The sequence below is a fragment of the Drosophila suzukii genome, chromosome 3, assembly GCF_043229965.1.
Source record: "Drosophila suzukii chromosome 3, CBGP_Dsuzu_IsoJpt1.0, whole genome shotgun sequence".
Lineage (NCBI taxonomy): Eukaryota > Metazoa > Arthropoda > Insecta > Diptera > Drosophilidae > Drosophila > Drosophila suzukii.
In genome coordinates this window covers 62,229,149-62,370,384 of record NC_092082.1, presented here as the reverse complement: position 1 = coordinate 62,370,384, position 141,236 = coordinate 62,229,149, and the positions used below count along the sequence as shown (strand labels likewise).

The window sequence follows — 141,236 nt, the reverse complement described above, 5'->3', positions numbered from 1 at the left end:
GAATTATATCGACTTCCTAATTGAAAATTTGGATCAAAGCGCCACGAAACTGGGACTCGAAGTGATTTTTGGATCCAATAGAACAGCGATCCTAAGCATTGTGCCCACAAAACAAAGCGTTGGTTGCTCTGTAATGTGTAAAACCAGCTAAATTTGCCACCAAAATAAAAGATCTCATTGCCAATAAGCATTTGTCGGATGTCCTTGAGCGCAGGATTTGTCTTCTCACCATAAAATCGAAGGATATGCTGAAAAGGTCATTGCGGAATTAGTCCAATCGATGCAACATGGGTTGAATGAATTGAATAAACGTAAAAGGTATCCGACTACGTACTAATTTTCGACTTCCTTTGCCCAAAATACACCTTTTTCTTGTGATATATGCATGTTAGTGATACTTTGTCTGATCAAAAGTAAGCCCATTTTGTAATTTTTTTATTATATCAAAAGTTTAAGTGCTAGAAGTTAATGAGTTACATCAAATTAAAGCCTAATAAATGTACTAATTGTAAAAAAAATACAATTTCTTAACACGTTTTTTTAAACTCCAAAGTCTTCTAACAGCTTTGTACGCGTACTTTTTCTGGAAAGCGTACTTTCCGACGATTACAATGTACCCCTTGAGAAGTTTATAGCAAACTCAAGGTCATGCGTCGTCTTAGTTCTGAAAATATAAAACTAACTTCTATTAAAATGCCAAAGCATAAATTCTAAACATAAACTGATGGCAGTACAAGCAATATGTTTACCATACTACGGATATCTGCGATTGTGAGACAACTCGACTCAGTTTTTTCAATCCGCCTTTCCATGAATCACCCCTTTCAAACCCGCCTCCGCTCCCCAATTACAAGCAATAATAATTTTAATTAAATGCACCAAAGCAGTTGACCAAAACAAAGGCAACAAACAAAAAGACAAGCCATGGAAATGAATCCCGAAATGAGTTGCAAACAAATTACGCCGCAGAAATGAGCTCCAGCGGTGACAAATTACAAGGAAACAACCGAGCGACGATGAGAAATGACGACAGGCGGGCAGAGGAGCAACGGTAATCGCCAGACAGGGACGGAGACAGGGAAGCGGTGTGCGAGCAGGAAGGCAGCATACAACCAGTGGTGCCGACATAGCTGGTTTCCAAAACCAATCTAACTTCCAAGCAAAAAAGTCCTAGGCTAGCTGGACTTTCGTATGTGTGACTAGTCACTTACTACAGAGGAAACATTTACGGAAATGTCACGGGTGACTTTATACGTATTGTAGTTGTCACGGGTTACTTATGGAAGGTTCGGAAATATCTCAGGGACTTCGTTTTATTTATTTGCTTTTATACCCCGTACTAGTAGAGTAAAGGGGTATATTGTATTCGGGGAAAAGTATGTAAAAAAACGAGTCTGCAACCCCGATAAAAAAAATTTTAAATGAAATGTATTGTTCCTGTCAACACCTATCGATTGACTTAAAAAAATATTGCCACACCCACTCTAACGCCCACAAGCTGCCCTCAAGGGTAGAGATTTGGGATTTCAGATTTCGAATCCTTAGCTACGTGAGCGGCGCAAGTTTGTTACGCGAATATGCCACGCCCTCTCTGCCGCCCATGTCGCTTAAATCTGTCTGCAGCCCGCGTTACCATATACTGAAATCGCGTGTAGGTTGCGCTCTACAATCTCGCTTTGTTGCTTGTGATGCTTGTGATGCAGACATCACCCTTTTGCTCCCTTTAGCGGAGTAATGGCTGTCTGTTAGACGAGGCACTCAAATGTAGCGTTCTTCCTGTTACTTGTATTACTTTAAACTAGTAAAACTTATATTGAAATAGTTACGTTTCATGACGAGGTTATAATGTTATTTTTAAAGTAAGTTAATTACGAAACCTCAAGTCAGACAGTGAAAAATTTAAATCTTAAAGATATTTTAATTTTATATACAAATATTAAATATAATTAAAAATGGAAAGCCGAATAATTTTTGCCGACATCACATCATGCTGCGACCACGTGATCATTGTTTTCCCCGCATTATATAGCATTTCGAATGAGGAGTTCGGCCAACTTTGATTGCATAATTGAGCATTGTAAATTATGAATGTAGAAAAGGAACTGCAAAACCAGCTGTCTTCCGATTTCCGATTAAGGCCTCTTTGCACCTTTTGGCACGCGTTGTTCTCGGCCATTCAGGGCTCCATCCAACTGTTCTACTTCCGTAGCCTCTGAAATTACGGACCAATGCAATTTGTACTTGACCTATTGGTCGCCCCCGCTGATTTGGCCCGCATGCCGTGCTTTTCACATTTCCAGGTTCTCCACTTTGGGTTGCTCGGGTTTTACGCTCAGATTTACATCTGTTTGTATTTTCCTCCCAATTTGCGACCCCTGTCGATGGGCGGTTTGTTGTCTATTCATTTGTATTTGCGTTCAGCTATTATGTCCATTAGCAACATTTTTGTCGGGTTTTTGTTCCGATTTTCTACGTTCCAGCTTGCTTGTGGTAAGTCAATTAGAAGTTGGCAATCTTAAACCTATCTTTCAGCTAAAACAATCACAATCACGGCATAATTCAAATAGTTTTTGAATTCCTTAACTTATTAAAACCCAAGTAAGTTTCTATACATACGGTGATATGATATTAAGAAGAACGCCAGCAATGGATTTTATTGATCAATACACACTCAAAACAATAGAAAACGATACAGTCGACGGCCTCGACTATCAGATAGCCGTTACCCAACTTGCAAAAAAGCGCCACCTGTCGTTGACTCCTATCTGCTGTTTACGAGATTTCACTAGGTTTCACGTTACGTTGCGTTAGTGAAATCTCGTTAACAGCGCTGCTTAGTTGTTGTTGAATACTTTTGTGTGGAAGATGTTACGTTTGGATAACTTTTTATGATTGTTCATTAACTGTTTGCTATTGCAAAGCTAAAAATAAACGTCACGTGAACGTTACTATGTTAATAGTGGCTTAACTTTAAAATGGTAAGCAAATCAAAAACAGATTCATATACAACTATTTTAAATAGTCAAGTTATATGTTTTATACTAACATAACTATCTGCATTGGTCAATTTGAAGAAAAAAGTTTTGTGTTCAAATTAAAATCATTCCGTAGTTGATATTCCAATCAAGTTAGGGTTTGAGCGAGATCTGATTATTACGTATGAAACCAAAATTATATTTTTTACAAAAGGGCACCGACAGTAAAAATGATTCAGAAAAACTACTGGATTCCCTCAAAGGCTTTTCGACCAGAAAGTGAGCTAGCCGAGAAAAATATCTGGCATAAAGGATTTAAGCCGACTTACGAGCAGGAGGAGCCCCAAATGGGTTTGATTTTATCCTGGCATTACGGAAGACAGTGGCTGGAAGAGCGTAGTTCCCATGAAAAAGAGACTAGGAAAAAGATCAAGACAGGAGCCAAATTCATTCCACCCGACTACAGCCGTTGGCTGGAGAAACGCCGATTAAATAAGACAAGACTACAGCTGCTGAAATCCTGATTTAGTTAATTCCTGTTTATTGATTCAAGAACTTTTAATCTTATTGTTTTCAAGAATTTTTTATGCTCCACCTAGAAAATCTAAAAAAATGTCATTCTTACTGTTTAGCCTTTTGGGTTTTCTCTTTAAAATTGTAAACTTATTGTTTTAAATAAAAAAAGTCAATAACATTACATAAGGAATAAATAGGAGCTTAGCGTCGGTGTATAGAACCAGAAACAAGAACCTCAAGAATCCGCATGCCAAATCCCTTTCTAGCTCTTATAGTTTTTGAAACGGACACAGGGGCATTGTTCTTAAGATATACATATACTTTATTGGGTCGGAAATTAATTTTACCTGTTACCTAACCTTTCCGACGAATCTAATATACCTTTTTACTCTACGATTAACAGGTATAATAAAGAAGCTATAATTATAAATTATCCGATTGATCCTAAGGGAGCACTTTGATCTGGTCCTGCAATTATTTATAAATTCTATTCAAAATTCTGAAATATTAAAAGTGCGATATTCCCAGAGTAGAAGATAATATGTCAAAACCAAAGTTATAATTTTCTTACAATTTTGTATACCCTTGCAGAGGGTATAATAACTTAAGTCAGAAGTTTCCGACCCAATAAAGTATATACATATGGTTTTGATCAGCATCACTAGACGAATCAATCTGGCCATGTCCGTCTGTCCATCTAGACTAACTAGTCTCTCAGTTTTAAAGCTAGTGGGACGAAACCTTTCCAAAAGTATTGTTTCTATTGCAGGTAGTATATAAGTGGGAATGAGCCGGATCGGACAACTATGTATATCCCATAGGAATGATCAAAATACATTTGTTTAAATGTAAAAAAGTTATAACTTCATTTTTTTTTGACATGAGTATAGAGTAGTAGAGAGAGTATGTGAGTAGTAGTTTCTCTTGGAAATATCATTCTCTTAACATTTCAGAATTTTTGATAAATTTTAAAACAAATCGGACAACTTTATCATATAGCTGCCATAGGAACGATCGGATAGTTAATGTCAAAATAACACATAGACCGTTATAACTCGTTTTAGGTATACATACACGGTAGTAAGGCTTTAGGTTTTCTAAAAATCTGAAAGCTCTGTACATACAATGCAACGATTCGCAAGGGTATAGAAACTTCGGCGTGCAGAGGAGAATGCATGGATTACATCGATTTTTGCCAAGATTGCACATTTTTTTTGCTTTCAACTTCTTAATAAATGGTGCGACATGAATAATTTTTTGGATGTAGATGGGTATTGATAGTCAAAACAAAATTCCATTTACTTTTTTTTAAAACTTCTATAATTTAAGGCTAGACAGTTTTGGCGTTATGGGCGTTTGTGGGCGCTAGAGAACCTCAAGAATCTGCATGCCAAGTCCCAACTTTCTAGCTTTTATAGTTTCCGAGCAAATAAAAAAAACGGTTGGTTCTTAAAAAATAAGCAATTCTAGAACGTATATCTTCGGTTTTACTTATCGTATCAACTTAATTTTGTTGCATTTTACTTGTTTTATAAAGGTTTACATTTTTATTTTAATCAATTTTGTATCGCAAGATATTGAATTAAACGCAACAAGAACTTGTTTAATTCGTGAGATGCATGGCACATCACGAAATATGTATGCGTACCAAAGTATGTAGTAAAAGTGACCGATATGCGCGAATCTATCTACACATCTGTCAAATGAGAGTGAACGATATGCACGCTTAGCTTACTTTTTAATGAATGGTCGAAGTAGGCCTAGACACATCAGCCCCAAAACTATTGTTCCTGCCAGACACTACCGACACAACAACAAGTGAAGACGCAAGAAAACAATTCCACACGAAGATGATTTCGAAAGTCAAAACCTGGAGCCGTTCACCGCTTATTCCGGCCAGAGATCACGGGTCGGCGATCCTTCCGCCGGCAGATCGGCCGGAACCCATTCCGGAACCATGCGAGGAGAAGCCTGTGATGGGCTGGCTCCTCGGCTGGGAGTACGGAAGGAAGTGGCTGGAGAGGCGCGAGGACATCCAGAGGCACCGGAACATGGTCAGCAAGTTCGGCAGGATTCCGCCTGATTTCGGCTGGTGGCTCAACCAGCGCAGACCGCTCTTCGTGCGCCAACAGCGATACCGGACTAAGGCCGGCCCTCGACCCCGGAAGCAGATCACAGCTTTCGAGGTATCCAAGCAGAGGCGTGAGGCACAGAAGCGCAAACTCATGGAGAGTCAGGCGAAAGCCCAGTAGAATGGCAAAAGATACATTTCATTGTGTGGCCTGGACATATTATCAAGCCATTATGTCAATTGAAGATAAAACTGGGACAAAATTTCGAAGCCGAGTTCGACACTGCAACAAATGTACAACAATGCAATTCGAAGTAACAAAACTCCGTTCAGATCATGTGTTAATAAATGCTTCAATAAATGTTGACACATTGTTACAATATTGTCCATTTTTAAGAACCATTTTTTTCAGTGTCAAAACATTGCCAAGCTTGGAAATCCAAACTTCGAGAAATATATACAGCTTTCATGTACGAAGAAAACACTATTTCAGTATGTTTTTAAAACCTTCCGGTCTACAATCAAGTATATTATCTTAAATCTAGCCATACAATCAAAAAAAAATCAAGTGTTAAATCAAGATTTTTCGGTGTCAAAACTTCGCCGAGCATGAAATATTTTTCAGAACCCGAGAACAAAATGCAGCTTTCAAACACGAATGTTCAAGACCGAAAATACTAGGTTTCAGAACCTTTCGGTCTGCAATCAAGTATGAAGAATTCTTAAGTCTAGTCATATTTGTACTTAAAACAAAACGATTTCATATTAAAGTAAGAAAGTTGCAGGCATAATTTAAGGACGAATAATTCTTAAACCAATATACATATATTGTAAATTTAAATTGGGTTTCAATTATAAGGTAGTGAGAAAAATAAGTTTTGGAAACTGAAATAAACGAGATATATCTAAATAATATTAATATTTTAAGCTTACTTACTACTTGCCGCCACGGCATGTGCTCAATGTGAGTTTTTTTTCAGCACGATCGTTCTTAAATGGTAAGCAAGAAATCGTGCTTAAATCATGGCTGTTTGTACTTGATTTTAGAACGGTGTTTTTCTCTTAGTGTATTTGTACTTTAAACAAGAATGATTTACTAATTTAAGTACGAATAATTCTTAAACCAAAATACATACATACATTGTAAGTTTAAGTTGGGTTTTAATTGTATGCTAGTTAGAGAAATAATAAATAATAAAATAATAATAATAATAATAATATTATATGTTTACTTACGACTTGCCCCTCACGGTCATTAACACTGTGTATTTTTTTCCTTATATACCGAGCACTTCCAGAATAAACAGTTGGGAATTTTTAGAGTTGACGGATATTTAAATCCAAAATGTGCTTAATGTAAAACCTTTTTCAGTACAAGTGGCTCTAAAAACGGAAAGCATTAAATCTTTCTTAAATCATGACTGTTATTGCAATAAACTTAAGTACACAAAATTCTAAAAATATATTTCCATTTTTATCTACTTACAGAAAATAAGTTCTTTTTAAATAATAAAACAGCACAACGCTTTAATGTTGGCTTAAGAGTATGTCATACTTCATTTGAGAATAACTTGTACCTGATCATTTATATATATTTGTAAAAATAATATTAAAACCTTCATTCTAATGCGAGTTTTATAAAATTTTTTAAATTCTCAATTTTTTTATAATTCAGACTTGTTCAAGAAGAACTCGTACAAGAACATTTTATTCTTGATTTCGCTTGAAACGTCCTTGAAATAACATGCCCACCGAACCCAAAAGGTATAGTTTACCGTTTTTTCTCCCAAGCCGATAGCAATTTTTATACCCGTTACTCGTAGAGTAAAAGGGTATACTAGATTCGTCGGAAAGTATGTAACAGGCAGAAGGAAGCGTTTCCGACCCCATAAAGTATATATATTCTTGATCAGGATCACTAGCCGAGTCGATCTAGCCATGTCCGTCTGTCCGTCTGTCCGTCTGTCCGTCTGTCCGGATGAACGCTGAGATCTCGGAAACTATGGGAGCTAGGCTATTGAGATTTGGCGTGCAGATTCCTGAGCTTCCTACGCAGCGCAAGTTTGTTTCAGTAGACTGCCACGCCCACTCTAACGCCCACAAACCGCCCAAAACTGTGGCTCCTACAGTTTTGATGCTAGATAGAAAATTTTAACTGAAATGTAATGTTCTCATCAATACCTATCGATTGACCCAAAAAAAATTTGCCACGCCCACTTTAACGCCCACAAACCGCAAAACCCTGTGACGCCCACAATTTTCATGCTAGATAAAAAATTTTAACTGAAATGTATTGGTCTCGTCAATACCTATCGATTGATCCAAAAAAAAATTTGCCACGCCCACTTTAACGCCCACAAACCGCAAAACCCTGTGACGCCCACAATTTTCATGCTAGATAACTGAAATGTATTGGTCTCGTCAATACCTATCGATTGATCCAAAAAAAAATTTGCCACGCCCACTCTAACGCCCATAACGCTTAAATCTGTATACCGCCGGTAGGTGGCGCATTTTAATCTCGCTTTGCTGCTTGCATATCTCCATTTAGCTGAGTAACGGGTATCTGATAGTCGAGGTACTCGACTATAGCGTTCTCCCTTGTTTCTTTTGCGATATCTTTATTTTTGTGTATTACTTGTCATGATGAGACCATCACTGCAGATTTTCAATTCTGCTGCTTTATAAAGTAGTCGCACACGCACTTAGGTTCGCTTCGTCACTACGCGTACTGCCATCCACAGTGATCTATATTTTTGATCAAAAGTACTTGCGGAGTCGATACAGCAATGTCCAACCTTCTTCTGTCTTTCTGTATATCCGCATGAACGCAGAGAACTCGGAATCAATAAGGCTTGAAAGTTTGAACAAAGCATACCGATTCTAGGGCTCTTCAGCAGGATGCCACGAAAATGATTTTACCGATCAACAACTAAGTCACAATACGTGCCAATAACTAAGATAGTAGGTTAGCCACGCCTAGTTCTCCTAGCATCCTGTAGGAGGCGACGTCCGGTAGATACCGCTCCAATAAAAATGTCATGGAATTTTATTTTAAAAGTGGTCAGCAAACTAATCGGTGTTTCTTGTTTTAAGTTGATAGCGGGTATCTAGCAGTCGGTCCACTCGACTGCAGCATTATTTCTTGTTCTAATTCGATTATCGCAAAGATCGTTTTGACCCCACCAAATGTCGTAAGCCATCAAAAAACAAACGAAAATTAGATCGCATTGGAAAGCAACCAACTGCAATGGCAAACCGCATTCGTTCTCCTAATCCGTCATTCATCCTCCGATTTTCGGTGATGCCAGTAGGCTTTTATTGTTTACGAGTATTGTTTTCCTACTGTTTGCAGGACGAGGTCGCGACGTAGGCACTAAAAAACAAAAGCGCAGCGTCCCAGAAACCCTCGCACAGTCATTTGTTTTTTGTTCCGCTTGCCCTGTGGAAATGTCAGCCCAGTGAAACAATGGATCATACTCTACGTGAACTAAACACACACATGTATGCAAAGTCATAATCATCACCGTCGTTTAAGCTTAAACGTCATTACAGGACGGATAAGTGAACAATTGGCCTGGCCCGACTCAAGGCCCATGAATATTTCTGCGCGGTTATACATATTTTTTATTTGCATTTCCACCTCATTAACTTGCGCACACACATCTAACTATACAGATCAGTGACATTATGTGTTCTTGGTGGCTTTTCGGTCTTTATTATTGTATTTCCCTTTTGGCGCGAAAACATTGCGGTAATACGTTTCTGAGGGGCGTGCTCGTTTGCCCAACGTAAACTGCGCAGTTCAGTTCGTCTTTTTTTAAACCTCGTTTTCATTATATTAGTCTTTTGGTATATATACATATATAAATAATTAAAAAAATGTCTGCTGATTTATTTATTACAGCTTTTTTATCTCGCTTAAAAACAGTTAGTCTTAGAGATTGAGCTTAGTTTGAAATGAGTTTAGATTTATGATTTATGATCTTAAAATAAAAATAATTTACTTTTCCAGAATGTATTAAAACATTATTTTAAAAATAACCAATAAATGGTGTTTTGAAAAATTGGACCTTAAGACTTCGAAAGCAATAAACAAATACAAAAGTAATTTAAGAACAATGTGTATGAAAAACAAAAAACAATACCTTAAAAAAAATGTTTCTTAAAAAAGCGATTAAAAATAGTAACCTAGCCTAAAAATATTTATATAATTTAAACAGACCGTCCCAACCCCCAGACCTTTACGCTATTTTAATTATCTTAGAAAATCCGAATGAAACTTTTCTAACATACAAAAATTTCTTATTGTGGAACTTCCGTACATCGCGATGAAAAAATTGATTTTTTACTGTCCGATTGTATTCTAATACTTTTAAGAATGTGTACAATAATTGTATTACTATTTCGATATATGTATGCAGTTACTCTAGAGATAAAACAAAAACACCTCTTAACGAGGTAAAAATCTAGTGACGATCGCACCCTCAACAAACAAAAGTTCTGATATCAACTTTTGTAACGGAAATGTAGTGTACGACCTACAAAATAAATACACTTTCTAAATTTTTTCCATTCAGCACGTTGCAATTAAATATGATTTTTTAAAAAAACTTTTTTAGTTTTTTCGATACTTTTCGATTGAAGTATACGAGTATATCATAACGAGCGGACGGTCACAGAAAATTACTTTAAATACCCATTTAATGGCAAAAGTGTTTGCAATATATTACAAAGTTATCATTTTCCTTAAAAAAATGCGTTTTTTGGTGTGCTGGACGGGAATTTAATACTAAAATCGTTAGCCCATCCATTTGCTTTCCGTGAGCTAATTTCTCCAATACAATGATTTGGGACTTTCTATTACAATTAAAACAAATTGCCTTAGCCATTTATTCGGTTACTAATGGAATCTCGCTGCGGATACCGTGTAATTATTTTTAAGAATCATATATTTTCTTGGGTAATTAAAATCCATTATTTTCCCCTTGATTCAGTGGCGATTACTCGACCTGTATATTTTTAACAACATTCTAGTTTCGTATAATTTTCCACGCCATTAATGCCACGAAGAAAATTGTATAGCGAAAAACAGAGGAAAATGCGTCATACTGTGCTGCAGATTTCTGCGCATAAATTAATGGAAACGAATAATGGTCATGATGATGTTTCCATAAGAAAGAGTGAAATGAAGACAGCTAAATAAAAACGCAGGGAAATGTATGATACAGCATTAAGTAAGTGGAATACAAAATTAAAACGGAAAAATTAAATGGAAAATGGATAACGGAGAAAACTTTGGGTAATCAAGTGAAGTTTGATTGTTTTGAACACGATAATGAGTCTAAGATTTAGGGTAGACAAAATTAAAGAAAACTAAAATAAATACAGATTTTTTAATGTACACATATAAATTATGTTACTTAAAAAATGTTGTAATGTAAATGCAAATTCGGTGGATAAAATTCGGGATTGTAATTGATTAAAACCCTAGCCATTTACGGCTGAATGTGGCATTTCTACATTATCTATATGTTAGCTTTTTCTTTCTTTCCTTTCATGGCTCCAGAGGTGTCTGAAAATGCCATTGAAGCAAAAAGAGTCCCCAATCTTCAAATAATCCAAGTATGTTTTGGCTAACGACGAAAGCCTCATCACAAGATCTTTAAAATAATGAAATTTTCGAAGAGGGAAATGATAATATAATACCCTATACAATGAAACAAATTAAAATCCAATACAGACCCACTCTAGTACTCCATTGGGAATAGGAACTGAAATAGCAATTGAATTTGTGGTCGAATGGCCAATGAGAAACCGCAAAAACTAATTACTTCGCCAAAACAGCCACGGATAAAAACAAAATGGCCGTCCGTTGCCAGGAGCGGAAATGGGGTTTCTTTGTGTGTGTGACCACAAAACAGATGCTGATTATGAAGATAATTAATATGGCTAATTAAACAGGCAAATGCAATTCAGAAATTGCATTGCCAATCCCCGGAGAGGAAGGGCGCGGATCGGACTCGGAAAACAAGCGAAATTTCAACGGCTCCTGCCACATAAAAGCCAATTAATTATTTTTATGGCTACTCCGGACCAAGAGCCAACTCCACCAACGGAAGCCAACAGCCAACAGCCAACGGCCAACGTCTCGGCTCTTTCTTTTCCCTGGGCCCGGATAATAAAAAATTATGGCCTGCGATTTGGCTCACTCGAAACGAAGCGAAAGCAACCGAAAATGCAGAACAAAACACAGTGCGCCACTGACCAGGCCAAAACCCCGCCCCCCGCCCGTCGGCCCACCGCAACGCACACTCAATCCTCGAAAAAGGAAAATCCTGCTCCCATGCAAGGGCCAAAAAGATGGCGCCGTGCTGTGTACAAAATTGATCAGTGGATTCCCTGCCGTTTGAACTATGACGCGATATGTCATCATATTTTCTCGTTGCAGTTGAAGGGACGACAGGGGGTGGCCGGGGCAGGGGGCAGAGGGCGGAGGACGGAGGGCGGGGCGTGGAATTCTGGGGCTCCCTGTTTGCCATGCATATTTCTCACTATGTCAAACCTTTGTGCACTGCGCAAGGCCGCAACTAAATTGCATTGGCACACAAAGAAAAAATGCACGAATCCTTACTACTATTTCGGAAATATTGAAGTTCATTGGGTTGCTATTCACATACCATGTAACTATTGGTGATTTATACTTTTTCGTTTTAAGAGCCTTAGCCTTTTAGAACATACGTGTATTCCTATAACATGATTTTTGAAAGGTCTGTAAATGGGGATGTTAAGAAAAGCAAATTTTTCTTCTCCTTTTGGTTGATTAAATAAAACCTATATTATCTATTAGTTTAAAAAATCGTTTACACCCCTCCTTTAAATACTCTTCCCAAATATTTTTTGCTTGGATTGACATTTGACTGAAATTTTAACCTGTTTCTTTCTGTGCACAGACCCTTGTCTTCGCCTTTCCCTTCTATTGGTCGTCTTGCATATAACAGTTGGGCTGAGCAACATTTATTGCCTGGGCTACCGCAAAATCAATTTCGACCCGAACTTTATTCAGCCTTTGTTTTGGATTTTTCGGAGGCGCCCCAAACCGGGAATGGAAGTCGTTCAGGGCCAATCCCACTGCCACTTCTGATGGCCTTTTCTCCTCTCGTTTTATTGGCCAAGGCAAGGGCCTGAGTAATGGCCGTCGCCCCTCAGCAAAGCTCATTGCCCCTCGCATTTTATGTTGTTCTTGCCAGGTTCGGACTTGGATCGGGTAGCCTTTGCCATTTCTGCTTTGGCTGAATTTCGGAATTGTATATGGCTTCCTTGGGAGAATCTCAATGTAGGAAAGTTCTGTGGTTATTAAGTGTTTACTTGCACACAAAAATCCTTTCGGGTAAAACTGACAAACATAACAGACCCATCGAATAGTCAATTTGACCAACGAAATAGTTACCTTCCCAACAACAAAATACACACAACCTACCATTTTGTGGTAGTTATACCAGTTACTCCTAGAGTAAAAGGGAATATTTAATTCTTCGGAAAGTATTTAACAAATATAGGAAAGCGTTTCCAACCCTATAGAGTGTATACATTCTTGAACAGGACCACTATCCGAGTCGATCTAGCAATGTTCGTCTGTCCGTATGAACGGAAAGATCTCGGATATCACTGTGGATGGCAGTCCACGTAGTGACGAAGCACACCAGGAGAGTATGCGAAGGCGACTACCATAGGAGTGCCACGCTTACTATAACGCCCACTACGCTTAAACCAGTCTAGCACTAACATTTTTGACAATTTCGCAAAATTGTAAATAGGATTTCGTTCTGGTTATCAATACCCATCTACATGCCAATAATTATTTAATCAATTATTAGAAAGTTATAACCAATAACAATAATCAATAATTAACATGTTCAATAGAGTGCGAGAGGGGTGGAGTTGCAGTTTGTCAAGTAATTCTTTGTAAGGGTGAAAATGATATAGCAATTCGTATTTATGGTGGAATGTACAGGAAAATACTAGATTAAAAATTTTTTTTTTAAGTTGTTCTTTAACTATTGTTTTTCCGATTGCTTAAAAACAATTTAAAATTTTACCATAAAGAACCCGTAAAAACAAGGAAAACATAAAGAAATTTAAAATATTGAACTGTTTATTAATTCTTTGCAGAACGCAAACCATTATTTGACTTAAGGCTATAACGTGAAAACGGCTGCAACCATTTTAATTATTTTTGCTGGTGTCCACGCAAGTTTGTTATCCGATTGTGAAACGATATGTGTATCTGATAGTCGAGGAACTCGTTCTTCCTTGTTTTTGTTAGTGTACACAGAGAAAACTATCTAAAAACATTGTTCTTGAATTGAGAACATTGTTCTTGAATTGAGAACATTGTTCTTGAATTGGGAACATTCGTTCTTAAAAACCGTGTAAGTACATTTTGGTATCAATATAAGAACCAAACGGTAAGAAGAGAAAAGTTAAATTGAGTTTACCTAACAACTTTTTGATAAGTATACACTAAGGACTGAACTATTTGTACATACAATGTACTTAAATACCGCCAATTCAACTTGATTCGAGCAAAAAAAAAACATTTTCAACTTAAAAATGTTGTTCTATGTTTAAGAACAATTTCAACTCAGATGAGAACGTCAGAATTTTCTCTGTGTAGGTACTCGATTTGTTTGATTGTTAGTTAGTTAGGCGTTAAACTGAAATTCTTTAACTGAGCTTGACCCTTTTGAAAAATCCATATATTTTTAAATTCCCAACGTACGACTTCCCATATTCTCGTCTGCCCTGGCTAGTTCATTAAAAACTTCATTACCCGAAGAGGCAAATCAATTTTGATTTACTCGGAGCACCAACAGAAAGACGGAGCATATATCAATATGTTCGCCCCCATAGCGATTATCCCCCTGGATTTTCCCATCCCGTTCCCCTTCACCCGGAAAGCCCTCAATAGAGAATCTCTTTTGGGGGGCTGATGCCAGAGCTGGAAAACGAAACGTTCCATCACCCGCAAGAGTCTTGATGATGGAAAGTGTCCCACTGTGCGGCCACAAAACAACGGCGAAAATAGGAGAGAAAATAACAAAAACATCGGAAAAGAAGATAGAAGAATACCCAAATACAATGGACTATATAGAATGCCCAGAATCGAGTGAGCCGCAACAACAATAAACGCTAATAATGCTTAATCAATGTTACACTTTACAACAATAAAGAAAAAGGGGAACAAGGAAAAATGAAGGGCCGAAACATCGAGTTCAACTTCATTTGTGCAATGATTTATGGTTTTTTCATTACTGAAAAAACCTCTTCACACCTGTGGAAAATATGTTGGGGCAAAATTAAATGTAATTGAAATCACTTGGAATCGCCAGTATCAGTCTGGCATGTATTTTCCAAGCCCCTAAATCGATTTTCGATTTTCCCCGAGAGACAGGAATTGAACAAATTGATGAAAACAATGCGCGGAATTTGTTGCTTACAAATTTTGTTATTGCCCTTGCGGCTCGGTTCATTTGCGTTGCGCATTTCAATAATCATTTATCTTATGGGTTCTCGACGATTATAAACACCAGCGGGCCAAGATAATAAATTTTCTTCATTGCCGAAATTGGCTTCATTATGGGCAGGTAAAAGTTCTTCTTGGAAGTTTCTTATATTGTTTAAAATACTATATTATGATAGATTCTGCTTTGGGTCAAGTAGGCTGAATGTAAAACATTTGAAAATGTTTGTAACTACTCGTACGATAGAAGAAAGAAAGACTATATTTGAAAAACATTGCATATGCCATCTTATGTATTAACAGCAGTATTTTCAAAGACATTTTGAAGAATCTCAAGCCTTTTGAAGTGTATCTATTTAACGAGTTCAAAGTTTCATATTAAATTTTTAAATTACATAAGTACATAAACGTAACTTTTTATAAAAACGTTTTGAAATATTTAAGTCGAGTTAAGTTAATGAAGACTGCAATCTATAAAAAGATGGGCAGAACATATGATACTTATGGAAACCCACATTACATAAAGTGAATGATTTATAGTGAACTAGGGGACATGTTTAGTTGTTTTTCTATAACACAACGATGTAAGCATTTCAACACACAGAACTCACTGGGCAGTGAACCTCTGACTTCTTGGGATTTGCAAATTTCGACATATGGTTGTCCTATCTCACCAGCCAAGATTGAGGGTGTGAGCTGAGCCTCAAAACTTTTATCACTAGCACACCTGGGAGCCTGTAATTAACAGTTACCTACTTCCAAGGATGTTATACTAATTAAACCTTCATTGCAATTTTCATCCAAGCGCCACGCCAACATAAATGCCCATAAAGCTAAAGTCTATCTAGCACCCACATTTTTGAAGATTTTGTTTCTGCGTAAATGGTATTTTCTTCCTACTAAGTTAATAAATGAAAACGTCCTTGCATTGTCAGTAGTTCTCACACCACCCGCTAGGTGCCGCCGTCCGCTAGGGAACGCGCCAAAGAAATTCCCTGGAACTTAAAAATTTAAAAATGGTTATCAGACAAATCACTGTTTCTTGTTTTAAAGTTGGTTATCTGAATAACGGGTATCTGATAGTTGAGGCACTTGACTATAGCGTTGTCTGTTGTTTCTTAACTCCTTGTTTCGCGATATCTCAGCGTTCATAGGGACGGTCAGAGAGACAGACAGACGGACAGGCGATCAAGAACATGTATGTATGCTTTATAAGCTCGATATCGCTTTTATCTACCTGTTACATACTTTTCGACGAACCTCTTCCCAGGTATAGATACCAGCATAACCTTAAGAGGCTTCGTGTAAGAATAAGCTTTAATAAAAAAAACTGAAAATATAATTTATAAAAAATCTTTTTTTTTCAATATTATGATAATGCAGATATAAGGATGTTACAAAAAGACGAATATATAAATAAGTCGATTATTCAAAAACGATTTATCTCCCATTTACTACCAGTAATATATTTTTGTGTGTACACGCCACTGTGCCTGGCAAATATAATTTGGCATGGGAGGTCTCATTACAAGCTCCGTAAGGAAAGGCCCAAACTCCCCCTATCTCCAATTGCCGTAGCCCAATGAGCAAATAATAAAACCGACAGCGGTGGGGGATGGAGAGAGTTGAACACAAAGCTTTGGCCTGCTGTCAGTGCAATGACTTCCGATCAATCAATTAGTTTTGAGGAAGACGACTTCTTTGTGTTTCCCACTTTTGTTGCCCTCCACTCGCTCTCCACATGGAACTCCTCCTGATGGCAGCTGCGCTTCTCCCAAGGACACGGCCACATCTTCAGAGCTTTCATCGCCCTGCCGCATGCCAATCCACAGGCGCACTTGGAGTCGCCGTTTTATGTGGTGTTTTTGGGCGGATCCTTTGGTAATGCGGTTCGATTCTCGAGAAGTGCGCCCAGCACGAGTTAAAATTTAATTTAGTGAAAATAATTTGCTTAGTCGTGCTGCAAAATTGCATAATTGTCAATGGCTGTGGCACGCCACTCCACTCTCTCACTCCGTAATGAGCGGTCTGCGGCGCCATTTTGAGGCACCATCACATCTGCATATTGGAAAATTATAGCTCTGAGCCCCGAACACGACGCCTGCCACATACCGAATCCGGAGCACCGAATACCACTCTGCTCCTGGCCTTTGTTTGTCCTAAGCGCTTGGCTGCGGCTGCGCAGAAGTCCAAAAGCGCGTGGTTCGGGCGCCTGGTGATGCGCAATGGGGGGCGATCGTTCTCGACGAGGTGACCTCCAGCCGAGCCACTGCGGCAAGGACCTGACTCGGAACTGGCAGGCAGTCTGCCAGCTAGCGAAGCCAACAAAAGCAGTGCAGGTCTCGGGTTTCAGAACCGAAGCTTCGAATACCCTTGCGATTTTGTGCACTTGGTAAGAAACCCGTCGCCCATCAAGGATTGGCGTTCATCGATTTATAGCTTAAATCGTTCTGAAGCCAAGTTATCCTCATTTATGCCACTAACAACCTTAAATTATAATCTTAAATCTGAACACATGCAGGGTGGTATCAGTGTATTTTGTAAGTAAACCGTCAAGGGTTGGACTAATGAATTAATAAATATTATATCTACCTCATGTAAACCTTGTTTAAATTTCAAAAACACAATTTTGCAAGGTGTATATTTAAATTTAAAATGATTTCACTGTCAATCTACAAGTCGAGACCCGTGTCAATCACACTAATATTTTCAAAATTTAAAAATTGTGGTTTTTATGAGTTTGAAGGTGTTTGAATTTTACCAATATTTTTAGGCTTTGACTTTATGTTGTGAAAAGATAAGTTGAAGAGCGTTCTATTTCCAGCAAAATGCGTCTTTGATGACCGAAATCGGCTAATCAGAACTCGAGATAATAAAATAAAATAGTCCCAAAAACTAAGAAAAAAGTATTATTACACTTAAAGGGACCTTAACTTTAGCGGAAAACCAAGCGTCCTTCATATAGCATTTTGACGATTTTTTTTGTAAACAGGTGCTATTTAAGTTAAAACTTAATTTTGGCAAAAATGTGATCCTTTATAGGGAGGAAATGAGGCATTTTTGATAAAACATTCGATTTGAGACCCAGCGAAAGCACGGAAACAACTATCATCCTCTTTCTTACTTTCCTTGGGCTGCGTCTTGTAATGAGCTTCGAAACACGGGTTTTCATAATAATATTAAGCGGATGAGGGGAATCGAAGAGGACAAGGCAAGCCAACGGGCATTTGACATGCCAAAAAACACTTCTGTCACAGCGGCAGTGGCTCAGTGGAGAACACCGCATCAAGTCCGTAGGGGGCGGCTCGACCACAAAAGCGTGCCATGCACTCGCACTCCCAGCCGACCGCCGTTCTGCCTCAGCCGCACTGGAAAAATGTTCAATATAATCTGAAATAAAGTGTACACTAAAACATACATTAAATTGTTGAATTACATTAGTTTTCATTTTAATTTATTTTTAGTCTTAGCACGAATTGGGGTGATATCGTCATAGGTTAGAGGAGTTTTCTGTATTTCTGAAATAAAATGTGATATTCAATTTTAAAGAGGAAAAGCAATTTATGAGCAATCTTTCCTTTTTTAATTTGGTTATATTTAATTTCTCTATGCGTTTCCCCCAACTAAAAAGTGTGCAGGCGCCTTTTGAATTGGTTCGCTGGTTCGATTCCAGTTCGGTTCGCAAATTGAGCACCGCGTGCGCCCCGGCAATTATTTCGCTATAATAAACCCGATACGGAGCGATGGTCTATCTTCGATGGCTACCGCAAATGCGCACAGTAGCCAAGAAGTAGTTTGGCTATTTAATTTCAATTTTACTATGTTTTAACGGGCACTAAGATCCAGCGGCAGGTATCAAAGCAGTTTAGTTTTTATAGTTCGTGCAAATTAAATTAGCTTACTCTTTTCTGTGCGGATGCCTTTCACTAAGCTGGCTTTAATATTTTATGATTTTGTTTATCACAAACTTATTGTTAAACATTAAAGGAGAGAGACTACAGTTAGTTAAGACTTACAAATATTATTGCAAATGGCAGTACACGTAGCGAAGGTGTACGTTGTTCAATGTACAGAACACCATCCGGCGGACAAGATATCTGGTGACAGGATCATAGGAATATTATATTGTAAATGTTGTATGTTAGTGTATTTCAACTTCTACTGCTTGAACGAAAAAATGGGGAATTTTTTCGAAAATTGTGAGTTTTTTTTCGTATTTGTGGTGTGGTGCAGTATGATTTCCTTCCACCCGGCGAAAATGTTAGTAAGGAATACTATTTGAGCGTTATGCGTCGTTTTCGTGGACAACAACACTTGGTTTTTGCATAACGAAAATGGACCAGATCACATTTCACTCGTCCTTCGTGACCATTTTGCCAAGAATGCGACACATTTCGTACTCGCCTGGTTTGGTGACTTCTGGCTATTCCCACAGTTGTGTGTTTTTAGATTTTTACATATTACATGTGCTCTCATGTACTCTTAATCACGATCGGGGGATCTATGACCCATATGGCAGTAGCTTTAAAGATGCTGAATTTGTGAAAAGATAACTTATAACTTTTTGAGGTAAACGACCATAAGTACAAAACATTTTAACACTATATCCCCAATAAATTTTGGTCGGATCGAATTGAAGTTTTTGAAGTGAATCCAAAAAACATTTTACTTTTAAAAAAGTCGATTGTTTTTTTGATAGCCCTATGTAATCCGTTAAGTAAATCGAAAACATTTTTATTGCTTTGGGAAGACCTCTGTCGGTTAAAGAATTTTCGAATGCCAAACGGATGTCCCACCTTACTCGCCTAATGCAATCGGCTGACGGATTAAAATTTGCCAACACTAATACTAATGGCTTAAAAATACTTCACGAGAACTTTGTCAAAGTCCTTGATGTTTTATGTTGATTATCGTGTCCTCAGATTTTAGATTAATTGCAATCGTTTATTTATTAATGTCTTAAAAATTAATTTGTGGTTGCATCTCAAAATCTGGTAAATTTTAACCCTTACAATTATTGTAATCCCGCCCACCATGTTGAGATAATATGTGAACATTCTATATTATGTTCGGTTTATTTTGGTAAAAAACATACTAATTATTGATTTTATCTGCCTAACAATATGTTTTAGTTTAAAATACCACTTTATTTAAAATTGAAATAGTGAAAAAGGGCTTGCGGCAGATATATTTTTTGCCAACTTCGCCAAAAATATTTCTAAAATTAACAAAAGTATTGTAATTTGTGTATACGCCAACTATTGTCTCTTTCTTGGATTTTTTGCATTAAGGTTACAGATAACTTATGCGCATAGAAAAAACCCACATCTGGCCAAAATGTAATCATTTCTCTTGACAAGAGACTGTCGCTGCAGTCAGCTGTTTTAATTCACACCAAAAGGGAATTTCCCTAAGGTCCCCCAACACACAGGGCACATCCGATCGTATGGTATTTTTTTGTGCAAACCTTTATTAGAGATGCTGACCGACCGGATTACCATGTTTATCTTATTGCTGTTAAAAAGATAATCGATTCAATATGGTCAATTTCTGTATTTAAAGAAAAAGGGCTGCTTAGAACTTTCCATATCGTATTCTTGTGTGTACTCTTCTTTCATTTTTCCATATATATGATCTTTCAAGGTTTGTTAGAAAAAATGATTACTACGTTTTCCACGCCTAGGGCCTTATGCACACATCCTAAAAATCAAAGCACATTAAGTTCACTATAGTCTCCGGAATACATATGTATAACCTTTGCGAATACAATTAGCATTGACTGTCTTATTACAAATAGCGCAGGAATCTGGCCACATATATAAAAACCAGTTCCCTCTTTTTTCTTAAACGCAATCACTTAGATTTTAGGGACCTAAAATCATTAGGATAGTGCAGAAATAAGGCTGCAGATACAGTATTACGTAGCCATAAAGACCAGGAACAAGGTTAGCCATCTAGAAATAGTCTTTGTAAGTACGATAATTTATTTTAAGTTTAGTGTCCTTTCAAATCACCAAGGTCCCTGAACAAAGGCCATCAAATCAGTTTTTGGAAAATGGTTGTCGCCAGTCGCCACGTTTTAACCTGTTGGCAGAAGATTTAACCAGGTTCGCATGCCGGTAGCCCGAAGAATGGAACTACGACGCACGCCACACCGTTCCGCCATCGACGACGCCAAATGCAAAGGTGAGTTCGTTTAGGGCATCTGTACTCGCTCCTCGTCTCGAATATCCTAAAGCTTTGCTATGCATCTTTTACATGTGATGCCGACATATTTTTGGGTTGCCAGGATCGCTAAGGAAAGGCATACGAAGGCAACAATTGCCATTTCACGACCTATTAACTGCCCTGAAGTGTTCTCCGGTCAACGAGAGCTTAGCGTGATTTCGTCCCCCGACGATTTATGTTGGCTGGGCTGGCACCGACTAGTAATGCCCCTTAAAAAGCACACTTGGTTGCGGGTGCGCAGTAGCTTGTTCATTTTCATCAATTCAGCAATTCAACTGTTTAGGAATTTGTCATTGTATTTTTCGTCGTTTACCGTGATTGTTTACGTTTTGCTCGTTAGAGGTGGTACTCTTTGCTTTTTTGAGACTTTGATTTATATCGATAGTTTATGGCGTGCACTGTGGGTAGTTATGTTAATAACAAATTAATTACGAAAATTGCCCTTTTAAACCAAAACTTAAGGTAGACACATTCTCACAAGTGATCAACCTTTCGCACACGAATTCCTGGGCTTAACCTATTTTGTCACGTATTTATGTAGTTTCCAAGTAAAACATTAGGCCAATTACCTTACAAGCACTAACGTAACGCAGCTGAGAAAGCATTTTTGTGTTTGGTTCATGATGCACTATTTAAATTTAAACATTTTTCCATAAACTATCGCATAAAACATCGGGAGTAGACCATGCGATACTTTCCCAGCGTTCGCTGGTAACATTGAAAACGCAGCCCCTTATCGATACATCGATTGCCTTTGCGTATCGAAACATCGATTGGCCACAGCTGCTTGTGAATGAAAAAAGCGTAAAATCGAATCGTAAAACGAATTCGCGAAAGGCCATTGCCGCTCACCCCGCAGAACCAAAGGCCAGTGGATCGAGACGCCGAGAGAGCAGCGAGAAGGCCAGGAGACCCAAGGAGATCCTGCCGGGACAAAAACCAGTCGCTCGTCCTTTCCACCGGCACACAATGGAGCTACTATAGTGTGTGTGTGCTTGAGTGCGAGAGTGCGGGCGTGTGTGTGCGTGGTTGTAGTAGTGGGCGAGTGCGTGTAGTAGTAGTACGAACGAGTGTTCGAGGCGACGGGGAAAACAAAAAGAAATCTAGGTTTGCTCGAGACTTCGGCCGGAATCCCGGGCGACATGAGTGCGTAGAGGTGACGTTCGACCGCTGATGCGCCATCACCTGTTTCCGGCGCTGGAGGCAGTGCATCCCACCGGCGGAGTCGAAGGGCAATAGGGGACTACACAACCCGACTCCGACCCCGTTATGCTGCTGGCCGCAGCCGGTCTGCCGGCCTACGACGCCGGAAAGCTGGCCAGTAATGCCGGATCTGGCTCAGGCGTGGGCTCTGGCGGAGTGGGCACTCCCACGTCGTCCGCGTCCCGTCCCAGCGCAGCCAGTGCCTTGATGAAGACCCTGTCCGTGCGCCTGCATCGCGGCACTGAGTTCATCAAGGACACCGTCCAGAAGGCCCTGGTCATGTCCGCTCCCACGCCCGTGGTCCCAGCCCCCGCGCCAGCGCCCAAGATCCTGGACCACAGCCTCAAGCGCAAGCTCAGCGGCGCTGGTGGACTAATGGGCTGCAGCAGCATTGGCAGCACAACCTCTTCCATCGCCGTCAGTTCGAGGAGCCACCACTACACCCTGACCAGTCAGGCGCCATCGGCCCAGGGGCTTCCCCTGACCAGCCAAGTGCCCACAGCCGCCTTTCTGCGCGCCTACACGGTTGCTCCTACGGCCCTCCATCGATCCGCAGCCGCCCGCAAGCGCAATCCCAGCACCGACAGTCTGCTCATGGACCTGTGCCTCTTCAAGCCCATCCGGCCCATGCCCATAACGCCAATTAAAATGTGAGTATGCTCTTATACTTGATAGCAGTGATATTTGAGATGTTGATGCTCTCACGTTCTCTAAGCACAAAGTTTGCTCGGCTCTTTCCGGAATTTGTTAACCTAACTCCAACCGACAGTAAATAAAAGTTTTTTCACAAATGAGTCGATTGGATCATAGGGCCGGATCCCATAACGATCCTTGTGTTAAATATAATTGAAAAGATATCAAATCCTTTTTGTCCTCCACTTTGATGTTTCCAAATTACACTGATGCGTTTAATAACTCCAGTCAATCTGCCTTAAGTTTTGAATCGATGAGGGTTTCTTAATACTTGGTTTTTTTCCCATACCATCACTTGATTTTCCATGATTCCTGATATGAGGTTTTGTTCATACTCAGGAGATCCGAACTTAATATTTATAAGTCTTTCGACATTAGTTTTGAGTACAATCATATTTTTATAATTTGTTGATAATATTACAATACTATTCAAAAGATTTATAAAGTCGACTTAATAGAATCATTTGTCCAATCGAGAGTGGAGTAACATAATTTGAACTGTGAAGCGACATTATGCATCGAATAAAAATATTAAGAATAGCTATATTAAAACAAACAGAAAAAGTATTTTGTAAATTGAGCAAAAGCTTATTACTCACTTATTGTATCGTTAACAGCCACAAATTCCGCGGCTTTGAACTGAAAAAACCAAAATTTGTGCCCGCTGCGAATCCGGACAGCGAAGAGGACGAGGACGACGACGAAGATGAATCAGTCCACAAACCAAAGCTCAGGTAAGTGGCCTTTTAAACACCTAAGTATCCCTCTAACGAATGTATCTTCTATTAGCAACTTGACATTGCCAACAATTGAGGGATCGGCCTTCGTCCCGATGCCCTACATAGAAACAACCAACACCGCCATCACCGCAACTACCACCACTAACAGCAGGAGCAGATCGCGTTCCCTCAACACACACACCTCAGGCTCTGCCCAGGCCATTACCAACCCAAAGCCAAAGCGTCGTCGTCGCGCTCCCATGCTGACGGCCAAAAGACGACGCAAGGCACAAGATACGGAATCAACCTCTTCAGCGGACGGAGTAACTGAAGTAAAACCTGCCGCTAAGCGCAAGGCAACGGCAGCAAGTGGAGGAGCCAAGCGCAGCCGTGGAGCATCGTTCACTGCACCCACGTCAGTGGATTTAGTGCAATCTTCCGTACCGATTAAAGCTCCAACCAAACGCAAAGCATCCTGTGGGAGTGAAGCCGCTAAACGCAATCGTGGAGCTTCTGTGGTAGATGCCACTCCAATCACAACCCAATCCACCTCTTCAGCTGATCTAACTGTAGCAGCAAGCAAAACCGCAACTAAACGCAAGGCAGCCACTGAAAGAGGAGCTACCAAGCGCAGTCGTGGATCAGTAGCCTTGTCTGCGCGTCCCTCACCGCCCATGACACGTCAGCGGGCCCGTCAGCAGATCTCCGCCAGCAACTGAGCTCCAGAGAACTTGGATGCTCGCTCATTGGAACGTAAGCCAATATGGCAGAAACAAGAAAAACAAAGCCCCACAATAGAAAAGAGTCGCGTAGGAGACTCGCTAAGCTCTAAGTCTTTTGGTTCTAGTTACTGTTTATGTGTACGTGTTGCGTCTTTCCTTTGAAGTAAGTGGAAATGTAAGATAAGCCAGTAACAATGTAATGTACACGTAGTTCAACTCGTCTCGTTTGATTTGTGCAATCTAAATTTGTATGCAAACGCTTGTATTGTCGAGCTTTTAAATGCCTCTCAGTTCATTTTTTTGGTAAAAATTATACAGCATTCTGGCTTGGTCTTCAAGACTGATAACAAAAAGCATCCGCTACGAATACAATATTATACAAAATGATATATGCGAAATGAAAATTTAGATGTTTATGTTTAGCCTTTATACAGAAAATCATAAAGCAAAAAGTATTAAATGTATAAAGAAAATTGTAAAATTTAAGTCATTCCTGATAATAATATTTCAACCACAAAACCTTTTGTCACTATAATTTTACATTAATTTGGGTGTTTTTTTTTCGATGAATGTACAAACAACGTTCTATGTTTTCGGTTCGATTTAGTTTATGTGCTTGTCTTTGAGGCAGGCTAGTAAGTATGTATGGAAAGAACAGGATGATGGAGAAAACGCCACAACTAAAATTAATTTTCCTACTTTAATTAAGTTTGTTAGAATTTATAGCTTAGAGACAAAGTAAACAATTCATTCATACAATTATAAATATTTATATGTAATACTATCTGTATCTTAACATACGATCTATCTGTAAGGACAGCAATGATATAAAAAATATAGAAATCTATATATAAAACATGCCGGTCAAATCAACTGTGTGTTGTGATATGAACTAATTTATAAAACCAAGCGAAAGACAAGCGGAGCCCATTTAAATTATTTGCTTGACCTACACAACACCCAAAAACTCAAAAATCTATTTAAACCTTTGATATCATTAAGAAGTAATAGTTGGAATGTACGAACGAAATTCAAATTTACGGAACACAAAAATGTTTAAATTTCTCCCTAAGCTAAGGCAATTTCAAGCGATTCCAAACGAAGCAAAATTACTTAAACATACACCGAGTTGTATGCGTCAATAAAAAATAACTACAAATAAAATGAAAATTTGGTAATTTATTATAGAATCTATCTACAAAAAGTTTATAATAATCAAATAATAAAAAAACAGGATAGATCGCTTTAGTCGACGGCCCCGATACCCGTTACTCAACTAAGGGGAGTGCGAGGGAGATGAAGATCTGCAAGCAGCAAATGGACTGTTCCCGAAATCGAAACAGCGCCACCTAGCGTCGATTTCTTTATTTGCTTAAAACTCTTTAATGGATGTTCTGATTTGAATAATCAAGCAAAATTTTTTTTCTTTTTCTTTCTTCATTATCATGATTTGTGAATCAAAAAATGAGTTTTTCTTGGATCGCGATTTCAAAAGATAAGCCTTGAAAAGTTTATATTGCTGGTCATCCATGGTCTTTTTTTTCGAGGGTGAGGGCTGTTGTTGCTTTAAAACACAGAGGTTTTTCTTGGCAGTCTGCCAATTCACAATTCATTCGCTGGTGCACTTTTCAAAATAAAAATTTTATTTTGTTTGTAAATTTGTCAGTTTGTCCCAAAACGTTACTTTAGAGTTCTAAAAATGCTAGACGATGTTAAATAGCTCAATATAAGAAACATTAGTTCTACCACTATTGGAAAAACTAGCTAGTTTGGCCAGAAAACAGCTATAAAAAGCCAAATTTTGCAGACCCGTAACTTGTGAACTACTAAACATAAAGGCTTGAGCTATATGTCGTTAGAAAAGTATTTTGGAATACTTTGAACGCCTTTTTAAAATAATTTGTCTAAATACCACCATTTTAAAATTGTGCGTTAAAGCTTATCTTTTTTAGGTTTTGTTTAGCATTTATTCTGATATACGACTTTTGATATACGACACATTGTTGTAAAAAGTCTCGTGTCTAAGTTATTAGTCAACAAAAATGGCCACATTTACCAGTTCAGAACATCTTACACTGCCTGAGCACTGATCTTTTTTGTGCGTATCCAAACTCTTTTTAATAGAAAAAGCTTTACTTCTACGACTTTTGGAAAAACTAGCTGCCTTTCGAAACAACTTTTATTCCTTCTCTGCGTTAAAAACTTCTGACGAAAACTAAAATGCATTTTTTTAAACAACGGCTTACACTGTGAAAAAATTTTTAAATGTGCGTTCACAGAATTGCCTGCGAAATACCAACCTTTACAGCGGAATAAAAGTAAAAACACTATCGTATTAATTTTTAGTTTAAACATGTCTTCTGATCATGGTATTGAGGTACTCTAATGTGAAAACTAATTTTTAAACCGGGATCAAACAAACTTGCGCTGCGCATGAACCCCTAGAATCTGCATGAGAAAGCACAAATAATTTGTTCGTCACCTTATCTTACAACTTTTAAAAGTGAAAAATATATTTGATTCCGGCAAGAGCTGTAGTACTTAACACCTCTTGAATTTAAGCATCGAACTTTTACAGGAACATGCTCAATAGACATCAGCAACTTTCTGCTCCTAAACTTTGGAAAATTATTAGTGACTTTCATATCATCGTCATCGATTGAAAGTTCGTCTTCTGGGTTCATTCCATCGTTTCCATTTTGGTAGGCATGACGTTCCACAGATCCTGTAATTTGTACCCGTCTCTAATTTGCTCCATGGCGAACCCTAGTTCCTTGCAGTAGACCGGCTCTCTTTCTCCCTGGGTAGATCCACTTGGCCCCTTTCCCGAACAGCCTTCAGCGAGGTAGCTATTAAGCTTGGTGTTGATCTCCCGCTCCTGCCTCTCGTCCAGCTCCTCGAAGTTATCGACCTTAAACTGAGAGGACTGGGCCGCTTCCTCGGCTGCAGCTGCCAGTCGCTCCCGGGCATCCTGGACGTTATATTGTATACCAAAGTTAGGCTGCTCGCCATAGATGGAGTGCAGAGAACAGAGCTCTTTAAACAGCTCATTTAGTCGTTCGGAGGGATCGATGCGAAAGCCGAGTACATATCCACCTCCAGTTTCTGCTGTTTGAATGACCAGGGCAGGTCCATATTTGGACTCACGAATGCGAAGCTGTAATTAGAAGATGCATGGTAATTCCAATGAAAAAGGGTGTAACTTTAGTATTAAGTCCTTAAGATATTGGCCTTTTATATCAAAAAAAAAAATTTGGTTGGTTAGATTTACCAATGCAGATAGTTTAGTAACTACAAAAAATTTTACTTTACTGTTTAAAATGTTGGTATTTGTTTTTGCTTCGTTTACTATTTAATAGTTAATAGTTATTAGCATAGTTACGTTGACGTGATATGTTTATTTAGATATAGCAATAGTAAATAGTTCATTAACTATCAAAAATAGATTTCCGAGCGTAATATCCTTAAAACAAAAGTGTGCAACAATAAGCTAACAACTTTTCTCCATTGTGTTGCTTATAATTCCAAACTAGGTCTAGCCTAGAGTTCTATGACAAACTCTGAAGAGTTAAGAACTTACTTAAAACATATATTCTCTTAAATAATCAACATATTTACACACTAGCTGGAAGTCACTTTAAAAATTGCATTTTTAAAATTGTCTTTTTTGTTTTTCTTATAAAATACCATGATACAGTGACGCATACATGAATTTAAATAATAGCTATAAATATATTAATTTTATAAGTATTTATTTAACTATATTTAAAAGGTCGGATAACTATAAAGATAGTTATTTAACTACAATCCATGGGTTGGATACATTATACCCTTTTTTATAGTTACATAACTATTTCTATCGTTAACATATTACGTAAGAGAAACGTTTTACTATTATACTGATAAGCTTTACCAATCGATGTTTTTGTGCCTAGAATTTCAAAAATGATTTTTTAATATGTCTGTTGATTACCTTGATATTTTCGCTTAAAACTTAATTTTAGACCATAAGTTTGCTCGGCAATATTGATTTTAATCCTTTAAAGATTACGTTTCCCCTATTCGATTTTTATGCTCCCAAATCGACCCTCCCTAATAAACATATATACTACCTGCGACAACTTTAAAACTGATGGACAGACGAAGCTGGCTAGATCGACTCGGCTGTTGATTCTGACCAATAATATATATACTTTATAAAGTCGGAACTGTCTCCTCTACTGAATTGAATACTTCCGACTGAAATAAGCTGTCGCTTTGATATCGAGTTTTATATAGCTTACACTTTCAATTTGTAGATACGGCAAACTTATGTTGAAAGTTTCGTTGGCATCAGCAAACCACACCAACCGAACGTTAGAGACCACAAAGCTGCCGAGGTTGCCCTGGTCGCTCGACAAATTCCAGACACCCTGTACCTGGCTGTAGACCTGCTCATCTGGTAGAATAACCAATTGTCCTGCTTGAACGATGGCTCCGCGCAGCTTCAGGTCGCGGTATAGATAAGTACGTTGATATAAGCTGTAAAAATATGATTTGTATAGATATTCAAAATTTCGCTGCCGATTTCCTCTTACTGATACACATCAAAGACACTGGCGAAGATGGGCTGATCCCGGCGTGACGTTTCTCCGGATACGTCGGTAAAAAGAAACTCGAAGCGAGTCTCATTACTAATGGCCAGGATGTAGAGGGCCTGACTGGCTATCCTTGCCTTCGTGTGCATGTGCACTATTCGAGTGTTTGTGTTACCAATCCGGGCATACCCAATGGCTAAAAGCGAAGTTCCTTTTTTATTATGGTAAACCCTATAAGAACTAATCACGTACACAGATTGTACTTCTTGTGGACCAGCGAGTGCCAAATAATCCGAAGATTGGTGACCATTAGACGCCCCGTGTCTCCCGGATTTCCTTTGCTGTCTTCGATGTGATAAATGTAATCAAGTACTTGCTCCCCGCTCCGTAGGTTTTTGTGCCTGACAGGAAAACAATCTATTGAGCCTGGTTAATCTAATTGGTTACCCATTTACTTACAATTGCGGGACATCGAATTTGACTTCCTTGTCTTCCCAAAGCAGCTGCAGCTGAGGCTGTTGGTTTCCTTCAATCGGACCCAGCGACTTTAACATTTTTTCCAGCCAATTTAATTATTTTGTTGTGGCTTTGGACTCTATTACTGCAAATCCAACGGTTGCCTGGCAACCTCTTTAAATTGTGCACATACTTCGTGCTTCGCCGTTCGCAGACATATATTTGTACAGAGGTAGAATTCAACTTCTAAGCTTTTCGTAATGTTTGATAATATCTTGAAAACATGTTTCCCCTGGAAAAATACATTTTCTTTGGGTATTTGATTTTACAATAACACTAGCAAAGTCGCCCGCAGCTTCGCCTGCGGATATCAAGATTGAAAATGTCGCGAATAGATCGGGTACATACTATACCTGGTCTTAAGTTTGCATATGGCACTTATTAAATTAAATTAAACTTAAATCTCCTCATTTCCAGGAATGATTTTTTGTGGTTTCACTAAGGGGCATATTCCACATTTTTAAAGCTCTATTCTTTTGTTTTCAAAGGCTTACAAGTCAGACAAATACAAACACGTATTAATAAGACCTTTAGCAACAGTTTTTGGTACCATGTGATTTTTTCTTTTGCGCTTAATGAAAGTGCCATCATCATATTTTCAACAGTACCTTGAAGGGTATCGTGGACGATTTAATTTTATGTTAACAAATAAGACGCCAGAAGTGTAACTGTTTCAATTGATTTTTATTTGTCTTCACCGAACATTCAATATAATTTAGTACAATCAATCTCGATGCGCTCTGGTTGCGTTGGTAGCAAAAATGTGGACACATGGACGATTTTTTGAAGTTTGTGTGCGGTCAATCAACAGTTGAGTAATGCCATGGTACCCCTTGGTTAGTTTGAAATTTAAAAAGAAATCGTTCAAACCAGTTTTGAGAAAATATCCTACAAGTGGTTAATAATAAAAACTTTTACATATATCTTTAAATTGATTGTATTGAGATAATTTAAACAAAGTTCGAGTGATTAGCAAATTATATAACCTTTTCAGTGACATATAGCACGTATCTTTAGTATTAGTTATTTAGAAACTATATTTCTTAATATTTCAGATTTATGTATATTCCGTAGCCATGCATGCAGCGCAAGTTTGTTCCGCGTTCATATCTGCGATTTTTTGATGTTTGTGGGCGGCTTGTGGGCGTGGCACCCTGCTGAATCAAACTTGCGCTGCGCCAGAAGCTCAGGAATCTGCATGCCAAATCCCAATAGCCTAGCTCTTGTAGTTTCAGAGATATCAGCGTTCATACGGACAGACGGACATGGCTAGACCGACTCGGCTAGTGATCCTGATCAAGAATATATATTCTTTATATATTCTTTATATTCCTTCTGTAATTTCTCAATTGCCTTTAAGCCTGAGAATAAATAAATAAATAAAATATTAAATTAAAATCCAGTTTTATGTATTCCTTGAGATAATTGATTCTTGAAAGCATCTGGTGCGTTAAAATAGAGTGCGTCCAGAATGTGTCTAGTTTGTTGGATATGGGTGCATTCCTGGGTACATGTTCCAGATGCATTATAAAAGAGTGCGTCCAGAATGTGTATAGTTTGTTGCATTTGGGTGCATTCCTGGGTACAGCTCACAGGTGCATTATAAAAGAGTGCGTCCAGAATCTGTCTAGTTTGTTGGATCTGGGTGCATTCCTGGGTACATGTTCCAGATGCATTATAAAAGAGTGCGTCCAGAATGTGTATAGTTTGTTGCATTTGGGTGCATTCCTGGGTACAGCTCACATGTACAATAAAAAAGAGTGCGTCCAGAATGTGCTTAGTTTGTTGCAACTAGGTGCATTCAAAAAATAAGCATCTAGATGCATGCAACGGGTGCATTCTGTTTTGTACCGCAACCGTGGAATAGGAACGGACCGACTCATCACCTTCGGCACAGGTTTTTGGTGCTATTTCATAGTGAAAGAACGGGTGCTGGAATGCAGTCATTTACGACTAGGTGGCACTTTGCCATTGGAATATTGTTCTTCGGTTTGGAGTCCACAATATCAAGTGCATATTGACCGTATTAAGTCGGTACAAAAAATTTCTTCTCTTAAAGTAAAATTTGTTTATAGTTACTAAACTATCAGCATTGGCCAATTTTACCAACCAAATTAATTTGTATGTACTTACACGTATTTAAAAAAGCCTACTATACTTTTAAATAAAAGTAAAGTCAGAAAGAGCCGCGACGAGGATTCGAAGTTGAAACTTTCCTTACAAAAAGTAATAGTCCCGTGGCCTCTAATAGCTGGACCACCCTGAAAACATGCTTCTTCTTATTGGGTTCAATTACGACTCGAAACATTTTTAAGAACGTTCGATCTTAAATCATTCGTTCTACATATTTCTGCGTGTAAGGTGCAGCTGGTGGTAGCAGCTCCTTCGCCTTTTTGCTGACGTGCAGAACCGCGTTGGGTAGAGGGCTCGCCATGTGTGGGATCCTCCAATCTGGGTCGCCTGGGTTCTGTTTCTGGAGCATCATCAGCGCCCGATCTCCTTGGCTGTTTTTTGGTGGGTGGCTCTGGGCGCTCTTCAGGTCTGAGTCCGTTTGAGATTTTGTTGTGACGGTACCGTTATATCTGATAATGGTTTTAGATCTTAGATTTAACCAGATCTATAAGGGTTTACATGTGATCTTTTAGGTTTTTTGTGTGACAGGTCACAAATAAATATTTTAATAAACTATCTCACCCCTAGTCCTAGTTACCTCAGGCGTACCTCAAAGGAGTTACCTTGGGCTGCTCCATTTTAAATTATTTTTAAGCTCTTTCTTTAGTTCTAACAAAGATAATGTTAAGTTCTGCCTGCAATATAAAGCGCCTGTACAGAGTTGAGGGTTACAATAATAACAAATGTATTATTATTTAAAGTAATGACCTTACGTGTACACCACGAGCTGTGGGTACATATATACCGGACTGAGTATCTGCCTTACTAGGATACAAGCCTAATAAAGCCTTCTCTAAAATACTTATAATGCCCATCATCAGTTTACCGTAGAAATAGGGAAATGGAGAGTTCCGTGCTACTGGGACGACTGCCCTTTCACAAGCCTTATATAATTATTAGAAAATATATCCCACTGTACGTCATATGTCACTGTAGCCTTTTAGTTAACTTTGTATGATTATAATAGACTATACGATCTTTAGATCTGCTAACGACTCACTGCCGATTTTACGAGAAATGTTATATAATAATATCGGTATACTGTATTTGTCTATTTGTGAAATAGAGTAAAAAGTACAGCTTTGAAATTAAAGCAAAGCTCGAGTTACCAATAAAAAACAAATTTATAAGTAAGTTCTTCATAAGCATATCAGCATGGCACCCAGGGCGGAAACGCGGAAGTCGCAAGCGCCTCGTCCTTAATGACCTCGCGTTGCAAAAGCGTTTTAAACGAAGCAGGGTAGAATCAAGGTGAGGCCTTCTTCAAGAGGCTGGTGCCATTCCTGTGAAAAGTCTATGCGGCCATCAAGCTCGAGTGGTGGATTGGGACGTAATCTCGGATAAGCCTGCGGAGCCGAACAGGATTCTCCTAATGCCTGCCTTAGCGTGTAAAGAGGAGACGCTAAAGGCCGATTCGTGAAGACGGGGTATCCATGAAATCGGACGAATCGGCCCAAAGATTTCCAGGGTCTGGCCTTGGGTCTTGAGGTTGACAGTCTAAATCGGACTAAGGCAGACATCCCCGTTGTGGAAAGGCTAATGCAGAATGTCACGAAAAATCCCACCAGAAGCCAGTACTGACGCGCTAACGGATTTGGATATTATACCTCATAAAACAGCTACTGCGCAAAGAGAAATACTATCACCACTCCTGTGGAAGTGACTTACATGTAATTGCCAACTCAGACTATGTTGCTTTGCCTTTAAAGGCTTATACCCACAAACCCTCTGTGAGCGAGTGACCAACAGCCTTAGATTCTCATTAGATTATCCAATAACGAAAAGGATTAGCCTCTTCACTAGGAACTTGTAAAAACCAAAACTAAATCCACCCTCCTCATGTTGAGACTATCTCAGGCTAACCGACAGGGTAAGTATCTTGGTCTTGTTCATGATAGGAAGCTAGACTAAAAACTCAACGTAGCAGAACTGATGCGGAAACCAACAACTGCACTATACACTCGCCGAAGGGCTATTGGGTTTATGTGGGGCATGCCACTAGTGATAGTTGGATGACCCTTTTCCTCCAGGTACCCCCTATTTACACACATCTATACTGATGTATCAGGTGGGCGAAGGAGTCTGTGAAACTGATAAGAAACCAACTCCTAACGAAATCAGAGCTGGAACCAGCGCGGGCTCTACTTAAAGCTACACCTATCATTTTTCATCTGCTGTTCAAATCACTAGTGATATGAAACAAACCCCCAACGCTCAAGTGGCAACACAACGAGACTGATGTGCGTGGTTCACCGCCGCTACCACCGCGTAAGAACACCTTCGTATGCCTTCCGAGATCTCAGCGCTCACCCGGACAGACAGATATGATTTGATCATGAAAGTATACACTTTATAGGATCAACCTGTGACATACTTTCCGATGAACTCAATTTACCCTTTTACTCTACGAGTAACTTGTATAAAGGAAAAATTTCAACTTAAAAGTAAAAGTTCTTAATTATTTCTGCATATACAAGTTTCTCCTATTCGTATACTATTTATACGAATAGGAGAAACTTGTATATGCAATTAAAAAAAAAATCTTATAAGTTTACGTTGGAATTTTTTTTTGAGTAAGTTACTATTAACTTACTCAAAAAAAAATTCCAACGTAAACTTATAAGATTTTTTTTTTAATTTATCTTTTACCTTTACTAATATTCAGTTTCCAATTCTGTATATTCTGTCGAGTACACCAATTAAGCTCTGGAGTTATCCAATTTTCATTCCAAATAAAATATTAATCCCCACAGCTAACCCTCGCCTCTCTCGCGCACATAACATAACAATAAAAGGGATTTAAAATTTTTTAATTTTTTCGTAAATACGTATGTATATTTGACTAACCAATAGAATTTTAAAAATTAAAAATATACTTCGCTTATGAAAGTACAAAATGGGTCAGCTAATGCGTTATATTCAGACTATAAGTCAGCTTTTCCACCTTAATTAGAGAAGAATATTGAGCTTTAGTTTATAAATAGATAGCAAAGCTAACTGTTGGAAATGTTTTTCATTTTTTCTCTTCAACGAGCGAATTTTGCAAATCGTAGGTAAGACCATTGAAGCAGAAGGCACCTTTATAGAACACCGGAACGGCGGAACTAAAGAAAACTATATTGTATTTACACTAACCGATGTGAACCATCGGCTTACATGATGATCTGTGGTTCTGGAACACTAGCGGCAATACTTTTGTGGGGCAGTACTTGACCTCCATTAACGTAAAGCTCATCTTTGACGATTACATCCTCGCCCAGCACAGTGATGCCCTCGATGCGAACCCATCGTCCCACAGTTGATCGCCAACCGACAATGCAGGAATCCAGCCAAGAATGCGAGCGAACGATGGCGCCCTTTAGAATGGTCGAGCGCTTGATGCACACACCATCCTCGATAATCACGTCCGGTCCAATGGTTACATTAGGCCCGATGCGACAACCCTCGCCAATCTTAGCCGTAGGATCCACCAACACGTTTCCTACCACTCCAGGTCCTGTGTATAGCTTGGGAGATTGCTTCTGTCTAAGCGAGCTGAGATAAAGGCACATGCCTGAAAAAGAACAGAAAGGTGAAATCACTTTAAACATATTAACCATAAGCAAAATCTTTATTATCAGATACCCGTAATTCTTTAGACCAATTGCAAATTAAAAATTCCAAATAACTTAGTTGCTCACAACTTTTAGAGTAATTATATGATGATTGATACAATTCTCGGCTTTTAGATAAGTGTTGACAAAGAAGTTTAATTTAGATTTAATATTTCCTTAAGCCAAACAGATTTTAGCGTTATGTGGGTTTTTGGCCAATCGATCGGTATTGACAAAACAAATGCATATGAGTTTAAATTTTCATTCCAGCATCAAAAGTGAGCGCCACAGACTTTTGCGATCTGTGGGCGTTAGAGGTGCTTGCCACTCGGAGTCCATGGAATCTGCATACCTAATCCCAACTATCTAGCTTTTAAAGTTACCAAGTTCTGCGCGTTGATAAGGACGGACATGGCTAGATCGCCTTGGCTAATGATCAAGTTTTAAATTTCTTAAACATCCTTCTACGACTAACTTCTAATTATAAAATGTTATTTAAAAAACACCCAAGATATCATTTTTAAAATTTTTTTTCCGATTCCTATGGGCTATATAAGATATAGTTGTCCGATCCGTCTGGTTCCGACTTATATACTACCTGCAAAAGAAAGAAGACTTTGGGGAAGTTTCAGCCCGATAGCTTTAAAACTGATAGACTAGTTTGCGTAGAAACGGACGGACAGACGGACATGGCTAGATCGACTTGTCTAGTAATGCTGATAAAGAATATATATACTTCATGGGGTCGGAAACGTCTCCTTCACTGTGTTGCAAATTTCTGACTGAAATCATAATACCCTCTGCAAGGGTATAAAAACGATTTGTAAGAATGTGATGACAAATTAATAAATATTAGTTTTACTTTAAAATGATGCCAAAAAACGCAAGGAATGCAATGCAAGTTGCGTTTAAGATTTTTTTCTGTCGCTGGAGAAGAATGTTAGTTAAAATATGCCAGAGCTGATAGTGATATTAGGCCTCTATCTGTATTAAGAAGACTTTGAGTCTTTATTAGTAACCATTTTTAGTTACCTTTGTGCATTAAAATAATACACATATTGTTATTAACATATATTCTGTTCCTACTCGGTGGGAATAACTCTTCTAGCATTCTATTTTAATTGAACTTCAATTTCTATCAGCCTAATGAGCTTCACTTCAGTTTAACAGAAATCGCTCTATCAAACATTTAGCCTTATTTCCAAGAAACTCAAAATAGATAAGGCAAAAGCTAGTGTACACAAAAAGGCAAAACACAATTAACTACGACATCGACGTTCGGTTTCAGAGAGATAAGAGCAAATAGGCAATCGAGGTTAGGGGAAAAAGTGATTCAGTCAGGCGTACCAGTTAGAAAGTCTTTGGGCTGACCGATGTCCATCCAGAATCCAGTAAGATCCATGGCATACAACTCTTGTTGCAGCGCCATGGTCGGAAATACCTCTTTCTCAATTGACGTGGGCTTAACTTCAATTCGGTCAAGCACTGAGGGATTAAAGATGTAAATGCCGGCATTGATCTTGTTGCTTACGAACTCCTGCGGCTTCTCAATAAAGTTTTTGATGCAGCCGGACTCATCGTACAGCACAACTCCATATTTTGAGGGTTCTTCGACCTTTGTGACCACAATAGTGCCTTCTTTTCCATGATTACGATGAAACTGCACTAGTTGCTTAAAGGGGAAATCGCAGATGACGTCCGAATTGAGCACGAAAAAGGGCTCTGTACTGGCTGCTAGAATGTGTTTCGCTAGGGCTAAGGGCCCGGCTGTCCCCAGGGGTTCGGTCTCATGGGAGAAGATCAGTTCCACACCCAGTTTGTCAGCCTCCACTTTCAGTTCCTTTTCCATTTGCTCAGCTCGATAGCTGACGGCCAAAATTACCTGTAAGAAAACAATTAACAAATTAAGAGACAATTATATTGATTGTGCAAAGTCTCTTAACTCAGGAAACACAATCTCTCTCACATCAAAATTTCATAAGGTAAGCTATGTTACATATATCCCAACAAAATACGTTCTGGTTTTTCATTGCCAAATTATAGAAACATTTTAAAGTGATTTCAAACCATTTAAGGTTTCTGATCCCGAAACTTTGTATTCACTCACCTGGCGACATCCCGCATCCACAAGGGCCTCTAGTTGGTGCAGCAGAATAGGCTTGTTGGCAAACTCTACCAGTGGTTTGGGCGTACTGAGGGTCAGAGGTCGCAGCCGGGTGCCGTAACCCCCGACCAGAATCAAAGCCCTCGTCCCGTTTCCCACAGCCGGATTTCCACACATTACTGCTCCGTTCCGTTCTTTTATCGCCCGTAATCAAGCGACACGTCAGACCTTAGGTTTCTCGAGACTTTCTCCGTCCACAGAAATTCCGATTCGGTGGGCCAACAGCTGCAATCGTCAAAGGCAAGTGAGCAACTTCTATTTAGTTTATAGTTTACTCACCTTGTTGCGCTATCTTTTGTTGTGTTGTTGTTGTTTCTGGGTACGTCGTTTTGTGATAAGAAGTTCGGTGTTGCTGATTGGACGCTTGTTTATATCTCCAAAAATAAATAAGAGTTTTTTGGGTGCTTTGGGTGAGCGTTTTCAAAGTATATAACCTTTCATATAAACATTGAACCTATTACTTTACGTGTACCACTTTTATAGTAATTGTTCTTGAACAAAACCAGCCGCCCAGAAAAGTAAATAAAAACCGAGCTGGCAAAATAGTGATGACACTATCGATAGTGGTTTGTGTTACGCTCAAGGCACTTCACCCGTTTATAATAGACTGACTCCACTTTCCACTATTTCATACCCTCTGCACACAACCGCTTAAAGTTACAACAGCTAAAGAGAAGAAGAATAAATACAGTGCTTCCTTTAAAAAGCGAACCTTTACGTAGTCAAAATGTGTGATCAAATTTAAAATAAATTTTAGATAAATCTAATTATATAGGCCACATAATTGTCGGCAAAGATCAGTTTTCTGTATTCTAAGGTATGCTATGGAACCTGTAGGTGATGACACAAAAGTTTGTATGGGACTTTTACTCAGGAGGCTCCAATTATCAAGGGAAAGTAAAATTTGATTGTGGAAAATTAGGGCTGTGAACCTGGATTATTATATAGTTGCTTATGCTTACATTACAGTAAACCCAAATGGATACAAAGTACTTTTATTTATCTTACTGTTTAAAAGTTGAAGATTGTACAACCAAACAAGTACCAGTACAAAAATTGTCTTCAGTTTTTTTTTAAATATAACGTAGTTTATAATAAAATGGATTTTGTGTTAGTTAAAAGAAGTTTGAGGTGACGACACCGCAGACAATATCCATAGCCAGCGGTGTAATTTTACCTTTTTTACCGTCAGACTTGGCTTTTTTAAAGTGTGATTTTAGCAAAAATTTTAAAATAGCGGGCAGCGGGAATTCAAGATTTGTTAGCAAATTTAAGCATGTTTTTAAACCTGTTACTCGTTGATAAAAAGGGTATTCTATATCCGCAAAATCCCATTTGCACTTTCACAAAATCTTCCTCAAATGTGGGCTCTAGATAGGTTTTAGCGTTGTGGGCGTTAGATTTGGCGTGGCACTCTTGCGCTGCGCAGAAAGCCCAAGAATCTGCTTGCTTAATACCAACATTCAAACTTTTTGGCTGGTTCGACTTGGCTAGGGATCCTTTTCATAAATATACATATAAAATATACTTGACGAAGTCGAAAGCGCCTAATTCTAACTGTTACGTAATTTTCCCCGAATACAATACGAGTACCGGGTATAACTAGTCGACTGTTTATGGTATTTTATGGGGTTAAATCGTTTATCATCTATTATCTTTAGTGAAAGCCGGCCGCATGATTTTTGAATATTCGAAAAAGTTGCTAGCAGTCTTACTTTTTACCTGTCAAATTTTAGACCGTAAAGCCCAGATCGGCTAAGAATTTTACTAGTCAAAAAACCGAAGTTTTTAAAGTTCACCCACATTTCTTGTATTAAGGTCTTAAGCCTAGTACAGATCGGCTAAGAGTTTCACTAGTCGAAAAATCTTATTCTTTGGAGTATGACCGAAGTTTTCAAAGTTCACCCGCAATGCATGTGGCAGGGTCTTACTGTCATGCAGCTGGTCTTGTTCCCAAACAGAAAACAAATCAAATGTAGCAATTTAAAAAAGAAGAGTCTGCTGGTGCACAAAGAAATAAAAATAAAAATACATGAAACGAATGCTCCATCTCCGCTTTAGCTGCCAAGTATCTGGTGGAGGTGGAGTCCGGTGGTTCCTCAATGGAGAGCTCGTCGGAGATCGAGCCATGTCCCGTGTTCCTTCCCACTGGGATTATCTATTGGATCTCCTCCAGCACTTTAACTATTGTGCGGATTTGCCCCGCTGTGGTATTGCTTCCTGTCAGTCAAGTCCCACAATAACGGGCAACAGCTTGGATTAGGCGTCCCTTTTCATCTGCACTGACCTCCTTAGGCATTTTTTTCCATTTTTAATTTTTAAATTTCCCACGAACACCGCCAAAGATTAAATTTCTTATTCTTTGGGCCGCGGATAACGGCGTTCATCAAAATTCACTCTCGAAATCTGGTATTTTTTCTGGTATTTCCTTAGCTTATCTGAGTACTGCGCTGAAAAACAGACCCGACGAAAGACGTTAGCTGCGTATTTACCTCTCGCTCACTCCTATGGTTAGCTCGCGGATTTCGTCGATGTGAGTGCTAGGCTTTACAGTAAAGCAGCTGGACCTGTTCACAAACGAAAAATAAATTTATTAAAACAATTTTAAATTGACGAAATTTAACTAAAATAATTGGAATGTTCAACGAATGTTTTTCTTTTTGTAAATTCCCAACAGGCCAACACGGACCTTGAGGGAAAGGGAGCCGGATTGGCAACGGTGTTGTTCAGCCGTTACTGCAGAAAGTCGCTCAGCATCCTGGCAATGACTGATGAAGGTTCCTCCAGCTGTTCCTTGGGGGTTGATTTTTTTTTATATTTTCGTTTCAAATTTCTTATTCTTTGCGCGACGGCTAACTGCGTTCATCGGAGTTCACTTTGGACATCTGGTATTTTTTTTGCTACTTCCTTCTGGTATTTCCTTAGCTAATCTGAGTACCGCGCTGAATATCGCGGTTCTTGTAGATGCGAGTAGTAGGCTTTAAAAATAGTGATCATTCATTGAATGGTCTCGATAAACGATAAATGGGTTGCCTTGAAAATCGGATTCAATTAAACTCTTAATTTAATTCAAGCGTATGCACAAATAATTTCTTAGTTTTAAATAGAATCGCGATAGCATAAATCCCAAATGTATTCTATTCAAACGAACACCATTTAACATATTTTTAAATTGTCATTTAAATGGTATTTTTTGAAACTGAAATGGTATTTCTCTTTGGGCAAGTTGGTATTTTGTATCGTTGTCGGTGCGGTCACGCTGGCTGTTGTATTGTTGTTCCGTTTCGTCGCGTGTGAAAACTGCTGAGTGTAGTGTATAAAAACTGTGCAATTTGAGAGAAAACTACTGCAATTAGTTCGAAGGTAAGTGCGACTGCAGTGAACGCATTCGGAAATGAAGGGCATTGCATAAAGCGGGCCTGGGGGGCTGTGAGAAAGTGATTGGATTTGACCACAGAGTTTTTTTTTTGGGGCTCCGAGTTCAGACGAGATACACATACACGCACACACACGCTTACGTTTCGAATAGGCACCAGCGAGACGGAAAACAAAATGTCGACCATTTGCATTTTTCCGTATTAACTTTTCTGTGCTATATTTTAGAGGTTTGTGTTAATATAAGACTCGCAAAAGCGTGGTCAAATATTGCCTTAGCCCTAAGAAGTTTCCTGTTGTCGGCCAATTGGTTTCCAGTGAGTTTTTTGTGTGGCCAATCTGGCAGTATTGATTTTTACAATGGCTGCCGAGGAGTCACATCAGTTTTCCTGGAAATAAGCAAGGAAAAGCTTATATCCACAGAGTGCATAAGTTCAAACTCGAGGGTTATCATTTATTTCAGTTATGCAGAACCGGCTGCACATATTTTCGTAGAAACCATTTAACCGTTTTGCGTAGGGTATACAGTCTTATGAGTGTGTGTTTAATTCTTTTCAAATTGTTATTGTCTTTTATTATGATCAGGGGATGGGGCGAGGGAAGAGCGCATCTTGTCAAGTTTTACTTTCTCTTTTATTTATGCTACAAGCTTAAGCGGGTGGTGCTCCATCTGCATGCGAGTTTTTGTGTGCTTCTGTCGGTGCAAAGAGGTGGCAAAAGGTAATCACGTTTCCATTCTCAGCATTTAAATTTTTGGCCTTTTGTCAGCGTTTTAATGTGCTTTTCACCCCACCCCTGGCTTGCTTTTCTTTTAAATATAAATATGTTCACGTTGCAATGACATGAAGGTTTCGCCTAGTAACGCCATTAAACCCATGACGAACATCTTGTCATGAAAGCAAACTTCTTGATAGCTATGATATTTTTCGCCTCTTTGTGAAATAAGCTATGCTGACGTGACGTCACAGGTCAATTCGAGAAGAAAAAACAGCTGTTGCCGAATGGGCAGCACTGTCATGCCAGCTAGAGCTAGACTCTAAATTTAGTTTTGTTTTGTCCAAAAATTGTAACATTTATTTATTAATATGTTTATACATATAACTTTTTTCCCACAAGTTACAATACTTTTCCCCGGTTTACACTATAGAGTTTAGCGGGCTTCTGAGTTTTTTTTACATAGGTTTTGCATAGGGAACTAGGAACAAGTGGGCAAGAAAAGGAATCTTGGAGTGCCTCCAATACCATCCTTATACAATATTACTACAAAAACTCTTTAGCTCAATGCATTCCTTTTGTTCCTTGCCAATAGTTTATCATAAACTGTTACTTATTCTGCATTTTTTCCTACGATTGTTTACTTTTTGCTTGTCAGCAAGCACAGTAAGACCAGCTTTGCTGAACTCACAAAAATTCGGTCACACTGCTAGGAATAGGATTTTCCGACTAGTAAAAGTGTTTTACTATCTGAGTTCTAGGCTGCTTAGCTAGCATAAATATTAAACTTTAGCATGTTTTTTCGCCTATCGCGATATGGAAATGTGACAACTTTGAAAATGTCGTCTTATTTGGTATATCCACTAAACACGAACTTCCACGCACAAACCAGTACACACGCTTGCATTATCAGTTGCAATTGAGGGCCTGATAACGCGCAGTTAACCTTGAAGGTTGATTGCACTGCGAAAAGGGAAATATTTTGACCCCCTAGACAGGCATATAATTTGATTTCCGCCGCCGGAGCCCCCACTGCAACCCCGCCCCTGGAACCATCTCCCCTGCACTTGAGCATACAAATCCTGTCTGTCTTTTGATGACTCTGTGTGCAAGGAGAACAGGCAGTTTTTGTATCTGGCTACGTTCTTCATTTCGTCGAGCTTCGTTTCGTTTCGCCTGCTCTTTGCTCACCGTTTCGCCCCACCAACAAAATAAAAATAAATAAATAAAAAGAAGAGCCAAAACACAACTCAGAACTCGCTCTGCGCTTTGTTTGCCTGGCTCTTCGTCTCTTCCCTCCCTCTCTCTTTCTACCGTTCGGTGTATGTGCGATTAATGAGGGAGTGTGCTGTGTATGTGAGCTCGCTTGCATCCGTGTGAGTGTCGCCTTTGTACATTGAACTCAAATTCGAATTCGAGAAGACAAGAAGAGAGTAATAGCAAGTGGAGAACGGGTCGGGTCCCCCCCTTTACCCGGACCCACACACCTCATTAACCCCCCGAAAAGGGTTTGAAGGTTCGCCGTTGTTTCCATCCCACAACCCTTCAACCAGGTTGGTTTGGGTCCGATGACCAAAAACGACGTCGTGCTTATGTTTAAGTTGAACGAGTAGTATGTTTATAGATTATAAATAAAATAATATCAAGTACTATTAATATCTAAAAAAAAAGATTGAAGTTTTAATACCGAAAGTTAATTATATTTTAGCCATTTACAAGCAATTGTATTCAAAGGACGTCTTTTCCCCTTCGAACGAAAGCCGATCTTTTTTAAAGAGACTATGGTCTTAACCTTAATCAATAGTACTTCTGATGTCATAGTTTAAAATATGATTATGCATACACTTAGGGCTTTTTGTTTAATTTTTCGATTTGTCTAGGTAATTTTACAGGAGTTTATAGTAGATTTTGCTGCAATATTAGCTATTGGCAGCCGTGTTTGACTCTGTTTTTGTTTTGTTCTCTTTTTCCGTTTTATTCCGTGTTGCTCCGGCTCTAACCCAGTTCTTTGCTGGGAAGATGAAGTTCCGCGCTCTGATGCAGGATCCGTTGTACATGCGGGAGTTCCAGGCCATTGTGGCCACTTTGGCCAAACTGGCAAAGGATTGCGTGATGATCCTGGGCTCTCGACAGATGCACTTCATCGTGAACGAGGACCAGAGCTCCGCTGCGTCGCCCTTGGTTTGGGCCAGCATTGCAGCCGAGGAATACTTTCCGGAGTATCGTATGGAGGCTGCCCGCCCGGATCAGGAATACATAGTTCTGGGCATGTCTTCGGCTAACCTCGGAAGAGCATTTTCCGTGCTCCGAGGAGGGGGCGTTAATAGCTGCAAGCTGAAGCTGCAAAGGATTCAGTTTCCCTGCATTTCGGTTATAGCCTCGGTGCTCCTGTCTTCTTCTACAGAAGCGCGCGAAGTGGTACACGATGTTCCTGTGACCATAATCCCAGCCAGCGATTGGTCCGCCTATGTCGTACCCAGGGTTCCAAACTCTCAACTGGCTTTGAGTTTGCCAAGTTTACGATTGCTGCGAAGTCTCATCGATAAACTAAAAAATGTATCGCCTAGCCTTGAGTTCCAGGCCAGCTTTGATGGGGAGCTAAATGTTATAGCCACTTCTGAAATGTCCACTGTGACCAGTCGATTCCAAAAGTTATTGATACGAAATCTGGTAGGATCCCAGCAGGAGACCTCCTGCTCCGTGGATTCCAGAAAAGCCTCTGCCTTCTTTGGTGCACTGCAACTCCCCAACGACGAGCTAACCATTGGGATTGACCGGGAGCATTCCATCCATCTGCAAATAGATGTCCGACAGGATGTCGTCCTACATTCCATTCTGCCCGCCGTCTGTATGTAGTTAAAGAGCGGATTTATGGTTCTAGCAGTTCGCCCTGAAATAAATATTAAGAGAGAAAAAAAGTTGTTCATACTTTGTTTTTATCGAGAGGATAGGTTTTAAATGCTAAATGGGGATTTTTAAATACTTTTCCCTCGTTCTATCTCCTTGGTATGTTGTGATAAGGTTTCGTTATCTGCTTGACCAAAAATTGGGATTGTGTTAGCATGTTAAGATAAATCCAGCAGGATTAAACAGTTCTGCCAATGTCTGCGGGTGATATTTTCTTATCTTTAAATATGGAGGCTACCAATTGTCGTGAAGGGAGGTGAAAAGATACCCTGTTCTCAGGGTCCTACTTAATCATGATCAAAAATAGTCAGAATCAGGAATGCCAATTAAGGTAGGATTTATACTGATACAAATTTCTTTCACATTTAGCGGTAACCTATTTCAGTAGCACCCTGTACAACTTTCACAACTGTGGTTACATTTAAAAAAAGTAGCTTACGAAATCTTCTAAATTAAAATGTTTACAAATGTATCCTAGGAATGTCTTACAATTGTTCTAACTACTGAAACGTTAGCTCTAAACAAGAATTTGTCTTTGACTTTGTACTCTTTGAGCAAGATTAAGTAGTAATCCAGCGTGAATCATAAATATTAAAGATTATTATTACGCTAGGAAATCAAATCTTAAAAACATTGATAGCTAACTAAATTTGTCTATTTTTGGGAGTTTAAAAGATATTCAAAATTGGTAAATGCTCAAATGTGGTATGGAGCATGAGACATGAATGTTTGCTTCAAAGATATCTGGTGTTATCGGTTAACGAAAGTTGGGGCGGGTGTTCTTTCTGTCCCAAATTCGTCAGCAACCGTGGCCTCATTTCGCATACTCTCCGAGTCTCTGTCTCTCTCACTCAATCGGCTGCATTGCCACTGCACTTGCATAAGCGTGTGAGTGAGACCGAGAAAGCGAGTTGCATCCATGCATATTTATTATTTGCTGTTACTGGTTTCTTTTTATTTTGAAAACTTGCACATGCACACGACTGCAATTGACTTGCATTTACTTGCTTGGTGATTCGATTCCATCTGGTATTACAAATTTATACACATTTATGAGCACTAGTGGGCATAACTATTTTTACAAAACATATAGTTACATGTTTTCATAATTTGAACCTACTTCATGTACATTTTGACATTAATGAAAAGGTCATTTAATTTCCGCTTAAATAATACAACCATTTAGCACTTATTGGAAATGTCGAATTTTTAGAAAAGTTAATTTTTGGAACTTTTTTCGTCGGCTTGAAAACGAAAACGGTTTGATGCTAAAAGTTTATCAAAATAAAAATAAAAGTAACTGCAAAAAGAATTTTTCAATGAAACAATTTCAGAAAAATTTAGTATGAAGAAATGTTTCTAAACATTCTTAAAAAATCATAAAAGGTATTAGAAAGAAATTTTTTGAAAATTGTGACGTTCACGGAAAAATGTAGTATAAAATAATATTTCTAAAAAATGTTAGAACAGACATTTTTGAAAACTGATTTTTGTTGTTTCTATTTGAATCTGACTTAATTTAAACAATTAGCAGACTACGCCTTTTGAAGATTTTTTGGGACCGCACAAGTCTATTTCAAAACAGCTGACGAACGAAGACGCAAAAATAGCGAGCTTAAGTTGTACTTCAGCTACAGATACTTCATGAGGAAAGTGCTCTTAAAGTTTTTTGGATATCCCACAATAAAATAGCATTACGATCCCTGATTACCCCAGTTTATACCCGAGTTTTTATTGAAATAAAAAAATATATCAAAGAATATTTTTATAATATCAAAATATGACCTATTTGCGATTTTAATAAAACATTACAAATATTTAGACATTTGGAAAATGAAAGTACATTTTTTGCTAGCGGAACAATTGTATTGTTTGTAGTGTGGCTGGTTTTACGGTCCTACTGTAAATAAACAGTGTTTGTTGACAATCAAAAAGTAATCAATGTAACAATTTAATTAAAATGTTTTAGCCATTTTAAGATTACATTTTATTAAAATACACATTTTACATTGCTCTATGCTTTTGGGACGTTTTAAGTTGCTCTGAAGGGCGGATTTGTTTAAATTATTCTACGTTCTGATATTTTCCGTCGATCTTGCGTGTATTGGCCTCTCGCTCTCTCTCACAGCTGGCGGACAGATTTAGTCGATGTGACGACTATGCTTAAAATTAATTGGGTATTAAAGTCTGATTATGTAAACTGTTATTTTAACCAGATATTAAAATCAATTATTACATTTCCGCAGCAGTATACTTGTCGATTCAGGAAATAAAAGAACAGTACATGGCAAATGAATACACAGGGAAAACCCGTCTTGAATTTGTTTCTGTTCGTTTTTTGGTTTCCGCTCTTTGCTTCGGTTTTCGTATACACACACACGCGTGTTTGAGGAGGTCAGCTGAGTGCATTTCGTACTGCGAGCGACCCTATTGGAATTGTAATTGTAACTCACGCATTTTCTCCCCGCTACACGCGCACGATCAGCTGATCAAAGGGGGAGAAGAAAACGACAACACAGGTAGAACACAAGGAAACAGGGAGAGCACTGAATGAGTGGAAGAGGGCAACCCCTAAAAGGAAAAGCAGTCGGCTCTCTTGCCTCCTCATTTAATATGGTCACTCGGCCATTTTGAGTGGAAGCAAATCAGGAATTTCAACTTATTTATATATTTTGTGTTTTAAATCAATTAGGTTAGCACAATGACACACATGCAAGGTGTAAGGCTAAAACAAAAGACCGTGGGAGAGAGAGAGAGCGGTTTGTTGACCTCATTCTCCAGGGTTGAGTGACCTGTTTTCGGGCGGATTGAGTGCTTTTTCTTCCCTCAATGTCCAGTTGACTTGGTTTCAATTGAGTTGTGTACATAAACGCTCTGAGGCTTGTGTTTCATTAGATCGTTTTCTAGGCAACAAACACACACTCCGCCTTGAGTGGCAGTGCCACTCTTGCCCTCCCACTCAAGCAACGCTCTCTCTCTCACTCGCGCTCTCCGTCGCCATTTTCCGCCGAGCGCTGCTGATTCTGCCGTTTCTGCCTCTGTTTCATTCGTTTGTTGGATTTGAGTGCGTGCACAGCTGTAAAGTAGAATGCAAACGGCTGTATTTTCTATACACTCGACGCCACTGGTACATAGTGTGTAGAACCGAAAAGGTGCCGTGTTTATATAATTCCGAATATTATCACGCTGCGTTGGACTGAATCGAACTAATCGGATTTTCTTCTGGACCAGGGCATGCAAATCGCTCAAATTGTGTATGCATTAAGTTTTGCTCATCGCTTTGATTTCGTTATATTGTTGTACATACTGAGACTTATTTGTTCTCCTCCTCTTCCTTCTTCTGAAAGCCTTTGTGTGTGTGAGTGTGTACGTCGTCATGCGCTTGCCCTCGTGCGCTCTCTTTCGCGCACATGCAGCTCTGTGTGCTCCCTTTTGCGTTTTTTCCTTGTCATTTTCCTCAATCGACATTTCATTTTCAGTCGAATATTGCACATTAACCACGAAACTAAGTCGAATTACATTAACAATATATGGCTGTTAAGTTGCTTTTTTCATTTCCGTTTTGCAATGGAAAGTGCAGCAAAGTGGTGTGTATAACTGTATATAGCAGCCGTTGCACATGTGTCTGTATGCGTATATGCAGTGTGTACATAACGCGTTGTGTAAAAGCCTCAAATTATGTGGTGTAATTCGCTGGGGCTGAAGTTTCCCCTCTGCCCACACGGTTTTCTAATGCTTTTGGCTGACCTTGTCTCTAAAAAGTCAAGAATTTCCCATTGGATAAAAAACCTTCTGAGTTTAATTGTTGCATGCCCAGTGCTACCCAACACCCACCCACTTGATAGGGTTGCCAGGTGGCGTTGCTATTGCGTTCTTACGTCCGCCTTTTCAACTACGTAATTCCCGCACGATTCGGGGTGACAGAAAAAAGTTTACAGTGTAAAGCAGAAGAAAAACACTGTGAACAATTTGTTCTCAAATTTTGTAACCCAAACAGTTATTTAGGAACAAAATATCCTCTTTCTTGAGTGAAAATTAATTATGTAAAAAACGTATTATTTTTATATTATACACGTTTTTAAAAACGGACAATTTGGTCAGACCTTTGAGTATAGAATATACAAATATTTCATTCACACAAATGTTAAAACTGTAGTACACTAGTACAACGAACGAAGTCTCTAACTTTCATACACATTGCTTAAGAAACGTAAAATGGGGTTTATATTCTGAATCTTAAATCTCAAAAACCAAAAGAATACTGCCCGTTTGTCGAAGTGGACACGTGAATCGCAGGCCGTCTCGCTCGCACACTCAGCTGTGCGTAGGCAGGTTTCGTAACCGTCGGAAAGAGAAATATAAAAAGTCGACCTGATGCGGGAGCGGAAAATGGGAAATACAGAAAACTTGCTAGGGCAGCACTATTGAGACCAGCTCTAATATGCGCTCGAATGCTTCTTTACAACGATATTCAAATAAGTTACAAACAATGCCAACAAAATAGCACGCACAATGCATAACAAACAGGGGAGGAATGAGGAATGGGGGAGGTAGGGCACAGATCACACAGCCACACGAACCCACAAATTGTTATCAATTATGCTCCGGCCAGGGTTGTCATATTCTCTTGCAGCATATGGTTCCAAGGGGGTTGCAGTCAGCTGGGGAAACCAACCCAGACGGGAGGCAAACTTATAGTTTGTTCATCACCGTTGATGAAGGAATTCTTTGATAACTCAATAGCTTACATGTTCAAGCTTACTTAAAATTTTTAGAAAAAAAATTATTTGTTTTTAATTTAAAGAATCTGTAATTTTTTAATTTTTTATTTCAATATTGCGTATTATAATTATTTGTATCTATAAACATCGAATCGAACCATTGTTTAAAGTAAAATTTTTTGATGCATATTTAAATTCTATTTCTATCCGATATTGCCGTGCTTATTAAAACTTCTGCTCGTGGAAAATAAAGATGTTTGAACGGCTTTTAACGGCGTTAAGGGTTTTGCTTCTGTTTCGGTTTAAGACCCTTAACGTTCACATTTTCCACTGCTGATAAAAGGCAACCACAACCAATAGCAACAACCACAAAGGCTATCGCCATATGTTGGAGTTGCCACACGCAAAGCAAAATGCTCGGCACACACACTGGCACGGAGCACTCACACTCATACACTCGTGCATGAAGGCGGCTGCCATTTGTGGCCTCGCTTATTATTTTTTTTCGTCTGTGCTTTTCGGTGTGAAAAACTTGTGGGGCAGAGATACGAGTGGAGACTGAATGATGTAGATAGATAGTATTGCCTGGGTTGTGTGTTGTGTGTTTGGAACGAACTAATCGGCAGTGGCCTACTCGGGTAAATGTTCTCTAAATGATAGGACCTAGAGAAATGTTTCCTAGTCGATTTCAATGTGAAATCAAATTGGGCAGAGAGGAATGAATTTGTGATCTTAAAATCGTATACCAGACGACGTCTTAGGTGCTTACTAAAGGCCAACAAGATACATAAACACAAAGCATCAGAGTTTTGGTAGGGTATTCACAATACCATATCAAAATATTACTTTGTCATTACACATTTTAAACAAAAATTTTGGTTTGAAAAGAATAAAATCATTTAACTGGTCATAAAAAGATAAATTCAACGCAATGTGTTGAAAAATAATATCAATTCGTGACATGGTGCCAAGTCTAACCATTCGCCAACTGAAAAGTCGAATAGAAATACATAATTTTCCCCCAAACCAAAATCGCTGACGTCCTCTGTTTGTTTGGGTTGCTGGTTTCATTCGATGGCCTTGAACTGAATTTGTTGTATTAGTTTTTGTTGGTTTCGCTTGAGTTTTGGTGAGATTGGCCACTTTGGCAAATGTTTGACGATTGGTTGTTCTGTTTCGTTATTTTATCGTGTTTGCCTGTCAAATTCGAGAGAAACTGTGTGGCCAAGTTGAGACTGAAACGAGATCGCAAAAGGGCCAAAATGAGAGAACTACGCACTTTTTATATTGTGAACGATACATATCGACAGACGGGGTTTTCGAGTACATAATGTGTACAAAAAGGGCGCAGAACGAAGCAGAACGTTCAAATCTCATCTTTTTCGGCGAGTGGAAGCAAACGAAAAAGCCTGTGCTGCGCTCGATTTTTTCATTTCATCTTCTTCGAAACAAGCATGGCAACTCACGCACACACGCTCGCAGAACTTGTTTCTCGCTCGCACACACATAAGAAGAAGGGGCAGATAGCCAACCCACACATGCACGGACACGCTTGGCATTACGAAAGGCAAAACATAAACAAAACGGCCGAGAACAGCTGATTAGCACAGCTGGGAGCGAGTGTAAGTGAGTATGAGTGAGCCAGCGCTTATCTTTCCACTCAAAACATTCGCTCTCGTTCTGCTCTCTCTCTTTCTCTCTTCGATTTTCTCCCTCGCTCGCATGCACGTGTCGGTGGCTGCTGACAAACAGCTGTTAACTTATTTACAGTTTTCATATGTTGACAAAATGCTCAAGTGTGTGTGAGTGGAAGTGTTTTCCGAGTGGTGGTGTCTTTTCTAGGTGGTGTAAATTCTCCATTGTTATCAGTTTTCGGATTCTAGTTTTCATTGCTGTTTTGGGGTGCTAACATGTCTTTTGCTCTTCAATGAAGTCAAATATTTAAAAAAGATATTTATGTCCATTAGGCTGTGTGCGTTTTATAACAAAGTAATAAATCAAATTCTTAGTTTAAGCATTGTTATGAACAAAATGCTCCATCTACACGAGGTAAAAAGCGCATTGGAATAAAAACAGCTTGCTGCCCCCTCTTGTAGTTTTCAAAATCGAATTTACCAAGTGGAACGAGCAAGCTGCCTTGCATATTTAGGTATGAACAATGTACATACATTGAACGCAAAGACTGTAATTAAATTTGTAGTTTTGAATTGTGCTATTTCGCTGAATCAATAGTCAGCACCACTCGTGTGATGTGGCATTTGTCATTGTCTGCGAGTACCTGTCCTTAAAAATGGGGCTGAAAATCTGTCTTTGTGCATTTGGCTTCTAGAAATGTCCGTTCTCTCTCTCCTGCCTCTCTATCTCTCTATCTCTATCCCTGATTTGAGTTGAGCCGGTTTTTCACATTCACTTGAGGCCCTCGAGTGCCATATTCTGTATTCCCCTTATCTCTTGTGTGTTTTCGGTACTACTGGCTCGCGGTTCCAGTCGCTCTCTTCCGTTTGGGTATTACCTCCATATGTGCCTCTCGACATTGTCAGAAGTCAGAATTTCCTGTATGTGGTGATCACTTCGCTTGGCTGCGTCCTCTGCTTTTCGGAATTCTGCCTGTTATAGTTCCTGGGTGAGGTTTTATCTGGATCCGACTCCATTGTGACTATTTTTAACTCGCATTTCGCCTCTAGTTTTTTTTGCACCTATCTAATGCTAAATTTATCACATTTATTACCATCAATTTGTGATATTGTATGGAATAATCGCATTTATGTTAGTCTTAAATATTTTAATCTTTGAATGGGCCTGTTATTTTGTACTTTAAAATACCAATTAAGTTACCGATTTAACCAAAAACTTCAAATATATTGTTGCAATGTGCAGTGTTTTGAATGAGAGCATTTCGATTGACTCATTTTTTTACCGAACTATTCACTATTTCGACTCGTGGCCTCTGCTTTGACTTCGTTTCCATTGCAACGTGACCATTAAATGCGTTCTATTTTGCTACTTTGTATCACATTGCTTTAACACCCCTTTTGTATCTTCAATTCCTTTATTGCAGCACAGCAATTACATCCAACGGAGCACGCAGAAAGGAAACAGCAAGGAAAACTGTGAAAAGTGAAGTGAAATAGACAAATCAGTGATTATGAAATAAGAGAAAAGCAAATTCAATTTGAACCTGCTTTAGAGACCATTTGCATGGTTAGTTATCGGATTCAGATAAAACATTTCAAGATCAATATTCAATTATTGGTTGTGTTGGCATGTTAAGTGTGTTCGATGCCGGTGCGGTTAAGTGTCGTCTATGGCCGAATCCGTTAAAAGTCAATCGCTCTCTGCATTGACGGAGGGGCAGCACGACGACGGTGGTTCAACAGCAACATCAGCGACATTGGTTAATAATACCAGTGCGACCTGCACCGCAATTTCATCCAATCACTCGTCCCAGCGGCGACGCAATAACAACACAAGCAGCAGCAGCAAGGGCCACAACAAAAACAGGAAACACAACACACCGGCAACATCATCGGGCCCTGCTGTCAGCTCCTCCGTCGACATAGTAGCCACCACCTCGACTTCAACTGCAACCACCTCAACCCGGCGATCCCGCAGTCAAGGTCGCCACTCCTCTGCAGCAGCCCACAGCAGCAAGGAGTCGCAAGTCTCCAAGCGCACGACAGTAACGCATCGTTCGCCATCATCGCCAGCATCCAACTCCATCTCGATCGTGAGCGATCAATCGCTTTCACCCGGCAGTCGTAAGCGCCAGCATCATCAGCACAACAGCGGCAGCAACCACACTCGCAGTAGCAACCAACGTGAGTTTTTTTATTCAATCAATGATAAGCCAGCCAAAACCATTTTGAATTAGGAACTGACTTTGGTTAGCCGACGTTTTAACACCCATGCATTAGCTAATGCTAGAGATATGGATTTTAATACAGATCAAATTGCCTTGACTACACTGATAAAATATATGTATAGGTACCAGTTACTTTGCTTACCAATTTCAAAAAGGCCAATTTTGAATAGGAGCGACTCGCACTAACGACGCGAGGGTCCCTTGCAGCCCGTAGTGAAACCGCTGTCCATAGCAAGGACTTTTGGGTAAAACCAGTAACTAGGATGTTAGCTTTCTCTGGTTCCGGTTCCGGTTTGTCAACCGGTTCGTCGATATGCTAGAAAAGGGTTCAGGCTCAACCCAGGGCTCAAAAAATAAAATTTGTTTTAATTAAATAATGCCAATTTTTTTTTATTACTTTTCATTTTGCCACACAATTCGCCAATGTATCGAACGATTGTCGATCAGTAAAAAAGAAAACAAAAAGAATTAATTTTAACGAACCGAATAGAATTTTAGCAAGAAAGGATGTTAGCTTCGGCAAGCCGAAGCTTGTATACCCTTGCTGATATTCCCAATGGTATAATATAGTGTGTCAAAAAACACCGAAGCTATAATTTGTTTCGTATTATTTTCCAACCAATTTTTTTTATATATACTTTATGGGGTCGGAAATGTTTCCTTCACCGCGTTGCAAACTTCTGACTGAAATCATAATACCCTCTGCAAGGGTATAAAAATAATAGTTCCGATTCGGTTCCGGTTCACTTACAAAATAAGTCGCTCCTCCGGTTAGTGGCTCGGTTCGTATTCTGAGAATATCTGAACCACTTCGGTTCGGAGTGTAAATGGATGAACGGATATTTACAAACTTTTGAAAAGAAGCACGGTTGGAAACAACCTAGTTACCAGAGTTGTTAAATCAAAATCTTAGTAAACCACTTTTATTAAAATGAATAATTTTGAATTGTTAATCTTTTTAATTAAAAAAACAAGAGAGAACGCTATAGTCGATGCCATCGACATTAAATACCCGTTACTCAGCTAAAGAGAGTGCGATGCTTGCTTGTAGCTAGCGCCACCTAGCTTATAGCGCCCCTAGCGGCTTTGAGCGTATTAGTGAAAACAGCTGATTTGCTGCATGTTTATTGACTGGTCCGAAATGGGATTCGGTTTGATTCCCTGATTGAAACGTATAGTTTATTTCTTCATGTTGTCCTACCCGTCAGTAATTGAGTGTGTACGTACTAAAATGGTTCCATAAGATCAAAAAGACCCTGCGGCCCGCTGATTTTAAAACTTTAAGTAGCCCTCAAAAATTAATTTTTATCTAAATCGAGTTTTTTTTTTTATCACTTTACAACTAGAAAAGGTTAAAATAAATAATCCTTATTGGATAGCGATTGATTACTTAAAAAGTTATATGTCATTCATGGTCGGGCGGATTCTTAGGGATTTCTGTCCGTCAAGAATATTTATTTTGCTGCTGTGAGAAAGAAGCTCACAGTTCTTTTCAAATTCATTAAAATCTTTACTTTTTCGAAAACGAATAAAAATATGTACATAAGTAAAGTAAATATGCATCTTGGATTTATGAATTTTGTGTTAGTATTGTTAAAAAGTAATTTGCACCGGGCAGCTTTTCGTGTTGTGTGACTTGTCCGCTGTTCTACACTGTTTGTGCGGCGGCAGAGAACAAGCAGAGCAATTCATTATGACCGCTTAATGGAAAGCTGCGTACCCTTCCCTTAATTTTATGAAATTAGTTCATGCAAAAGCCGCACAAAAGAAGCCCTAGAATCTATATGTTAAATCCCAACTTTCTAACTTTTATAATTTTCGAGATCGGATTCGACTAAATCGACTCGCCTTTATACTTTACAGGGGCGAAAACACTTCGTTCTACATGTTACATATTTTCCGGCGAATCTAGTATACGCTTTTACTTTACTAGTAACGGATAAAAAAACTAAATACCTTTTGTATGGAATTAAAAAACTGGCAAATCGTTTTTTTGGGCGACCACTTTGACATTTCTAAATTGATCAATGTGTATTTGTTTGTTTGTCCAAATTTTAAAATCATCCGATAGTTCCCTCTATTCCCATAAAAAAATCAACAGAATAAAAAATAATTAAAACCGCATTGATCGAGTCGAAGTAATAAACAGATATCCTCCGATGCCTTTTTCAGCAGCTCCCGGCGGAGATCAGTTGGTGGAGCATTGCTCGCCGCTTAAGAAACGCCGCTTGCAGCCGACGTTGGGATCAGAAGTCAGCGGGGGAGCAGCAGGAATTGGCTTAGCTACAGTAAGCACCGACCAGACGCCTCGTCAAGCCTCCGGAGACTGTGTTGCGCAGCGCACTCGATCTAAGACCATTTCCCCGGAGGAGCTGCCGAGTACAAGCAGCGCTGCGGCGGCGCGCCATCAACACCAGGTTCGGGCCAGTGCCAGCTCTACCAGCTTCCCGACCAGCAATCGGAACAAGCGCAAGGCCAGCGTTGTCGGATCGGGAGCTGTAGTTGATACCACTCCCCATCGAGGGGCAGCAGCTGCTCGCGCCGGACGCAGCGGCAATCTGCTGAATTACTACAGAAAAACGCGCAAGGTCAGCCACACGCGCTCCTCCCAGAAGCCGGAAAAACAGACGGTGAAAGCGGAGGAGACTGTCGCCTCTAGCCGGAACGGATCAGCGGGATCCGGATCCAGCAGCAAGTCAGGTGTCATCAGCAAGCACAGAAAGAGCCTGCGCCACTCGCAGCAGAATCTGCAGGACACAGAGAGGGAAGGAACAGAAGAACCTGGTGCGGAGGGCAAAGCGGAGGAACAGCAGCCGGTACACGTGAATCTGGACGTGGCAGACCAGCTGCCGACCCTCGAGACGGCTCTGACCCAACCAGAGGCAGCAGTATCCCACAGCCAGGGACACTTAGAGGCGGAGGGCCAGCCCGAGGAGCAGGACAACGACGACGACGAGGAGGACGAAGAAGAAGAAGAGGAGGAAGAGGAGGTGGGCTTCTACGAAATAGTGAACTCTGCGGGCTCGTCGTACGAGGAAGACCCCCAGATTGTTGCCGAGGAGGACGAGATCACAACGGAGGAGGACGTTGACGACGAGGAAGACGACGACATCGAGGAGGACGAAGACATCGAGGAGGAAGACCTCTCAGAGAGCGAATTCGCCCAGCAACTGATTGGTGAACTTGGTGGTGAGTTTCTTCGGACTAATCATCCAGTGCATAGCACTCATATCCCATTTGTACGTATTGTATTGTATTGTATGTTTGTAGATGTCTTTTGTAAATATTGGCACATTATTTCTGTTGTAAAGTATATTTAGTGTAATTATGAACTTTATATATCGCTAACTACTTGTAAAAAGATCACTTTCGTATTAATATTAATGAACTCCCACTTGTTGGGTACGCTTTCCATTAACATAAGTTTTTATTTATTTTAACCTTATTGCCCAATTTAAACCTAAAAGAATTCTTTTATTTGATTGATTTGGCTCTAATAGACTTTTTTAAAACAGTTGATGATTTTTGTATACTGCGCAAAACAAATTAATGATCTTTAATGATCAAATATAAGTGTTCTTGCTGATAGCAAGCTGTTAAAGAATATTTTTTAATAGGCAAAAGTTTCACATTTGTGTTTACCTAATTTCGAATCATCCTGTGTCGCCATTCAGGTTTTGTTGTACAAAATGATTTTTACTTTGTCAAAAAGCTGTTGGCATAATGTGATTTTTATTGTCTATCAGTTTGCGCATTTGTTATCAGTAGCGAAAAATACGCTTACTTATACATTGGCGAAGCTTTTATTCTACAAAGTGCCTTCGTCTTGTCGCTATTCCCCAATGTGTTTTTGATAAAAGGAGAATGATTCGGAATGCCAACGCACTGAAATATACCAGCGACAAACGATCGACTGGCAGTCTAAATTCGTACATTGCGCCGCCTGGAACAGGCATAATTATATTGTATTTACGAACGAGTATATAAAAACTGCGGTGATTAAAAAGTTCGTAGTTGAGGAGTAACTTTACTATTTGCTTGTGCAATTGAACTACTGCATGTATGTAACTTATTATTTATGGTTCAAAGAAAGCTTTAACAGAAAGTGTTCAGATCTTTGGGTGTGCTGTCACCTGTGGTCAACCTACCACAACCACCATTACCATTACCATTTCACCCACCCTTTTAACCATCCCCAATATACATTTCATTTATATTATTTTATTTATTTTACGCTTATTATCTAAACGCCAAGAAACGCCCACCTTATATTATTAACCCCTCATGTGAATCACATTGTGTTTGTACTATGATAGACTTATTTGTTGTTTATGCGAGAACCGCACAGTGTGTCCTCCCTATAGAGGGCTTTGTTTTGTGTATGATTTCAATACCTTACTTTATGCGGGGTTAGCTAGACAAAAAATGTGCGTTAGGTCAGCAACGCCACTTCATAGTGCTAAAAAAACATTATTTTGATTTAATTTTTGGGCAAATCCAATCTCCTATTCATTTTACCCTTCTCATAACACCTGAAAAGAAAGTTTATTTTTGCACGTTGTTGTTGTTGTTGCAAATGTAGTTGTGCTCAAATTTGAGATGAATTATCATTTTTAATATAAATCAAAAGTTATCAAAATAAGTATCTTCTTATAATATGATTATTGAGTCAAAGAATACTTCAATTGCTGATGCTTGTGTTGTTGATGATGATGATGATGATGTTGTTGTTTTTGTGCAAAAACAATAAGCCAAAGCGAAAAGTCGAAAATATTGTGGTGTCAAAAAAGTCGGCATGTGCGGCGCGGAAAAAAGAGAGAGATGAGAGAGTAAGGCAGCAGCAGCAGCAGCAGGGGCGACAAAAGCAACTTTACAGCAGCAGCAGCAGCAACAACAAAGTGCATCATAAACATTAATAAAAGGGAAGGTGACCACTTAACAAAATAAAAAAACTACAAGTACACGGACGGGTGCGTGTGTGTGCGTGTGGTTAGACTAGTGTGAGAGAGTCAGCAACAAGTGCAACATCAGAAGCGACAGCAGCAACATCATCATTGTCAGCGACAGAAGGTCGTTCAGTCTCCCGTCCTGATTTTCCCCTGCCATTACCTTTTTGAAAGCGAAACACACACTGCGCTCAAAATACTATTTTTTGCATTACATTAAATGATGAAAACAAAAACAAGCCAAACAAACTAACTCAAGTAGTGTAGCTGCAAGAAAATAATAACAAAAGAACATCAATAAATAAAGCTGTTAACTGTTGTCTCCCACTACTCTCTCTCTCTCTACTCCCTCAACCCACCATTCTCTCTCTCACTCGCAAACACCCCCACCCACACTTGACTCGCAAAGGAGCAGAACAACAACCACACCGTGCCAGCAACACCATAAAAACAACAAAGAACAGCACAGCAGCAGCCGCAGCAGCAGCAAGCACTGTAAAGGCAGCAACAACAGCAACAACGTCGTCCGGCTATCAGCAACGTGCCGCCCCCCATGGACAGGGGGCGGGGCCAGGAGCTGGAGGGGGCGGGCCACGTGCCACGCGCAGCAGCAACAGCAACACCAGCAACAACGTTGTTGACTACAGCATTATGCCGCACCTTACGACGGCCGCAACAACCACGCCATATGCCTTGACACCGCAGCAGCAGCAGCAACAACCGTCACAACCTCCGTTGCAACAGCAACAACAAGCACACCAACAACAACAACAACAGCCACCTCAGTTGCTGCCCACACATCAGTTTGCACACTTGTCTTCCTTTGTGACACCAACAGCAGCGGCAGCAGCAGCAGCGGCAGCGGCCCACTATCCCCCGGCTTCTGCTGCTGCCGCTTACTTTGCACAGCAGCAACAGCAACACCATCAGCATCATCAGCAACATCAGCAACATCAGCAACAGCAACACGTGCAGCAGCAGCAGCCCCAGCAGCCGCACTATTACCATAGTTCTGTGGCCGTGTTGCATCAACCTCCACCGCACCATTTTACCTCCACAGGGGCAGGACCGCCGCCAGCACTCTACCAGCAACAGGCACCGCCGCAGCTAACCCGCTACACGCCGTCAACAGCCACTACAGCAGCCACGTTTGTGCCTCCGCAGCAGCAGCAGGTTGCCTACAATCCGCAACAGCAGCAGCAACACTCCTCACTGCGACGCAGTTCACGTGGCAAGACGGGTTCTTGTGTGAGTTCAGCAGCAGCAGCACAGCAGCAGCAACACCACCAGCAGCAACAGCAACATAGCAACGCTGCTGCTGCTGTACAGCAGCAATTGCTGCCACCGCCTGGTACCTATCAATACCAACAGGTGGGCGGCAATACCGTTGTAGTTGCCGTGCGTCATCAGCAACAGTTGCAACAGCAGCAGCAGCAACAACAGCAGCAACAACTGGCTTTACATCAGCAACAACAGCAACATCAGCAGCAACAACAGCAGCGTGCCACGCTCGTGCAGCCAGGATTCTTGTTCAGCTATCGCAGCAATCATCCGCAGCAGCAACAGCAACAGGCGCAACAAATACATCCGGGTCCCAAAGTGACGCATAGCAGTGGTAAGAAGATGGAGGAGGAGGAATATAAAGGAGGAAAGGACAAGAGACCGCAAGCAAACCAAAAGCCAAGGCCCCTGAATACTTTTTAGAACGGGCTTACATGGGGCTAGTTTGGAACCCTCTGGTTACAAGAAAGGAGATGTTAGCACACACACGCACTGTAGGGACTAGGCTTAATAGGGTTAATTGTGGTCCGATGTGCCATAGTCCATTTGTACTTTCCCGATCTGAATGAGAAAAGTTGAAGGGAATATCAAAACGAAATTGAACGAGTATATTGTACATATTATAGGGTCTTGGTGTCACTCTTAATCTTATTTGGTGCTGGTCATAGTATAGGTGATAAAACAACCAATATTGCACTGAAAGAAAAATCAAAAATTACACACCTCCAAAACACACCAACCCCCTTTCCCTTTCTCTCTGTCTCCGCTCGCTCATTCCTGCGTTGCTTTGCTCGCGGTGTCTGCCTAAACAATTCCCCAAACTGAACTGAACCAAAATAATAGTGAACTTAACATTGTTTTGCTCTGTTTTTTCTCTCTACAACCTGCTCTCTGTCTCGGTCTCTTGTCTGATTAGCAGCTTCGGATGCTTTAACATATAGTTTGATGGCACAACAACCGCCAAGTGGACCGCCGCATGCAGGTGGACAGCAAATAACGCCAGGTAAACGAAAAACCCAATCGATCAGTACTCAACATATACGCACCAATTTAGTCCATCCTCACACATATTGCCTTGCTTTGAATTTATTTCACCCTCCGCATAAAAATCACTCAGAACATAAAAGACGACCCAGGTGGCAGCAAACTTGATCTTTCACCCATTTCTGTACTTTGATCGTAACACACTTTTAGACTGTTTTATTTTTGATGTTTTAGTTTTGATTTAGTTGATTTTTATGAATCTTAAACTTATATACCATCTGTCCAACTGTTTTAGTTTTAATCGTGTAATCATTTTTCGCAACTAACAATATACATTTAAAATTACCAAGGTTTAGTAATTATGTTTCTGAACTCAACAAATTATTTGAAAAAAAGTTGTCTTAAATATAATACTTTAAAATTCAATGAGAAGAAAAAAAAAACAATTAAGAAATTTTTCATGTTGATCAGTATAAAATGATTGCTGCAATTGAGTTGTATTTATTTCCAATTCGTTTTGATTACCATTTTTTAATTACTTGTTTTTTACAATATTTTGTTTGTTTCCAATCTGTCTCCCGAGTTGCCTGTGAAATTATATATATTACATTTGCCTAAGGTCCGATTAACTGACGGTATTTATTTTCAAAAGTCATAGCGAATCTGTAAGCATGTACGTTGTGGTCTAATCCGCCTGTTCCAATTTTCACCGTGAAGTGAATTCGCTTATTCCTTGTTTTCTACAGAATTTTGTAAGGAAAATTAAATTTTTTTGTGAAATTAATTTTTTTGAAGTGAAACTTATGACAGGTCTGGAAAAATTCGAGAACTGAAAAGGCCGACCATTTTTTGTCTAAATTGCCATGACTTTAAAAGTAATACGAAAGATAAGCAAGTTTCATAGGGCCGTTAGCGTAAGCCTGTACTTTCTGTTTTGACATATTTGTTTCATGTTATTACTTATACTCAGATTAAAATCCTTCAAAACGGGAAACGATTGTTTCCAAAAGATATGTCAAGTTATAATATTAATGACGAGTTTTGTGCCTTCCTTCGTGACGCGACTTTAGGTGCCAGTTCAGCCAATCTAAGCATTGTAGCAGCCGCTCTGAGTGCCGCACGTGACGTCGGAGGTGGAACCGGCGGAGGTGGATCAGCAGGAGGAGCCGGAGGAGCAGGACCAGGCATAGGAGCATCAGCTGCATCCGGAGGAACCACCAGCGCCGTGGGCGCGACCAGCAGCAGCAACAGCAGTGCCGGCCAACCAGCCAGCAACAGCAGCAGCAACAATGTGACTGCAGCGGGTTCAGGGTCGACTCCGGGCGGAGGACCCACTACCACCGGTACAAGCAGTGCCAGTCAGCATGGCAGCGGTTCCGGTGGAGCTGCCGCCGCCGATTCGGAGAGTGATGATAGTGAGGTGGGCCGTCTACAAGCATTGCTAGAAGCTCGCGGACTGCCTCCCCATTTGTTCGGAGCCCTTGGCCCAAGAATGACTCACATCCTTCACCGCACCATTGGTAACAGCAGTAGTTCCAAGGCCAATCAACTTCTTCAAGGACTGCAGTCCCACGACGAATCCCAGCAGCTACAGGCTGCTATCGAAATGTGCCAGATGCTAGTGATGGGAAATGAGGATACCCTCGCCGGCTTTCCTATCAAGCAGGTGGTCCCTGCACTAATCCAACTCCTTCGAATGGAGCACAACTTTGACATAATGAACAATGCTTGTAGGGCATTGGCATACATGCTGGAAGCTCTGCCCCGATCCTCGGGCACCGTGGTAGAGGCGGTTCCAGTTTTTCTGGAGAAACTTCAGGTTATACAGTGCATGGATGTGGCGGAACAAAGTTTAACCGCGTTAGAGATTCTCTCCAGGCGTCACAACAAAGCCATTCTGCAGGCAAATGGTATTTCGGCTTGCCTAACCTATTTGGACTTCTTTTCGATTGTGGCTCAGCGAGCGGCCTTGGCGATAGCAGCTAATTGCTGCCTTAACATGCATCCAGAGGAATTCCACTTCGTTGCGGAAAGCTTGCCTTTACTAGCTCGCCTACTTTCTCAGCAGGATAAAAAGTGTGTGGAGAGCGTGTGCTCTGCTTTCTGCCGGCTGGTGGAGAGTTTTCAACACGACAGCCAGCGTCTACAGCAGATCGCCAGTCCAGATTTGTTGAAGAACTGCCAGCAACTACTGCTGGTCACACCAGCCATCCTAAACACAGGAACTTTCACAGCCGTGGTTCGGATGCTGAGTTTAATGTGTGGCAGCTGTCCGGATTTGGCAATCTCTCTGCTTAGGAACGACATAGCGGCCACCCTGCTCTATTTGCTCACTGGAAATGCTGAGCCGGCCGCTGCCAGTGCCACGCATGTGGAGCTAGTCTCACGCTCACCTTCAGAGCTGTACGAACTCACCTGCCTTATTGGTGAACTGATGCCGCGTCTACCTTTGGATGGCATTTTCGCTGTGGATTCTCTGCTGGACAGGCCCACGCTAAACACCCAGGATCAGGTGCACTGGCAGTGGCGAGATGATCGCGGTTCCTGGCACAATTATTCCACAATTGATTCGCGGCTGATTGAGGCCGCCAACCAGAGCAGCGAGGACGAAATCAGCTTGAGCACATTTGGACGCACCTACACTGTGGATTTTCATGCCATGCAACAGATTAACGAGGACACGGGCACCACACGTCCCGTTCAGCGTCGTCTCAACCACAACTACGTGGCCCCCATGTCAGCGGGGCAGGACTTGACCACCAACGCGGCGGGATCAGCGGCTTCGGGAGGGGCATCCACCTCCGCTGCTGCTGCGGCAGCAGCCTCCAATAACAACAATAATAATCCACCAGGAAGTAGTGGAAACCAAGTGAAGCGACGCCCATCACTGGACGCAAGAATCGCATGCCTCAAGGTAAATAAAAAGCAAACAACTATTAGTCGTATAATTCAACATAAAACCCACAATAATCAATTTACATAACTTTTTTTAAATTACAAAATTCAAGTTTAAGTTTGACAAGCAATTTTTTTTTATTTTATAAATTTAGACATTGTATAGGTCTAATAGGTCTAACCGGAATTTCATGTATATTCGAATGCTGGTGACTGAGACCTTAAACTTGGGGATATATATATTTTCAACCCTTTTTTAAATAGTATACATATAAATATTATTTTACCTTACGACTTAAGGCTTAATTTGTTACAATCGTATGATCTGACTTAATCTTCTGAGTATCAAACTCAAATTTATCAAAAATTTCAAATGATTTATTTACAAATATTTGTTGTATCCCTTTTTAGGAGGAGCGAGGTCTTGCTGCCGACTTTATCAAACACATCTTCAATGTGCTTTACGAAGTATACAGCTCGTCGGCCGGACCGAATGTGCGCTACAAGTGCCTGCGCGCCCTTCTTCGGATGGTTTACTACGCCACGCCGGAGTTGCTGCGGCAGGTGCTTAAGTATCAGCTGGTCTCCAGCCACATTGCTGGCATGCTGGGCAGCAACGACTTGCGCATCGTGGTGGGAGCCCTTCAAATGGCTGAGATCTTAATGCGCCAACTGCCTGATGTTTTTGGCACTCACTTTCGTCGTGAGGGAGTTATCTACCAGTTCACGCAGCTGACGGACCCTAATAATCCCATATGCGCGAATCCCTCGCCAAAACCGCTAAGCACAACAGCAACACCGACAGCCAATGCAGGCGGGTCACAATCAGCCCCGGCCTCCGCCAACAGCCTGCAAGTTAATCCCTTCTTCATGGATAACGCTCCGGGATCGTCCAGTGCTTCCACGACACCCAGCAGCAGCAAGCATCAATCGTACAGCGTAAAGAGCTTCTCGCATGCCATGAACGCTCTGACGGCCAGCGCCAAAGGAACTCCTGTAGGAGCGTTAGACGCCTCAGGAACGTCTGCTCCAGCTGGTGGTTATAACTACAGCAGCTCAGCGCCGTCTTCATCCTCGACAGCTGGAGGTTCCGCTGGGTTCTTTGTGGCACAGCAGGGGGATCCACGCCAGTACGTGCACTTCCAGCAGCCGGCAGTTCCACCACCACCACCGCAGTTGGAGCTTTTACCAACTGGACCTCAGCAACAAGGGCAGCAGGTGCCTCAGGTCATCTACCAACCACAGCAGCAACAGCCGGCCCATTTGGTGGTGGCTTCCACCAGCAGCGCCGCTGCATCATCTTCGTCCTCGTCCTCCTCGTCCTCAGCCTCGGCGCTGCAGCACAAAATGACGGACATGCTAAAGCGAAAAGCGCCGCCCAAGCGAAAGTCGCAAAGCAGTGGTAGAGCCAAATCGAGGCAAGACGATGCCGCAGTTGCAGCAGCGGGATCTGGAGCAGGAGGAGCCCCACCCGCCTCAGCCAGTTCGGCTATGCACGAACTTCTTAGCCGTGCCACAAGTACGTATATTTGTCTATGTTCTTGTAACTGAAGAGCTCACTTCAGTGTTAAGGGAACTGCATTTTAAAAATAAAAATATTTTCTTTAGTCTAATCGATTTTGGTGCTTTTTCAGGTCTTGGTAGCGGCACCGGAGGCAGAAGTACCCCCAGTTCAGGCGGTGGTTCTGGAAGCTCCAAGTCTCGCTTTAATGCCGGAAACTCGACCAACGCCGGGTCGACCAAATCATCGTTCCTGGCATCGCTCAATCCGGCTCGCTGGGGCCGCCAGACTGCACATCATCATCACCACCATCAGCAGACGCAGCAGCATCACGGCCTTTCCAAAGATTCCGGAAACGCCAACTCAAGTGGATCCGGTTCTGGAGCTGGCTTGGCTTACACAGTGGGCCAACATGGCGGTGGAAGTGGAGCTGGAGGACTGAACGCAGCAGCAGTTGCGGCAAGTATCAGCAAGAGTATCTCCCACGCCAATCTCCTAGCTGCGGCCAACAGGGAAAGGGCACGCCAGTGGGTGCGAGAGCAGGCTGTAGACTTTGTGAAGCGCTACACTGAGCAGGAGGCCAGGCGGAGTAAGACTGCCCCAGAAAGTGGATCCACTCAGAGCGGAAGCAGCGGAGCGGGAATATCTTCGACAGCCAATACTACACTGTCTACGGCGGGCAGCACCAACGTCTTGGAGCGTCTGTCCAGCATTCTGTTTAAGCTCAATGGGAGCTACCACGACTGTCTGGATGCTCTCCTCGAGCTGAAGACCATTCTTTTGGAGAGTGATATCTCTCCGTTCGAAGTGAATCATTCGGGCCTCATCAAAGCCATGCTCAACTATATGACTAGCGAGACAGGATTGGTAGAGCGCGATGCACGCCTGCGCAGTTTTATGCACGTATTTGCCGGGCTGCCGTTGGAGCCTTTGCTCCAGAATGTCGGACAGATGCCCACAATCGAGCCGCTGGCGTTTGGCGCTTTTGTGGCCAAGTTGAACGGTTGCGTCACGCAACTAGAACAGTTTCCTGTCAAGGTGCACGACTTTCCCGCTGGTCCTGGAGGCAGGTCCAATCAGAGTGCACTGCGTTTCTTCAACACTCACCAGCTAAAGGTAAGTAGGAGCAGTTTAATAGTGAATTAGATGTGTACTGTGCTTGGGGACAAACATGTAGCAGGTAGAAGGATGCGTTTCCGATTATAATCTTGATCAGGATCACTAACCGAGTCGATCTAGCCATGTCCGTCTGTCTGCCCGTGTTATTTATGTGATCTCGAAAACTATAAGAGCTAGAGAGTTGCCACTTCAAATTCCGTGGAATTTTTTAAAGGAATTGAAGTTCTTGTAGCTAGGTTAACGTTATGGAGCCCACATGGAGCTGGAGAGTTAAAAATATATTGCATGTAGATTCTAGAAGTCTCTATGAAGCACATGTTTGACTCTGCCCTGTGCCACGCCCACTCTCATTTCATGACCACAACTCATTTCATGATTGAATTAGATTATCATAAAATAAATCAATCGCTTCTATTGTGTCTTTAAAATATTCCTATTTTTTCTTCCTCAGTGCAACCTGCAGCGTCATCCACAGTGCAGCAATCTTCGTCAGTGGAAAGGCGGCACTGTGAAGATCGACCCGCTGGCCATGGTTCAGGCCATTGAGCGGTATTTGGTGGTGCGCGGATACGGTGGCATCCGAGCCGACTCCGACGACGACAGTGAGGAAGATATGGACGACAACGTAGCAGCTGTTGTGATGACACAGGCGGGCTTTAAGCACAAGCTGCAGTTCACGATCGGGGATCACGTATTGCCCTACAACATGACCGTCTACCAGGCAGTTAAGCAGTTCTCGCCGCTGGTCAGTGAACAGCCGGAGACGGACAACGAGTCGGAGACGCTTTTAGGAAATGCCAGCATATGGGTGCAGCAGCACACCATTTACTATCGCCCTGTAGAGGAGGAAGTGGCCTCGGGAGCGGCTGCGGGAGCCGCTTCTAGCAGCAGCTCGTGTAGCAGTGGCGTACAAAAGCAGCAGAGCACCTCAAGCTCCGCCTCTAGCTATGCAAATGCTTCCACCTCGTGCTCTTCTTCGTCGGGAGTGGCCAGTGGTGGAGGATCCTCCTCGAAGAAGGCCCACAAATCTAGCAGCAAGTTTATGCGCAAGAAGACTGAGCTATGGCACGAAGGAATAGCTCCGGGAGTGATTTCAGCTCTTAAGCCATTCCTCAGCAGCTCGCTTCCAGCTGATGTTGTGACAGTGCAGGATTCCTCGCTGGATGCACTGTGTATGCTGCGAGTTATCCACGCTCTCAATCGCCACTGGGAGCATCTATACGGGTGTGTGGTGCGCCAGAACATTATACCCCAGGCGGAGTTTGTACACCCGAAGATCACGGCAAAGGCGAATCGTCAACTGCAGGATCCCCTTGTCATCATGACGGGGAACCTACCGCAGTGGCTGCCCCAGATAGGCATGGCCTGTCCGTTCCTCTTCCCATTCGAGACGCGACACTTGCTTTTCTACGCTACCAGCTTCGATCGGGATCGCGCTTTGCAGCGTCTGCTGGACACCACGCCCGATCTGAATGCAGCCGAGTCTTCAGAACGCGTGGCTCCTCGCCTTGATCGCCGCAAGCGTGCGATTTCCCGTACGGAGATACTCAAACAGGCTGAGCACATCCTTCAGGACTTTGGCCACTCTAAGGCTTTGCTCGAAATTCAGTATGAGAATGAAGTTGGCACGGGTCTGGGACCTACACTGGAATTTTACGCTCTGGTTTCTGCGGAGTTGCAGCGTACGGATCTGGGGCTGTGGAATGGCAGCGATAGCTACAGACAAAACTCTGTTACTATTGTGGATGTGGTGAAGGCCAACAGTACAGTGTTGCACATTGAGGATGCTCTCGAAGCAACCACCATGGACCAGAGTCCTCCAGCAGTGGGAGGAGCGTCGCTTGTGAGCAGCACCACCACCACAACAACAACAACCGTGCAGCAGCAACAGCCTCCACCCACTCGATCCAGCAGTCGCACGCATCTCTTGCGCAGTGTGGCTGGCCAACAACAGCTGTCACAGCCAGTGGATCACGGCTCATCCAGCGCCGGCACCAATGAGAATGCTTTAAATATGATTATCGCACAGCAATTTAGTGATATAAACTCTGCTGACCCAGCAGCAACTGATAATCCCAGCAGCACCACTACAACAACCACAACCAGTGTGGTGGAGCAAAACACCACTACGAATCACTCCAGTGCCACCACGACTACAACCACAACTATGATTAGTTATGTGAATGCGGTGCATGGCTTGTTCCCTCTGCCTCTGGGTAAATCCTCGAAGCTTCCGCAAATGACCAAGGCCAAGGCCAAGTTTAAGTTCTTGGGCAAGTTCATGGCCAAGGCGGTTATGGACAGTCGCATGGTAGGAACTTCTATTAAATTCTTGAAATGTGATTTAATTGACCTTTTTTTCTTCGTCTTAGTTGGACTTGCCCTTCTCGTTGCCATTTTATCGTTGGCTTGTCAGCGAAGAGCATTCGATTGGCCTGGCCGATCTGATGCGCGTGGCTCCGGAGGTGCAAAACACTTTGGTCCGTCTGCAGGATCTGGTGCGCCAGCGAGAGTACATTCTATCCGACCCAAACATCGATGCCATGGAGAAGACAGAAAAGGTGAGTACAACATTGAAGAACATTTATTTTATTCACAATTTAATTTTTAAAAATACAATAAATAAATTACAAGACAAAATTAAATCCATACTCCACACTCGTTGCTTATAAGATACAGAATAAATACATTCACCATTTCCTCAAGAATTAAATTATATAAAGATTTTGCTGTTTAGGTTCATAATAAATTAGGCAGAACTGGTAAAGTGATAAAAGGCTTAATTAATTATTAAAAAGGGAAAGTCCGAAAATATAAAATTTATTGGGCACATTTTCGATTTGTATTTAATATTAAATGTTCCTATTTAAGTGAGGTCGGTAGAAAGATATGCCATGTACAAGGCATAATTTCGTAACGTGGTTTTGCCATGCCTACTGGAATCGACCCCCTAAAGTCAAAACATGAGCTACAGTTATGATTTGTATACCCGTTACTCGCAGAGTAAGAGGGTACACTATATTCGTCGGAAAGGTTGTAACGGGTAGAAGGAAGCGTTTCCTACCCCATAAAGTGTATATTTTTGATCTGGATCACTAGCCAAATCGATCTAGCAATGTCCGTCTGTCCGTAAGAACGCTGAGACCTCCGAAACTAAAAGAGCTAGAGTGTTGGGACTTGGCATGCATATTCTTGGGCTTCCTGCGCAGCGCAAGTTTGTTTCAGCAATGTGGCACGTCCACTCTAACGTCCACAATCGCCCATAACGCCACCTAGGTTTCGCAATATGTGGCGTGGCGATAAGAATGAACGATGGGTGGCGCTTTTTGTTAGCTGAGTAACGGGTATCTGATAGTCGAGGGATTCTACTACAGCGTACTCTCTTGTTTTTTATTGCATTTAAGAGGGTATTATGTTTTGAGTCTGAAGTTTGCACAGAAGGAGGCGTTTCCAACCCTAATAAGTACCTCAGGGAAAAAAGTATATGTGCATTGAAATTATTAAAAAAAAAACAAAATAATTATATTAGGTTTTTGATTAAATTTTTTTTATATTGCTTGAGTACATATTAACAAAAAAATAACAACATATTTTTCGTAAACGTTTAGATTAACTTTAAATTAAATAAAGAACTTTAATATCATATGAAATAAGTATATGTGCATACTGCAAGAAAATTAGAAATACAAGTTGAACAATTTTTTAACAATTTTAAATATGCTTCTTAATAATTTATATGTTTTCCTTTCTTAATAAAAATTTGATTAATCCGATTGGGCATTGAAGTAGCCAAGTTTTGCAGAGTTGTCAGATTTATTTGATCCCATTCCTTGATCAAAGCCTTTTTGAGGTCATTAACTGTGTCGAACTGGCGGCCATTCTTGTAAACTTTATTAGAAAGTATTCCCCAAAGATCTTCTATTGGGCTTAGGTCCGGACTGATCGCTGGCCATTGCAAAAGCGGTATTTTTCTAGCTGCCAGAAAGTCTTTAGTTTTACGAGCTGTGTGGATTGGTGCGTTGTCTAGCTGGAATATCCACTCATCCCCATAAATGTCTCCGGCAAATTCAATGAGCACAGTTTCTAGTAACTCTATATAAATTTCTGCATTTGTTCTAGTCGGTATAAAACAAAGTGGAGACTTCCCAGCATACCCAAAACCGGCCCAAACCATTAATGATCCTCCACCGTGATTCGTTTATGGCAGACCTGTCGTGGTTGCCTTTTGTCGCGCCAATACTTTTGACAGGAGTCAGGACCGTCTAAATTAAATTTTTTTTCGTCCGAAAATATAACTTTTTTAAACTCCTCCGACCAAAATTTGTATGGCTCAGCAAATTGTAGGCGAGCGGTTATGTGACGCTTTAATAGCCTTGGTACAGCGTCGCGAGAACCATATGTAACCATTTTGTTCTGGTTCAAAATTTGGTTTATACGTCTTTTGAATACGTCAAGATTCAGTTGACCTTTTATCTCCATGCAAGACTTGATGTCTTGAACAGCTAGACGCCGAATTTGTCTCTTGCACCGCTCGTCGATTTCAGTGGGCCTGCCGCTTCTCTTTATTTTTCCATAACTTTCCGGATTTTTAAGGAAGTTACTAATTGTATTCCTGTGCCTATATAATCTGGCAGCAATATAAGAAATGGTCTGGCTAGATTCAGCCAGTCCTTTGATCATGCCGCGATCTTCCTCTGACAAATGTAAACCACTTGGCATCCTACCGTAAAATCAAACTTAATATTAATTATTTTATTCTACAAGGATAAACGATCTATTTTACTTACGTTCCGCTGATTAAAAAATATTTTTAGATCACACTTCTTAGCTTACTCGCTATCAATAACACAATAATCTCAATTTCCACATATACTTATTTCCTATTAAAAACACAAGTTTCTGCACATGTTATTAAAAACGGTACAACGAATGATGCCCAAAGAGGACCATTGAATTAGGAGATGTTCATAAAAGATAAGAATACAAAACTGCGTACTTACAAAAACTGTACCGTTAACTATAAAGAAAATAAAAGAAAATTAAAAAGTGCACATATACTTCTTTCCCTGAGGTATATATATTCTTGATCAGCGTCATTTAAGCTACCGGGATGAAACTTTTCAAAAAGTCTTTGTTCTATTGCAGGTAATACAAAAATCGTACGACTATATCATATAGCTGTCATAAAAACTATCTGATTATTTGTATAGAAATCATCCAAATGCACTAAACTAGTTTTAAAATATACCATAAAACACAGTTTTTTTCCCATATTTATTGCTATAGCCCTAAAAATGTATTAAGGAATATGTAAATTTCCTAGCTTAGTTTTGGATCTCTTTAATTAGATTCAAATATATGGGGAAAATTATTAGGACGTACATTTTAATCAAGTTTAAAACATTCATAGATAATAGCATAAATTCATTTTGTTCAAACTTCGTACAAGCCTGAAGAGAGTATTACTTATTTCATTAATTCATTTTTAATTTGGTTAACAGTGTAACGGATATTTGACAGTGGGAACATTGAACTAAACCATTCCTCCTTGATTTTTATTGTTAATTGTTGATTGGTTGTGAAGTAATAGTATTTTATTAAATCATTTCTAGATTGAACTGCTGGACTTGGATGGCTGCCCCATATCAGACCTGGGCCTTGACTTTGTACTGCCCGGACATGCCAACATTGAGTTGTGTCGTGGCGGTCGTGATACACCAGTGACCGTCCACAACCTCCACCAGTACATCTCGCTGGTCACATACTGGTTCCTGATCGAGGGTGTCCAGAAGCAGTTCGAGGCATTGCGTGAGGGTAAGTTAAAGTCACAAAATATCTGACAAAAATTATAATTTAAAAACTGATCAGTCAAAAGGCTTCAACTAAAAAAAATGCAGTTTAGTTTTAAAACTAATTCAAGATTGATTTTCAATTCTAGCTCGCAAATTCTTATCATATTATTTGTGTGTCTTCAATGGTATCTAAATTTTACTGACATACATTTTTTTTGATCACAGGATTCGATTCCGTCTTTCCGATCCAACGGCTTCGCATGTTCTATCCAGAGGAGCTGGAGTGCGTCTTCTGTGGATCGGCCAGCGAGCAACAGCAGTCGCGGTGGGAGACTAAGATGCTGCAGGACAGCTGCCGCACAGATCACGGATTCCACCAGGAGTCGCAGGCTATTCAATATCTGTACGAGATCCTGGCTTCGTACAATCGCGACGAGCAGCGCGCTTTCTTGCAGTTCGTGACAGGGTCACCACGCCTGCCAACTGGCGGGTTTAAGGCCCTCACGCCGCCACTTACTATCGTGCGCAAGACGCTGGATGGAAACCAAAACCCCAATGATTACCTGCCATCTGTGATGACCTGTGTCAACTATCTAAAGTTGCCCGACTACTCCAGTCGCGAGGTGATGCGGCAGAAACTGAAAGTGGCCGCCAACGAGGGCAGTATGTCCTTCCACCTCTCATAAGCAAGCAACGGAACAAAAACCAACTCTCCTTCACCAATAACATGATCTGCAGCAACACAAACGGGAACTAAACAAAATACTACATGGGATATATTCACTCGGCTATATTCCGCTATAAAACTTCTGCAGCATGGCTTAACTGGATGGGTCTTATTTGTTTGTTTTTCTTACGAAAGTTACTTTCGTCGCGCGCGCTTCTCCCCGTCCTTTAACTTTTCCTTTTTGGCAAGCGCGCGTCATACTAAATTTCAATATAAATATATAATTCAAATATATTTTTTATCACAAACTTTTGCAAAAAAGAAGAAACAAAAGAAAAGGACAGGAATGCTGAAGGGGAAGAAGTCGACATATAAACGAATGATGTATACACCCCATACCTCTCCCATAAAATGTTACCTTAAATAAATTGAATAGTAAAAATGGATTATTCAATAACCAATCATTTGTCCGACCGAAAACGAACAGAGCGGTGAACTCTCGATCTAAGCGTTGCGTTCTAGTTAAATTTGTTTTAGTTTGCTTTCCACCATTATTATTATTCTTCGCTAATTCTATACTTACTATAATCAAATAATTATTTTATTAAGTTTTTTTATTTGTTATGTTGAACTTTTTTCTCTGGCGTTTAAATATGAGTTTAATTAATTTGTAAGCATCAAATGTGCATAAACGCTTATTAGAAAACAAAAATGAATGAATATAGAATGAAGAGGACTTGAGCATTGGAGGTTGAAGAGTAGCCCTTACATGGAAGTGAGAAAATTCGTCATTATTTACATATAGCAACCCAAAATAAATGATCTAAACAAAAAACGCCCACCCTTAAAAGTTAAATTTAATGAATTAATAATATATTAAACAAAAATATACCTTCATAAAGTATCTTGCATGCCTACAAGAAAATTGAATGCAAATTTTGCAAGCTGTGTTACAAAAAAAAATAAAAACAAATGCCATCACGGGTGTATGTTTAAATTAAACGTGAGAAATTGAGTAAGGAAGAGTGGATAAAACGATGATAGTGCTTAGAACACATCCCTTCTACATAAACTATGCTAACATATATATAAATATAATATATTTAAACTAACATAACATAACTTTATAGTACTTGAAGCATATACATACATTTTTGTGTTGTCTAACAGAAACAAAACAATGCTAATAAAAAATCTAAAAAATGGATTACCATCAAAACAAAAGCGAAATCGATCTTACGTTAAAACTAGATACAAATCTTTGCAGTACTGAAAACTGATTACTGAAATGTGGTATATATATACATACATATAACTATAAAATCATATATATATAAATTAAATAATTATACCTAACTGAAACAATGGCATCTCCCGAGATGCTGGTCAAGTTATTATATAAAAAGGCTAGAATTAAATTATCAAATAACAGTAATATTACATAATACCTATGTAGTTACATCAACAAGTACATTTGCTCTATGATAACGACATGAAAGAAAAACAAACCAACCAAGCAGCAAACAAATAAAATAAAAAGATTATATGAAAATTAAGTGAATTCAATTTAATGAGTTGCTATTGGATCACCTTTATGTAGACATCAGGGGCAGATAACGATAATAGCCGAACTACGTTACTCGTAGAGTAAAAGGGTTTTCTAAATTCGTAGAATTAGGTGGAGGGAAGCGAGATCTCGAAAACTACGAGCTAGAATGTTGGGATTAAGCAGGCAGACTGCGTTTACTGCGCAGCGCAAGTTTGTTTCCTTGTCGTTTGTTTACTCGGATTCTAAAGGTTGACATGACTTATTTTAAATTTGACAACATATAGGAGTAGATAATAAAACAAAAATGGTTTTATTGCTATAAGAAATCCAATAAAAATGCTCTTAAAATCGCTTCAAACTGAAATTAAAGCATACAGTGGACAAGAGATTCAAAGAAAAATAAAAATTACTTCCATTCAATTTTATTTTTAATGACGGTTTTGATCAAGGTTAGGTTAGGTTAGATAGGTATGGTTGGAGATTAGACAACTGATCCCCCCTCTTAGGCCACACTGGGCCCCTTGTGATACCATGTAACCTCTGTGCAGATCCTTTTCCCTAGCTCGTGGGTTATTGGGTTTCTCAAAACAGTTTGTTCTTTTTAGGAAACAGGAGTTTGGGAATGCTTGCGTCCTGTATGGCCGCAAGTTCGGAAGTGTGTAGCTCTCTAGGGTTTGAAAACGTTTGCGGTTATGCGCTGGGCAGAAGCGTAGGAGGTGTTCAATGCTCTCCTCTTCGTCTGTCTGCTTACAGCTGCGGCAGTAGTCGTGGTTGCTGAGTCCCAGCCTACGCGCGTGAGTCCCTATAAGACAATGGCCCGTGAGGGCATTTATGAGAGTGGAAATGTCTTCCCTGTTGCATTGTAGGAGAGTTTTGGTTTTTTTCTGGTTGTAGTTTGGCCAAGTGAGCCTTTAATTGTGGAATGTTGAGGTTCCGTTCTATCGGTTGTTGGAGAGGGTGTACAATCTCTGCCTAAGGAGTATGCAATGGGCATACCCACCGGGTCCTTAACGCGAAGGATATCGGCTATTGTCCCTTGGCTTGCTTGCTCGTCTGCAATGCAGTTGTTTCAATATTACGGTGTCCAGGCACCCAGATTCTCAGATGATTCTCAGATGAGTGGCCAGAAATTTGCGGCATTCAGAGATAGTTGCTGAGTTAGCTGTATGAAAAGATGTAAATGTCTGTGTCGTGATGTTCTGATGTATCCAGGAGGGACATGGCTTCCTGGATTGCCATGACTTCCGCTTAGAAAACACTACAGTGATCTGGTAGGCGAAATAAGACTTTAATGTCCAGTTCAGGAGAGAATACTCCCCCACCTGTTTGGGAGTTAAACTTGGAGCCGTCTGTGTATATGTTGACGGCGTTTCCGGAATGGTGTGGGAGGTTGTCCCAGTCTGTACGGGTAGGTATGAAGATCGTGTACTTTTTTTCAAAATTGACTATGGGTGTAATGCGTGGTATGGATATCGTATTTGTTAGGATACTGAAGTGACCCGTTGAGTCTGTTGTCCAGGTCGCTGCTTCGCGGAGCCTCAGAGCTGTTGCTGATGCCCAGCTTTTAGCAAGTATGTCGAGGGGTTGATGGTCGAGGAAAAACCCCACTTCCTTCCTATAGCTTTTTAACAAGCGAACGCTTTACGCGCTTTACGTGTGCCGTCTAAGATGTTGTCTGTCCAATTGAGTTTTTGTATGGATGACACCTACATAAGTACTTTGCCTGGTTGCTAATAGCTAGGAGCGTTTGGTGTTGTTTTGGGAGAGTTAGGCTTGGTATCTTATACTACCTTGTGAATATAACTAGTTCGGTCTTTTCTGGTTAACTCCCAGTCCACATTCCGATTATCAGTGATAGCCGTTGGAGTGACGTTGTTGTCAAGAAAAGCTGCCAGAAAGTATCCCTTGTTGCGGAAACCCGTCTCTATTCTAGAAACTGGGGAGTGGAGGGCGGTATCTGTTGATCTGCCTTTACAGTAAGCATGTTGTGCGTTGTAGAGTAGGCTTGGGTTGGTAGTTAGTCTGATGTGGGTGTCTATTAGCCTTTCCAGGGTCTTCAACCAGAAGGAAGAGAGACTTATCGGGCGGAAATCCTTTGTGGTGATGTGGGAAGGTTTGCCGGGCTTTGGTATAAATATTATTGGGTGGGCAAGAAAGTCATGTCGTTTTTTTTAGTAATCGTTTTTAATCTAATTTATTTACGACTAATCGAGCACCAGGGTCACACTTTTTAGTATCGTTTTAAAGCTTATTGTCTTAGGTACTATCGAGGAAAATTTGGTAATTATTCGATAACATTTGTGGAAGCTATAGCAAATTAAACATGGAGGACCAAAGTGAGCATTTTCGGCATATTTTGCTTTTTTACTTCCGAAAAGGAAAAAAAGCGGTCGAAGCTCGCGAAAAATTGTGCGAAGTGTATGGTAAAGATGCCATGAGTGATCGCCAATGTCAGCGCTGGTTTGCCAAATTCAGGCTTGGAGATTTTGGAGTTAAAGACGCCCCACGTTCTGGTCGACCATCGGCCGTTTTTGACGAACAAATTCAGGCTTTGCTGGATGAAAACCGGCGCTATTCAACGCGGGAGATGTCAGAGAAGCTCAGTGTGTCGCATACAACGGTTGAAAACCATTTGAAGAAACTTGGCTACGTAAGCAAGCTCGATGTTTGGGTTCCGCATAACTTAAAGGAAATTCACCTAACTAAGCGTATCAACATCTGCTATTCTCTGCTGCAACGGATTAAAAACGATCCTTTTTTGAAGCGGATCATTACTGGCGACGAAAAGTGGGTTGTTTACAATAATGTCCAACGAAAAAGATCATGGAGCAAGAAAGATGAGCCAGCCCAAGCCACATCAAAGGCCGATATCCATCAGAGGAAAGTTATGCTGTCTGTTTGGTGGAATTGGAAGGGTGTAGTGCACTTTGAGCTGCTGGGACGGAATGAAACCATCAATTCAGATGTGTACTGTCGCCAGCTATCCAATTTGGCGGAAAAAATTAAAGAAAAGGAGCCGGCACTAGCTAATCGCAAGGGTATAGTCTTTCACCATGACAACGCTAGGCCCCACACATCTTTGGTCACTCGGCAAAAATTAACGGAGCTGAATTGGGAAGTGCTACCACATCCACCTTATAGTCCGGACTTAGCACCTTCAGATTACCATTTGTTTCGCTCTCTTCAAAACTCTTTGAATGGTAAAAACTTTGATTCAGATGAGGCTGTCGAAAACCACTTGTCTCGATTCTTTGCTGGAAAAGACCAAAAGTTCTTCGAGCGCGGAATTATGCAGCTGCCCGAGAGATGGTCATTAGTGGTCGAACAAAACGGCCAATACATAATTGATTAATTATAAGTCCTGATATAAATAAATCATCTTTGAAAATATTGAAAAAAAACGACATGACTTTCTTGCCAACCCAATACTTTAACGTCCAGCCATCTGACTGGAATGTGGTTTAGTGCTAGGCAGCCGTGGAAGATGGCTACCAGCCAAGGGAGGGATGTGTTTAGTGTCCGTTGTAGTTGTGCCGGGATGAACCCATCAGGGCCGGGTTAATTGAAGGGCTTAAAGAGAAATTGAGATATTGGATATGCTCTGATCATCGAGGGTCTCCTTTATGTAGAGATCCTCCACTGGTTGGGTATTTTCAGTGAACTGGGTGTCTAGCAGGAGTTCAAGGGTTTCCTGGCTGTTTTCTTCATGAGGATCATTAGCCGAGTCGATCTAGCCACGTCCGTCTGTCCGTATGAATGCTGTGTTCTCGGAAACTATGAAAGCTGCAATACTGGGATTAGGCGTGCAGATTATAGATATTTCCGCGCAGCGCAAGATTGTTCGTCAGTGTGAAATGTATTGTTCTCATTAATACCTATCGATTGACCAAAAAAAGTTTGCCACACCCACTTGAACGCCTACAAATCGTCCACAAACTTTAAAAAATCGAAGGTATGAACGCGGATATCTCGGAAACTATTAAATATAGAGAATTGGGATTGCAGATTCCGTAGCTTTGTACGCAGTGTAAGTTTGTTACGCGAATATGTCACGCCCATTCTAACGCCCATAATCCAACTTTGCCAACTTTGGCACCCAGAATGTGCATGCTATAAAAAAATTTTAACTGAAATGTATTAGTCTCGTCAAAACCTATCGAGTGACCCAAAAATAAGTTTGCCACGTTCACTATAACGGTGACAAAATTAGCTGGTTTTACACATTATGGCCTGTTACTCGTAGAGTAAAAGGTATACTAGATTCGTCAGAAAGTATTTAACTGGTAGAAGGCTAAGGATCACTAGCCGACTCGATCTAGCCATGTCCGTCTGTTTGTCCGTCCGTATGAACGCTGTGATCTCGGAAACACGTCTAGTGCCCACATTTTTTAATATTTTGTAAAAAGTTAAATGATAATTTGTTTTTATTCACAATACCTATCTACATGTCAAATATTATTGAAATCGAACAACTCATTAAAAAGTTATAGCCAAATAATAATCAGTATTTTGCAATGCTGTCGGGATTGCAACTTAGCTCTTTTTACTAATACGCCGCCAAGCCGCTAGGAGCGCTATAGGCTAGTTGGCGCTGTAGGCCAAGTGGCGCTATAGGGTAGGCGTGTTAGTAAAAAAAGCACAGTTGCTATAAGCATATCTCAACCCCTCTAGCACTCCCTTAAGCTGAGTAATGGGTATCTAAAAGCCGAGAACATCGATTAAACCGTTTTCTCTTGTTTTTCTGTGTAGTTGTTATTTCGTTAAGCAGTCGTTGTTATGGGAATCAAGTTTGCTTTTCTGGTTGTCATTAAAACGGAAAACGAAACAGAGGTTATTCTAACATGTTTTCCCATTCTCACCAGACGAAAAATTTTTCCTGAAAAACTCCGAAGCGATCTGATTTCCTGTGGCCCTGCCGAGAGGCTAATCTTGTAGCATAATGAACCGCACCGATGACATGAAGGGGGCCTCCCTCAATGACTTCAAGCTGGAAGCAATGGCCTCTATGGGCTGGGCGGTTGACTCGGACATTCCTATGGCAAGTGCCGAAAACCTGGCCATCCTAAAGGAGCTGGCTTCTTTAAGGGCTTTGAAACTGGAGCTTCAACAGCACTTGAATTCGCTAGACGAACGTGAAAAGGCTGTGGAACGACACACCCGTAACATTGAGGGCACTATTCAGCAGAATATAGTAAGTTTTCAGGAGGGATGTATTTGTCCTGTTGGTTTTAATTCGATATCTTTATAGACACTGTATAGCTCTCTGAAAGATGATGTTATCAAGGAGGCGCACAACGTTCAGCTCGTGATATTGGAGCGAAACAAGATCAAAGAGGATCTGAAGAAGACTCAAAAGGAGCTACAGGAATATACTGAGTACGCCGAGGTGACAGAACGTAAGTGAACATATATGTATAAACACTCTTCGTCATCAAACATTGCTATAAATAGCATAAATTTCTTATTTCTAACTATTTTTATACCGGTATATAGGCGTACACGTTAGTCGTACACACAAAAATTATCCCATCAAATTGGACCAAATGGTCCATAAAATAGTTAAATTTATCTTATACTTTAACGTAATTGTTACTATAAAATATAGTTATGTAAGAAGGGTAGAAAAATAAATATTTTTTATTTTTATCTAACCCATAAAATATAATTAGCAAACTACTTTTATTGAAAATATATATAGCATTGAAATTATGGTGCATGTAAATACGATATTTACTCAAAAACAAAGCGGAAGCACACGTTAAAATAAGTCAAAAACAAAAGTGAGTGCAAGGGAGATGGAAATATGCATGCAGCAAATTGGCTGTTTCCGAGATTGTACATTACACGAACACGCCACCTAGCGAAAATTCATTTATGGGCTTATAATTTTTTCGATTTAAACCAGTTTTGGCATGTAGATGGGTATTGATCTTAAAATCCCATTTACACGTTTACAAAATATTTAAGAATGTGGGGGCCAGACAGATTTTTAGTTATGGATGTTTGTGGGCTATAAAGCGGTCGTGGCACTCCGATGAAACAAATTTGCGCTGCGCAGAAAGCCCAAGAATCTGTATGCTTAATCCCAACATTTAAGCTCTTTTAAGGCGATCGTTTGGGAATTTATAAAAGTAGAACCGTTAGTTTTAGAAATGTAAGACGAAGGCAGCTCGGATAAATTCAGCCTAATTATTAGAAGAATATAAGAAAAAACAAGGAAGAACGCTATAGTCGAGTACCTCGACTATCAGATACCCGTTAATCAAAGGGAAATGGAGATATGCAAGCAGCAAAGCGAAATTAAAATGCGCCACCTACCGGCGGTAGACAGATTTAAGCGTTATGGGCGTTAGAGTGGGCGTGGCAAATTTATTTTTAGATCAATCGATAGGTATTGACGACACCAATACATTTCAGTTAAAATTTTTTATCTAGCATGCAAATTGTGGGCGTCACAGGCTTTCGCGGTTTGTGGGCGTTTAAGTGGGCGTGGCAAACTTTTTTTTAGGTCAATCGATAGGTATTGATGAGAACAATACATTTCTATCTAGCATCAAAACTGTAGGAGTTACAGTTTTGGGCGGCTTGTGGGCGTTAGAGTGGGCGTGGCATTCTACTGAAACAAACTTGCGCTGCGTAAGAAGCTCAGGAATCTGTACGCCAAATCTCAATAGCCTAGCTCTCATAGTTTCCGAGATCTCAGCGTTCATCCGGACAGACAGACGGACAGACGGACATGGCTAGATCGACTCGGCTAGTGATCCTGATCAAGAATATATATACTTTATGGGGATCGGAAACGCTTCCTTCTGCCTGTTACATACTTTCCGACGAATCTAGTATACCCTTTTACTCTACGAGTAACGGGTATAAACATAAATAGTTTGGTATATGGTGACCTGCCTTGAATTTTTATAAAATGTACGTGAAATTAGAAGATTTCAGTTTAATGGCGAATTTTTGTGCCCGTTATTAGTAGAGTTAAAGCAAAGATAAAGATCCCGATATTAACAGAGTTAAAGCAAAGATTAAGATCTACATAGAGAGCACTTGAGACTGCCTTTTTGTCATACGGTTGTCGGCAAGGGGAAACGGGGAAAGAGCTTGTTCTATTTATACCTGTTACTCTTAGAATAAAAGGGTATTCTAGATTCGTCGGAAAGTATGTAACAGGTGGAAGGAAGCGTTTTCGACCCCATTAGGTAAATATGTTCTTGATTAGGATCACTAGCCGAGTCGATCAAGCCATGTCCGTGTGAGCCCTGTGATCTCAAAAACTATAAGAGCTAGAGAGTTGAGATTTCAGATTTAGATTCCTTAGGTTCATAGGTAGCGTAAGTTTGTTACGCTAATGTGCCACGCCAACGCTAGCCCCCACAAACCGCCAAAAACGGTGGCTTCTAGAGTTTACATAATATAAATTAAATTTGAACTGAAATATATTACTCTCGTCAATACCTATCGATTGACCGCAGTTTTCTTGCCCTTTTAAATACTTATCGAATAACCTAAAAAAAAGGTTGCCACGCCCACAATCTTCAATATATCGTCCATTTGATCGCTGATATATCGGAAACTATCAATGCTAGACAGTTGGAATTTCAGATTTAGATTCCTTAGCTTCGTACGCAGTGCAAGATTGTTACGCTTATGTGCCACGCTCTCTCTTACGCCTACAAACCGTACGAAACTGTGGTGCCCACACATTTGAGGCTAAACAAATTTTTAACTTAAATATATTGGTCTCGTCAATAACTATAGATTGATTGAAAAAAATTTGCCACGCCCACTCTAACGCCCACAACCTCCCTCCGCATATCACAGCATATCGTATCGGAGTAACGTGTATCTGATAATTAAGGCACTTCACCTTGAACGGATCCACGGGCGAAATCTTATACAACATATTGTATTACAAAAGTATTATTCATAAAATGTACTCTGAATTTACTGTTTATTATCTTGATGCCAGGTAAGATCTGCCAGAACAAGCGGGAGATTGATGAGCTGACTTCCAGAATCAAGTCGGCCAAGTCGACTCTAGTGGAGTGGACGGAGGCCATGGAAGATGGTAACAAGGGCTACCAGTTGATCGAAAAGTACTATCTGGATGATCAGCAGAAGGCCCGGGAGCTGAACACGAAGCGACAGCTCTTACAGGCGGAAATAGACAAGCGGCGCAAGGAGGTGGTCCTCCTGTACGATGAGCAGATGACTCTGGAGAAGAATCTGGAGCGGACCGCGTGTCTTTATAGGTCTGCTCATGCGGAGCGCCGCCAGATGGTGGAGACGTGGAAGAGCGCAGTGAACCAGATGACGCAGCGCGAGCACGACATCCAACGCAGCGAAATGGAGTGCGCTGAGCTGGCCCAGAAGGCGCAGCAAACGGCGGTGACCTACAAGGAGCAGGACAGCCAGCTGACCGACGTGATCGACAACAACCGCCAGGTGGAGATCGCCATCGAGGCCTTGAACGAGGAGACCTCCGATATGAAGAACCAGATACAGATCCTGACCGATGCCTCGCTGCTGAAGGAGCGCGAGATCGATGGCCTGCGTCGGGAACTGGAGAATCTCTCGAACCGGTTGCACATGCAGCGCATGGAGAACCGCAGTCAAACGAAGAAGCGCGATGAAAAGATCCAGGAGATAGAAAACTTCTCCTCGGTGATGGAGAAGGTTGATGGCCGGATGAAGTCCGTACAGAATAAAGCACTCAATGCGGAGCAGCGACTTCATATTCTGGAGGAGATGATGGAGGCCGAGGAGACTGCTCTGAAAAACCTGGACAAGGAGCAGGAGAAAGTAAACGAGATGCTGTACCGCACACAGAAGCAGGTTACCGAGCTGGAGGACGAGGAGAAGATCCTGAAGGTGCAGAACGATTCCCTGATCTCCAACCTGGGGGCCATCAAGCGCAGCCAGCAGCAGGTCAATCACGAACTGAAGCGACAGACGGAGATCCACTACAGTCTGTCGTTCAAGTGCCTGGAGGCGGAGCGGCGGTACGCGGAGTTCAAGGGTCTGGCGGACGACCCCGAGGTGGAAGCTGCCAACTTAGCCCGTCTCAACGCCCTGGAGCAGGAGTACGAGAAGCTACAGCGCCTCATAGCCACCACTGAGGCCCAGAACAAGAAGCTGAACTACAACATGAACAACTTGGTGGTGCAATACAATGCCGACGAGAAGGAACTCGAAACGGTCAGGTTCAAGATCAAAGAGGCTCAAGTCTATTGCGAGGGCACTGTTAAGAGATTGCGACAGAATCGGTATGCGAACTCCGAGCTCATAGTGGACCTCAACATGGTCAAGATGCGCTGCAACGACCTCGAGGTGGGAATCGGGGGCTGCGAAAAGGGCACCTACGATCTGGAGCAGCACCGACTAGCCTTCCGGCGGGCCATGAAGGATCGCACCGTTGAGCTCCGCAGCCAGGAAGATGTGCTTCTCCTCAAAAAGAAGCACCTGAACGAGGAACTGAGCACCTTGCGAGCCGATCTTGGCGAGCGGAAGAAGCAAATAGAGGCGGTGAAGGCGAGGTTCGAGCTGACCGCCCAACTTCTGGGCAAGAACGAGGACGGTTCCATTATGACCAGCACCCAGCTGAAGGTGGAAAGCGCTCAAGAGCGCCAGATGCTGGCCGACGAGGGCGACGCCCTCAACAAGAAGGTGCTCAAGGCTGAGAAGGAATTGGTCGCCCTGGAGAACACGCTCCGCCAGTTCGACAAATCCAACGACAACTACCGCAAGACCTTCCGATCTGTGGACGAAAACTCGAAGGGTAAGTTTAAGCTGATGTTTTGAAACTTACCAAGTCTCTTATAAGAGACCCCCGAACAAAATTCGTCTTTCCCAACTAATTTTCGACTCAGCTCCTTAAGCGGCGGTCGGAAAATAGTTTTAGACTCTTTACACATTTAATGGTCCGATTCGTCCGATTATAAACATCCTTTTAATTGAACTTTAAGCAAGAAAAAAATTTTTGTGCTGTTACTCGAAGTTTTTACTTGGCAGTCGTTCGTGTTATGGAAGTGCAACTGCAGTTCCAAAGAAACATACAAAACGTAATGTGGGTTGTGTCATATTAGGTTGCCAGCCCATAAGCAGATACAACTTTTTTGGAGAGTCTTTGAATTGTTGTCATTTTTGAACCAGAAACCGCCCGATCTTACTTAACAAAATTCTTTAAAAAATGGTTTACCCCAGTGTAGAAGAGAAAATGGTCCAGAACAATGACCAAAATCCACGAGCCTGACTAAGAAATCATGCACTTTGAAAAGTCTTACGAACACCATTGAGCTTCAAATTGGTCAATTTATGCAAATCCACCATAATGTTTACTTTGTGAGTTTTATTTTTCTAAGTCAAATGATACGACTATTTGTTGAGTTTTATTACAAAACTCAGGCAACGATCACAATTGAGTAGACAAAAATCATCAATGATGATTATTTGTGCGTTTTATTTTATACACACCATTTTCGTAAAATTTATCTGTATAACAAGGATAAATAGTTTTTTTTATGGATCTCATAACTTTCAGTTGAGTTGCGAGATCTTAGAAGTTAAGACGAAAGAATTCGCGGAAAGAATTTGATTCTTTCTCAGGTAGAATTAAGATGGAAAATATCAGGTGATTTTCAGTTACAGTTCAGATACGGCCTGAAGAATTCGCGAATCATTCGACCTGAAGAATTCTTGAATCAATAGACGTGATGAATTTGCGGATTAGTTGACCTGAAGAACTCACAAATAAAATAAAATAAGTTCTTGGCTAGAGCTATAATTAAGTGATACGTGTTATTTAACCTGCAGAATTCGCGGGTGACATTTTTACGTTGAAGTTACGGTCTAAATAGAAATAGCTTTCGTCAGGGGAACGATCATACACCTAACTATCAAAAGTGTGAAACAGTGCTTATACTAAAGTTTGATTCACTATCTATAAGTCCCTTAAAATATTTTCCAACTAGATACCTTTTTTTTGGCGCATTGAGATTCATTTGGTATTACGATTAAGCTATTGAACTTCCGTATATCCATCCAGAGTTAAAGAATCAAAAAAAATTCGTCACCACGAATAAAAAAGCCTACTTGACCTTGAGTTTCCCTTCTTTGTTGCAGATCGCGAGCGAGCCGAGCTTGAGCTGAAGGAGCTGGAGGCGAACTATTGTCGCGAGCTGGAGAAGCTGAAGGTGCTACGATGCAAGGCGCAGCACTACGACCAGAAGCACGCAGCCCAGCGGGCTGAGGAGGATGACCTGATTTCCAAGCTGGAAAAGGCCAAGGCAAGTCGGGCGGAGCATGCAGCAGTTCTAGAGAAGATCGAGCGCGAACTGGACGATCAGCGATTAAAGTTGGACAGGGCGCAGCGCGAGATCCGCACGCAGATGCGGGAGATCAGGGCTCGGCCTTTTAGTGAGGAGTACCTGGCGCAGTTTGAGCGGGATCTGAACCTCCAGGAGCTGGAGGCACGCAACACCAAGGCTCTGAACATGCTCACCGATCTGGCCAGCAGTGACGAGTCAGGCGCAGACATAATGGGAATCCTGGTGCGGAAGGGCATCAAGTTGCCAATGCACCTTAAACGAACATGCAGCCGTGTGTCCTGGAACAGCAGCTCCTCGGCCAAATCCTCACAGGATCAGGATGGCGGCTCCTACATCAGCGTCAAGGGCAAGTCCCTCCAGTGCGAAGGAATGAGTGCCCGGTCCTCGGCCTCCGACATGAGCTCCCTCAAGGACGACAGCTCCTCCACCACCTCCCGATCCGGCCTCAGCATCATATCCCTTGAGTTGCCCATGCCGAAGAAAAAATAATTTGCCTTAATATATTTATTTAATTATTCCTTACTCAATCGTCTCAACCCGTTTGCTTGCTCGGACTTCGTGTGCTTGGTCATAGCAGTGTTTACAAATTGACCGTCTAAACGGAACAGCGAATAAAATGCGTTGCCAAAGCGGGTCAGAACAAGAGAGCGGTAATAAAAATAGCCCACAACAAATTCATCGGGGATATATCACAGTGCACAAGTGTGTATTTTGTGGATCGGGTATTCACGCTCTACCAGCGAATACTCTTCCCTTTCCACAACAATATAAGTTTTAGGTCCACGAAAAATATTATTCGTAATTTTTAAGCAGACTTCAGAACAACTATCTATAACAATTTAAATATGTATCGCACTCACAATAAAAATACGGGTATACCGAAATTTACCTCTTATTAAATTGGAACTCATTTCAAAAAATGTTCCTTATGAACTAGGGTTTTCTAGCAGTACTATCCACTCATTTGTAACTATTCGATATTGACGTACCTTTACTTACATTCTTACCATCCTCTCTAAAAAGAATAATAAGACAGTCTCACCAATTTTCCAATTAGATTGTTCTACAGTAGGAGAATCTGGACATAATGAAAGATCGCCTGTGTCTTTTAAGTAAGTCTGAAAAATCGCACATATGATGTATGCAGATTGCCCCGCTGTGTTGTGCGTTACAAAGACTAGAACGAAGGCTATATGGCCGCCAATGGCACCCAGATATATCTGCCAAAAATATTTATATATACACATGCTCAGAGCTATATTTCGAAATAAGGTACCCAGAGACAGGCAGAGAAAGAGAAGAGCCTCGTTGGAGAGTTGAGTTTTCGATGTTACGAGTGTTTTCGAAAGTCTTCTCGATTCGACGATGCGCGCCGGGCATTCATTAATTTCCATTATTCGTTTGGCTGGCATCGGTGCCGAGAACTCAGATTGCTGGGCCCAAAAGTTTTTCAAAATTTTCACTTGCTGATATTTTTAGAAAATTCTGAAAGCGGAAAGACTAAGCTGTCTGGGAATGGACTCCTGAATAGATGTTCACTGACCAAAGAAAAGGAATATCTAATTGAAAGGTGAAGAATTCGCAAAAGATTCTATTGGGTGCACTGGCGTAATGTGTTTTACCTCGGTGCTGTGTCCGCTCTGCGCGGTGCCCAGTTTCGGGAGTATTGACGCACTGCAGCAGAGGCTGATCAAGGCGGCCAACGGCCCACTGGCCTGTCCCTTCGCCAACTGCAAGGAGCTCTTCCTGGGGCTGGACAAGCTCACCATCCACCTCTTTTCGCACACCAGTCTGATGGGCGAGGATGCAGCCACGAGCCCGGTTAATGCCCAACCCGTTCCTCCCCTGATTTCCGTGGCTGCTCCCAAAAGGAGGGCCAAGCGAGCGAAGGGCAAGCCCGTCCTTCCGCCCCAGCCACCCGCTCCCCAATCTCCTCCCGCCAATTGTGACATTTGCGAATTCAGTTTTCGGAATACCGAACTAAGAGACATGCACATCCGGTTGGTGCACGAAAATGCAGAAGGAGAACAGAAACAAAAGGAGCCACAACAGGAGGAGCCGGTGAGTAAAGTTTAAATCTTATCTTTTTGACACAGATACCTCTACCTTGTAAAAGCCCCCCAAAATCGATTAGCAGTGCCTCAAATATGCCTTCGTTTAATTTTAGAATTTACATATTATTGTAACATTGCACCGAAATAATATAATGTTCGAACGTTTGTTGTTTTGTGTACAGGACCAAGAGCCCTACAAGTGCCACCTCTGCTCGAAGACGTTTCGCATGAAGGGCTCCCTTCGAATACACCTGAAAGTGGTGCACATGATGGGAGTGCCCTGCTCCAATCCCAGCCCCGTACCCACCTCCACTGCAGTTAGTCTTTCGCCCAAGCTCAGCATTTGCGATCGCATCCGGCACAAGGAGGCGGGAGCCGTGGGAAGCGCCAACTCAACGTCCACCAGCTCCCAGCCCTATGCTCTGAGTGGGGCACTCAGCATGCTCCAGCAGCCCCCCAGCTCGCCGGATTCGGGAACGGCCACGCCAAAGCTGTGGGAGTGCGATGTGTGCACCAAGTCCTTCACCACCAAGTACTTCCTGAAGAAGCACAAGCGGCTGCATACCGGGGAGATGCCGTACACGTGTGAGATCTGCGCCAGGACCTTCACCTTCCAGCAGTCGTACCACAAGCATTTGCTTTACCACAGCGAAGTGAAACCCCATGTCTGCGTGGTTTGTGGTCGAGCCTTCAAGGAGCTGTCCACGCTGCACAACCACCAGAGGATCCACAGCGGAGAGAAGCCCTTCAAGTGCGAGGTGTGCGGTGGGTATCGATTGTACTCCTTGGCCCAAAAAGAGATGACAGATTTAAAGAGATGACCAAGTAAAGTTTAATATGTCAATATCTATCGAAAATGGTCTAAATTGGACCATTAGTTAACAATACAGTTTGGCTACCTGAGCAACGGGTATATGATAATCGAGGCACTTGACTATAGCGTAGCTCCTTGTTTTATCATTATTAAGTGAAAATCTGCTCTAAACTTACATACTCATATCTATTTACCAGTTAACTCTATAACAAACGTATCCTATTTTCGTATTCGCCCACAGGCAAGTGCTTTCGGCAGCGGGTGTCCTTCCTGGTTCATACGCGCATCCACACGGGGGTGATGCCGTACAAGTGCGAGCTCTGTCAGAAGACGTTCAGGTACAAGGTCAGCCAACGGACCCATCGGTGTCCCAACGAGGAGGGACAGACGCCGGAACAGCTGATCAAGGCCTTCCTGGAGGGCGACGACTCGCCCACGCAGCCTTCGCCGGAGAGCGCCGAAATAGCTGCCATCAACAACGGTTTGATGCCGGACCCGGAACAGGAGGCGTTGCTCTCGCAGTCCATTGACGACATTGTGGTGGAGCAATGCCAGAAACTGGGCATCTGTGGAGTGGAGCCGAGGGAGGAACAAGGCCATTTCGTATGCTTGCAGCCGGTCGCAGTTGTGCAATTCACCGGGAATGGCACGCCATTGCAACAGCTCCAGAACTTGAGACTCTACTCGCCGCAACAGACGGAGGTGCCCAGCTCCGATGGCGAAGTCTTCCAGCGCTTCCTAATGGACGCCACGTAGTTGGAGCAGTGAAATTTGGATATTTATTTACAACATGTTTACCACACGGATATACAATATAACACTAAGCAATGTTCCATGCAATGCGTAAAAGTATACGGTCCTGTTTCTGCTTATCTAAAACATATGATTTGGCTGGAATTTTGAATTTAAAGGGCAACGAAGTGCATTTTTGTATGGAAATTTTCGTTTGCCTCTTTGGCTTTCAGTATAAAGCTTTCGATTTGAGTTGGATGACATTTCTATGACACCCGCTTTCATTGCTTTAAAATATCTGTTCTTCTGTGTTTTGGGTGCAAATATTTGAAAAGTAGAAAACGAAAATATTTATCCATCTTTCGTATATTTTGTTTATCTAAAATTAAACATTTTTCATTGCTCGAATCAATTCAATTAACGATTTTAAATTAAATTCTCAATTAAAAAAAAGGATCCACTTATTGCTTTTGCAGGGAATTTTTGCTTTAAAAGTGTTACCAACGTAGACCGGTTTATTTTTAAAGTTGTGCGCCAAAGTCTAAATCAAATGACACCCGACATGGGTTAAATACAAAAATATTTAATCTTTTTTGGAAACTCGAAATTTACTTATTAACGATCTTGAAAATTAGTTTATCTCCTAAAATTATATTTGTATCCAGTTATTAATGATTATTTAAAAGTACACCTTTCATTATTTGATTACAATCTTGTTTAACATGAAACGGTCTTTTAAACTTATCTATTCATCCGAACCGCTCCCAGAACTGGATCCGGATCCAGTGGGTGAGCCACTGCGCGAACGACTGGGCGATCGTGATCCAGACCCAGATCTGGATCCCGAACGGGATCGAGAGGCGGACTTGGAGCGAGAACGAGAACGAGAGCGCGAGCCGGACTTTGAACGGGACCTGGAACGTGAGCCCGATCTTGATCTTGATCCGGATTTCTTGGATCCTGCCTGCGAATTGGAGCGTGATCGGGAGCCGCTTCCCGACCGTGACCCAGACTTTGAGCGGCTGCTGGCCCGAGATCCGGAGCCTGAGCCTGATCCGGAACTGGATCCGCTACGACTGCGAGTTCGAGAACGGGACTTGCGATCGCGGGCTACTTGGGCGGGTGAGTCCCCACCATCTGCTGCCTGTGTACCGCCGGAAGCACCCTCGACCGTCTTCTCCGTCTCGCCTATAACCTGGATCTGCTCCTCTTCCTCTTCCAATTCCTCCTCAACCTCCTCCTCTTCCTCGCCAGGAACCTCTAGCTGGCGCTCGCGATAGCGCTGCATGCGATGTTCCATGCCGTCCAATGGACGATGCTTGACAACCTGGTAAAAAGACAAAAAAAGTTAGAGATGGAAAGGACAAAAATAAAGTTCCTAGAAATCTTATGTGTCATATGAGCCTTAAAAGTTTCTCTGTTGGTTTCGATTTCTAATTAGATCTCAGCGTTTATACGGACGGACAGACGGGCATGGCTAGTTAGACGGCTTGTGATCCTGGTCAATAATATATTACTTTATAGGGTCTGAAACTCTTCCTTCTACCTGTTACGTGTATAACGGGTAGAAAGACACTTTCTCCACGATAAGTGGTTATCAAAATATCGAGACATAAACCATAAGAGATTGTTTTCTTACCAGCTTGGTATTGTTGGGTTGTTGGCCGACCTTCACGCGACGCTTGTTGAGGCGCACACGCGTCTCCAGCTCGTTGTAGTAGATGCCGTCCTGCCGCATCACGAAGAAGTAGTTCTCCTCGTAGCCCTTGGAAGCCTTGGTCTTCACGTTCCAGTTGTACTCTCGGGCAATCTTATACTCGTACTCCTCCTCCTCCTTATACAGCTCTCCGGCGACAAAGTCGGTGCGACGCTTCTCCAGCGTCTGCTCCGTAGGCAGGAAGTAGGCGACAAATTGTTCGCCGCTCTCGTCCATCACACCACGAATCATGGCCTGCGACATCTCCTCCAGCTGGGCGGGCACATTCTTGCCCACGGGTGCCGGATCGCTGTCGAAGATGACCTGGGCGCAGGGGTATTTCCAGTTGGTGAAGTCGGGGAATATAGGCAGCACCTCCACTGGCACCACGTTGGGTTTGGAGTAGTGCTTTGTGATTTCGCTCTTGGTGTCGCTAAAGGTCTTCTCAATAGCCTTGATCTGGGCATCGCGGTCCAGATAGAGTGTCTCTTCCCTGAGCGACTTTTTGACGTTGTAGCCCACCTTCGCCTCGATGTTCTCCAGGTTCTGGGGCTGGAAGCGCGTCTGCTCCGTGGAGATGTACTCGGATTTGCGCAGCCAGGACACCGTTCTGGAGTGCTGTCGGGAACGCACAGAGTCCGTGGGAGTCAAGGTCTCCTCCTCCAATAGTTTTTCATCGGCGGGGTCCAGCAGGGTCATGGAGTCGGCCTGATAGAGCTCCCGGTTGATCAGGTCCACCGTGACTCCCAAATCGTGCTCCGTCAGCACGTCGTACTTGAAGTTCCGTTCCAGCGACGTGGGATTGTACTGCACGAAGCGGTGGCTGTCAAAGGGATATTGCAGGAACTTCAAGTCGAAGGGTATGTCCGGCAGGTTGTTTCCATATTTAACGCGGCAAATAATCTCCGACCTGCAAATGATGCATAAGACTGGCGTCTGTTTCGCTTTATATTAACTTACTTGCGCTCTGTTTGCCGCTGGGGTCGTTTTTCGGCGGCACTGTTAACCGCCGAGTTGTTAATCGTAGGCGGCATTATGGTTTCGTACTGTAAACTTAGCTTAATTCCTAGTTTTTATTGTGTAAAATCCATTTAGGGAACTTAAGAAAACACATTTGCTATTACCAATGTGACCGCGCTTAAGTGGTACAATAATCCCTTCCCAGGGTGAAAATATACCAGAATTCCTGCAACTGTTACCAAATATACATTTTAGTACCTTACCTAATTTTGGTATTTTTTCTTACGTAGCCCTGTTTGCATTATGGACGCGTCTTAATTCATATACCCTTAATGGCCCATTCATTCAAAATGTGGCTTAATTTTCAAGCACCTGTGGCTAGTTCTCATTTTATTTTCAGAAGTAAAATGTATCCTATTTGATTTTAAAGTACGTAATGCGTTCTGGTTATACTAACTTTTTAATGGTATAAGGTGCCAAATTGATTGGTCACAACCACAGCCTCGAGGTTGTTGAAATGCTGAAAATAACAGTTTATGGAATACTCTAAATAAGAAGCACCAATAAAAGTTAATTTATTCTAATTTCTTGCAAGTCACTTGACCGCTATAAATATATTTTTTTTTGTAAAAAGTGTTAAAATTTTGCTCCGCCAAATTTTTTTGATAAATTATTTTAAAAACTAGTTATTGAATCGTTTCACTTTTGGTTTCCACTGATTGGTGTGTTTAAAAAATATATAAAAATATAAATTACATAAAACACGTTACAACAAGAAAGGAAGCTAATTTCTGCATGCCATAGTTTTTATACCCATAGTCGCATTGCATACACAACGCTTTACGATCTTTAGAAAACTATAAAATAATTAGATATTAAGATATGAAATTTTACCAAAAACGAAATATTGAGTGTGAAATATTAAAAAATGTTATATACCGGAGTCTAAGAAAACATGATCATATATTACGAAGCTATAATTATTTTCCTTTAATTTTCTTATTAACTATCAGCTACATGTCGTCTGATTTTTTAAAATTTTAATTTGAAATTCTGAAATATTAAAATAATAATATTTCCAAGAGTTAATAGAAGAATTAATAAATTTTAGATAGATGTTTATTTATTCCATTTTAAATCATTTTCGGCGAAAAAGTTGATATCACAACTTTTTTATGCTAAAAGTGCGATCGTCACTATTTTTACCTTGTTAAGGTGGTGTTTATACCCTTGCAAAGGGTATATTGATTTCAGTCAGAAGTTTGCAACGCAGTGAAGGAGACGTTTCCGACCCCATAAAGTATATATATTCTTGATCAGCATGACTAGACGAGTCGATCTAGCCATGTCCGTCTGTCCGTCCGTTTCTACGCAAACTAGTCTCTCAGTTTTAAAGCTATCGGGGTGAAACTTTCCCAAAAGTCTTATATCTTTTGCAGGTAGTGTATAAGTCGGAACCAACCGGATCGGACAACTATATCTTATAGCTTCCATAAGAATAATCGGACAAAAAAATTAAAAAAAATTATATCTTAAGTGTTTTTTAGCATATAACCTTCTAAGCTTGGAAATAACATTTTTTAATTAGTTTTTAATTTTGAATTAAATTTTATTGAAATCGGACGACTGTATCATATAGCTGCCATAGGAACGATCGGAAAATTGGTGGAAAATAACATGAAACAAATTATAGCTGCGGTGTTTTTCAACATATAACCTCCAACGCTTGGAAATAACATTTTTTAATTAGTTCTGAATTTCGAAATTAATTTTATCAAAATCGGACGACTATATCATATAGCTGCCACAGGAACGATCGGAAAATTGGTAGGAAAATAATATGAAACAAATTATAGCTTTGGTGTTTTTTGACATATTATCTTATACTATTGGGAATATCATTTTTTGTGTTTTTAAATTTAATAATTAAAGCTGCAAGGGTATATAAGCTTCGGCTTGCCGAAGCTAACTTTCTTTCTTGTTTTGTTTGATATCAGAACTTTTTAAAGAGACAATTATTATCCTAGTTTTAGTTTTCAGATTAGTATATCTTAAAACCATAACCAGAAGTCGTTCCCATATTACTTAGTTGTTAAAAATAATAATAAAATAATAATAATAACAAATTAGTTATTAAAAAGAAGAGCACATAAAGTTCAAATTGTGGTTACTTTTCAAAACCAATACAGTTTTTTACAATGTTATTTATTATTATTTAAATTCAAAACTATATTTATACCCGTTACTCGTAGAGTAAAAGGGTATACTAGATTCGTCGGAAAGTATGTAACAGGCAGAAGGAAGCGTTTCCGACCCCATAAAGTATATATATTCTTGATCAGGATCACTAGCCGAGTCGATCTAGCCATGTCCGTCTGTCCGTCTGTCCGGATGAACGCTGAGATCTCGGAAACTATGGGAGCTAGGCTATTGAGATTTGGCGTGCAGATTCCTAAGCTTCCTACGCAGCGCAAGTTTGTTTCAGTAGACTGCCACGCCCACTCTAACGCCCACAAACCGCCCAAAACTGTGGCTCCTACAGTTTTGATGCTAGATAGAAAATTTTAACTGAAATGTAATGTTCTCATCAATACCTATCGATTGACCCGAAAAAAAGTTTGCCACGCCCACTTTAACGCCCACAAACCGCAAAACCATGTGACGCCCACAATTTTCATGCTAGATACAAAATTTTAACTGAAATGTATTGGTCTCGTCAATACCTATCGATTGATCCAAAAAATAAATCCATAACGCTTAAATCTGTATACCGCCGGTAGGTGGCGCATTTTAATCTCGCTTTGCTGCTTGCATATCTCCATTTAGCTGAGTAACGGGTATCTGATAGTCGAGGTACTCGACTATAGCGTTCTCCCTTGTTTTTTTACTTTCGGCGCAATTGACTAAACCTGAATAGATATTTGCTCTGAATCAACTATCCAGTTTTTGAAAAAATCATTTGTTTAGATCATAAATGTATCATACCAATGACATGTAAAACATGTCTTTAGAATAAGGCGAATGGAAGCCGTGACCCTTTAAGTCCTAGCCATTTCTAGTTTTTTCCAAGCTAGCGGGTTTTGCTAAAAGTTTTAGAACAAATATGTCACGTTTTTTTAAAAATCGAAGATCTTTTTTGATTAACTTTTTTGATTTGCATAAAATTTTTGTAGGTCTAGATACTCGAGTATATCACCTTTTTTTGGTTTTTTTTATTGTGTGTAGTATTTTCATTTTAAAGATTTTGAACGTTAATATACAAAAATGTTGAAGTCCTGAAGTCTTGTAAGCCGGTCTGTCTTATATGTATTTATAGCGCAGACACTTTTCATAACAACAAGTTTCTACTTCTTAATGATCAAAGCGTAGTTTCTGAGTTTTTAAGGATTTCATTTACCTTGTACCTGTATAATTTTACCTCAGTGTATCGATAAATTTACCGCTTTATTAAACTTAAGCCCTGTAATTTGCAATTATTACCAGAACATTACATCTATTTACGTTTGTTTTGTATCATTAACTTATTAATACCTAAAGAAACATGTCTAGTTCTTTTCTTGGAGTTTTAATTTTGTTGACCCTTAGCGCGTTAGTTTCTGGCGATAGTTCTGAATCAGAAACATCCTCAGAAAAAACTGCTGTTCAAGGCTCTAATGAATCTAATCACGATTCAGGTGAATCATCTACCAATACCACTCAGAAGAAGGTAAAATTACGAGGACGCCAGAAGAGTTTCATTCGGAATCCCAACTATTTCAGCGCTAACGAATACTTCAAAAAGATATTTAAAAATGCACATATAAGAAAAAGGTATATGGAACATGTCTTACCACATCCCGGATTTTGAGGTGAGGACAGCACCAAGAAAGATGGCCAGTAGAATCTGAGAAATTTTTTCTGTTAGCATTTTACATTATAGCCCAAATAATGTACCATAATTACTGTGAAATGACCAGTGTAAACAACGCCAGCCCAACAAATTTCCAATGTAAATAAACACAAAGCACAATAAATTGAATTAGCGGCAAATATTATTTCTTTTTTGTGGAAAAAATTATGATTGTCACCTGTTTTGTTGTGGCGTTTGTTTAATAAGTATCACTTAGTTGAAAGCTGCGAAATATTCCCCCTCAGAGCGAGTCCGAGCAGGGAGTTCAATAACAAGGTTAAAACCACCACACAGAAGGCACAGAAGAGAAACATCTTTGCGATTTTCGTAAATTTATTTACATCTGATATTAACGTGAAGACGACTTAGCAAAATAATCGTCACAAGAAATTAGCATCCCGTTGTTGATTGACCGCATAGCATAGAAAGAAATTAAATTAAGAAATCAGCTGTATTGCTCTAGACTCTAGGGTCTTCAGTGTGTCATCGCTGAGCACATGTACCTACATTAGGGCGGACTTTTTTGTATGCAATTTTTAAGGTCATACTTTCATTAAATATTTATTTTTGGTATCCTTAATGCATAACAGAAGGAACAAGTTTGAAAAAATTACTTTTAGACTGCGCAATGGGATTGTATGTATGCAACCTATAGATTGCACAGAAAACATACATAAGGCGAATAGGACCCTGAATCTTCGGGGTGATTTGTATAAAACAGACGATGAACTTCGATTGTAAAATATTCCTACCATAGTTTCTTTACACTAAAATGTGTTATTGATACGATCAGGCGACCATCTCCTTTTTGGCCTTTGTGAACGGCATTACACGTAAGAATGAAGCGGACAAGAAGAGTGAGCGTAGGCGACTACTATTTTTACAAGATAAATTAAAATCTGCTATGAAGGTCCGATAATAATAAGGTTTGCACCAATCGAAAGGTATCGCAAAAACGATTGACTTTGGAAAATAAAATGGCTTAGAAGAAAGAGCGGGGAAAGTAAGAAAGTAAAACTTATGAACACTTGATCTGTTATAGCAACAACGTCCCATCTAAGCATATTTGTAATATTACTAATGATAACTTGTTATTTCAAAAGTAAGATTTTGGTCTGTTGAAAATGTACACTGAATGCTTTGTTTGCTTGCCTGTTTTTATGTATACACTCGCGAATTGAAAGTTCTAAATCATTTAAGATTTCGACGTTAAGAAGAGTTCAATCTTGCATCACAAAGGCCTAGGGAGGATTTTTGCGGTAAAGTTCAATCATTATGTCGAAACTAGCGTTTTATTTCGTGACACGGGAGTACACACCGTTACTGGATGATAACAGAATTCTCGAATCGCAACAGGGATCGATTACTGGTGCATTTTTACAGCCTAGCAAGACGTCTTGCCATACCACTGGGTCGACGTCGTCTCCGCAGACGACATTCCGCGGACTTATGGATCGTCGGCCGTGATGAGCAGACTTGGGCGACTTTTATAATGTAAATTTAAATAGCCGGATATAGAAACAGGCCCCAATGTGGCTTCACCTACCCGGTGATTTCGGTATTTTCTGTTACATTAACGTACAACAAGAAAACAAGAACCATTCTTGTAAGGTGTGTTAAAAAAGTATGTGCCTACTTAGGCTTTATCAAAAAAAAAATTTAGTTTTCGACGAATTTTGGAAAAACACGCTGGCTTAGCGAAAACAAACAAGCTATATTATATAATACATAGGTCAAGCGAAAGCTATTTATAATTTGTTTGAATATTAATTTTTATTGGACATGTCCGAGTTCTCACGGTTATGTGTGTTTTGGCAATCGATTTGCTGTCTACACTTAAATCGAGTGTTTCAATTCCCATTCCTTTCAACATTCGCCTCAATATATCGACTTCTTCAAGAAGTCTTACCTCGAAAAATGTTATCTATGGAATTTTTATACCCGTTACTTGTAGAGTAAAAGGGAAAGTAAGGAAAGTATTTAACAGGTAGAAGGAGGAGTTACCGACCCCAGAAAGAATATATCTTCATGACCAGGATCATTCGCCGAGTCAATTTAGCCATGTCCGTCTGAGTTTTATATTGTGATTATTTTGAAACCCTATATTAAATTATACTATTGGCTTCACCGGTCTCCCACAGAGAATGTTAATACCTCTCAATCGGCATAAGTACACAGATAGTTACTTAACTATCTACATTAGTCAATCAAATTTATTTGTGTATCACTGGTTTTATTTGGACTTTCACAGCAAATCTTTTTTGTGGATGTACTCCAGGTACAAGTGTATAAAAACAGATAAACTGTTTAGAGAAGAACATACTTTAAAAACAAAAAACTAATATTAAAGACTTGGGAACTTTAACAACATATGCCTACGTCCTAAGACAATGATTATTTTGCTTTTGGCCAAAGCAAACGTGTCACGTTTTGCGCGTTTGCTTTTGCTCGCAATTACTAATTACCGTCAATTAGTAATTATTGTTTAATCAACACATCACATGATGGTGGGGAAAGGCAACTGCCAAACCGAACCAGTTAAACCAAAAGTTAGGATAAGAGTTCAGCTGGAAAGAACAGCCGATCAATCAAATTAGCCAAACTAAACAATTGATCATGCGCAGCGTGCCGATATTAAAATTTCCGTGCTCGTTACTGCCCTACAAAGCCGACGACATCCGAGCTCTGTGAAATGACGATCTCGGAGTCCGCGAATCGGCCCAATCGAGTATCTCAATCCGGATCAAGCGGCGCGCGCGACTTCAGTTTCAAAAACGGCTTACATTTTGCAACAAGCGCTAAATTGGTTGGGCAAACAGCACGGGCTTTATTCGCAGGTTCCCCAGTTCGCAGCTCCTAGTAGCTCTCAGTTCTTTTGATACATTGTTTATTAGCATACGTATTTGCTTAATATATATACCACATCTGGCTGTCGGTTGGCGACATGTATGAGTGTGTGTCGAAACTACTAGAGTTTTTGGCACTTTAAGTGAAGTGTGAAGAGAGCGTCGGATCCGCCATGAGTTCAGTATCCATTTAATGTTCACCGCGATAAGTAACTAAATCCCCAGATATCGGTATCCAGTGCTAAATATCCTGAGAGAACTATGATTACCAGAATAGCAAATCCTCTGTAACTGGACATTATTTCAAATAGGTGAGTCCGCCACAGCCACAAAACCAAGATAACTTTTCCATTAGTTTTTAATCAAAATTAGCACAATTAATAAATAATTTATGCCGCGTGTGTGCTGTAAATTTATAAGAACCCCTAAACGTGATAAGCTCATGAAGGTTACAAATTGAATCTTGCACAGTTAGTATAGATTTTATTGTCTTGCTAAGAGAAGACAATTTCTTGAACTAGTCCATGGAATTTTTTTAATTTATAGGTCCTCTACAACGGTGTTTAAAGTGTTTTCAATTTTTTTTCGTTTTTAATGTTATTATAAAAACTTAAACTTTTGATCAAACCTATTATTTAAGTGAAAGAAAATTTTTAAAACTCAGAAGAAATTAGTAGTCTCTTTTACAAGATTATACATTTCTTAAATATATAACTTTTTTATAAATATCATAGTTTATTAATAAAGTTGGCTATAATTAAATGGGACTAACTCTCTAGTTAATGTGTTTCCTAAACAATTAAGTGTGCCGCAATGCAAACAGTCGTAAACCAAGCGTGGGCGTCTTTAGAAATCGATTTTATTTTTGCTACTGTCGCCATAACCTTTTGATTTTACACTGTTTAAATACAATATATAGGGGCACGTGTAATTATATATCTGAAATGGATGTGGGAAATTATATAGTTCATATGAAGCACTCAATAATCGGCGACGTCGCCCGACCTGGAAATTTTATAAATTATGCATAATGCAACTTTAAGTGAGAATCTCTCGATTAGTTGTTGCTCAAACTTGCGGCCGACCACACAAAACGTGTTTCAATTCATGGGGTCAGTGGACTACCGAGGGGAAAAATCGGATTAAAGTAATGAGTTAGTCAGAACAATGGGCAACCTTTTACCAGGAAATTATACCATTGGCTGAGAGGTATTGGCTCTTATAAAGGTAATTCACCGTGTGGTAATATCAACCATTTATAGATTGTACGGTCAGAACTGTCTAAAATTATAACCATATTATTGGTAGTAACGGAATTTTCCCAAAGTATTCTAAATGACATGTACCTTAATTACATCCAAGTCAGTCATGAGTGCGTTTGTATTACAAATGTTTACAAGTGGCAATAACCCATAACGTCACTGGAATTATGATTTTTTCCCTCCAGACCTTGAGTCAGCTAGTCCCATTGAATTGCAAACACACTTGCGCTGTCTATGAAATGTATTCCAATTTAATTGATGCCAAGTTGTTCTGTACACAGTAAATTAAATTTCAGTTCAATTACTATGGGTTTAGGCGATCATGTCGTATATGAAAACGTACACATAAGTATGTGAGATGCAAATAGAGAAAATGTGGCATTAATGAGGTTCTTTTCTATGCAAATAGGATAGTTCTAACTAGTTGCATGCCTTCGTGAGAAATCTTTGTGGGCAGAGGTGGCAGGGGCAACTATATATTATGACTACCAGAGTACTGCCGTATTTATTATGGGATTTTATTTTGTCTGCCATATAATGAAAAACGGATTTACCGTGCTTACACTCAGTCACGTGAATAAATAAGGTACACTTTTACTTGTGTAATTAATATTTACCTCTATAAGTAGCCGTATCTGATCAGCTTACATCTTGATAACCCCGGCCATTCCGACTTCTCTTTCGGCCACCTGCGTTAAAAACCGCGCGATAAAAACAAAAATAAATAAGGCAACGATTAAGCAAATAGTATGTCAAATAAATTGAAAGAAATGAAAGCAGCGGCAAGGGATATTGCCAAACAGAAGCTAAAGAAACACTTAAACAAATAGGCTAGAAGGCGCATGCGAAAGCAACATGAATTGCTGGGTGACGCGCAGAATGAGTATTTCTTGGCTGCCATGCCTTGCTTTTTGGCAAGTGTACAATTGTACATAGATTTTCTTGGCAGCACGAGAGTGATATTATGCGAATATATCACATCAATGAGTGTAGTGAACTCATTCTCGCGCCTTCTCTCTACGCCCGTAAACTTGAACTTGACTTTGCTGAGAGCCAGGAAATGTATCTCACAGATGGGGACAAGTGCAGTCGCCAGAGAACCGAACACGAGTACTACGAGTTGGACACCACACCGACTATTAATAGATACCCTCGCGCGTTCCTCTTCTTCCTGTTTGAGCGGAAATCGAGTCAACCCACCAGATTCTTCGCCACGAATTCTTTTGTAGTTCCAACTCGGCCCTTGCCACCTACACATTCTGCAAACTGCGAGTGCTTTCTCAGGCTGACTGGATCGGATCGGATCAGTTCGTCCGGTTGCGACCCGCTCGGATATCCAAAATCCATTAATAACCAGCCCTGGGATAATTGCAATTTTCAATTGTTTGCCCGCCAAACAAATCGAGCGTTCCACCGATTTGATTTATCGACAGACTGTGTGTGTGTTCGCGGGTGTCGTGATTATATAAAATTAAATTGCACAACTAAATTGGTGAAGCAAAGCAGCATGAGATCGCAGGCTGACTAGTTCCTTAGTCAAAATGAGCTTCATTCATCCCGATGCTAGTTTGATGGGCTCGAATGGAAGTGACCCGGGTTCCATGGAGGAATTGGGATCGAAATCGGAGGAGGGCAAGAGTTCCCTGAACGATCGAGTGGAGATCAAAATCGTGATGATCAAGGTTCAGGTGATTTACATATACGGTATTTGCCTAAGAACTTTATAGTACACAACAAATAGTACATTGCTTAAACAATTTAAAACTATGTTTATCCAGGCTGGAAAACTAACAACATTTAATTATACCCGTTACTCGTAGAGTAAAAGGGTATACTAGATTCGTCGGAAAGTATGTAACAGGCAGAAGGAAGCGTTTCCGACCCCATAAAGTATATATATTCTTGATCAGGATCACTAGCCGAGTCGATCTAGCCATGTCCGTCTGTCCGTCTGTCCGTCTGTCCGTCTGTCCGTCTGTCCGTCTGTCCGTATGAACGCTGAGATCTCGGAAACTATGAGAGTTACAATACTGGGATTAGGCACGCAGATTCCTGAGATTCCTGCGCAGCGCAAGTTTGTTTCAGTAGAGTGCCACACCCACTCTAACGCCCACAAACCGCCCAAAACTGTGGCTCCTACAGTTTTGATGCTAGAATAAAAATTTTAACTGAAATGTAATGTTCTCATCAATACCTATCGATTGACCTAAAAAAAAGTTTGCCACGCCTACTTTAACGCCCACAAACCGCGAAAACCTGTGACGCCCACAATTTTTATGCTAGATAAAAAATTTTAACTGAAATGTATTCGTCTCGTCATTACCTATCGATTGACTCAAAAAAAAGTTTGCCACGCCCACTTTAACGCCCACAAACCGCAAAAACCTGTGACGCCCACAATTTTCATGCTAGATAAAAAATTGTAACTGAAATGTATTGGTCTCGTCGATACCTATCGATTGATCCAAAAAAAAATTTGCCACGCCCACTCTAACGCCCATAACGCTTAAATCTGTATACCGCCGGTAGGTGGCGCATTTTAATCTCGCTTTGCTGCTTGCATATCTCCATTTAGCTGAGTAACGGGTATCTGATAGTCGAGGTACTCGACTATAGCGTTCTTCCTTGTTTTCAACTGAAGGGTTATATAAAATATCTTTAATTTTTTTAACATTTGAAACATTGAAATGTTTCTTAATACTTTTTTAAAGTTACTAAGCAAGTTACTGTTCGACGACTTTTATAAAAGCAAGTTATGTAGTTTACGTAAAATTTGTATTGATGCTCATAAGAAACTCGCCCAAATTCAGAATAAGCGATTTTTTATCATACAAGATATGATCTGATAGATATTCAAAGCTTCACTTAGTACATGTGAAATAAGCTTGAGCTCTCAAGTCTTATTTAAACTTCTGTCTGCCCCAAACTCAATTAATTTTTGAGAACATCTTCCATAAAATGTTTACATGGGTAAAGCCAAAACTTTTCGAATTGTCTTTATTTGGTGTGCCACACGGCGGATACGTAATAAACGTAGCAGCCCCATGAGCAACAGCCAGAACTTTCTGCCTAATTTGTTTGTTGCGCGTGCCAATCGCGGGTCTCCGTTAAAATGAAGATACACGCGTGCAGCCTGCGCCCGCCCCTGAAAAAATCCCCCTCCCCAGCACCCTATTGTTTATGCAAAATTTATTAGCGCACTCCCTCGAACAATGACAGCCGTCGAAAGGCGGTGCCGAGGGGTGAGCTGTCGAATTGGATTTGCAAACAAACAAACAACTCGGGGGCTCACAAGTGCATGACACTACCTATTGCCGCTATCGGTCATAATTAGAACAGTAGCGGTACAATGGAGCCCCGCTACAAGCCATACTTCACGCTTTGTTCTACGAGCTGTAAGCCATTTAACGGCTCGGGGTTAAGGCAACAAAAGGAAACTAATGGAAAGCATCTACAGAGTTGAAAAAATTAACACTCTATTTATTATATGGTTAAGCATTTATTGTTTTGAGCGGTACTTTTTGTTCAAAGACCCCTTTTTGATCAGTATTTTCCTTCCTAAGTTGTAATCCTTGCAGTTAAACTATCTTAATACATCGTTAAACTTGCAAGTAGACCATGTACCGGTCTGGATAGTAGCTTTTGAGGTAGTAATATAACTTAGTTATTAATAAAGACTAGACAAACTAAGCCGATCAGGTATCATGTTGTGGCCTATTGTGTTTTCCCCACTTAACAAGTTTAATATGTCTTACCTACCATTTTAATGGGGGACCAGGGGAGATAGTAACAGGCACGCAATGACACGTGCGTCAGCTGTGAGGCTCCAGCTGGGCGTGATCCCCATAGAGACAGAACCACAAAATTACCAATTAATCGAGTCAATTGGTGGAAAATATATATTTAATTTGTCGGAGTTTATTGCCTCCCAATTGCGGCCAACTGAAATATGTGATAATATAATAAGCGCATTACGAATCGCCTGAAGGAAGGTCCTGGCCAAGACTCCTCCGGCGATAGCTTTCAGCCTTGAGATGGGAGTAATTCGCAGCCGGAGTTGAGCAACAGCTGCTCGGCTATATGTACTCTTTGGCTCCCAGAGCTTTGCCTTTAGTTTAGCCCGGATTTAGTTGGTCGTTTGGTTGGGGGACAGAGAAAGTGAAATTTTAGAGCACGTGACCGGCCCCATTGAAGTCCCGCTCGGGAATGAGCTCTTCCTGAAGTTCCTTCGACAACGGGGAAAGCTCCGGCTTTCGTTTTCACTTTCACTTCGTGGCAAGGAAAAGCGAAGTTCGGCTGGAGAAGCTTTTCACCGCTTTTCCCTGCTTTCCGTCGCTTTTCGCCAAATCAGTTGCGCGTTGGGCGCACGCCAGCACCAATCGAGTCACTTTATAGCGCGGACGTAGCCGTGTTTCCAGTATTTGAACAGATATTATTTGCCTATTTGAGTTACCCGAGCGATTAAAATGTTGCTTTTCAGTTTCTGTCTTGATTGTTTTTAAGAGAATAATGTAACTGTTTTAGATTAGCTTGACTGTGACTAAACAAACTAACAAAAACTATGAGACCATTTGATGTTCTAAATAAATGAAGTGTCAATTTTGTAACGAATTAGTTTCCAACTATACCGATTTACATTTCCCACAAACATTCAAGTTGTGTACCTTTGTTTTTAATGTTATTACCATATCCCATATTAACCATTGGCAGTTGCAGTCTTTTTAATAAACTTGTTGGCAAATCGTAGACTTACTTGAAAAGAAAACGAATTTAAAGTGCGTCTCTGGGAGTTTGTACAATGTAGTGCGTGATACACAAGTTCTGATTAAATGATCTGACAGTCGGAAACAATTGGCGAGCGAGTCCTCGCACTTTCACCGGTTTCGGACGCACTATGCTCACGGACATTGGCAGCATTGCAAGCGGCAACGGTAACGGTATCGGTAACGGCAACAGCGGCCACATTGGCAGTGGTCATGGCCTAGTCAGCGGACTCCACTCGAGCGACTCCTCCAGCGGAATCGGCAGTGCGAGCAGTGAAAAGTTGGCCGCGCGCGGCGATGAGGCCAGTGCCACAAAGGGCAGCAATGGAGAAGGGGATGCCGACGAGGATGACGACGAAGACGACGAGGACGATGATGAGGACCAAACTACGGTATATACCCCTACTTGGTCGAGGGATTCCTCGGGCGAATTAGCAGCATATGCATGCGTAATTTTATGCTCCGAGATAATTATTAACCCTCGCCGCAATCAGAAAGCCAAGAGCAAATTATGCGTGTGACAGCGATAAGCTGGGCATCATTTGATGGGGCTTAAGCTGGGGTAGGTCGCTGTGGAGGACACCAAAAAGGACATATCCATTTTAGATGGGTAGCAGACATAAGAAAGTTGTGTTCCTTAGTTTTGATGAAACAAGCTATAATGGAAGTTTATGGAATTTAAACCACTACTGCTATCTATGTCATTCCATTATATAGTAACATACAAGTAAATGGAAAAGGTTACCTGGGATACTTTTAAATAATAACGAATAGAAAAGTAATCGCATTCGACTTAAAACAGACTAAATGGGGAATTCTACAAGTATATATACATGTATATTCGCTAATAAACCTTTGTTTATATGACCAAGGCATATTACTTACATTTTCCTTTCTTTAAACGGCTTTAAAATATAATTTGGCAAAGATCAATCGTAACTGGAGAACCATAATTTTCCATATCTAATAGTGCTGAGGTCATACTCTGCTCATAAACTGTTTGATCGAAATGGATGACACACCCTAGCCGTTGGGTTGAATAATATATGACTGTATGCGGAATCCCCGGTCGAAAGTTTGAGCCACACGAAGTTTTGAATGGGCCATACACAAGCCGTCTGATCTCTGACATCCTGCCGTATTCCCGGCCTCAAATAGCTTCTCAAATCCATTCAATTATTTAAACAATCATTCACAGATGCGAGCGAGCACCCAGGGGAACTTTAGCTGGCGCATTCTTTTGGGTGTGAATAAGTAAGACAGGAAATGAGATACAAATAAAGGAAAAATTCCTGCAAACGAACCAAATAAATGAGGCAAATGACCATTTTAGATTTCCTTTTTTGTTTTCTGTCCTGGCGAATCAGATATCGTTGGGCTGCCATCTGCGGATATTTCACATTTGTGTGGCAACCCTCCCCCAACGATTTTTGGGGCAGTTTAATTAAAATCAGCCATGGGTGACGTCAGAAAGGCTGCCATAATTAAGTCAAGTTTTGAAACTAAACACGTTTTCCGTTCAGTTCAGTTCTTTTCCATTGCGCTCAGGTAAATTGTGGAGCTCCAGGTGGCTTTTGCCAGGTTACTCCACTCATTAGTCAGTCTTCCACACGTGCTTGGGATGTCGTGCGTACTGACTTGAGAAAATAAGAAGGTGGAATCGCGCTGTTTAGCATGCGAATGCGATAAACGTCAAAGTCAGAGCCGTGTAGGCCATATTCCCCCAGACTATGTAAATCTTGTATTTTTATATTATTTTTTGCAGAGCCTTATGCAAATTAGTCAATACAGGACCTGGCTCGTGTGAAAAAACAGCGAATACTAACAAAATGCTGTCGAGAGATAACATTAAAAATTTATAAATTGCAATAAATAATACAAATTTGTTTCGCCTAGGGAGGGGCAATTTCCTTTAAATGAAGGGTTGCAACTCATATTTGAGGTTATGTAGTATTTATTTACCATTTAGAAGCTGAATATCTTGCCCAACGGGATAAATCAGTGAGGATGTTTGGACCTGATTACTATGATCTCTGTAAGATTGTTTAGCTCCCTGCAATCGGTTGAAAAAAAAGGTATTCGTCTAGAACCTTTTAAATTAACTCGACTCCAATTCGCCCCAGGTAATTTCCACCAGACAGACACGCGAATTACCCCCTCCGCCTCGAGCAACCAGCGAATATTTCCAATTCACTTTGTTTAGAGCCCGAATTTTAAGGCGCATGTCTCAATTGGAAGCATTTTCTCGTCGCAGCCAGCGACCAAAGTCTGATTCAACTAGCCTCAATCGTTTATCCAAGTTAGCAAACGCTCAAAGTCCCGTATGTAAACAAACCAATTTGTATGGAGTCGACAGGGACTGAATTCGCATTACAGAGACCAAAGTGGCACACAACTAAGTACAATTTCGTATGGGGGCCTGTCTGTTGATGAACTCTTCATATATCAATTAGCACTATTTTTGATTGCCAAGGCCTGTCATGTTGGGCCACAAAAAGCATCCAAAAATGTTTTTATTTTTTAGTAGACGCCTGACAAATGTTTGTATGTTGTAAAGGACAATCAGTGTGCCAGCCTGGTCGTAAAGTTACGGCCCTCAAATCTGAGCTAACAAGCTACGGTAGACATGCACGGCAAAAATGTTGGAGACTTTCAGAGAGGATTTTGGATTAATAAAGACATGTCGCAGAGTAACGCAGAAAAAAGCAAATTGAACGCCATTTTTGTTTACCAACCCTAAGTTTCAAAGGATTGGTCTTCTACCACAACCCTTGTCGACTACCGCCTAACTGGCCACTTTTTAACAACTGACAAAAAAATTAACTTTAATTAACCAAACCTTCGAGGGGATTTCGTTTCACGACGGCCTCTCTTCCCGTTTACAGTCGTTTTGGGTAATCGTTTTTGGGTCCGGTTGCGGTTGTCCACTTTAAGGACTCTATTTTTTCACAACGCCAAGGTCAAAAAGCACCCCTAAAAGTTGAGGAAAAAAGTTTTTTGACAGCCCTTTTTCATTCCATAGAATAGTTTAATATTTATTAAAGTGATAAGCAGATGAGGCTTTGTTAAAGGCGTTCGACTCTCCGCTGATTTCAATTGGGTTTCTGGTTGAACCGGAGTCGAGAGTCGAGGACCTATGAAGTCCGCCTCATTTACATGGGTTAAGTGCCTCGAACTTCGTAGCCAAGTGCGGCGAACTCAAGAACCCAATAAATAGGGCAAGGGTGAGTTAGGGAAGGTAAGTTTCTGGGACAAGGCATTGAACGACTAAATGCCAGGGGCAGCTGGCTAAAAGTGTCATAGAACCCGCCGGCAAGGTAAACAGCGCTGCTCATAAACTTTCCGAGTGCCTAGAATGCGATAATCGCTTTATAATTTCTTCTTTAGAACTTTTACTGATTTGCAAAATTTCGCTTACTCATTTTGTTACACGTTTTTTCCCACCTAGTCCAGCAAGCTGTAAGCAACTGAAAACAGTTGCTTAATTATTCGGCAGAGGAAGCTGAAGTTAATTACAAGGGTTGACTGTCCCTCTCACACTTTAAAGGTACATAACAAAAAAAAGGATTGGCATTTAAAGACATCGATATCTGACCTTTGCTCAACTACGCAGCCAGTTTAAAGACCTCTTAAGGTTCAGAAGCCTTTACTTTGCGAAGGATTTATTTTTATTTTTGGCGAGGAAACGGAACAAACAATGGAGCAGTACTCAAAGCAATTACACCCAAAACGGGAAAAACAAAGCTACGAAAACCAGATGGGCACTACGCAAAAGACAATACAGTTGTGTAAACAAAAGTGAGGAAACAAGTGCTGAGTGGGTTTGATTGGGTGGGCTGCCTTGATGAGTGGGGCGGTGGGTCCCAGGGCAATTAAGCTTGTCAAGGTTCCGAAACGGAAATAAGAGTTGCAGGGCGGCAATGGCCGAGTGTGAAAAGGGCATTAATATTCAATTGGACGGAAATGCCTTATATCAGCTTCGTGTGTGCCAACACTTTTGTTTGCTCATCCCATTAAAGGGAAATGATGTGGCATAAACATTTTATGTAGCATACATTTCGGCTGCGCTCAACAATTTCTTGCTAATATTCATGATTAAATCCGCCAGGAGCTGATAACATTATCAAGGATTTCTAAAAAAAATATATTCTGGCTTAATATCAGCCTGCTAATCTTAGCTTTTTTTAATTTGACGTTTTTTAAATTAATATTGCAGAGCAGAACTTTTCCATCTTCAGGTGGAAATTGAATTTTAACAACCGTCATCTCATTTCGCAGGATCAGCACGCATCTCTCCTCTCGTAATTCGGCTTTTATCTTTTGTTTAGCCTCCTAAGCCAGTTTCCCGTTTCCGATTTCGAGTTTTAGTATGCTTGGCCAGAGGACAAGTACACCCCGGGTGGCTATCAGCTAAGTCATTGGCCAAGGCCAACTAAATTTAGTGGTCCAGGCCTATTTATGTTTATGACGGTTTTTTGCCCCCAGACATATAATAGCATCCCCACTGGACATACATAAATATGTATGTACAATTTACATAAGTATTTGCCGGTTTCCTTCGTAAGCCGCTTAGTTGCAGACCGGAATTGGAAAGGAAATATCCGTTTTCATGCACAGCCTGTGTAGAACCAAAAACATAATCAAAAAAAAATATCACCATTCGTTAGTTCATTTCCGTATTATAAAGGGAATTTACTGTTGATGGATTCTATAGAAGTATTACCCCTGCTATATAGCTGTTTCAATTCATGTATACACTTAGGAACATTTATTCATGTCAGACCAATCACATCTGATTTTCCCTGTCACCAAATATCCGCTATTTAAGTCACTCAAAATAAAGAAATACAAGTGTAGACAGAAATATGTAGAAAAACAGCGGAAAGCTTTCAAAGCAATTGAAACGTTGCTGAAACGGAGAACACAGGAATAAGAATTCACCTCTAAAAATGTGTGCGCATCCTTCACCTAGCACCCCAAGAATGTGAGCCATTCGAGCGAACCAAAGACAAAGTCCACAATATCATGGTTCTTATGTATAGGCCGATTCGGCTCTCATCGGGGTGCCAAGAAAGCCAGCATCCGAGGGAAGAAGACCTGCCCCACTTGGGTTTGCAGTGGGAGAGATGTCAGATTCAATTGCTGCGACACATAAATCAAAGGCAAAAGAGGAAAGGAAGCAGTCATAAATCGTGACTCGAAACTATGTTGTGTTGTGGGAGAGAGTTCAATGTTTCCATTATTTTCAAGATAATTGCATTAAGGGACAATGGGGAACATCCTTTAAACTAAAGTTGTATAGTCTTCACAACTCTCATTTTATTTCCAGGTTACAAATAGCATTTTCCCAGCATTGAGAAATGAGTCTTGGTGACAAATGAAAGTGTGCCAAAATGTTCTACGCAAAATTCATTTGTCACCTTGTCGTTGGCACCTTTTATTTATTTATTTAGAATTTTTGGACTCACTATTCTAAGCAATGGACGAAGTTGATGGAGAACACTTGACTAAACAGAAGGCGATGCCGCCTTTCATAACATTAAAACAGTTTATGGACTAGACAATAAACGAAGCAATTAAGAAGATAATTAAAGGGTGGTGTTAGTACATATAGTCGCATTTATGGCCCTGATAAAAGTGGCTTGGGCCCACTTTTCCCAGCTTTCTTGGCTAATGCCCCTGGGAACCCTTCAAATCCTTCAATATGCCATAACCAAACACTCCACACCCACTGGAAGCACTCCTTGCGAGCTTGAGCATATATGCCTATGTGGGCGTAAAACAATCTGCAATACATTACGCATACGCCACGCTGTGCCAAATTGTTTCGACAGTTCGGGCGAGCGAGTGTTTATGATCAGCCATGGAAGGCATTTGCATACACGTGCCGGCAATGCGCTAGAAAGGGATGCACAGCCCATCAATATATACCACGCAGACGAAACACTCGGTAATACTGCCTGGATTTGTGAATTATGGCCCACACATTTCGGCCACTCGGGGGTCAAGAACTGGGCGCAAACTGCGAGGCCAGCGAAACTAATCAAATATTTATGCTAGCTTTCGTCTGGCTCATCGTCTGGTCACGATATCGTGACGGCGCTAACTCGAATGGCTCATATTGGCTTTAATGGCAGCAACAAGTTATGGGGATTCGGAAGCTCCATTGCATGTCCCCAGCCAGAATATAATTGGAATAGCCACTTCTAGTAAGTGAGCTTCTATTTTCGGGCAATTTAATTATACGGTTTTTGTCATCTACTTTGTGAAACTTTGCTTTACAAACACGGTAATTATATAACGTATAATGAGGATTGAATGACAGCTTTAAGGGAGGCACAAACATTTTTTTAAGAGAAATTTATGTTTGGTCAGAGGTTTGTACCGCTGTGAAGGAGACGTTTCCGACTCTATAAAGTATAGATATTCTTGACTTCCCAGTTTTTTAAGAAATTAAAACAGCCTAAGGCCTGGCATCATAAAACTTTTCACATCGTATTATTTTGGGCGCTATATCTATGTATATACTTATTAGCTACCATGGGAGTCATATGGTGTAAAGTGCTTAGTAGTTATAATTCATAAAATCAGGGCACGCATGAGTAGTACATCTTCGGTATGCCAAAGCTGGCTTCCGTTTCCGTTGTATTTATAAACTATAAAGTGAGAACGTAATAATTTATTCGTCAGATAACGTTTAAGAGGAAAAACGAACCCTTTAAGTCCCGATAAGCATACGGATTTGGTAAATCTAATATCTTGAAAGTTTACTATTTCCTTCTTACACTGAGAAGACAGGAATTGACGGATTGGCATATGGCTGGGACTTTTAAAATCGGAGACTTATGTAAATTACTAGGGACAACTTATAAATTATAATCTCAAGGCTAGCACAAGCATTAAACATGTCATTTTTAGTAACGGTGATGCTGAGCTTTCGATCAAAAATTGAATTTGCGTCAGACGTTCTCATAACGCTTTAAAGACTATTTCCTTCAAAAAGTAAGACATCTTTAAAAGTAGCTTCCATTCGGCTTATATCTAAATATGTAGCTTCCCTAATGTGTTCCCTAGCAAATCTTAATTTTCTACTTGTTTTTGATTAATTCTGCTAGTGATTCCGATCCAAAATATATTTATAAGGTCGGAAAGGATTACGACTATCGGGTCTGTGATTGTCGATGGATTGTTTTAAGTAATTAATTATTATTGTCAATTTGAACAAACTCTTTAATCAGAAAATTAAATCTTTTAAACTTATCCGTCGTTTAGGTTGTATGTTGCTTAATTCAGCGTAATAAATTAATCTATTTTATGAAAAAAAGTGAATCTACCCGGTGTAGAACTGAGGAAGTGTTATTGAGTCATACACAACATTGCGAAAATAAGAAGTGCCACAAACACCAGCATATTAGCCGCCTCAGCAGCTCAGTCAACAGATTTTGCCAGGCTTTTCACTTAACAGAAACGGCCGAGAATAATTCATCAGGCCCAACTTTCACCTGTGACCCCCTTTCTCCCAACAACTCCGGCTGTTCTGCTACCTGTTTGCCAGAAGGCACAAACAGCAATCCCAGCACGAGACACTTTTGCTCTGGCATTGCTCCAATTAACTTTGGCGTCTATTGTTGCCAACGTTTCATAATCCACCCACCCACCTTGCTTACGGAGAAAAGAAGATTTGGTTGCTACTTTATGATCATACATGAGTGCCCATTGTTGTCCAGGCGAAGTCTTGGCAGTCGGAGCGTTGTTGTCGTTACCTGGTGGGTGTTAGGCCAAACAATTAATTAGTCATTAGGCCAGGCTAATGGGTAAACGATACACAGGCTGAGCGGAAAGATAACTGATTTTCTTTAGGGATTTTCTGACATCTTGACTTTAGTTTACTTTCAGTTCAAAATTCAAACATTGAAAAAGTTTTGAATGATTTTTCCTATACCAGGATTATGATATAATAAGTAGGCCTTTATTGTAACAATAACCTTTCCATTTATTTTATTATTTTGCCACCTTGTTATAATCGAACAGTTTCCAAAGCATCAAAATATTTTAATGAGTTCATTGCTTGTAACATTTCCAACAAGCGTAATTTAATGGCCCAATCAATTGGATTTAATGTCGAAGGTCGCGGAAGTATGTTGCAACCTAAAACAATATTTCTATTTAATATTTCGCCCGTTATTCAGCCGCCAGAAGCGAGCTCATATTTCAAGAATTGAAGCCAAACGAGCTCACTCGTTTCGGTTTCAATTACGATTTCCTTCCTTGCAAACAATAGACTTCGACGTATCCCCCTCCGTTTCCATATTTCATATATGTGCAATGTACATATTCCACCATCTTTCACGGGGGAACGCTTAAAATTGAGTTGGGGAGAGCGATAAATAAGTTATGAAATATTAAGGAGGGAGAAATACCTCCGGGAGTGTAAATATGTATCTATATGTAGCGGTTCTGGTCCGAAATAAAAACAACTTGCCAACTAGTGGACATCTAAGTGCTTCTCATTAAGAAGATAATTGGAATGTATTGTGGGCAACAAACTGTACATCTTGAAGCAGGTTTTTTATATTCCTTTAATTACGACTGAGGGAGTCGGCAATTTGGCCTGGCTTGGGGCGGTCCATCAGTCATCGAGCAAGGACAAAGAGGAGATTCCTCCGGTGCTCCTGTGCACAGCCGTGTGGCAGAGACTTATGAATAATTTATAGCTGGATTGTCGGGGCTTTTTGCTGTGCTGAAAATCTGTTTTTGAACTTTTAGATACCCTCCCAATATATCTGATATTTTTTGTTCATTTTTAGAACTCAGTAAAAAGGGTAAAGTCAGCGTACTTTCCAGTCCTTGTCGAATAAAAAAAAAAAAGATAAACAATTTTCATAGTTACACAGTGAATCACCTTGAGAGCCAGTCTATTGAACCATTCGTCACGTGACGCATAAAATTTAGCTTACCGTCGAACTTTATCCAACCCAAAACTGATATAAAATAACAGACGCAGGCAATCGGCATTAACCTTGGCCATATTTGCACAAGTGCTGGCAGTCGGCAAAACAAAAATAAACCCAAAAAGGAGAAAATGAAGATACAGAAACGAATTCATTTAATTGACGCATAAAACTAGACAGACTACGTCGGAAGCCAAAAAAATAATAAAACGATTGCATACTTGTAGACGTCGACTTCTGCGGATCCTTTAGACTTATTTGCCGACCAGAACATCGAATTTCAGTCTTTTGGTTTTTATTGTTTTCACTCGTCTGTTGTTTTGCGAGCACACATAATTTATGCATAATCCGCAAAACCGAGCCTTTACCAATCCGAATCCGTTTCTCATTTGCCTCGACTCTGTTTTTGAAGGTCAAAACACTTAATGGTTGGTTGCCCATCAGTATTTTCGATTTTTAAACGTAAGGCTGATTTTGTATAAACACCATGTATGTATACAAAAGGACCTTTTAAACATGACAACTCAGAACAAATATAACTATAATGACGACTGTAAAAGGAGAGGACTACGACGCAAAAGCACGACGGAATTGTTCGCAAAGGTTGAGAAAAACATCTGAATAGCGTGTTTTTTTGTGGCTTAGGGACATTTGTCAACCCAAACATGGGAAAGAAAAAAAGTCGTAACCGGCTTGTAAGTTTTCCTTGTTAACTTGTGCTTCTCCTTTGGTCTGCTTAATTTTTTTTAGTCGACAAAAATGCGAATTTTGATGCCTTTTAATTAGAAAAATTAATAAAAAAGAAAAATGTTTCCAAAATTAACTCACGCTTACTTGTTTGCAGGTTTGGTATACGGATTTCGTGGTTATAAGTCATTGCTTTTTTGGGTCTTCTGGGTGACATTTTAGCTTCTACAATTGAAGAGTAAAATGTACATACCTCAAACAGTTACGTAAATGTATTAAAAAACAAGAGACAAGGCTATAGTTGAGTGCATCGACTATCAGATACCCGTTACTCAGCTAACCAACTTTAAAATAAATATACCTTAGTGTAGAGGCGAACAAATCACCGATGTTTAATTTTTTATCAACTTTACATTTTTACACTTTACTCTTTTATCTACTAACTGTGGCATTATTAACGATGTTCTTAAAGTAATTAATAACCAGCGGAAGGTAGGTTTTAAACTTTGACCATGTGGGCGCCACAGTTTTGGGTGGCTTGTGGGCGTTAGAGTGAGCGTGGCATAACACACTTGTGCTGCGTACGAAGCTAAAGAATATAAACCTGAAGTCCCAACTCTCTAGCTCTCATAGTTTCCGATATCCAGAGTTCACACAGACAGACGGACATAGCTAGATCGACACATCTAGTGATCCTGATCAAGAATGTATCTACTTTGTAGGATCGAAAAAGCATCCTTCTACCTGTTAACTACTTTCTATGAGGGACGCGTATTACAAATCGTGGAAAATGGCTAAAACAATTCGATAAAGTTATCAGTTTCCACTATGACAGATATGTGCAGTGCACATATTCCCTTTGTATATTAATATTTAAGATGTATATTCCTAAAGATAATCGCTGCGCCTTCGCTGGGACTTAAACTTACGTAAAAGAAGAAGTGAGGCAGACCCACTTGGCACTGCAATTTGTGTTTATTATATGCCCAGCTGCATTCTGGCGAATGAGTGGGTGTGTGTGGTTCTATCCAGGCACTACAGACCCACCAATTGCTGCTCTCCAGTTCCCAAGGACACTCGGGATAATCAGGGAACGTCACTGAATTGAATTATTGGCCCTTGTCTGGATATTAGTGGCTGAGAGTTCAAGCTGTGTCAGGGACATTAAAGACATTTGGGTTTTGAAGCTATGTGAATCAATCATTACCATAACCGAAAATATATATAAAGTCTGTACCAATAGATTAAGTTGATGTTAAGCAGCCTAATCTAAAAAACAAAGACTATAATAATTAAATTTAAACAGATAATAAAAAACAACATTTCTTCTAGGATGAGTTTCGTTCTCGTAATTATTATTAATATTTTGATTACCCATAGCTAAAATTCTAATTGTCATTTATTTCCCACACAGGCAGAGTCCCCTCTACTGCCCCTGAAGGACGACGAGCCATTGCCCCCTCGAGTCCAGAGTTCCTCGCACATATCAGCAAACAGGTCACCCCACCAGTACGACACCTTAGCCGGCGACCTCGAGCCGAAGCACCACCAACCTCACCCCAACCCCGCACCCGACGAGCTGACCAACTGCGAAAAGCCGGAAGGAGAGGCCAACAACAACAGCACCAGCAATAACAACAACAACAACCACGAGGGTGCGTTCTGTAAGCACCGTTCAGACAGGGACGTTGGGTACCACGAGTACCAGCTCTATCCCAACGACACCTTCGCCCGGTTGGAGGGCAAGGCTCCGAAGCCGAACACCAAAATGCAGACCAAAGTGGATGCGGTGGGACGGATCACCGGGCCTTGGGGGAAGTGGCAACTGCGGACGGTGCTCCTGATCTTCCTGTGCAAGATCCCATCGTCCTGGTTCATGGCCTGCATCATTTTCACGGCTCCAGCACCGCGACACGGCGAGTTCTTCTGCAAGCCGCCAAACACTATTGGAGCGCAGAACCAAACGCAGTGGATTAAGGTTTCACATCCGCAGAAGGAGGAGAGGGACGACCAGGAGTTCAGCATAGACTTCTGCAACGTATATCAGGACGCGCAGGAGCACGCCCATCACTACTACAACTACGAGAACAGTGAGCAGGAGCCGCGGGTGTGGGAGAAACCCATGAACCGCAACTCCAACGTAATCCCCTGCACGGAGTTTCAGCACGAGGCCGACTACCACTCGGTGGTCACCCAGTACGACCTCGTCTGCTCCCGGGACATCCTCGTCTCCGTCACGCAGTTCTTCCATCTGTTCGGTGTCCTCACCGGCGGCATCCTGGCCAACCAGCTGCTCAAATAGTAAGTTAATGGTTGGTAGTAGATTATAGTACAAACAAATTGGGGAATACAGTCTCTGTTTTGGTGCTAAACTTCCGATCTCTAGTTTCAGTCCCCGAAATGTGATGCTCTTCGGCATGATCACCCAGATATTTTGCGGTAACCTCACGGGGCACGTGGCCTCCTACGAACTGCACGTCTTCTTCCGCTGCCTCTCTGCCGTTTGCTGTGCCCAGATGTACACCGCCGGAGGCCAGATTAGTAAGTGCTGATACCTTGTCTTCCCACGTGGTCATGATTAACGGATCCTATAATTTGCCCCTCCGCAGTGGCCGACATAACGGGCGGAAAGTACCGCACCTGCGTCACCGCTCTGTTCGAGCAGTTCTGGTCCATTGGCGTGATGATGCTGCCCGGTGTGGCTAGCTTCTGGTCGAGCTGGTCTCACCTCTACATGGCCATCTCTTGGCCAACTGTGATACTAATCTATCTGTGGCAGTAAGTAATAAAAACCATGGAAAATATCAGTAGTCGATCTATGATGTGATACATTACATACATTTATATGTAAAGGGCTGCAAGTCCATAAAAAGATTTCGAAATGTTATTTTTATACCTGTAAGTAAAGGGTATTTGTTGAAAAGTATGTAACATGTAGGAGGAAGAACATTTAAAGTATACATATATATTCTATTACAGGATCCTTAACCGAGTGGATCTATCCATATCTGTCTAACAATCAGTTATCTGTATAAATTCTGTTATCTTGGAAACTGCAAGAGTTCGACATTTGACAACGCCAAACCGCTCATTTCTGAGCATTTCTGACCTTAATATTTTCTTAATGCTTACGACGACATTGAAACTTATGAGGAACTATTTCAGCTAAAATTTTTTTTTGCATAAAAACTGTGGGAGCCACAGTTTACGGCGGTTTGTAAGCGTTAGAGTTGGAATTTTGGAATTGAAACCAACATTTAACCGTTTAAATTTGAGTAATAAACGAGCGCTGCGTACGAAGCTAATGAATCTAAATCTGAAATCTCAACTCTCTAGCTTTCCGAGATCACAGAGTTAAACGGATAGACGGACAGAACATATATAGACTTTGTGGGGTCGGAAACACTTCCATTTGCCTGTTACATACTTTTCGCCGAATACAATATACCCTTTTACTCTACGAATAACGGGTATAATAATATAGAAAAATTAAAAATTTACAAAATGATATTTTGAACTTGTTTGACTGATACGTACATTTTGACCCTCCTTTTTCTAGATGGATTCCCGATTCGCCGCGCTGGCTGATTGCACGAGGGCGCACACAGGACGCCAAGAAGATCCTGCTGGAGTGCGCCGAGGTGAACGGGACGCGCTACAGTCTGCCCCACGACATCGATAAGCAGCTGGAGCTGCAGGCGCAGACGGCGATGGACGCACCTCCCCCGAGTGGGTGGTGGTCGATATGGAAGGGTGAGCGGGCGGTGCGACACATGGTGTGCGTGCACCTGGCCTGGTCGCTCTACATCGTTGTCTACTACGGCATGCTGCTCAATATCCGCTCCTTCAGTCGCGACCACCTGTACATCAACACCTTCTTCGCGGGCTTCAGCGAGATGATGGGCACTTTCATCGGCCTGTTCCTGATCCTGAAGACCACCCGCAAGTGGCTGTGGACCGGACTCTTCAATATAGTGGCAGGATGCATCGCCTACTGCGGCTGGTTGGTCCCCAAGCCCAGTGTGATTGGACTCGACTCTAACGTGGCCCTGCTGATGTGCTCGGCCATGGTCTCCAAGATGGCCATATCCACGACGCTTAGCATTCTAACTACGTGTACGGTGGAACTGGTTTCGGATGACAAAAAGAAAATCACCTCCTTTTCCACAATTTGCTGGGCTCGTTTCTGGCTGCTGGGAGCCCCCTTCATTGGATCTACGGTGGTTTTTGGACAGCTCATTCCCCAGACGGCATTCGCCTCTCTGGCCATTCTCGGGGGCCTGTGCACCTCCTTGATAAGAAGTCCTAGGACTCATCCCATCTCGGGGCCCGCTTCACCTTCAACGGCTGCTCAGGCGGCTCAGAACATGGCCTCGCAGTTCACCATCATCGACGGAATGGACAACAAGGGCTATACACCCACCTCAAAGACTATCCACTCGAACAGCACCATTAGGAAACTGACCACGCCACAATCGAATCTACCTCCTCAACTGATGCCCGGCATTTGGACGACCAAGATACACGAGGATAGCCCACCAATGTGAACAGCTTTTCAAAAGTGATGTTGGGTTGAATATTTAGGCTTGAGAAACAGCGAGTGGGTTAGAGCCTTTAGGATAGTAAATCAGCTTTTCAAGAGCAAGATTAAAGAGAAAAAGCAGACGTTCAAAGGTAGGCTGTTGCTAATTTCACAGCTAGGACCTTGGTTTGGTTCACTTTGGTGGTGCTGTGACTTGTAAACTATAGTCTACAAAATTTGATAGAAACTATATACTTATAGCCCGCTTAATAACTTTAGGGGCTTAATTTTTTGTAAGGCACAATAGCAAACTTTCCTAAGGTGAAAAGTCTTGATTTTTAAGTACCAGATCTTTTCGCACACTTAAGTAGGAGCTCAACTATACCCTAAACAACATTATGGAATGCTCAAGTGAGAAAATTTTAGGCACTTGCAGACAAAGGTACATTTTTAAGTAGGCAATCTCTAAGCTTAAAGCTGTGGATTAGGATCCTCAACCAAATTATTTTAAAAGGGAAATGACGCTCGCCAACGAAACCTAACAATCAAGGCGACGAAAAAGGAGAAACACATATTTTTCATTAACTTGACTTTTAAGGCATAGTTTATTTAACAAACCCAGAAGGCCATAAAACCACTTGAATCTGGGATTAGCTTCAGCGCAGCCATAATAAGTAGTCTTATAGAACTTAAGTCAAATGTGGAACACGCCTTGGGACAAGCCCAGTATTACGCAGTCACTGTTGAACCAAAACAGATCCGTACCGATTCGAACCTCATGTAGAACCAACTGCACAGACAAACCAACTTTAAATGGTGATCCTTCTAAAGGTCTGTGGTTCCACATTTAAGTGATTGTGTTGCAAACACCCGGAGAGAATTACATGAAAAGACATATACGAGTAGTTACACAATAATTACATATTATGGAACATTTTAATTAATTACCTATATAACATAACTAATTCTTTATAAAGAAAAAAATGCTAAATACACACTAATTACTTTATTACCGTTATGTATTATGATTATCAATTACCAAGCTAGTTTAATATAATTCAATTAGTAGTTTTCAGGTCCTTCGTGCAATATGAACATACACTATTTTTAAAGTTGCATCACTAGAGTACGCTTAGCAACCTGTTGAATGTTATCTGATAATGGTTACTATATGAAAGGAAATGTTATACATGGCAAAAGAGCAATATTTTTCTAATAAATCATCCCCATAAATGTACTCTTTTATTGTTAAACCTAACATTTAACATTTTAAGCTTTCAGAAATTTATAAACTTAATATAAAGCGGATTGGGTTCGAATAATGCGAGTGCACTTACATTTTAATTACTAGTTTTTTGGAAAGTTTAGAATTAAAATTCAACTTGATAACAGAAAAAACAAGGAAGAACTCTATAGTCAAGAACCTCGTCTGTCAGATACCCGTTATTCAGCTAAACAAACCGTTACTCAGGACCAAAGGGAGATGGAAATATGCAAGCAGGAAAGCGAGATTGCAATGCAATCGATAGGTATTGACGAGACTAATACATTTAAGATAACACTTTTTTTCTAGCATGAAAACTGTAGGAGCCACAGTTTTGGGCGGTTTGTGGGCGTGGCACACTGCGCAGGAATCTCTAGAAACTGCATGCCTAATCCCAGTCTTGCCGTAGTAGTAGTGCGTTCTGACAGACAGACGGACATGGCTATATCGACTCGGCTAGTAATCCTGATCAAGAATATATACACTTTATAGGGTCGGAAACGCTTCCTTCTGCCTGTTACTTACTTTCCGACGAATCTAGTGTACCCTTTTACTCTAAGAGTAACGGGTATAAAAACAAGGAAGAACGCCATAGTCAAGAGCCTCGTCTATTAGATACCCGTTAGTCAGCTAAACAAACCGTTACTCAGGACCAAAGGGAGATGGAAATATGCAAGCAGCAAAGCGAGATAGAATATAGTCGATAACCTTGACTATTAGATACCAGCTTATTAGCTAAAGGGAGTGGAAGAGGGTTGGAGGTATGATTGCACAATATGCCCATTTACTCAGTAACGGATATTCAAATGTTTGATCTTATTAGAAGTGGTTAATGGAAAATATCGATATTTCCATCACCATAGCGTGCAAAGTCGCAGCAGCAACTATGTTGTTTTAGAGCATTCACACTAGCCTCCACTGTTACGAAACAATTTTTTCCAAAATTAAAATATTCTTTAGGATCATGTCATGCCTGTAATTAATGCTCTAATGTCGTAGAACAGGGCTACCTTTTCTTGACAAATTCCTTTATCACGGTGAGTAAAACCGGAGCTTAAAAATGATAGGCTGCCTTTTGCTTGATACGTTTTACATTGCTGAGTTGTTACATTTTTTACAGCTGCTTATCAGCTGCACCATTTAAACTCTATTTTTAGAAATTTCAGCAACAACCTCGAAGCTCTTAAATGTCTGAAAGCCAGAGTTGTAATTTTATTTCATTAAAAAGCAATGGGGACATTTTAGTATCAACAGTACGCAATATTTAATTTTAAATTCCTACATTTAAGTTCCTACATTTTCTAGCTTATCAATAATTTTAGACTTTAACTTATAATAAAAAAAATAAATTACATGTTTTACTTCCAATAAATTTGAAAATTTGACCCTGCTGCTTGTTGCTTTCTATTGAATTTTCAAATATTCAGCAATTTAACAGGTTGTTCTGCTGAACGCGACCAATGCTGTTATAGGTTCAAATGGTTTTGGTATATTTTGTATGGGCTGAGTAGTATTTTTGCAGGGCTTACGCGCGGTCACACTGACATTTCATGCTTCTTCAAATTGTAGCGGCATTTTTCACAAAAGCAACGCAAAAAATTCGACTCACCCATCTATACATTGTGACAAATAGGATTTTTCGCCTTTAACTCAGCAGATAGAGTGAAAACTGTGCACTCTGCCGTTAGAAGAGAGCTGCATACTGGGATATATGTCATGGAATTCGATGGTGCAGACAATGGCTTGGGTGTGGGAATTGGCGGTCGTGGAGTTTTGCGCGAGATCAACAAAAACGATGGCGCCGTTAAGGTAAGCGAAGTAACTCAAATTGGGGGCGTGCCCCGTCCCCCGACCACGCGCAATATGCCAAAACATTCACTTTCTAGCATGTGCACAAGTAGACCCGGAATACAATACACATATGCATGGAGCAACGCTTCGATCACCGGCTGTTTCTCCTATTTTTCTTTATTCGCATTTGTACATTGTATATGTTATGTGCTGCGCCGTTTTTATTAGCTCTGTGGCAGCTGTCGGCGACCAGCCAGTCGATCGGTGTCCGCCGGACATTGTCCATCCCAAGAGTCCAGACCAGCCGTAGCTCCACCCCGAAAATGGGCAATAAGCAGGGCAAGACAAAGAAACCGAGGGCCTCGGCCGGAAGAATTGCCACAAAAGCGGACAACGGGCCAGGGAATCTGGTAGGCCAAGTGATCTTCCAATAAATGCAATATTCTTCATGGTGTATCCCCGATATCTGAAAGATGTGGCTGCCTCTTGACCATTTTTCGTTTTCCAGATGTCCTAATGGTGTTCGCCATATCTTGTTTGAATGGCCTTCTTGCCAAACCAACAATAATTGCTAATTGAAACTGAAATAATGCCTGAAGAAGGTTTTTTATTGCGTAAACCGTGTAATGTGCTTCTCTGGATCTCCAGTTTGACTATAAGTCTTTACACTCCATCTCCCCTTTTGCCACCAACGACGGTCGTTAAGGAAGATCTGCAGATGCTTCCACCCTTGCTGTCTACATTTGTTTTTCGCCTATTTATAGTTCAGTTTATAGTTGTCTTTTCTCCAATATTTGTTTGCTTTAATTTCCCCTATGTTGTTGCAGAGAGTATTCGAATTTCCGTCAAAGTTTCCTATTCCAACTTTATACAGTAATCCACCATGTGCCACGTATAAAATTCAAGTCCCCGACTATAAACAACCAAAACTCTTGTGTGTATTTTCATTCAGTTATTTTCCGACAAATCATACATTTAAATTTGTTTTACCTTATTTTATATAATCTTTTTATTTATTTTTATTTTTAAAATAATAGTAATAGCATACAAAGACCTCAAGGTAGATCAGAGGTAAAAACAAATCTTAAAATCTTAAAACAATAATATGTAATTAAAGAAGATTCGTTGAGAAGCTCTGTTTGGTTTCTAAACTTGATACCTTGTCACCTGTCACGCATTTGTAAAGGCAACATCTAACTATTGCCACCTCGTCAAGGCCCATCGTGTGGGATTCCGTTTCAGTGCTTAGATTTTCTCGCCAAATATGCTAAGTCAGCCGTTGGACAATGTGGAGTACTTCCTCGATTCGATTCGACTCGACTTGCAGATAGTGCGCCGTGATGCGCAACAATGGCAGTGGGATTGCATGTCACTTGGCATCCACAAGGGCTACACCGCAAAAAATATTTTAAATTCCTTGCATCCATGTTACATTTCCCGTTTTAACTGAAAATTCTGAAAAAATTGAACATTTAATGTGTATTTTTAAGTATTTAGAAATTTTTAAAACATAAATCTAAAAAATATAAGTGTGTACCAGGCTGGAGCTCCAGCTGTTTGGCGAAGACTTTCAGTCGTCTGTTGCCCTAATTTCGTTTTCCCCCGTTTTCTATTCCCCTCTTTAAGTGTTTTACCTTTTTTGCGGGGTCTTGCGTTTTTCACTGCTGCATTTCAGTCTGAATTGACTAAGGCTTGACTAGTTTTTCAGTTTTCCATTGCAGTTCAGACCAGAAGGTTGTCATCTGGCGCCCGCACTGTATGCATTGCACTAAATTACGTGCCAATTAAGCAGGGCGGTCCAAGTGAAGACTGTCACCAAAATCCAAAACATTTAAATGTTACGCTTGAACATAAACCGACAATTTCCATTGCATTGCAAAATAGGGACTTTTAACAACCGGAAATCTGGTACCCAGATAATATATTTAATTTTTTTAAATAGTGAATAGTAATTTTTTAAATTGCTAACTCAAGATTGAGAATCGGCTTAGATTGAAAAGCAAATCTATATAAAACTTTATAACATATAATAACACACACAGAAGGAGCCATTTAGATTCGGTAAAGATGCATGTTTCACCTTTCGACTACCAAAGGATCGTTAGCACTGAATCTTAGCTATTGAAAAGAGTTTCTATGTAAGCAATGCCGAAACCCACTGGGAGGTAGAGTGCAGCGTGCGTGAATAACTTCGAATAACTTCAGAAAAATAAAAGCTATGTTGGAAGAAATGTATGTTCCTGACCCAAAAATTGGCGATTGGTATTTCAGCACCCAACACATTTTTTTGTTTTTTTTTGATCCAGTACATGTCTATAGCTTTTAGAAGTGAGATGTAGTGTGTTTAAAGTGCTAGCATCATTGCCAAACACTCAAAATCGTTTACCCTACACATGCGAATTTTTTCTTTGAAGTCGAATGTTTTATTTCATAGAAAACTGACATTAAAATCAAGCGTTGCTAATGCAATAAATTTTTTTAGTACCACATTTTAGAACGTGAGATGAATGTTTAAAAATGTAGTAGGAAAAAAATGAATACACTTTCAAAGCTTTATTTTAATGTTAGGTTGCTAGGAAATCAAAGCCGCATCTGTAGTGTAAAACGCTTTGCATGATTTCGGATTATTCGATTATTCTAGTAGTCTAATTAAAATCTATTTGCTCTTCAATACATAATATTGATTAAGCATATTGAAGAAAAGGTAAGACCCATATCTCGACATGTTGGGGACTCTGTCCCTTCCCCGTTATAAGTATTAAAAGAGCGGGAGGAGATTGCGCGAGAAAAAGAGAGGGGTCCGTACTGATAAAGGGAGAACCGACATTACTGCTAGAAGCGATCCAAACTCATAGTCATACAAAAACATCCGGATCGTTATGTGGATGCCATTGAAAATTTAGCTCTCTTTCTGTCGCTGCCCCACACTCTCTTGCCCGAAAACATTTGTGCTTGTGTGCCGCTGAGCGGAGCAAAGCAAATTGAAAATGAAAATATTTTTAAATTGATTTCAAAGACAGACAAGATCGGGAACTAGTGAGAAACGTACGCTGCGGCGGGTCGCGAGAATCCCGGCGGTGTTACCCAATATAATAGAAGAGATGACGGCGAAAAATCACAGTAGAAAATTTTCCGAGTAGGCGAGCCAAAATCTGTGTCACAACGCAAATCCCGAAAAAAGGAAAAAACATTAAAGACCAACCAAGAATTTCTATCGATCCATCGGTTTATGGAATCAAGTGAACCATAACGAGTCTCCGGAGTTAATCGTGCGTAGAGCGTCATGGACTTCATCGCGAGTATAATCAAAAGGCCCAAGAGCATCGCCACCACTGGCATTACCACCACTCAGCCAGCGGCCATGGAAGCATCAGAAGTTCGGCATCCTTCACCAAGGGATAATGGCATTACCACTGGCATTGCCACCACTCAACCAGCGGCCACGGAAGCATCAGAAGCTAAGCATCCTTCACCAAAGGATAATGAAGGAGATTCTCCCGTCTCCTTGCACCTGGGCACGCTTTTGGAGTCTGCCGCAGAAGATCTACTGCAATTGGAGGAGCAGCACTGCAGTCTCCTGAAGGAGCCCATTTCAATCCCACTGGCAGCCTCCGAGAACAGCAGTAGTAGAGAAACTATCCAGCAACTCTTAAGCGAGATAAACGTGAATCTTAACCAAGTTAGTGCTAACGAAATGGAGCACTTACAGGCTATGAGTGGCGAGGTATGTCCCCAAAAATATTACACTGAGTGAACTGCGTGTTTATTGAGTTACTCTTCTTGATGCTCGTTTTATACGATTTATTTTTACCCTTGCAGAGGGTGTTCTAATTTTAGTCAGATGATTGTCAAACAGTAACGGAGATATTTTCGACCGCATTCATAATGTATCATATGGGCATTTCTAGGGTTCGCGAACGTACGTTCGTACGCACTTAGTGCAAATAAAAAAAGAAAATAATCGTTTTCGGAATTTTTTTTTGCTGTTCGATAGCAATTTGTTAGCTCTTAGCTTAGTGTAAATGATTGGATCTATTGAGCTATAATTTTCATAATATTGGCAAAAAACATGCGGTCGCGAACGTACACAAAATGGAAGTCGACTTTGGCTTAATCTAGTACAATGCAAATATCTGCGAATTGGGTCGGAATATTCTAAAGCAATAACTTTACTTTTAAAATGGATTCATGTAGCTTTCATTCGAGTCTGATCCCAAGGAAATATTCCCATTTGTTTTTTTTTTGTTGAATTAAGTACCGGTCGCGAACGTACGGGTCGTACGATTTTTCCATGTTGTTTTATTAACAGTTAATTGAAAATTTTTTTGCCTTTTTTGGGTTTTTATCTTCTTATTAGATTGCAATAAAGAGGTTTGGTGGAAAAAGTTCAAAAAATTCATATGTTTTCCTTGCGAAATAATTAATCATAAAAATGCCTTTAAAAGTAGCTAGAAATGGAAAAGGTTAATTTTTTCAGTTTTCAGGGGAATTTCTTCAACAAAACAAATGAAATATGCTTTGGTTCCACTGTAATATGAAAATATGGCCATTTATTTGTGTAAATACGCAAAAAATACGATGATTATGAAGATTTTTTGTTTCGGTCCTGCTTGACCATTTTTCGGATTTGCCCATATGCATTTCCGTAAAGACTTATTCTGCTGTTAGTCTTGTTGTTCATTCTCAAACCAAGTTTGACAATTTTTGAGGTTGAACAAAAATCAGGGACTGCAAATAATGATAAATGATCTGTTTTTAAGTTAACAAAACCACACCCATCCTAAAATCACTGCAATTTGTGAAGATTTTTGTGCGACTAATTTTATTAAATTCTTTAAATTGAACGACATTGCTTTCGGTACATACATTTCTTCGAAATTAAGGGAAATGTGAGTCGTTCAAAAAACCTTTCAATTTTAATTGTAACATAGAAAAAAATACTTTAACAAAGGAAGAAAAACAAGTTAAAACTAACTAAAATTTATTAAGTTATCAAACATAAATAGGTTTAAAAAGTTTAGATTACTTTTCAGTTGAGTTTTATTACATTTTAAAACTGTCCCAACTTACAAACCTTTTTTCAAGTATGCCGTTACTGGCACTTTTCCAAAAAACATATTTTAGTAAACAAAGAAAAACAGTTTTGTTTTAAAGTATCTTTTTAAATAGGTACCTAATACGTAAAATTTCATACGTTTAGTTATGACAAGGCAGGAAGAAAAAATTTTCAATCCTACAGACCTGTCATCTATAATTATAAAATGTCATTAAAACCACAATCAGTGATTTTTTATCCGATACTGCCGAAAAGTAAATAAGTCGCCTATGTATGTATTTTTCGGCTTTTTCTAGAACACTTAGAAAATCGTTTTGCTGTCAAAATTGATCGCATTTAATTTGTTTCCGCCCCATGGAATACCCTGTTTTTATTTTTTAGTTAATGAAAGAACACGGAGTTTCAATACGTGGTTTTGATCGGCGACACTAATTTATTTTGTATTCCCCAAAAGTGTTAGACTTCCTGCATTTCTTAAGAATTTGCGTATATTGATTGATTTTTATCTTATCAAAAATATCAAACTTACAAAAATATATCACTTTGGACGGCAGTCCACGTAGTGACGAATTGCATTGGTAGTGTACGCGAAAATACTGCTATTAATAGGGGCAAAATTGAAAAATCTGCTACGATAGTCTGATCGAATCAAGTAATACGCCGATCAAAATCTATTGAGTTTTTTCAATTTTTGGTCCTAAGTCATTTAAAAAATCGGTTGGTTCAGAAGAAATTGCAGTAAAAAAGTTAATCTTAGAATATTTAAGCTAGGAAAACCGGAGTTGCAAAATGTACCGATCTTTTAAAAAGGTATGCAATTTAAATGAATTCTTGGCCATTTTAAATTCTAGATTAAAAGCATGTTTGTCAGTTTGCCTTATTTTTGTGTTACGGTGCTGCGATAATTTTTGTCGTATTAAACCGATTGGGCTGAAAAACCCTTTGTTCTACAACTTTTTCAAAACCCTCTAGTTTAGCGGGGAAAAAGCTTGAAAATGCTTAAATTTGGATTTGCGATTCCTTAACTTTTGACGATTTACACATTACCAAGAATAGTGGCGATTTACTATTAACACTTCGAAAATAATTGCCTTAAAAAAACTTTTGATATCATATAATGGCATCACACCTTTACCATAAAAAGGTTCTTATATCAACTTTTGTGATGAAAAATGTTTTTAAATTAAGTAAATAAATACACTACCTAAAATGTATGAATTCGGATCGCTGCAATTAAAAATTACCGTGTGGGAGAATGCTTAAACATTTTGTTAAAAAAGAAAATTTCACATAGTGTATTTGTCTACTTTATTTCACAACTAAAGGTTTTGTAAATTGTGTTTTAAATACTCTACTTAGCTATAACTCTTTCTTATGGTTTGATTTTAAAATTTAATAGCAGCGAATCCTAAATCTTTGTTGTCTGAACTATACTCAACTTAACTAAAGATATCACAAATGTTGGAACATAGGTTACTCCCTTTTTTTTTATATACAGTTTGACACATAGTATCTGATTGTAGAGGCATTCCGTTCTGAAAATCTGATAGACTAGTTTGTTTGGAGGTGGTGGGTCGAACAGACGGAAATGTCTATATCGACTCGGATTTTAATGATGCTTAAGAGCCTATATTCTTTTTAAAATCTGAAAAGACTCATTTACTGCGTTGCAAACTTCTGACTGAAACTACATATAATACCCTGTGCATTGTTGAAACCAAATATATATATTTTTTTTTTGTTTTTCTGTTTCCAAAAAATGGTTCTTTGTTAATTAGATTCCTTTTTTGCTATTTTAGTCTTAAGATTGGTTTTACTTATCGATATTCCTTTAGATCCCGCTGGCCCATTTACCCCTTACCCTACTCCCAATGGTGCGCCATAATCTGGCCCACACTTGCCCCCATTCGTCGTATTCTCTGACTTTAACCTTGCCGCAATCATTGTACTGTAATGCGTTCTAATTAAATTTCGCGAGTAGAACGTTGCACCCAAACCGTGAATAGACGGAAAACATGGCGGCCTGGCCCGGCCCGGTCACATTGAATCCGCCGTATGTTCATTTCACATTGCACAAAAGCTGACGCCGGCCCAGTTTCACGTCCATCTCCCCCATATCCCCGATTTCTCACGTCTTGGCTAGCTTTTAAATTAATGACTGCTTGTCGACTGACCGACTGCGACGACTATTTCGAATGTGTGCTCTCACTTAGCCAAGTGTGGGGGTATCGATGAGATTGCTTGCCACTCTCTCTGTGAGATATTTATTATTGTTTATGGTTTTGCTTTATTAAAATACATTCAGAACAGAATAAACCTCATTAGGCTTAAAATATAAGTTATAAGACATTTGCCTTCGTAGCCATGCACAAATTTTATTACGATACTTAATGATACTGGGAAAATAGATTATTAAGACCATACTTATTCAACCCTTATAACGATTTCTTATATAAGGAGTTACTGAATGCTTTAAGTAAATAATATGCAAAAATGACACAAAAGTGTAAACAATAAGTAAAGGGCATTCATTCCTTAAAACAGACAACCGAAATCCCAGATGCGCCCTATTTATGTCAAGCAATGTGTCAAGAATTTCTAATTAAATTCCCAAGCAGCTGCTACCCGTGATCATATTTTACAACCCAACCCCGTCATCGGTTGTTTTCGTTATTCGTCTGCCAATTGTTTGGATTATGTTTATTTTTCCCTACCTTGCCCACCTTAATTTTTATACTTTTCTTTCGAATCATGCCGCACGCGATGCACAATTTCTAATTAATTTTCATGCATTTTATGCACCTCTTGTTTGGCAGATGAGTCCGCTGGCGGTGAAGCCCAGTCCCAAGCCATCAAGCATGGAACAACAGAAGGCTCTGGCCGCTGCTTTGGGCCATCAGACGGTGGCAACAGGTTGCCTTAAGCTGGATGTGGACGCGGTTCCAAAATTCGGAGGGCTTCCCGAGTTCGATGAGACGCAAATACCAGAACTGGCTCCTTTAAGTGCCGAAATGGAGGGTGAGCATTTGAACGACAGCAACAGCATTTAAACGAAAATGGTTTTAGTCCTAAAAAAAATTAAAAGATTAATTCAATAAAATATCTTAAAAGATTAATTTAAGATATTTTAAGTTTAAAACCATGAACGTATTTTAAACTTAAGGGTACCTCAATAGCCAAACCGATGTAGGTCTGCCAACTTACTAATTTAAAAGCATTTGAATAAGCAGTTAAAAAAGATAATTATGAATTATTACTCGGGTTAGTTACTTGTAGAGTATATTGTATTAAATTAATGTTATTCGTTTTCGAATTTATGTATATGGCCTATATCAGAATCAATGGTAGAGTCGGTCTGGCCATGTCCCTCTATCCGTGTGAACGCTTTTAACGTCAATAACTATCGATTGATCTAATAAACTTTTCCACGCCTACTCCATCGCCCACTGTTAGATAAGAGCGGAGAACCTAACGGTTATACGTTTTAATTATGAAATGCATATATAATAGTTATATGTAACAGTTAGCTCCTGATTTGCTCACTTCCTAAGGTAACACAATCAATTTTTCACTTCCTAAAGAGCAGTGTCGCGCACTTTTTTGAAAGACTCACATATATTTTTATATATCTAAGGCATAAGATGCTTTAATAACACTAGTTTAAAAAATAAAATTTTGAAAATTGCCAAAAAAGGCGGATGGTAGTTCCTGGTAGAAACGAACCCACGAAAACGAAGTACAAAATATTTTAAATGGATACGTTTTTGTATTTTTGATTGGGTGATTTATGTATTTGATTTGTACACTCGAGTTGGGCTACACCAATTTAGGTGATATGAATTTTAGATTACAACTATAATGCCACCCTTTAATTTTGCCGAATAAATGAATAGACAAAGTCGAGTATATTCTGACCAAACACCCGGCAAACTTTGAAAATGTAAAATTTTTTAAAACAATTTCGTGACTGCCAAGCTTCTGTTGATGTCGTAAAAAATCGAAAAAATGGGACCACCAATGCAAAACAATTTATTTTATAAAATCATATATAATTAATCGGCAAAGATCCCACTTCGAAATAAGTTAAATAAAATGCGGTGAAATGGGAGTTTTTTGGGAAAAATAAAATGTTTTTTTTTCGTCGGCTCTTTGGCTAAAATCCTTCTTTTGGACTTAAAATTTGCTATTGCGTGGTCATCTTTTTATGAATAAAATGCACTATTTTTCTCGTAATCGGCCATGAAAAGACAAATCTACTTGATTTTCATTTATCTAACTCGTTTTTCCGTTCGCCGGATAAAATAGTTTTAGTATAAACTATCTTACGTGGATATTCGGCGAAAGAGTGCTTATATTGTCGAAATAGGTATGAGGATAAATCTTGGAAACGATGTTCTTAGATCTCAAGGTGGTACACTGCACTTAAAAAAAAAACAAGGTGGCCGGGTTGATATGGAACGTCCCATATACGTTTAACTATTAAATTAAAGTGTATTATTTAAAATGGCAGTGTACCAAAAAATATCCTAAAATTCGACAATAATTAAGAACAACCCATAGGCTACATTTTATAGTCCTTACTTGGCAAGTTCGCTATAAATATGGACAACGAATTTTGTTTTAATTGTTGAAGAATAAAAGGGTTTATATGTGTCAGAATAGATCTCTTTTTAATTTTTGATTTTTATTAAAATTAAAAATAACAAAAATATTACTAAATTAAAAAAGAAGTTAAAAACAACTTCTTTGTTTAATGGATAATGGCATAAATATTAAGAAAAAGAAACATAAATTGAGTGATAAGAAATTTCTGGAAGAAATAAAAATAGTTCGTGATTTTTTGGAATAACTTTTTTTTTTCGAGCCGTTGCCAAAAGCTATATTGGTTAGACGAATTACTTGTATATGATAGTCGAGGCACTCGACTATAGCGTTCATTCTTGTTTTTCAGTTTAAACTTACTTTACTTTTATTACTCCCACAGCTCAACTGAAGTCAAACCATTCGGACTCGGATGTTTTCGTGGAGTGCTTATCGCTTCACAGTGAGCGGTACACGGGAGATCGCTCTGAATTGGAGGCATATTCAAGTGCCCTTAACGATGTGCTGGAGCAACAGTTGTCCATGACTTCGGTTGCTACAATAGAGAACGAATTCGAAGATCCTTTGGCTGTCAGCCAGCACAACAACGTCAGCTATGAAGCTATGGATGTGGATGATATCAACGAAACCATGGAAATGTTAAAAGATGTGTTGTGTCCCGAAGACCATGAGCTATTACAACAGCAAATGCTTAGCAAAACTCAGTCAATCGCAGAGATGAATCTTAAGCAGGATAAAGGGAAACAGGAGCAGGAGAGGATAGAAGGGTTCTCCGTTGTGCAAATACAGTTGGATAAAGAACAGGAACTTATAAGTCGAACTGAAGGATCGCCCCCTGGAGAATCAGGACAGTCTGAGCAGGCTAATGAACCATCCCAACGGACTGAATTCGATTTTTCAAGGGACCTAAAGAAACAAGAGTTTGAGAAGAGGGAAGAAAATCAGGAGAATGCAGCACAGGAAACACAGCAACAAAGTTCCGAAGAAGTATTACATATACTGGACGTTCAAGATCCTATCCATAACGCGCCGCGGCCGGAATCAGAAAATTCTCACGCGCCCCTGAATTTTCAAGAGCTTCTAGAACGCCCATCGGAAGATGATCGGGATGAAGACCAGATAACTTCAGTGTCAGTAGAAACAATCAAGGGATCTGAAATGAAAGAAGCAGAATTCTGCCTTGAACAAAATGCGTCACCAGCTGTGGAGGCCACCGAGGAGAAAATAACTGAGGAGGAGTTTGAGCCCATGGAAGTGGATGTCTCCATGAAAGTGGATGATGCCTCGGTGATAAGGTCACCTCGACAGAATCAATTGGAATCGCAGGCACCTATTTCAACCATACCACCCTTAAACGTTTTCGAAGAAAAAGAAACGGATTTAATAAAACAGCCTTCTCAGAACCATCAATTGGATCAGAACATTGCAGAGCAAGAAGATTCATTGAAATGCATTGATGTGGAGCCAACGCCAGCTCCGCTGTCACCCCCTATACCGACGCCCCAAGCCAAAATGGAGGAGCTGGCTCTTTCTCCGCCCATACCCACTCATCGTCCAAAAACCGCCGAAGAACTAGAATTTCTGGCTTTGAGGGAGTTGCCTTTGCCTGATTATTTAAGTCCTGGAGAATCAGTTACCATGAAACTGCAGATTCCAGAGTTGGAGAAGGTGGGAGTGAAGGAGCAACAGCATCACCCCTCGACGGTTGTGGTGGTCACACCCACACAAAAGCGTTCTATGACGCCCTTGTCTTTGGATCTTGGAGGTAGCACGGCATGTAACTCGGAACCGACCTCGCCTAGTTTCCCCATTAGAGGACCAGTGGAGAAACCGTCCCACTTTCCTCGCTCGCCTCATGCTCCACCGGAGCTGGAAGATATGCCCTACTTGGAGGAGGCTGTGGTTAAACCGTCTTTGGATCGCAAGCAAAGCGTTTTTGAAGCTGGAGTTATCGCTAAATCAGCAGTGGCTATTGCGATAACTCAACCGAGTCCAGAGAAGCAGGAACATCTCAACGAAACCTTGCCCATGAGCGAGCATTCGCCCATACTCTTAAATGGTACCTTCGACAGCGGCAAGATAAGGGATACAAAATTAGAGGTGGATACAGCAGATTTTGAGGGTTCCTCCACATTTGCTGTAAGTCTTGAATCGGTCGGGGATCATCAGCGACGAACTTTTTCGGTGATTCAGTCCACAGCGGAAAAGGAGGAGGACAAATCTCGCAGGACTTTCTGCAAGGAAAATCCACGCCGTACCTTCTGCTTGGAGCAAAATGCTTCTCCAGCGATTGAGGCTACCGAGGATATAATTGCTGGTGATGCCATGGACGTGGATGTCTCCATGAGGATGGATGAGGTAACTGTGATAAAGTCACCTCAGCAAAATTATAAGAAATCCATAGAACCAGTTTTAAATTCGCCACCGATTCCCACCTACCAAAATCTCAAAAGAGCCGCCATCCATGAGGCGCATTCTCCGGTCTCGCCGCCTGGAAATGCTACCGTTGTCCTAGAGGAGCAAGCCCTGTCCGCCAAGGAGCAAGCCACTCTAAGTGCCAGCGATGAAAAGGACGATGTGTTTGTAGAGCACTTTGGTGCCATATCTCCTGTTTCGGATGACATGTTCAAGACCCCGCAGTATACCAGCAGTGGCTTCAACAACCAAGCGAAGATTAAGGCCAATTCTGCTGGAGAAATAGGAAAAACTGCTTCTGTAATGAGCAGACAGAGGGGAGAAGCAGCTGGCGAGGAGGAGCCGGTCCTTGATGCAGAGTTCCGGGATGGCGCCAGCAACCAAAACTGTAAGTCAAAACAATATTTTGTAATATTTTTAGGATATGTACAGAAAATTTGCGGCTATCGTATTACCAGTCAATGTAATATCGGGTATTGTAGTGTACCAGTCAATGTAATATTGGGTATTGTAGACAAAATCAATCAACTAAAAGATTAGGTACATATGTATATATAAATTCGGCCCAAAAATCAATTTTGTTTTTATCCCTTCTTATCATGCTAAAAAAGTTTAACCGTAGGTCCTGCTAACACGAGTTCTACTGTGCCCATGAATCCTTTGCATGTTCGTGACCTTACATCACCAGCCATTACGAAAACCCACCCATAAACTTTTGAACTTGAAATAATATGGGCGCTTTGAACTCGAGAACTTACATTTGTATGCACATATAGTTTTTTTTCCCCTATCGCGGCGATGTCCAACTGTAAAAATAAACCCACAAGCTCATCCAAGGCAATGAACCTGAACTTTAAATTAGGAAAGGGAAAACACGGGTAAAAACTCAAAGTCAGATCAGCACATCGCCCATAACTAGCATAATTGTATGATTCACAGACTAGGGAGTATGAAAAATGATTTTTAGTACTACATGTTTTATGTTTGCACGTTTTGTTCCCATTTCCTGTTTTTTGTTATTGTTTTTTTTTTGCTACAAATGCATATTTGCTGCTCACTGATGGAAAATACCGCATTGCGCTCTCTCTCTTTATTTCTCTTCGCCGCTCCCACTCAATGGTACTTTCTCCTCCCATTCCATTGGAACTCTCTTTTTTTTCTTAGCTCTCTCTGTGTCGTTAACAGACCTTATCAGCACAATATCGTACGCGAATTAAAATGCGGGTAATAAGAAGAAGCACTTTGTTCGCTGTGACGTCACTTTGTCTAATTGAAGAAACTCTGTCAGAATTTGTTTTTTTTTCAGCTCGATAGGCATGAGTATTTGAGTATTTGTGACCGATGAGCGCATTTATATTTTGGGTAATTTCCACAGTATATTGGTAATTTTTGTCTACTTATTCAAAGTGTTTTCCTTTATTTCTTCGGTGTTCATTTTCGAAATAGGTGCCTAATTTATCGTTATCGCTGACTAGACAAATGCATCTCTGAATATTACCCACACTCAAACAATCGCTCTCTGCAATCATAGCAACTACAGTAAAATGCAGTGTCTACTCGATAAATGCTAATCTGTAAGAACGTCGAACATCAAATATCATCAATTATGATTGTGACGTATACAACATACATATATAGCATCCACAACTTGGGTTTGCTGTGATTGAAAATAAATATTTTACGGATTTTATCCGAGTAAGAGGATGAATAAAACTCCCCTATCTAAACGGTTGACCCCCCTCAAGGTATTTAACCAAATCTTGGAATCCTTAATTGATCCATGATTACATTACATACAATAACATTCTAAATGATAATTTGACTGAAAAATAAATTTACGATTTAACTAAAGTAATGATCGAAAGGAAATACATGTAATTTTAAAGCTGTCAAACAACTGTTGATCTTGCCTAGTCAGCACTAGGAAATTAGGTTTAAAAAATAAAAATTTTTAATCAAAATTGCAGAAGTCTAAAACTGGATTGAGCGTGGCTTAAAATTGTTATAAGAAATCTGTAGGAAGACTGACAGATTAAATGTTCTTAGTATCGACGTCCCACTGTGACCTATCGAATGCTCTCTCCCACTCTCACACACTAATACCCAAGCGCATAGGAATTCAACTTAGAACTCGTCTTGCACTCAAGTGCAGCAGAGCGAGATAGCTAGTCAGGCCTGTGGGTGGGGGTGGGATGGGGCGGACGGTGCACAACTCCAAACAGACAACGTGTACACAGCGCTCACTCTCTCTCAGTAGCAGTAGCTCTCTCTGCGCACTTGCTGACTGCTGAATACGCGTCACTATCTCACACTCCAGTCAGAATTCAGGCTCGTCTGTCGCCCTCTCGCTCGCTCGCGTGCGTGCGCTGGTTTTCTTATTGGACTTGCGGAGAGAAATGTAAGCAATAAGAAATTCCATTTCAGTTAGTTTTCAACATCTGACGTCGTTATATCTATCGGAGTCCTACGGCCGTTCAATCGTGGGGATGGTCGAGCTGTAAAATCGCAAAAGTAAATTTTAAAAACACAGAATCGGAGTTATTTGTTTGTTTACCAGGGCCAGAGAGCACTTTCTTTGGGTTTGCCCTGCAAGAAGAGCTGTAAATCGGAAAAGTATCCAGCAGCTGTGCAGAAGAAAAACAACAAATAAGCATAAATAAAGACGGAAGACAAGTCCCCGAATCACTAAGAAAAAATAATATGAGAGTGAGAGCGTGAAGTTTCATTGTGTGATTCGCTCTGCGTGTTGGTGTGCTTTGTAAAATACGTGTGGGTGTTTTTCGGGCGCTCCGTGGTCACGGCTAACACTATTATGTGAATAACAGTGAAAAATCTTGAGAATGCAAACCTTGTCTGAGACACGCAGTTAAAATGCAGCGCAATGCGAAGAGCGCTCTCTCGCTCCTGCTCTCTCCAATTCTCCTCTCCCTCAATCAACCCACTTTCGGAAACCATTTGTCGATTGCATAAAATGACTCACGAGCCGTCGTTTGCCTTTGTTTTGTTTTGGTTCGCTGTTTTATAAACTGAAAACTGCATAAAACTAAAGCTGCACTACATGCCAGCCTTCGGTTGTGACCTCCATTAAAATCTGGGCCTGCCCGGGTTTCTCACTATTTTTAAAGCCGACCGTCGCTGGGTTTCGCATTTGTTTATGTATTCTCTCCAATCCATACCCGTGTGTACTGAAACAAAAGGTTCCACCTCGGTCGTGATACTATCTTAGTTGTCGCAGAACTATCTTGATCTTAAAAATCTGTATACTAAAACCACCACGAACGGCTATTTTGTATATAAAGTAAATAATAATAAAAAGCCGGTTTGATATTAATTTAAATTTTTAAATCTCTTGAACTTAATGCTTTTTTTTGTGTGCATTGTGACGAAAACTTTCCGGCTTCTATGCAGAGCAGGCACACCTCATTTTCGTGCCCCTCGGGATCTGGGTTTGGGGTACATGGGGTTGAATGGGGAGGATACTCGCTTTGAGTCATGCCATATCACATTTTCTTTTTTGTCATCGTTCTTCCATTTATCGTGAGACAGTCGGAAAAAAAACTTTAGAAAGACAAATTTTCAAACCTGCAAAAGTACACATTAACCAATACATATCATTGTCAACTTAGAAAACGGAAATGCTTAGATCAGAATTTTCCCATATGTATTTTATTATAATAAAGTTTTATAATTTCCAAGCATTAAAAATTAAAGACAGCCGCGAAAAAGTGCATAAAACTGATAGTGCACAGTTACTAAGGCAAATAATCATTAGAGATAAAAACAGGTGGTTTTAAAGATAATGAAAACAAGCCAATTTAAAATTAACAGAGATTAGCAATGGTTAAAGTTGTCAATTAAAGAAGTTGGACAAGATAGTAATTGAGATTGGTATGTGTTTTTAAGGTAAATCACTTTAATGGGATTATTCAAAAAGAAATTTTACTTAAAACATCAACAAGAATCAATTTTGTTTTATTTTTTCTCCCTTTGTTTCCCTCTCTATATGTTCCCACTTATTTGTGTTAGCTATCATGTAATACTTTTATGCATTTCTTTTTTAAGGGGCGTATTATCCATTCTCCTTTCCACATATGTACTTTCCTTCCTAACCTTTCATAAAAATGGTCCATTTCCGAAGAGGGGAGGAGGTCAAAGTGGAAAACCTTGACGTTGACGTTGATTTGAATTAAACTGAATATGATACGAAAGAGTGCCGTCAAAGCCAGTGACTAACTATTGTTTTGTATTTCTTCTTTCTCCTCACAAAACAACAATGCACGCGCATGCACTCATCTAACATACCCATCTACACCAACAATCATCGAAAACCATCACAGTAATACTGAACTCATCAGATTTTGATTATTTGTACACGAAAGGCAGCAATAATGCCCCCATCGACCGTAGTTCGTTGCTGCTGAAGTTCGATCCCCTTCTTGGAGCTCCCGTGCCGGTTAATCATCTCAATCAGCAGGAGCAGGCTCTTCTGAACATTTTGGGAGCAAACCAGAACAGGATCCTCAGTCCCACATTGGAGGAGCACGAGACAAGTGGCGGCAACCAATCATTTGGAACAGTATCGAGTGCCAAAGATACCGCCAAGAAATTGGACTTTAAGCCACCTGTGGATAGGACAAAAGTAAGCCATAAACAAATCAAGACCTATACATTATGTACATCAATAGATATACGTACTTTCTTGAAAACACGATTACTGACTAATAATTTAAATTTATTTCCGCAGAAGCATGTTAAAATGAGTGTGGACGTCATTGATAACGATTGCAACAAGACCTTCGATAATTCCAAGTGAGTAACAGGTGAATTATTTTTGAGTCCCATATTATTTACTGTATTATTATATATCAGCCTGAACACGGAGGATAAGACCATAAACTACAACAATATGGATGAGCTAGAGAAGAAAATCAAAAATGAAGTGTAAGACGATCTTAATTATAGAAAATGCCAACTATAGCTCTGTTCATTTCTAGGACCCGGTCTGAAGACATTGAGAAGAAGCTGAAGGAAGGAGAACAACGCGAAGAAGCGCTGATTAAACGTATAACAGAAAAAGACAAAATAAATGCAAAACTAAAGTGAGTCCTGCTCCTCTGTTAAATGATGATTATACATACATATATTTGCAAGGTGCCCATAAAATCATTTTTTAATTTTTCGGTTATACTTTTTTTTAATGCATAGCATGAATTACTTTTGAAAAAAAATTTGGAGAATAAGAATCAATTTGGTTTTCATAAGTTTCCATGTAAGAGTTAACTCTCACAGGGACTCAGAATCCCTGCTAAGAATTTTTAGCTCGATAAATGACAGGTGATTTCACACCGTAATAAGATGGACATTTTTTTATTTTAAACATATGCGAAACCTTAAAAGCTGATGCAATAATTAAATAAAGCCCTGTGTTGGTTTTAAGGCTCACTTTTGTAATTAGCAGCACTTATGCCTGTTTCTCGTTCAGATAAATTAAAGTAGTCGAAAAAACGGATTTGACCAACGACAAGTTTATCTGGTCTTTATCTCCATCACTTCCAAAATGAAAACTGATCTGTTTAAATTACATGCTATCCAAAAAAAATTATATTTGTATAAACGGGTATTTGTTCAAAAGTAAACCAACCCCCAATCTGTTGTTTCATATATGTACGTAATTAATGTTGTTCCATTGTTTTAGCGGTGTCATCGAGGCCTATGAGAAGGCCATTGCGGAGCTGATCAGTGAGAAGGAGCAGCAAGCGCAGCTCCACGAGAGGCAGTTACAGGAAGTGCAGGCAGACCGAGACGCCAATTACCACCACTTAACGTCGCTGGAAACGACATTCTCCGATCTGCATGTGTAAGCACAGTCTCGACGAAGCAGGTATTACTTCTTTTAGCAACCTACTTATCGTGGTGTTATTGCAGAAAATACGAAAAGAGCAAAGAGATGACCACGCAGCTCAAAAACAACGAGGAGTCTCTCCTGGCGGAGCGAAGGCAGATGATGGACAATCTGCGGTTGCAGGAACAGCGCTACGACAAGATGAAAAACCATGCCATGCAACAGTTGGAAATGTAAGCTATTGGTGTACTTTTAAAAGCGACGACTTAACAAATATGTTCACTGACCTAGTGCCAACAAAAAGCTGGACACCTACGCGAGGGAACATGCGGACGAGTCGAAAAAACTGAAAGCTTTACTCAAGAAGGAGGAGATCTCGCGGGTGTCGATGACGGAGCAGCTGCAGCAGAAGTCGCGCGAGAACGCCGACCTGCTTAAGATCTGCGAGGAGCTCATCTACGGCAAGGGACAAGGTGGTAGTAGTTAAACTCAACCCGCGGATTACCCGGAATGTATTTTATATGTTGCTGTAAAATCGCACACACTCATCACAACATCTCTCATCAGGCATGTGGAGCCCATCTCGCAGCATGTCCGTAGATCCGTAACTGCGCCTCCATCATCATCTCCATTTGTATCATGGTGTAATAACTGCTCGGTAGCGTGCTCTTAAGTGAATAAGAAAATGCGAATGCACAATTGTATCATTTTGCCAACTACGTTAATGTTCAATTTCAAGATATACACCTAACGTTCCGACGAATATTATACTTTTTCTAGATTTTTAGTTGACCCGTAAACACTCACTCACACAAGTCACAGGCAGACCCATTGCGTTCCATTTGAGTTCCCTCGCCTTACGGGTCTGGTTGCCCGGCATATGTTACTAATTCTCTATCGTATCGAATCTGTCTACTGATTTATGTTCTTTGATATTACATGGCGATGAGTTGTGCCGGAAAACTGTATTTCGTTTGTGGTTTAGCAAATGGCCAGCGAAGCAAATCAATAATGTGCAACGGCAGCTAAATCAACATACAAATGGAAACTATAAAGAACAGCGTTCGCTTCAGGCGAGCCTTTATTTAATGTTTAAGTTTAAACATAGTTTAATTTAATTGAAAATTTGTAAAAGTCGTACTAAGAATATCTCTATTACATACTAGTACTAAACCAAGAAAGCGTAAAAAACGAAACGGAAACATTTACAATACACGCAAAAAATTTATTTATGCATAAAACTACATTTTTGTTTGCTTTGTTCGACGCTTCAATACTTGATTGCACAGCACTGGATGAGGTTGCCTTACATAGGAGAAATACATACATAGATAAATCGGATCCACCCAACCCCACAAACAGTCCTATTAACATTTTACAAGTTTTACAAGTTCATTGCTGCACAAGCTGACATTTCATCGAAGACGATAATTTGTGTTTCAATTTTTTTTTATTATTATTCAGTTTAAAATTTTAAACTTCGCCAAGTTTCGGTGTTCATACAATTTCTTTTTTATTTATTGCTCTTAGAGGACCAAGAGTCAATGTAAAATTACAAATCAAATTAAAGTTGAAACTTAATGGGTGACTCTGGATTTTAATCACTTTTATTGTGTAAACTATTTAAAGAACACGATCCCAATGAACCCGTTGAGAACTCTTAATGAATTTTACTTCCATTTATGACATTTACTGTACTTTAAGAACAAAATAAAATTGTTAATCACACTAGTGAGAAGTGAAGAAAAACAAGCGAGAATTGTATACAAATTTAT

At 40.4% G+C, this 141,236-nt stretch overlaps 12 protein-coding genes across 31 annotated transcripts; 9 read left to right on the top strand and 3 right to left on the bottom strand.

Moving 5' to 3' along the window:
• The first annotated feature begins 3,123 nt into the window (after window positions 1-3,123).
• LOC108005932 (uncharacterized) lies at window positions 3,124-3,623 on the top strand. The gene has a single exon (XM_017069342.4). The coding sequence runs from the start codon at window positions 3,206-3,208 to the stop codon at window positions 3,497-3,499; it is 294 nt and encodes a 97-aa protein (XP_016924831.2). The 5' UTR covers window positions 3,124-3,205; the 3' UTR covers window positions 3,500-3,623.
• Window positions 3,624-5,251: 1,628 nt separating this feature from the next.
• On the top strand, window positions 5,252-5,942 carry LOC108005920 (uncharacterized). The gene has a single exon (XM_017069330.4). It carries the CDS (start codon window positions 5,342-5,344, stop codon window positions 5,741-5,743), a length of 402 nt encoding a protein of 133 aa, XP_016924819.3. The 5' UTR covers window positions 5,252-5,341; the 3' UTR covers window positions 5,744-5,942.
• A 16,127-nt stretch (window positions 5,943-22,069) lies between these two features.
• On the top strand, window positions 22,070-25,820 carry LOC108005939 (mucin-21). Its single transcript, XM_017069365.4, has 3 exons — window positions 22,070-23,166; window positions 23,827-23,943; window positions 23,999-25,820. The coding sequence occupies exons 1-3, from the start codon at window positions 22,583-22,585 to the stop codon at window positions 24,645-24,647; spliced, it is 1,350 nt and encodes a 449-aa protein (XP_016924854.3). The 5' UTR covers window positions 22,070-22,582; the 3' UTR covers window positions 24,648-25,820.
• A 1,438-nt stretch (window positions 25,821-27,258) lies between these two features.
• On the bottom strand, window positions 27,259-29,835 carry BBS5 (Bardet-Biedl syndrome 5 protein). The gene is made up of 5 exons (XM_036819282.3): window positions 29,687-29,835; window positions 29,480-29,628; window positions 29,228-29,423; window positions 28,934-29,171; window positions 27,259-27,807 (listed from the first exon to the last, which is right to left on the bottom strand). The coding sequence occupies exons 1-5, from the start codon at window positions 29,779-29,781 to the stop codon at window positions 27,331-27,333; spliced, it is 1,155 nt and encodes a 384-aa protein (XP_036675177.3). The 5' UTR covers window positions 29,782-29,835; the 3' UTR covers window positions 27,259-27,330.
• Window positions 29,836-34,796: 4,961 nt separating this feature from the next.
• On the bottom strand, window positions 34,797-38,208 carry Gmppb (GDP-mannose pyrophosphorylase B). The gene is made up of 4 exons (XM_017069338.4): window positions 37,952-38,208; window positions 37,616-37,897; window positions 36,856-37,390; window positions 34,797-35,468 (listed from the first exon to the last, which is right to left on the bottom strand). Exons 2-4 carry the CDS (start codon window positions 37,787-37,789, stop codon window positions 35,068-35,070), a joined length of 1,110 nt encoding a protein of 369 aa, XP_016924827.4. The 5' UTR covers window positions 37,790-37,897; window positions 37,952-38,208; the 3' UTR covers window positions 34,797-35,067.
• A 2,690-nt stretch (window positions 38,209-40,898) lies between these two features.
• On the top strand, window positions 40,899-73,992 carry ctrip (E3 ubiquitin-protein ligase ctrip). 9 transcript variants are annotated; one of them, XM_065866047.2, is made up of 12 exons: window positions 40,899-41,035; window positions 52,448-53,207; window positions 55,427-56,440; window positions 59,258-59,812; window positions 60,395-60,481; window positions 61,533-63,376; window positions 63,769-64,876; window positions 64,992-65,974; window positions 66,429-68,288; window positions 68,350-68,538; window positions 71,590-71,791; window positions 71,995-73,992. In XM_065866047.2, exons 2-12 carry the CDS (start codon window positions 52,694-52,696, stop codon window positions 72,453-72,455), a joined length of 8,817 nt encoding a protein of 2,938 aa, XP_065722119.2. In that variant the 5' UTR covers window positions 40,899-41,035; window positions 52,448-52,693; the 3' UTR covers window positions 72,456-73,992. The 9 variants fall into 9 exon arrangements, with proteins under 9 accessions (XP_065722119.2, XP_065722118.2, XP_065722117.2 ...); XM_065866046.2 differs by having other exon boundaries at window positions 55,424-56,440; window positions 60,398-60,481; XM_065866045.2 differs by having other exon boundaries at window positions 55,424-56,440.
• Window positions 40,906-44,658, top strand: Hus1-like (Hus1-like checkpoint clamp component). 2 transcript variants are annotated; one of them, XM_065866054.2, is made up of 2 exons: window positions 40,906-41,035; window positions 43,766-44,656. In XM_065866054.2, the coding sequence occupies exon 2, from the start codon at window positions 43,781-43,783 to the stop codon at window positions 44,615-44,617; it is 837 nt and encodes a 278-aa protein (XP_065722126.1). In that variant the 5' UTR covers window positions 40,906-41,035; window positions 43,766-43,780; the 3' UTR covers window positions 44,618-44,656. The 2 variants fall into 2 exon arrangements, with proteins under 2 accessions (XP_065722126.1, XP_016924849.3); XM_017069360.4 differs by lacking the exon at window positions 40,906-41,035 and adding an exon at window positions 41,149-41,277 and having other exon boundaries at window positions 43,766-44,658.
• A 4,792-nt stretch (window positions 73,993-78,784) lies between the features above and the next one.
• Window positions 78,785-86,199, top strand: Ccdc39 (Coiled-coil domain containing protein 39). The gene is made up of 4 exons (XM_036819231.3): window positions 78,785-79,176; window positions 79,234-79,381; window positions 81,958-83,766; window positions 85,110-86,199. The coding sequence occupies exons 1-4, from the start codon at window positions 78,925-78,927 to the stop codon at window positions 85,802-85,804; spliced, it is 2,904 nt and encodes a 967-aa protein (XP_036675126.3). The 5' UTR covers window positions 78,785-78,924; the 3' UTR covers window positions 85,805-86,199.
• A 503-nt stretch (window positions 86,200-86,702) lies between these two features.
• Window positions 86,703-89,643, top strand: LOC108018803 (zinc finger protein 595). Of its 2 annotated transcripts, none has more exons than XM_065866053.2 (3): window positions 86,703-87,376; window positions 87,552-88,127; window positions 88,425-88,626. In XM_065866053.2, exons 1-3 carry the CDS (start codon window positions 86,927-86,929, stop codon window positions 88,482-88,484), a joined length of 1,086 nt encoding a protein of 361 aa, XP_065722125.2. In that variant the 5' UTR covers window positions 86,703-86,926; the 3' UTR covers window positions 88,485-88,626. The 2 variants fall into 2 exon arrangements, with proteins under 2 accessions (XP_065722125.2, XP_016941879.4); XM_017086390.4 differs by having other exon boundaries at window positions 86,704-87,376; window positions 87,552-88,134; window positions 88,425-89,643.
• atms (RNA polymerase II-associated factor 1-like protein antimeros) lies at window positions 89,479-91,753 on the bottom strand. The gene is made up of 3 exons (XM_017086389.4): window positions 91,572-91,753; window positions 90,555-91,521; window positions 89,479-90,242 (listed from the first exon to the last, which is right to left on the bottom strand). The coding sequence occupies exons 1-3, from the start codon at window positions 91,643-91,645 to the stop codon at window positions 89,661-89,663; spliced, it is 1,623 nt and encodes a 540-aa protein (XP_016941878.4). The 5' UTR covers window positions 91,646-91,753; the 3' UTR covers window positions 89,479-89,660.
• Window positions 91,754-100,802: 9,049 nt separating this feature from the next.
• On the top strand, window positions 100,803-119,728 carry LOC108005940 (solute carrier family 22 member 3). Of its 3 annotated transcripts, none has more exons than XM_065866052.2 (5): window positions 100,803-101,250; window positions 115,384-116,270; window positions 116,356-116,510; window positions 116,579-116,747; window positions 117,529-119,728. In XM_065866052.2, exons 1-5 carry the CDS (start codon window positions 101,110-101,112, stop codon window positions 118,514-118,516), a joined length of 2,340 nt encoding a protein of 779 aa, XP_065722124.2. In that variant the 5' UTR covers window positions 100,803-101,109; the 3' UTR covers window positions 118,517-119,728. The 3 variants fall into 3 exon arrangements, with proteins under 3 accessions (XP_065722124.2, XP_065722123.2, XP_016924855.4); XM_065866051.2 differs by having other exon boundaries at window positions 100,804-101,256; XM_017069366.4 differs by lacking the exon at window positions 100,803-101,250 and adding an exon at window positions 103,932-104,723.
• A 1,583-nt stretch (window positions 119,729-121,311) lies between these two features.
• tacc (transforming acidic coiled-coil protein) lies at window positions 121,312-140,705 on the top strand. Of its 8 annotated transcripts, XM_065866644.2 has the most exons (11): window positions 124,579-125,270; window positions 129,419-129,620; window positions 131,587-134,007; window positions 137,957-138,258; window positions 138,364-138,428; window positions 138,489-138,560; window positions 138,614-138,718; window positions 139,315-139,476; window positions 139,545-139,694; window positions 139,753-139,934; window positions 140,242-140,705. In XM_065866644.2, the coding sequence occupies exons 1-11, from the start codon at window positions 124,830-124,832 to the stop codon at window positions 140,247-140,249; spliced, it is 4,110 nt and encodes a 1,369-aa protein (XP_065722716.2). In that variant the 5' UTR covers window positions 124,579-124,829; the 3' UTR covers window positions 140,250-140,705. The 8 variants fall into 8 exon arrangements, with proteins under 8 accessions (XP_065722719.2, XP_065722722.2, XP_065722718.2 ...); XM_065866647.2 differs by lacking the exon at window positions 124,579-125,270 and adding an exon at window positions 121,312-121,564 and having other exon boundaries at window positions 139,753-140,705; XM_065866650.2 differs by lacking the exon at window positions 124,579-125,270 and adding an exon at window positions 121,318-121,564 and having other exon boundaries at window positions 137,999-138,258; window positions 139,753-140,705.
• The last annotated feature ends 531 nt before the right edge of the window (window positions 140,706-141,236 follow it).

Excerpts from the sequence above, each read along its gene's own strand:
- Gmppb (XM_017069338.4), bottom strand. The coding sequence starts at position 37,789 with ATGTGTGGAAATCCGGCTGTGGGAAACGGGACGAGGGCTTTGATTCTG. Across the intron at positions 37,391-37,615 it reads TGGATGCGGGATGTCGCCAG|GTAATTTTGGCCGTCAGCTA; the intron begins GTGAGTGAATAC and ends GTTTTCTTACAG. Across the intron at positions 35,469-36,855 it reads GCCCAAAGACTTTCTAACTG|GCATGTGCCTTTATCTCAGC; the intron begins GTACGCCTGACT and ends GTTCTTTTTCAG.
- LOC108005939 (XM_017069365.4), top strand. The coding sequence starts at position 22,583 with ATGCTGCTGGCCGCAGCCGGTCTGCCGGCCTACGACGCCGGAAAGCTG. Across the intron at positions 23,167-23,826 it reads CCCATAACGCCAATTAAAAT|CCACAAATTCCGCGGCTTTG; the intron begins GTGAGTATGCTC and ends TATCGTTAACAG. Across the intron at positions 23,944-23,998 it reads GTCCACAAACCAAAGCTCAG|CAACTTGACATTGCCAACAA; the intron begins GTAAGTGGCCTT and ends ATCTTCTATTAG.
- LOC108018803 (XM_017086390.4), top strand. The coding sequence starts at position 86,927 with ATGTGTTTTACCTCGGTGCTGTGTCCGCTCTGCGCGGTGCCCAGTTTC. Across the intron at positions 87,377-87,551 it reads AGCCACAACAGGAGGAGCCG|GACCAAGAGCCCTACAAGTG; the intron begins GTGAGTAAAGTT and ends TTTTGTGTACAG. Across the intron at positions 88,135-88,424 it reads CTTCAAGTGCGAGGTGTGCG|GCAAGTGCTTTCGGCAGCGG; the intron begins GTGGGTATCGAT and ends ATTCGCCCACAG.
- LOC108005932 (XM_017069342.4), top strand. The coding sequence starts at position 3,206 with ATGATTCAGAAAAACTACTGGATTCCCTCAAAGGCTTTTCGACCAGAA.
- Hus1-like (XM_017069360.4), top strand. The coding sequence starts at position 43,781 with ATGAAGTTCCGCGCTCTGATGCAGGATCCGTTGTACATGCGGGAGTTC.
- BBS5 (XM_036819282.3), bottom strand. The coding sequence starts at position 29,781 with ATGTTAAAGTCGCTGGGTCCGATTGAAGGAAACCAACAGCCTCAGCTG. Across the intron at positions 29,424-29,479 it reads CCACAAGAAGTACAATCTGT|CCATTGGGTATGCCCGGATT; the intron begins GTACGTGATTAG and ends CTTCGCTTTTAG. Across the intron at positions 27,808-28,933 it reads CGTATCTACAAATTGAAAGT|CTTCGCATTCGTGAGTCCAA; the intron begins GTAAGCTATATA and ends TTCTAATTACAG.
- atms (XM_017086389.4), bottom strand. The coding sequence starts at position 91,645 with ATGCCGCCTACGATTAACAACTCGGCGGTTAACAGTGCCGCCGAAAAA. Across the intron at positions 91,522-91,571 it reads CAGCGGCAAACAGAGCGCAA|GTCGGAGATTATTTGCCGCG; the intron begins GTAAGTTAATAT and ends CATCATTTGCAG. Across the intron at positions 90,243-90,554 it reads AACCCAACAATACCAAGCTG|GTTGTCAAGCATCGTCCATT; the intron begins GTAAGAAAACAA and ends TCTTTTTACCAG.
- LOC108005920 (XM_017069330.4), top strand. The coding sequence starts at position 5,342 with ATGATTTCGAAAGTCAAAACCTGGAGCCGTTCACCGCTTATTCCGGCC.
- Ccdc39 (XM_036819231.3), top strand. The coding sequence starts at position 78,925 with ATGAACCGCACCGATGACATGAAGGGGGCCTCCCTCAATGACTTCAAG. Across the intron at positions 79,177-79,233 it reads GCACTATTCAGCAGAATATA|ACACTGTATAGCTCTCTGAA; the intron begins GTAAGTTTTCAG and ends ATATCTTTATAG. Across the intron at positions 79,382-81,957 it reads GTACGCCGAGGTGACAGAAC|GTAAGATCTGCCAGAACAAG; the intron begins GTAAGTGAACAT and ends TCTTGATGCCAG.
- tacc (XM_065866643.2), top strand. The coding sequence starts at position 124,830 with ATGGACTTCATCGCGAGTATAATCAAAAGGCCCAAGAGCATCGCCACC. Across the intron at positions 125,271-129,418 it reads TACAGGCTATGAGTGGCGAG|ATGAGTCCGCTGGCGGTGAA; the intron begins GTATGTCCCCAA and ends CTTGTTTGGCAG. Across the intron at positions 129,621-131,586 it reads TTTAAGTGCCGAAATGGAGG|CTCAACTGAAGTCAAACCAT; the intron begins GTGAGCATTTGA and ends TTACTCCCACAG.
- ctrip (XM_065866042.2), top strand. The coding sequence starts at position 52,694 with ATGGCCGAATCCGTTAAAAGTCAATCGCTCTCTGCATTGACGGAGGGG. Across the intron at positions 53,208-55,423 it reads CACTCGCAGTAGCAACCAAC|CAGCTCCCGGCGGAGATCAG; the intron begins GTGAGTTTTTTT and ends TGCCTTTTTCAG. Across the intron at positions 59,813-60,394 it reads CAAAGTGACGCATAGCAGTG|CAGCTTCGGATGCTTTAACA; the intron begins GTAAGAAGATGG and ends TTGTCTGATTAG.
- LOC108005940 (XM_017069366.4), top strand. The coding sequence starts at position 104,463 with ATGCTCACGGACATTGGCAGCATTGCAAGCGGCAACGGTAACGGTATC. Across the intron at positions 104,724-115,383 it reads ATGATGAGGACCAAACTACG|GCAGAGTCCCCTCTACTGCC; the intron begins GTATATACCCCT and ends TTTCCCACACAG. Across the intron at positions 116,748-117,528 it reads ATACTAATCTATCTGTGGCA|ATGGATTCCCGATTCGCCGC; the intron begins GTAAGTAATAAA and ends TCCTTTTTCTAG.